We start from the raw sequence: 144,179 nt of genomic DNA, 5'->3' as shown, positions 1-144,179 counted from the left end.
CCGGTATTTGATTATCGCAGATAATACCATTCCCACCAAAAACAGTTTTAGTGTTACTCTAAGAAAGACTCATTTGAAGAATAAATGGATAAATTTGTAGGACAGCGCTTGAGGCGAAACTCCAATATTTGACCGAGAAAAGCAGAACAGTGGTGCATTCACTGAGCTCGTATTCTAGAGGAGTGCTGTTTAAAATTTCATTAAATTGAATGCTATTACAGCTTCTCCATCCTTGTCGTATGCTAGCTAAAACTCTGTCCACGAGACGTGAAATGCTAGTCTTTAAGTTTTTCGAGCATATACACTGCAAATGAATCTGATGGTCAAAACCGTATGGAGATCAGACAAGATGTGCCCCAGAGTGTCATATAAAATTCATTCTAATATCATACATGGGAGTACATGTATTCATGAGCAGCTGAATTAGCGATAGGTCCTTTGCGAGAAATATATCACTCCTGTCATCATTAGGAATGAAGCAGCTCACATCAGTGTTTTGTAAGTGATTTGCTTTACAAATGCACCGTACTGTGCCAGAGGCAATTCATACAACAAAACTAAGTTTTCCATTCACCTTCCCAACTACTGATTTTAAGTGTCAATCACATTTCTTTTCCATTTGCAGTCATCATCATCATCATCACCTTTGTATCCTTCAAGCGAGCCAGGAAAGGTGTTCGTGAACAGCTTGTCTCCATTTTGCTTTGAGATACTTCTTGTCTCGATTTTGTTTCACAATTTTCTCCTCCAGTTTTCAAATCTTCTTGAATCTAACGCAGCCGTCTCTTTCTGTGTCGTCCAAATGGTCTTTTCTCCTGAGTGTTTCTATTCAAGTATTGTTTTGGCAGGCTGTCATCCTTCAGCCTCTTCACACGCCCAAACCGCTTGAGCTGTCCATTACTCCGCCTCTCGATCACTGACAGATCCACCTGTATCTCTCCTCTGATGGCTTCATTCTTAATTTTATCGCGTTTACTCTTCTGCAAGGCTGATCGCAGAAGCTTCATTTCGCATGCTTGTAACTTGCTCAGGCCTGCTTCGTTATTTACGCACCACTCTAAGCTGTATGTCATAATCGACAGGAGATACGTTTTAAACTTGGTCTGTTTGGCTCTCACAGGATATCCTTGGTCCCACATAAGGTTCAGCAGTTGAAAAAATTTACATCCATTTCTGACTCTGTTCCATACTTCTAGTTTGCCAGTTTCATTCTTTGATATTGTACTTCCAAGGTAATTGAAAGCTTCCACACATTCAATTTTCTCTGCATCTAGCATCATATTGCCCTGGGCTGACGTCCTGCGCATAGCTATTGACTATTGCTACAGTTTTTCTCTTGCTTACTGTCAGCTGGTACTCTTTAAACTTGAAGTTCCATTCATCTAATCTTCCCTGTACCTCTAGTTCTATTTCTTCCCAGACAGCTAGCTCATCAGCAAAGACTAAAGCATTCAGATCTTCATTTCCTATCTCCCTGGTATCTGTCCTACTGCATTCTTCTCCCCCCCCCCCCCCTTCTCTCTCTCTCTCTCTCTCTCTCTCTCCAATATGCCATTACCAACTGAAACTTCTTAATAAAATATTTACTTAAACTGCTGAGTGAAATTGAATACGGGTGACACTTTGCTAGTCTTTATCATTACAACAGTGACCTACTGAATTTGCCCTGACAAACAGAACTCAAACTTTTCCTATTCATTAATTACTCATAATATTCAACGGTAACGCGATCTGACTGCTTTCAGTTTAACTCAAAAGAATGGCCCTGACTAAGAAGAAATCCTGACAATAACCTATACATTACATAAGTCACTTACCTCACGAAAATCTTCATTACCCGAACTACAGAAATACCGCAAGCACCAATACTGTCAGCTACATAAAAGATTCTAACTATTGATGGCTCTAACTACTGACGGGCATGTGGTTAGCAAAGGAAAGATTTTGTTTCGAAGCAAACAACGTATTTTTACCTTAATAATATGACATCCAGTTCAAAACAAATATATAATCGTTCGTGACATCCACTACCAAAAATTACATAATCCTGAATAATATTCAATCTCCAAGTCAGACACGTCCAGATCATCTGCTTTCGCTAACACTTCAAACTTCTAACCTCCATCAGTGGTGACTACTCACAACCAACTTTATCACTGCTGGCTGTTCACCTCCAACTGCAAGTCCGACCAGCCACAGAGAGTCTCTTACAGAGTACACACAGCACAGTAAACACATAGACAGCCTACTTACATAGCCCCTCTGCTCCTTTCAAAAAAATCTGCAACTTGTTTTGGGCAGCGGTCAATTCTAATTTGTTAATCCTTCTCGAAATTAACAATATCAAATAGATCAAATGCACACTGTTAGTAATATTCTGTTGGTCAAAAACAAAAATTGTCCTCACAGTCCCTAAAGACAGTCCTAATCATTCATTAGAAGAGTAGTCTATGACAGTTTTATGCACAATGTCTGAGCAGTACAAGAAAATGCTCACACAAGTAGTGGACCTCCATGCAGCCTTGAAGAAGGAGAGTTGTCCTCTTAATGGACAAACAGTGCTGACTCTTGACATGAAGATTGGTAATGGACCACAACAGAGCAAACCCACTGCAGAGTCAGTCGAAGTCTTGAAGAATATTGGTAGAATTAGTAGGTCACCACAGAGCAGACCCACAGTATTTCTTGTTGAGATTATGGTAGCAATGGGCCACCCAAAGGTGCAGACCCACTGTAGTCCTTGAAGAGATGGCCAGCAGCGATACGTTGCGACTGTGCGGGTGCACAATCACAATTGAAGAGTCTTGCGGATAATATAGCAAGTCCATAAACCACCACTTGTGCACTCACTAACTTTTTGCAATATCCTTTGAACCAGCAATGCTGTTAACCAGTCCCTTGCTGAATTATCAACACACGTGCAAGCATTAACACAGTCATATAACCTCTGACATTTTATACATGTAATATGACCAACAGAAATGTGTGCAGTAAAATGAATCCCTACTATTTACTTAACTTAAAGGACTGGTGTATATACAATTACAATTTTACAGCATAAGAATACTATTACAAAGGTACAGAAAACGTCATTACAGTCAAAAACAAGATAATACCGATAATATTTGTAGTAATACAGACTTTACAAAAAGAAGAGAAATAAGCGATAACATGAGTATTACAGGAATTGTGACAAGTAAATAAATGAAAAAATGAGAATATCCTATGAAACATTAACTTGACACATGACCATTAAAGGAAAACAGAACGGAATAAATAATGTATGAATATCTTTTCAAGGTAAAATACAGATTAGGTTTGAGGATAACAGTATTCCTCATCATAGGGAATGCAGCTCAGTATTAGAAAAAAAAACAATTCTACCAAATTTATCTTGACAGGTAAACACACAGAGACAGGAAGAACACAGACGCACAAGGGTACATAAAAACATAGCACAGTAACACAAATAGGAAAGGACAAGGTACTTCCTTTCCAACCAAAACTTCATTTTTTCTCGGAGATCTCCCTTAGTTTCACATTGTTCCCAAAAAATGTTCTACCTAAGCATGCTTTCTGGAGTTATGCTTTCACATATTTCTTACCTCATCATTTGTTTCCAAGAAAATCCTACCTAAACCTGTTGTCTCTATTCCCTGCTTATATTTGTTCATTTCCTCTTTCAAAATAATTATTACTCATTGTACAATACTCTTTGGCCAAACCTTTTCCATATAGCTTCTCAATACATTTCTTCCCAACTCCTCATAACTCATTTTCTTATATAGCATACCCCGTCTTAAACTAACTTAAATCTACTGAGGTCAGATACAAAAACTAGAGAACGAGGCAATGCAGCAGCACAAAACAATTAACACAAACAGCAATGGCAAAAAAATGCAAATTGGCAAAGCAAGCAGAAGTATATCTACATTAGTAAAGCAAATGCAACATTACAACTAATATAATGCAATATGTAGCAAACAAGAGAAATAAATCAGTAGTAAAACTGGCTTATCAGAGTAATACCACGTAAAATTCAGTATGACAATGCCTTACAAATAGCAGCAGCAAATGCAATAACTTGTACCTAAACATGAGAAAGCACAAGCAGAAAAAAATATTACAGTAAAGACAGCAATGCAAATAAGGTAAACGTCTATTCACATCTTAATGTCTATGTCACATCTTATCACTAAAGTAGTGCACTACAACTTATTCTACCAAAAAAAAATTACCAAGTCCTTGAAAAGTTCCTGTTACTAGTCACTTCGCCTGGTTATGCTTCTTTCCTTTCCTAGTGTTCTTTTTTAAGAATGTGGATCATAAAATTATAAATTAATGGATCTGTCGACAGAAAGTGTTCACATTAGCATATGTATTAAATTTTATTTTACAAAACCAATGCTACAGCGCAGCTAAAAATTACATATCAAATAAAATAAGCAAATATATACAAAGTAAAGCATCATTCAGCAGCCATATGGCATTTCATAAGTCAGTAAAAATTCTTTCAACTCTCATAGAAAGACACTTGTCATAATCAGGTGTGTAGATGTAAAAATATTTCTCATCAATTCATAAGCATATCTGTAAGTAGCACGAAGTACAAACTCCAAAGTGTAATCATATGTTTCCAAGTAATAGTGTGTCATGTTTGTCGTGCGTTCTGCAAAGAAATGTCAATAGCGAGGTCAACAGCCTCTCTTTTCTACAGTTTCTGAAGCGTCACGAGGAAAGTTTAAAGTCTGCAGTCAGCTGCAGGCTGGTTTCAGTCAGAAGAATGAGTGGATAGCGTAGACGGATAAAACACTTAAGAGAGATTTCACTAGATAGAATGAATACGTGGTTAACCAACAGAAAAACAATTACTGACTTTTCAGTTGCACAAAAATAAGAAGACCTAATGAATAATTCAGTCAATTGCAAAGCTACAACAGTGTCGAATGTTTCTGTGTGATTGCTTTCATAGACTGCTTTCACTCGAAAAATAAATAAATAAATGAATGAATAAAAATCCAACCAGCACGTGAAACTACAACTGATTGACTTGACTGTTTTCATTTAGTTGCTCTCAGAGACTGGTTTCAAATTCAAATGGTTCTGAGCACTATGGGACTTAACATATGAGGTCATCAGTCCCCTAGAACTTAGAACTACTTAAACCTAACTAACCTAAGGACATCACCCACTCCATGCCCGAGGCAGGATTCGAACCTGCGACCGTAGCTGTCGCGTGGTTCCAGACTGAAGCGCCTAGAACCGCTCGGCTACAACGGCCAGCGGACTGGTTTCGTTCAGAAGAATGAATCAGTAGTCCGACCAACTGTACGACCGTTTGCATTCGGTTGCACCCACAGTCTAGTTTCATGCAAAAGAATGAATGAATAATTCAGCCGATACGTAAAGCTACAGCCGAATGAGTCGGTTGTTTTCCAATAACTGAGTGAATCGGTTGTTTTCATTCTGTTATTCCCATAACTAAAAAGTATAGAAAAAAACTTGTCACTATTAAGGAAGAAAACGGGACACAAATTTTACTGACAAAATTTAATGGACTTAGGAGTTTGCCTTTGCATAATGCATTCAGATGATCCCAAATAAATTCTTATACGGGGTGTTCAAAAAGTCTCTCCGCAGAGCCGTATGATTGTTACCGCGCGTGCCGTATGCCGCAGCGAATCTACCGAAATGAAACTCAGTGAAATACAAGTTATTAATTTATTGAATATTCATGTTTACTTACAAATTTTCACATTAAATGTTGAAAGTGTCCCCCCTGTTACTAAATACACAATTCAATTCGTCTAATCATGTTTCCAAACACAAGCTGTAACATTTCTTCTAACAGAAGCAGTGAAAGTGGATATTGCAGTTTTCAATTCATCTATGGATTTTGGATGGTTTTTATAGACAGTTGGTTCGCTGCACCCCAGAAGAAAACGTCAGGTGGTGTTAGGTCAAGCGATCGTGGAGGCCAAAGTCCCTGTGAAATTATGCGATCACCAAAAACATCAGCAAGCAGTAACATTGAAACGCGAGCTGTATGCGCGGTTGCACCATCTTGTTGAAAATACCCGTTCAGTATTTCACTTAACACAAGTTCTCCTATGAATGGGCACAGAATATCACTGCAGTATCGTCGTGCGTTTATTGGTTCGTTGAAAAATATGGGACCTACAATTCGAAGTCTAGAAATTGCAATCCAAACTTCTATTTTCACAGAATGAAATGGTTCCTCATGAATACACAGTGGATTTGCAGTACTCCACATACGAGTTCATGTACCCGTATAAATGAAACCACGCCTCATCAGTGAAAAACGTTTCTTTAAGAACATCCCTTCCATTTTGTTGAACGAAATTTTTGAACCATTAACAATAATGCAGTCTCTTGCCATGATCAGTATTTCTCAGTTCTTGCACGACTGTCACTTTGTATGGGAAAAGTTCTAATTTTTTTCTTACAGCTGTGTGGGTCGTTCCGACACTAACATCGACTTCCTGGGCGAGTTTTCTTACAGACTTGTTCGGACTCATGGAGTTTTATCGGAAATATTGAGTAGTTTATCCTCAGACAAAACGCTAGGACGACCACTTCTCGGTGCATCTGTCACTGAACCCGTTCTTCGAAATTTGTTAATCAAATCTCGCACAGTATCGCATGTGGGAGTGTTGTCTCCGGAAAAACTGAATTAAATGTTGACGATCTGAAACTGTATATACCGCCAGCTTTGAACACTTGTTCGACTAAAAACACACGTTCTTCAATGGTTAGCATTTTAATAGTGACAAAAACGTAACAAACGAACAAACTAAACTTAAACGTTCATGTCAACACGTAACAACACACACCAACGATACTACTGACGCTGGCTGAGATAAACGAAACAGTGGAATGTTGGTAGAGTCCACCTGAAGGGAAGTAACCCAGGCAGGCGAACAATCATACGGCACTGCGGAGACACTTTTTGAACACCCCGTAGTTATTCTGCTGCCCTGTCACCGTAGTTTACACTTTTGTATGTTTTATTAGCAAGTGCATTTTTGTTTGAACGCTCAGGCGATGTTTCTTCATCTTACCATGATTCGCAAAGTCATACCTTCCACCATGTCCTATAGCAAAGTTTGATTTGCAATTATACATTTTCTCTGTTGCCAGTGATAAAGGTAAACTCACCTTTTATATTTCGATTAAAAGTGTATCTTCGTGTTGGCATGATAAAACAGTGAACATGAGTCAATACTACTAACAGTGCAAAACATTAACTGTAAATAAATAAAAATTGTACTGGAAGTTGCACAAATCGTTCTTCCTGGGATATATTATTCTTGTGCAACGAGCAGTAAATTTCAAATCATGCATCCAGTAGCCTAAAATGCTTTAGCCAAGTGTAATCACAAAAAAGCAGGATCTTTGTCTTTTGCCATTTCCCTCAATTCCGCCAAGATCTCACCAATTATCCTTTCTTCCCCTTTCAACGTCCTCTTCCACGTATCTCTAGGCCTGCCTCTCTTCCTCTAGGCCTGCTCCTTTTCCATTGGTCCATATGGCTTTCTCGATTTTTGCCCAAGCCATCTCCACTTTCTCTTACGCGTTCTCCTATAGGTGTCTGATTTGTTTTTTCCAGAGATCCTCATTACTTATTTTTTCTGACCACCAGACATCGATTATGCGCCGTAGGCACCTACTTATGGCGCTCTGTAACTGTGATGTTATCTTTTTATCTATTTTCCAACTTCCACTAAGGACGTCCTTCACATTTCCATTAGAAGTACGAGAAATAGGAGAAATATCCGAGTAGGAAATTGTGAGCATCTCAAACAAAAAACTTTCGGGATATTTTGGAAAAAAGCTAGACGAATGGAATCAGAGGTCCATTTTCTTCTGCTCTCAACGTACAGGATAATCAGAGCCATTTTTCCTATTTACTTACGACAGACTAACGTTTTACAGCTTTGATTAGAAGTACCATATAAATGTTACTACCTTCTTTGAATGGGAGCGCTGACTCCTTTCCCTGTTCGCGAGAGTCATGGATGCTGTTCCCCAGACCTGAGCGTGGATCCTATTTTTTTGACAGTGGGTCGCCCCAGGGCGTGGGTCCTGCGCCAATATCTGATTCGTTTTCTTACACTGCTAGCGAGATGGCCAGCGATCCTCTCTCACCTGCGGAACACAGTGGCACGGCTGGGTTTGGCTGCAGGCGAGGTTTGCTGGCGGTCGGCCCGTAGCGAGGCGGCGGAGGCTCGCTCCTATATACGAACCCTGGACCTGCGTCTGGCTGGAGGCTCGGTGCCTGGGTCAGCCTCAGTTCGACGCTTGGTCCATAAAGCAACGGCTCCACCCCGTGTCAGGATGACAGTGCAGCGGAGCAGCCTCACGGTGGAAGCCGACACTGTGACGAACGCCAACTCGATCACTTCCCGGTTCGACTGACTGTTGCTCCGATTACCTGCCTGGCCAGATGTCCAGTGTTTATCCACGCAAAAGCGGATGGTGTTGTGGCTGCTAAAGTCACGAATGCCGCATGTCGAAGTGCCCCTGACTTCACTAATCTCTCGGCAGGCAGAGAGCGATGTCCGACGATCACTGTAGTGCAAACGTTTGATCAGCGCACTGTCGCAAGTGGCCCGCCTTGCAACATCAAGCCCATCTGCCTAGATTTGTGTTTTTACGCAAAACTCTGAGAACGGTTCAAGAAGCCTGTTACTTCCTCCAATGTATGTCTCACGTAATGAGCGTAATGCTAAAATTAAAGAAATTCGATTCCACACAAAGTTCGATTCCCACACACAATATGCGAATGGAGTAGGATTGTGCATTGAGAAGGGGAGGGTGGGGGGGGGGGGGGACAGTAGGGGACGATGGTGACAACTTTGGTACACTCACTATACTGGGAGATCCTGTGATAATATTACAAACGCTCAGGAATGATGGAGAAATGTAACTGTATCAATCTGAAGTAAGAGACACTGTTCAGCAGAAAACCACCGAATCGGAAACTATACACGAAAATCATTATGAAATTTCTGCTAGTGGATCTCTTGTTCAGCAGACTTTTGGGAGGGGGTAGGGACCAGAACAAGAAAAAACCTGTCCAGTAAACGTGGGCTGCAAGACGCATACCATGAGACAGGGTTTCGCTTCGCGGGCCTTCCCGTGGCGCGAGTGTCTTAGCGCTCAGCTTCGTGGCACATTTCCCCTACCGTCACACCAAGTTGTCTGACAGTAAGGAGGCGAAAAGAGGGGGAAACTGCGAACGCACCGCATTTAAATGGCTACGCAGTCGCACTGCATACGACTTGGTTTTATATTTAATATTTCTCAACATCAAAGATCTCAAACAAAACCAATTTTCGGTATTATTTAATTATCATTAATTTTCACCTGGAACAAACCGTTGCCACACGAACACACGCAGACAATTTCACAGATTTTTCGCCTCAAGTTTCCACATAATGGTGACTTATTTAATTTCGCAATCGAAGAAAGGTCTTTTACACAAATATGTTGCTCTAAATATTGTAGCACTTTTGCAGCCTTAAGATCGAGACGTAGAAACTCTATCCGAGGGATGCAATGTAGTCGTCCTAGACAGTTTTAGCGTAAAAGGATTTGTCATTAAAACGGGAATTACCTTACAGATCAATCAGTTATATCTGCACAGAAGCAGCAAATGGTCTCGAAAACATCTCGAAAACAGATGTATGATTGACAGTTTAGGAAACTATCTTTGTTATTCTTTCAAGGCAACAATGAATTCTTCAAATCTCACGTTTTCGTTAACGGCAGTGAGCTTATGAAACTGGACCGTTTTTGTCAAAATGTGTACCTTCTATAAAGCGATTTTCTTCCTAACCCTCTATTGCATGCTGTTGCCATATGGCAACAAACCATAAATTTATGTATAATGTTAAGGAAACCGCTTGTATATGCATGGTGCTGCCGTATAGCAACACACAGTCTGGCTGCGTCAAGCTTGTCTGTATTTAGCGTCGTTATGTTGGCAGAAACTGCTGATAATCTATAGTCGTTGCTGGAGGTCCACTATATGTACAGCAGTGGAAAAAGTGAACTATTTCTGTCACTTATATCACACCTAAAGAGATTATATTTTTAAGGTATGTAAAATGATGCTTAATGATAGCTCAGGTAATGTTTCGATGTCTTTATAACTGAATGATAAAAAATTACTCAGTATTTTCGGTTTGTTGCCATAAGGCAACACTATGATATTGTCAATGTAAACATAACCCTTTTCAGCATGGGCGGATTCAGTACAATGCTGTTTATTACTTTTATTTTGTAGGCATGGCATCAATTCCAGCTTCACGCTTCTGTGATGGCAGACACTCAACGGCAGTTAGGAATATTCCTGAAGAAAGTGACGAATCGGAATTGGGCAACACCGACAGTAAAGAAGTATTTGCAGATGATTCAGAGGATGAAAGTGCTTGACGTAGTATTCCTCATGGAACTTCGGCATAGTTGTTTCTGAGACTGACGATGACAGTGGAGGAAAACAAGATGAAGAGGAAAAGGAATAAGAAGAGGAAGAACATGACGAAAACAATGTGTTACATCAAAATGACGTTGTAGTGGCAGAAGAAAATAGTGCTCCAAAACCAAATAAAAGGCCTAAACATACGTGTAGTTAGAAGAAATGCCGGTAAGTACTAGTGTTCCCAGAATGAACTGGTACACTTGACATCCCTTCTCATGTTGCAGTCCGAATGAATATTTTCATATGTTTCTTGGAAGCGAAATGTTGGACGTTATTGTTGAGGAGTCAAACAGACTATCCATTCAAAAAAATCCTGCGAAAGGGCTGAAATTTGACAGACAAGAATTAGAAATTTGGATAGGAATGGTGTTCTTTATGTCTGTGATCAGGCTCCCTTCTACTAGAGATTACTGGAATCCTGAGACTATAATTCCCATTGTAGCTGATAGAATGCGTATAAATAGCTTTGAACAAGTAAGAAGTAACATATATTATGCAGATAATTTGAGAACAATACCCAAAGAAGAGCCAGGGCACGATCCTATATACAAATGACCATACACTATAGTGTAAAGTGCTACCGAAGCCGGAAAAATTCAGCCTTCACGAGCAGATTATACCATTCAAAGGGCGTCATTCAGTGAAATAGTGCAATAAAAAAAACCAAAGAGATGGGGATACAAAATATTTGTACTATCTGATGTGAATGGCTTAGTATACAACTCTGAACTGTATGCTGGCAGAACTAACCAAAAAGAACATTTTTTTGACATAGGAGCCAGTGGAAATGTTGCGCTAAGGCTAGCTAGTGTAATAGCTGAACACAAAAATTGTAAAATATTTTTTGACAACTGGTGCTGTAGTTAAAGTATGCAAATGAAACTGGCAGGAAGAGGAATCTACAGCCTAGGCACTGTTCGTTCCAATCGTCCAAAGGGATGTGTGTTCGTCACTGACAAGAAAATGAAGAGATCTGGAAGAGGTGCAACAGATGAAAGACAGTGTTCCATGGGAAATATGCAGTATTCTGCTGTAAAGTGGCATAACAGATTTGTGACATTACTCAGCAATTTTGCGGGAGAAAATCCAATGACTGAAGTAGAAGGATATGACAAGAAGTTGAAGAAGTCAGTCAAGGTGCCTTTCCCCAGGGCAGTAGTAGAGTATAATCAGTTTGTGGGAGGTGTAGATCTTGTGGATTCAGTTCTAGCATTGTATTGGATCCAGATACGTTCCAAAAATGATATCACAGAATGTTTTTTCATATTCTGGACCTGATGGTAGTGAATGCTTGGTTTCTTTACAGAAGAGATGCACTATCAAGTGGAATACATTGGAAAAGCACGCTCGCTTTAGCAGAGTTCAAGAAGGCAATAGGTAGAGGTTTGTTGTTCCACGGGAAAAGTGAGGCAAGAAAGCAAGGAAGACCTAGAAGCAATTCCACTGAGAGAGCCTACACAGTGAAGAAAAAGAAAGGACCAACAGCTGCACTGCCTGACAAAGATATGCGGCTAAATGACATAGGATATTTACCAATTATGGATATCAAAGGAAGGTGAAAAGTGCCATCAAGCAATGAATTTGTGAGATTGAAGTGTTTCAAATGCAAGGTGCATTTATGTTTCACAGGAAATAAAAACTGTTTTTTGAAATATCACCCTGAGTGATGAAATGAGGTATTAATGTTGAATAATATAACAAAATATATTTTTGAAAACAGAAAAGTAACAGTTTTCACCTAAAACTATACATAAATGTATGCAGAAGCACATTTGTATATCTTTCCAATGTAATTTTATTCATATCTGTAAATAAAAGCGCTTTGAGTCTTCTGGGAAGTTTTGATGACATACGCATGGTGTTGCCAAACCTAAAATATTGAATAAATCAAAATTACATCAAACTTTCTATGCTTAACCTATTACACAGTATTTTGTGTGTCACACCCTACTCCCAGGCATGTTTTCCTTGAAATTGGTTTCCTAAAAACGGCTCCAGCATCCCCATCAAATCAGAAAGAAGATGTGCCCCACCTTGCAGTTTCTTAGTGTGGGGAGTTTGCAGTCAAGTCCATTTAAAATGCGAGGACTGTAATTCATCCTGGATGTTATAGTTTTCGTTCCTTCACTCCGTTTTGATTCATGCATTTAATAATAGCGAGTTTTGAATAGTGAAATCGTTCCGGGCCTTGACTTAGCGAACGTGCTTTGCAGTAATATACAGGATGTTTATAAACGAATATTCGGGTTTTAACGCTTTATAATATGCATTATATTAAACTTACAGCTATAAATGATATGTCAAATGAAAGAGCAACTCAAACAGTTTTACCAAGAACCTTATAAATCTTCAGTGTGAGCACCATTTGTCACTCGGCACTCATCAAGTCTATAGCCAAGTTCTTCCCAAACATTGATTAGTGTGTCTTCAGTGACTGTAGCAACAGCTGCTTCAATCTGGTTTCTTAATTCAGAGAGGTCTGCTGGTAGCGGAGGCACGTACACACGATCCTCGATGAAGCCCCAAAGGAAAAAATCGCAGGCGTTAGGTCGGGTGAACGTGGAGGCCCCTTGCGACCTATCGAGCCCTTGGGTATAGTGAAGTTCAACCACACGTGTACTTCGTTATGCCAGTGAGGTGGCGCACCATCTTGGTGGAAAATGAAGTTCTCTGGCTCATCTTCTTCCAACTGAGGGAAGAGCCATTGCTCTAGTGTATGAGATACGAAGTGCCAGTTACAGTACGTTCACAAAAAAAGAAAGGCCCATAAACTTTCCGCCGGGATTGTGGCGGAAACATTGCGCACTGCGCATGCGCACTGGTGCCAAATACAACTGTTTGAGTTGCTCTTTCATTTGCCACACGACATTTCCATTTTTTATTTGACATATCATTTATAACTGTAAGTTTAATGTAATAAATATTATAAAGCGTTAAAACCCCGATATTCATTTATAAACACCCTGTATTAAGTCTTCGTACTTTTCAAGTCCTTTGAACTAGTAGCAACTGTCAGTGCAATGAGGCGTGCGATATCAGAAATTTTACTGTTCATTCCACCAATATCTTCACGTGCTGCATGTCTGGAAATTTACCACAAAGTGCTTCTTTTTGTACAGAAAGAATAACGCCGTCTCTCAATTGCAATTTTTTGCTCTTTCATTGTGAACTACATCTTTAAAGTCTCTCTGCGTGGTATTACAATGCTGTTTCGTAGCGAATTTTCAGTATCCATTGCTTATGAGACTGTATAATAAATATCGAGAATTCTCATCCCTCTCCTCTGTCATTCCCATTTAAAGACTTGCGACGGTAGATTCCCATACTGCCTCTTTTTGTCCAAACATCCACCGGATCTGTGAACGTCCTTCATATCACAAACAAATAGCGAAGGATAAACAGCGCTCACACCACGATTCTGCCGAAATGAAGAGAGTTGTGCCGAACGAAAAATGCCGCACCGCAATACAAAATCAAATGTCGCGCTGCACCGAGTACATACGGAAAGCAACGAACAAAAGCGATATAGGCGGAATCTTGGCACGCCCGTGGCACGCACACTCGGCCCGCAGGAAGTATGGCCGGCCCTGCCATAAGAGCTATGAACACTTCTTTATCTTTTTTCCATTCGCTTGGTGATAGCCGTACTGTGCGTTGATCGCGTACTGGGCTACAGGAGCGTGTACGGTACTGCACCAAGCCATAGGAACCCGCTTGCGGGATCAGTCGCTCGTTTGTCCGCGCAAATCAAGCGGGACATTTACTTGTACTGAGGCTTCCGAGCTCCTGATTTTATTAAATCGGGAGCGGAGTTGGGTGAAGATTCTGACACAAGCGGCTGATTTATCCGCAGCTTGTGGGCAAAATTGTCGTTGCGTGTGGCGAGCTGTGGGTAGGCGCGGTTTGGTGCACGTCTTCTCGCTGCGGCGGGCCGCGTTTCCGGCCTCTTCGAGCATCTTAGCTGCCGCGGAGATTATCTCTGCTCCTCCGAGTGTTAGGGTACTCAACACGTCAGGGCCTGGTCACTGGCCAGATACCCGTGCTTGTCAGGCGTTAGGGTTGGTGCGCTGTTGGATACATACAACGGCGCCAACGAAGGCAGCGCCAACACTCCTTTGGCAACCCTTGACTTTGCATCCGTTTCCGCCCCCAAACATGGAAGACACGGTCACACTAGAGGTGACGAGGTCCTCAGGGACAGGGTTCACCGTAGGGCGAACTGATAGACGAGGTTTAGGTTCCATACTACGAGATCCGCTCATCCAAAACGTCCTCCCCCGCCTAGGTCCGGAAGAGGAACGTAAACTCATGATGAGGGTCATAAAAACGGAACGACGTAGGGAAAATGCTAGGAATGAGTTAGCAGAAAAACGTAGACCTGAAAGGAAAACCCTCCTTAACCCTACGACAGAAAACAGGAAAATGGAGCGAAAAATTCTCCCGAAAACAACAGGAAAAATAGCAGCCAAAATCCGGACCAAACTACGCGCAAAGTCACCTGCACGCAAAACAAAGGGAGCAGAGGTGCCGACACGCCACCACTGTCCCCCAGTTCAGCATACAGAACAATCCGGAAGCACCCCCACCACCGACCCCGAAACAGGCCCCAGCGGTGGCGATGGGACAAACGAGACTGCTGGCCCCAAAAGGGAAACCCAAGAAGCTCAAAACTACAGATGTAGAAGCAGATTCAGTAACAGAAACCCTCTGCCCACAAAACCCCGACACCCCAAGCAATGTAGGAACAACACAACCGTCCCCCCCCCCCCCACACACACACACAGACACAACACAGGGCGAGGACGGTGAATTCCAACTTGCACGCAAAACCGCCCGCCGCACCACACCATCTACACAGACAGGCCTTCAGCCAACACAGAACGGATTTACAGCACTCACCGACGATGCGGAAAATCCACCTGCCCCAACCCCACAACAGACCGCTACACAGTGGCCGTAAAACGTCCGACTCTCACCCATAGTGGCCACCTTCCCCACCACATACAAAGACCTGTACACTACCATTAAAGCAGCGTTAGGTGGCGATCACTTCCAGGTCAAATAAGCAGGAGAGGACTGGATCAAACTGACACCACGAACCCTAGAGGACTACAACACTGTAAAATACGTGCTCAACGAGAAAGACGTCCCACACTACACCTATCCCATCAGAGCGCAAAAGCCGCTGAAAGCAGTATTCAGAGGATATAAAGTCCGCCATAACCACACAAGATTACAACGTACGATCGGTCAGGCGACAAGGCTCCAGACAAGAAAAGCCGCTCTACGTAGCCACATTAGTGGACACTCCCCAACACAGACAAATTTTGCAGGAACAAAGACTGATGGCACTGGTTGTAACCCCAGAGCCACTAAAACAACGATCGAGAGCAGCTAGTGTTTTAACTGCCAAATGACAGGGCACGTTAATGCAAAATGCAGCATGCCAACGAAATGTGTACGATGCGCAGGGGACCACGCTTCCCGAGACTGCAAACGGGAGAAAGACGAACCCTTCAAGTGCGCAAACTGCGGCGGAGGACATACCGCCAGCTACTTGGGCTGCCCCGCACAAAAGCGTGCACGCGAGCGCCGACAAGGGGACGCGAAGGCCACGGCCAAGACAAATCCCGCCAAAAAGCAAGGCAGCACAAACGCTGAGACACGCAGGAAAGGCAACAGGCCTGCTGTAGACAACCCACCCGCGACAGCAAACGCACCCACCAACAATGACAACACCCCTCCCACCACATATGCAGTGGCGCTCTCGCCTCAACCACAGACTGCGCCAAAACAAGCACACCAGGCACCAAACAGGAAAACGCACAAACAGACACACACACCCAAACCCGTCGACAACAACGCAAATACGCAAGCACACTTCTCCACTGCCCTTACACAAATCATAAAACTTATGGACATGCTCATGAAGTCAATGAACATGAGCTTCGAGAAAATCACGGCCGAAATACGATCGGCAGATAGGCCCACACGGGAAACTGTGACAACCAGTGTCATCAGTCACCACTATGGATAGGCTGGCTATCCAGGGACCCCGAATGTGCACGTTTAACGCTAATGGTCTTGTCCAATAGGCACTCGAATTCAAAGAGTTCTTGGCGGACGAAAACATCGATGTATGCATGGTGTCCGAAACTCACCATAAACAAGGAATCAGGGTAACGGCAGCAAACTACCTCAGTTACAGACGAGACCGACCAACTGCAGGAGGCAGGGTAGCAATCTACATTAAAAGGGGGATTTCACATCACCAAGTATATGTACCAGACATGACGCAGTAGGAAACAGTAGCAATTGAGGTAACGACAACCACAGGTCTGGTAACTGTGGTTGCGGCATACCGTCCTCCCATACGCACCTTAGACGAATAAGACGTCGCAAAATTAGGGCAAACTAGAGGCAAGCTCGTAGTTGGGGGGGGGACCTCAACGCAAAACACATAGACTGGCATTCCAGGTGCGCAAACCTAGTGGGCCGACAATTGAAACGCATCGCGCGCACCCACCACCTACATGTGTGGGGTCCAGACGAGCCCACACACTTCCCCCTGAACGGCAATAGAGCAGACTTTTAGACATAGCTGTTACGAAAGTTCTCGCAGGTTTTGTGGCCGCTAGTTCGCTGAATAGAATTTCATCCGACCACAATCCTGTAATCTTTGAAATCGACGTGTGCGAGTGGCTACCGCCCATCCAACGTCCTAGCATTCATAGGCCCATAAATTGGGAACAATTCAAGGAAACCGTAATAGCAGGAATAGTTAATATCCCGGCCACACTAGACAATGAACATCAAACACTGAAAAGTTTTACCGACGCGATCCTACAAGCAGCAAAGGGCGTTACACCCAGGCCCAATACAGTCCCTCCTCCCACCCAGCGATTGCCACCCCAGCTGCATGCCCAGATCAGACACAAAAACAGGGTCGCGAAGGAATGGAAGCTAACGCGAAACCCGAACACCAGGAGGCTACTCAATAGGTTACAAAGAGAGCTGAAGGCGTCGTTCACTGAGCACATAAACCAGCAATGGTCAAACCGCCTCACGACACTAAAAGTGCAGGACAATAGCCTCTGGCAAGCCACCAAGTAGTTCACTAAAAGACGCGCAAGGATGCCGCCTCTGCACGGCGAGCGAGGACTAGTGTTCAGTGCCCGAGATAGCCAACGCACTTGCCGACGTCTTCGAAAAACAATTCACACCAGCAGAGGCACAAGACCGCGACCATGAAAGAATAGTTAGGCTACAACTAGCAGCATTTCTCGCGGCAGATGACGACGTCACTGACAATGCACATACCTTCTCCCCAGAGAAGGTAGCCAAAGCCATCAGATGACTGCCCACCAAGAAAGCCCCAGGTCACGATCCCCTCACCAATGAACTGCTTAAAAACCTGCCGCAGCTAGCGACAGAAAAACTTACAGAAACCTTTAACGAGATCACACGTTCACAAAACTTCCGTAAAGTGTGGAAACATGCCGAAGTGGTCGCTATCGCTAAGCCAGGAAAAGACCCATCTTCCCCCAGAACCATCGCCCCACAAGCTTACTCCCCACGCTCAATAAGTTACACGAGCGCCTCCTACTGGTTCGTATAGAACAACACATATGCAGAGAAGGAATGCTCCCCCAATTCCAGTTCGGATTCCGTAACGGGCACTCAGCACCGCAACAACGAATGAGAGTAGACGCCGCCGCCACAGAAGCCTTTAACCGGAAAGGCTACTGTGGCCTTGTGCTACTAGAGGTAGGCAAGGCGTTCGATAGTGTATGGCACACCGCATTATTGTGCAAATTGTACACACTAGGGTTCCCTGGCCATATCGTTAACCTACTGTGTAGCTACCTATCCAACAGAACTTTTAGCGTCAAAGTAGACGACGCTAAGTTCACAAAGCGCGGCATACGCGCAGGTGTCCCAAAGGGGTCGTTGCTAGGCCCAGTATTGTACAACCTATACACCGTCGACACACCGACCGCCCCACAGGCACAAACAGCGCAATACGCTGACGATACTGCGTTTTTCGCGAGCAGCAGCAACAGAAGAATCGTCACTAACAGATTACAAAACCTGCTCGATAAAACGGAAACCTGGCCTAAGAAATGGCGGATCACCAAAAATAGCGATAAAACCCAAGCAATAATGCTAACACAGAGAAGGGGAAAGCGCTCCCTCCCACACCGCAGGCGCCAAAACGTCCCACTCCGACTTCACAGAAGAGACATCCCCTGGAAGGCCACAGCAAAGTACTTAGGGGTAACCCTCAACCAGCGCCTCACTTGGAGGCACCATATCGAGGACCTCCGGTGGAAAGCCAGCGCTCGAATGAATATCCGCTACCCCTTCCTAAACATAACCAGCAGCCTCGCTGCAATCACAGAAGTGCGACTCTAATGTACACTAATGCGGCCCATTCTCGAGTACGCCTGCCCTGTCTGGGGTTACGCAGCAAATACTCACATGGTGAGGCTGCTAAGGGTTCAGAACAGGGCACTAAAACGCGCGCTACATGTCCCAACCAGATTCCCAACAGCCGACACATACGTGGCAATGGGAATGAAGTTTCTGAAAGAAAGTCTCCGAGAACTCGCGGCCGCGTTCTACGAGACCACGAGCAACTCGGAAAATCCTCTGATAAAAGAACTTGGGAATTACCCCCAAGTACAGGAACCCTACAAAAGACCCAAAGTAATCCTGCAATAACTGCAGAGTCAAGAAAACAACACAGCATAACCGTTAGGAAACACAATAAAGTCAGGAGCATTTAACAAACGCTAACACAATCAAAATCCCGTTCATCTGAGGGAAATGGCGCAGATCAGTGAAAGACTTGCTTGCTCTGTGAATGCACAATGCCATTTCGCCATCGCTGGATTTTAGAAACACTCTGAGCGCGAAATTACGGCCCATGTGTAAGGTGTCAGGCAAATCCAACACCTTCCATGAAAACCCTGACATGATAAGCAAATCCAGCAGTATGTCACATAGCTCCGAATAAATCGTGACATTAAATTAACCAAAGTAATACGATTAACGAGTGAGCAAATAGAATACCACAGACTAACACAAGAATGCCTAAATGCATGTCATACCTTCCCACTGTGAAACAGACGCAGTTCCGAGGGGAGAAACGAGAACAGAAGCCGAGAGCAGAACCATGTTAAGCTAGAAGGCCCTACGATAAGGGACGGACACCCACGTCGCCAGCCAACCGCCAGGACCACCCCCCCCCCAGCCCATGTTAAAAGATAGAGCCCTCCAGAAGAACAGTATAGATCTTACGATAACACTAAAAGGGCCACACCAGCTGCAAGTTTTAGTGTGAGACTTTCTCGCATCTCTGTTACGTTGCAAACGTTAAAAATATTGCCCCACCACGAAAAGTATAACGTTTCTCATTGGATAGACAGAATTTTTGTAGGCGGAGCTTAAGGTTAACATTGAGACCCTGATTGGTCAGATGAAAACACAGCCAGATAGTTTTTTTTAAACGAACTTCGGTAAATTGTAATAAGGAGAAGTTAGGAGGGAGTTGCTTCCGAGGCAGCGAGCTGTATGGAGCTGTGCCGCCTACCGCCCCCTGACGCTGCCTAACCAACGACAAGGCAGTGAACGCACGCAATGCCACATAACAGCACTGCAGAAGTCTCATCTGTTACACCCCCTTTTTACGTAATACTAGTATCGATCGTCAATTAAATCTCATGATGTTCACATTTGCTACTTGAAGTAAAAATCTGAAATGCGATGATTTTTCTGTTATGTAATTATTGAGAAGCCACATCAGCCACTGTAATTTACGACAAGTTAGATAAGTAATTAAAGATAATTGAGGGTCACTGTAGACCATTTTGATAGTTTTCTCTTTTGTGAAACTTAATTTAAACCTAGATTATAGGTGTGATATGGCATAGGTCATCCTTCGATCCATTGTAGAACTTGGAAACCCATTCAGGGAATATGAGTTCACATTTTTGTTGAATGCAGTTGGTTTTTATCATCCTGTATTAAAACATTTCCTTTTATCAATAGTGCAATTTATAAACAATGTTTTGTGAGTAGAATAAAATTTCCAATGGTAAACTTAACTGCTTTTTCGACGTTATTTTACCAGCTAACTAAAAATAGGAAAGCCTTGAACCCCTACCATTAAATTTAGTTAGTATTAAGATTCTTTTGTCCGCCCCTCGTGGTCTCGCGGTAGCGTTCTCGCTTCCCGAGCACGGGGTCCTGGGTGCGATTCCCGGCGGGGTCAGGAATTTTTCCTGCCTCGAGATGACTGGGTGTTGTTGTGTCGTCTTCATCATCATCATTCATTCCCATTACGGTCGGAGGAAGGCAACGGCAAACCACCTCCATTAGGACCTTGCCTAGTAAGGCGGTGCGGGTCTCCCGCATCGTTCCCCTACGCTCTGTAAAGAAGCATGGGACTTCATTTCCATTTCAAGATTCTTTTACAGGGAGTGCAGTGGAGCTAACGCTGAAATCATTAAGTATTTGGTTATATCATCGCTAGTCTCACTGAACTCTACATGTCATGTGTGGTCTGGCGTCTCCTTACCAGCAACAGTTCCCAGGTTCAAACTAGTCAATTCCCTAAAAAACATGCTCAGAGCGTCATTGCGTGAAAGTGGTAGGGAGACACGACTTAGAACAAACAGACACCACGCAGAATGTTAGACATGTTTTCATGTGCTTGTAGAGAGAGGGGCAAACCGTTCACTACCTTGAAGGGGTGTGGGGAGAAGTATGATAGAAATGTCACGTGGTTTTTAACGGGCCTTCGCAAGTTCAGTGTTATTGTCAATACGTCAATATAATGACTGCCAGAAGATGAGTATTGTCGTATTGTCAATACAAGAGCTACTGAACAGTACTGATGCTGAACAAAATATTCTTGTATTGAGCATTCGTTGTTCACATTTTTCTTATTTGTCTTGTTTAGGCCTACAACATGTACAGGGCTATTACAAATGATTAAAGCGATTTCATAAATTCACTGTAGCTCCATTCATTGACATATGGTCACGACATACTACAGATACGTAGAAAAACTCATAAAGTTTTGTTCGGCTGAAGCCGCACTTCAGGTTTCTGCCGCCAGAGCGCTCGAGAGCGCAGTGAGACAAAATGGCGACAGGAGCTGAGAAAGCGTATGTCGTGCTTGAAATGCACTCACATCAGTCAGTCATAACAGTGCAACGACACTTCAGGACGAAGTTCAACAAATATCCACCAACTGCTAACTCCATTCGGCGATGGGACGCGCAGTTTAAAGCTTCTGGATGCCTCTGTAAGGAGAAATCAACGGGTCGGCCTGCAGTGAGCGAAGAAACGGTTGAACGCGTGCGGGCAAGTTTCACGTGTAGCCCGCGGAAGTCGACGAATAAAGCAAGCAGGGAGCTAAACGTACCACAGCCGACGGTTTGGAAAATCTTACGGAAAAGGCTAAAGCAGAAGCCTTGCCGTTTACAATTGCTACAAGCCCTGACACCCGATGACAAAGTCAAACGCTTTGAATTTTCGGCGCGGTTGCAACAGCTCATGGAAGAGGATGCATTCAGTGCGAGACTTGTTTTCAGTGATGAAGCAACATTTTCTCTTAATGGTGAAGTGACCAGAAACAATGTGCGAATCTGGGTGGTAGAGAATCCTCACACATTCGTGCAGCAAATTCGCAATTCACCAAAAGTTAACGTGTTTTGTGCAATCTCACGGTTTAAAGTTTATGGCCCCTTTTTCTTCTGCGAAAAAAACGTTACAGGACACGTGTATCTGGACATGCTGGAAAATTGGCTCATGCCACAACTGGAGACCGACAGCGCCGACTTCATCTTTCAACAGGATGGTGCTCTACTGCACTTCCATCATGATGTTCGGCATTTCTTAAACAGGAGATTGGAAAACCGATGGGTCGGTCGTGGTGGAGATCATGATCAGCAATTCATGTCATGGCCTCCACGCTCTCCCGTGCGATTTCTTTCTGTGGGGTTATGTGAAAGATTCAGTGTTTAAACCTTCTCTACCAAGAAACGTGCCAGAACTGCGAGCTCGCATCAACGATGCTTTCGAACTCATTGATGGGGACATGTTGCGCCGAGTGTGGGAGGAACTTGATTATCGGCTTGATGTCTGCCGAATCACTAAAGGGGCACATATCGAACATTTGTGAATGCCTAAAAAAACTTTTTGAGTTTTTGTATGTGTGTGCAAAGCATTGTGAAAATATCTCAAATAATAAAGTTATTGTAGAGCTGTGAAATCGCTTCAATCATTTGTAATAACCCTGTATAATACAGTAGATACATGCTACGTTCAAGCGATTTAGACTTCAAAATTTTTAAAATGAACAAAGAATGATGGCTTAATTTATTTAGTGTTACAGAAATATCCCTTGCCTATGCCACCAGTCATCAAAAGTATTTTTGATCAAGTATTTAAAATTGCTTGCTAGTATTGTTTGAAATTTAATGTGTTAATATCCACAAGCACTCGAATGACCTGCCTGTGGCCAAAAATGACAAATTACTTGTCAACTGGCGTTGCCTATTTCATTGCTGTATTTTGTTTTTTCTATTCCTTCTCATATTAGCATTAGTAAATAATTTCTGTCAGGTGTGGACATATTAGAACACAGCATCGTTGGCATTAAAGGTAATTTATAATGAATTAGCTACAATCAATTGCTGTTATACGTGTTTATGTTTCCATGATGACATTTCAGGATGTCTGGTACGCCATCTTCAGATCTTCACGTTTATTTATGTATCGTTTGCTTTGTTTCTTTACTAATGACATTGCAGAATTTTGCAACGAAAGTTTTTAAGATTGCTTTTGTTGTAAATAAAGAAACAATGCTCACTATGTGTATAAGTATAAACATCTAAAGGTGAGGTGAACATAAAATGAATATACTCTCAGAAACGCGAGTTTTGAGGCATAATTTGTTGGTGTGGCGGTCGGGAAATGGGTGCCATTCGTATCGGCGCGTGTCCGATGACGTCAACGCTTTACTTTATACGCTAGGAGTGCTGCTGTCGACGCGTGAGGGATCGTCTCTGGACATCTGAAAAATAGGTGACAATTGTGATTTTTTGTTTAAAGTAAAATAAAAGGTAATAGCGTATTAAATCATGATATAGTTATATTCCTTATACTTTTATCTTTAACAAATCATATTTGTGTTCATATCGGACGCTCCCTGTAAACACTATACCGGGTGGAAGGATCCTTGCATTCATAATACCGGTCATCGACGGGAATTTCCGAAGCTCTCCTATTAGATTTGTAACAAAGTAATTATGTATAAGTCATTTTGAGTATATTTTCTACCAGCATACTTAGAATAATTACTGGAAATATTAAGTTCTAACAAAATGCTGACACGTTGAACAAAATGTTATTTATTTCGCAGGAAAAAAAGTTTGCACTGAAAATAAACTTCTGAAGATATCGCAAAACCACTTCGTATGATGTCAGAGAACTCAATTTAGAATGCCGGCACTAAAATCTGATCAAGATCGTACATACTACTCTAAAGTTACGTTTCTCGCCAATCGGAAAAACACGGTTTCGAGAAAAATGCGTTTTAAGTTTTAAGTTAAATTTTTTTAAGTTAAGTTAGACATACATCTAATCAGCGATCCACGGACCATACAGAAATCCTTCGACATCCAAAATGAGGACCTCCTCCATCTTCTTCGAGGCCATGGTGGTCCTGTGGGCCTTTTTGGTAGTTAAATGCTGCTCTTTTCGTTCGATACGCGGTTCGCCCGTATTTGTGCAGAAGTTGTAACAGGCTGGTCCGATCTCAGGTTCGAATACTTTCATAATTTCCATAACGCCTGTTAGGCCGACGTTGAAATTAGATACTGCTACAATGGCCGCGATATCGACTGTTTTTTTCCCACTGTGAATGGTTTTCCGAGACCAGGCGCAACCGTTAAAACTTCGGTCGGTGTTTTGAGTCTAACATCCGAAGCATCGTTCCAACAAGTCAAGTGATAACATGTCGAATTAAATGGGTCACCAGTTTCTTCGGTATCTGACATATCCGTCCGGAGCCGAGGCATTTCACAAATCGCCTTGTAACGTGATAACGGAATTTCTGGAGAACTTTGGATGAACGCTACAATAGACATCCCAGAGAACATCCTAAGCAAAAAAAAATCGATTTTTCAAGTTTTTAAAGAGGACTGCCCCCCTCGTCCCTAAATAAGTTTGTGAATTAGGTCCACGGGTCGCCAAAGGTTACCCATACTTGCTGCATGACCTTCGCCATGCACCGTATGGTGACTTGTGGAATTCATATGAAGACGAAAAAAGTCGCAACTGACCTTCATCTGTGACTCATTGTGTCTTATGATTACTTCTCTCTGTAGGCCTATCAGACGTAGAGTTTACTTATCTTTGAACCGACTTTTTATCTTTATGATGCTTGTCACGGGCATTACGTAACTCCAAGTATTTTATAAACTAGGCAAGAAATCTGTCTGCAGTCAGTACGCCTCTCTTGCCAGGTTGTGCCGATTTGTGATATCCTTTGTCCCACCTTCCCTCATTATTCGTCATGGCTGACAAAGTTCCAGCACTCAAATACACACAGGTAATGTGCATCATTTGAAATCACTTTAAGTAACAAAAATAACAATATTCGGTCGAGAGCATTTTTAATTCTCTTAGCGTGGCAATGAAATGTTTTTTTTTTTAATGAAAGTCAGTATGTGCACTACTATGACTGCACACGTGTGAATGCTTGATGAACACAGGGTAACAAAAACAACAAGGAGCAAACAGAAAACTGCCAATATCAATTTTTAGAACGTAGATAAGTCGACCCTTTTTATTACACAATACTTACTGCCCTTTGCTTACTGCTTTCCTGACTGAGAGCAAATTCACGGTATGTTTTGAGATGTAAAGAACGTCAGATTATCCTGCTTCTACAGTTCTACAGCATAGGCCAGAAGGAAACATCTAGGGGGCTCTGCTATTAGGCCATCACCTAATACGCTGATCGCTGAGCTTTACGTGGCTTGGTATTATCAAGCTCCTCTCCATCGTCTGTCGTATCAATCGAGGCACAAGAATCTAAATAACACACCTCCCTTTCTTGTGACTTTTAAGGATCATCTGCAAGAAAGGCTTTCTTGTGTTCAGACTGTTTTCTGGTTGCATATCCTTTATCGTTATTTTTTGACGAACATCCTCCTTTTTCACTCCTGTTAGAACAGTATTTTGCAGTAGGTTCTGTTGGTTCCACTTGTACCATTTAATAATGCGTTCTGTATGACTTAGTTTATTGGGATTTAACGCCAATTTCTCATTTCCGTTTCTTTCTTCTGGTTTGACATCTTGTCGCAGTTTTACTTTAATAGAATCTCGGAGGCTACGTGCGCCACTGTTTTCCAGAGCCATATCAGGCTGGTAACAATTCCTATGCGCTCTTCACTCCCGGGAACTCCATTTTCCACTGAGCTATACGTGGCTTGGTATTATGAAGCTTCTCTCCATCATTAGTCGTATGTATCGAGGCACAAGGATCTAAATACCAGACCCCCCCTCTCTTGAGGCTGTTAAGAAGCTGCTCCAAGAAAGGCTTTCTTGTGTGTTTTCTGGTTACATTTTCTTTATCGTTATTTTTTGACGATCTTCCTCCTTTTTCGCTCTTGCTAGAACAAGGTTTTGCAGTATGGTCCTGTTTGTTGCACTTGTACCATTTAATAATGCGTTCTGTATGACTTACTTTATTGAGAAATAACACCGTTTTTTCATTCTCATTTGTTTCTTCAGGTTTGACATTTTGTAGTAGTTTTACTTTATTAGAATCACCGGTGCTACCTGGGCCACTGTTTTCAAGAGCCATAATCATAGGCTGATAACGATCGGGTTATCCAGCCAGGAGAAAAGTTCCTATGAGCTCTTCAGTCGCCGGTTACTCCATTTCATTTCATTTAAAAGCGGCCGTTATGATTCGACCGCAGTATTCGTCTACCGACTTGCAATGACCTAATTTGGTTGTGCTTAATGTTCTAAGCAAGCTAGACTCTTAAGTGCTCTTTTCCAGGGCCGTTCAAGCTTCTGCTGCCGTATTCGTGTTCCATATACGGGCATAATTTGTCTTGTCCATGAAGAGTACAATCCAGGAATGCGACTTCCTTTTCTTCCAAAGATCGTCCAGTTTCGTCGCAGCCGAAGGAAGGTTCTCTTTAACATCCCACACTTCGTCGTGGACAAGTTACGCCTCCACTTCAGATTTCCACGTCGAATAATTTTCCGAGCAACTTTTCCAATACTGGGAGTTTAGATGAGGTTGTAACACTCATTTTAGGCCTGGACGTTAAAATAAACGGCAGTCTGTATGTGCGAGCGATCAACTGACGAAAATAAAGTAAAACATAAAGTCGGCACTCATGTAACTTCACTTACTCTGGATTTCCACGCACTACTTCTATGTGTAACATTTACGAAACGTCCTGGGCCCATACCTCTGGGCCGGCAGGCGTGGCCGTGTGGTTCTAGGCGCTGCAGTCTGGAACCGAACGACCGCGACGGTCCCAGGTTCGAATCCTGCCTCTGGCATGGATGTGTGTGATGTCCTTAGGTTAGTTAGGTTTAATTAGTTCTAAGTTCTAGGCCACTGATGACCTCAGAAGTTAAGTCGCATAGTGCTCAGAGCCATTTGAACCATACCTTTGGTTGAGCATTTTTAGTACCGCATAAGTAACGTGAAAAATCTTTTTGAAAGAAAATTTTATTTAATAAAAATAAGTGCATGCACTATTATAACCACACGCATATGAATGCTTGACAATTACACAATAACAACAACACAAGGAGTAAACAGAAAACTGTCGATGTCCTAAAAAGCATTATAGAGGACACATAGGTGAGAACTGAACTTAAAGGAGTGCATCTATTTCATATCATTCTGTAGGCCCTACTATGTTCGAGATCAGAGCTGCTCAATAAGACATAAGAGCGACCAGCAAGCATTACTAAGTGGGTAGGCTAATGTAACAAATCAAAGCAAATTAAAGAAGAGCAGGCAAATGTCCATTTTATGTTAAATCTTCAAGTATACTAACAAAATACGCCGGAGTTGTTCTGGAAGCGGGAAAAAACACTGTAGTATAAAAATGATCAGAAGGAACAAATGAAAGGGCAGACAGCACAGAATTTTCGCTCGTTTGCTGTAATGACTACTTGAAGTTGTGGCTACAATGTCAGCAAGGCTTGGGACCTGGCATTGAATGTAATTAAGAAGACTCTCAGCAAGAAGTACGAAATGGCGACCAGGGCGGACGTAGCAAGCACATCGACGCTACGACAGATTCCGACACCCACGACCGATGGCGCGCGGATGCGGGCGCGGACGGCGAAGAGTGTGGCCCGCAGGGGGGAGGGGGGGGGAGGATTTAAATCGATTGCCCGCCCTCAGGAGCTCAGTTCGTCAGCGCACCTGACGAAGGCGACATGTCTGATCGCCGAAATATTGAGCCCGTTGGACACTATGGACCGGCGGTATACCTGTGGACTGTTTAAGCATTTGCTAGACTGTTTCTTTGACCATCTAGGATGCAACATAAGCAGTCACTAAATATAAAGTTTTTTTGATTTACAATGTATTTCGCAGGCTTTGTTCCATCAGCATGACTGTAAGAACAAAAACTTATATTAACATAATATTAATGCTGATAATCAGTGACATCCCAATTAAACTATTAGTTCTTCACTGAGTAGGAACATCCCTTTCCTAGCTTTTCAAGAAGCTTGTTTTTCAATAGACATGATTTCATATTCAGAATCATCTTACCTATTAGCCTGTTCATTACCATACGTTGTAAAATCTGACCACCGAATTTTAATTACCCTGAAATCTTAATATGCAGCATCTGTAGTGCAACTTAAAGGAAATAATTTAAGTAATTTACAAGTAAAACCTGATCTATTACCTTGTGACTATTACTTCCATCAGTCTCCGCTTGCCACTTCATAGTCCAACACATCAAATGCACAGCATCGTGTGAAGCCATGCACATTGACTGACAAAAACGTGTGTTCAATGCACAGTTTTTTATATAGAGTGACTACACTAAACTGGCTGAATTCATGAATGGACACAAAAGAACTATCACTCTCGCAGACACCCAGTACCCGGTTGCTGTCAATGCTCTACAGTATAAATCAAGAGACCTTAGTGCCTTTTCCACCACATGGGACATATGGATCATCCTCCCTGAACATATTCCCACTTCTTGCTACTCTCCTGGGCATAACCTCAGTTAATCAATCTCCCTTTTTTTCCATTAGAAGAATTTCATTATTAAGTCAACCGACCTTTTATCCCCCACTCCCTGCTAGAACAATATTTTACAGCATGATTCTATTTGTTGCACCTGGAGCATTTAATAACGCGTTCTGTATGACATAGTTCATTGAGAGAGAACGCCAATTTTTCATTCCCATTTGATTCTTCACGTTTGGGAATTGTGTAGTAGTTTTACTTTGATAGAATCTCCGGAGGTACGTGCGCCACAAGTTTTCAAGTGCCATAATCATAAGTTGATAACGATCGGGTAATCCAGCCAGGAGCAAAATTCCTAACCACTCTTCACTCTCAGGGTCGTTATGATCTGATCGCGGTATTCGTCTACCGACTTAGTTATCTAATTTGGTTGTGCTTAATGTTCTAAGCGAGCCAGAGTCTTCAAGTGCTTTTGCCAAAACTGTTCAAGCTACTGCTGCCGTATTCTTGTCCCGTATGTGGGAATAATTTGTCTTGTCCATGAAGAGTGAAAATCGGGAATGCGATTTTTTGTCTCTTTTCTTCCAAAAATCGTCCACTTTACACTTCGCAACGGACTAAGTTATGCCTTCATGTCAGATTTCCACATCGAATAATTTTCCTCCCCGAGCAACTTTTCAAATACTGGGAGTCTAGATGAGGTTGTAACACTCATTTTTAGGTCTGAACGTTAAAATAAACGGCGACCTGTGCGTGCGATCGATCAACTGACGAAAATAAAGTAAAAAATAAACTCGGCACTCATGTAACTTTACTGACTCTGGATTTCCACGCAGTACTTCTATTTTTAACATTTATGAAACGTCTTGGGCCCATACTTTATGTTGAACATTTTTAATTCGGCATAATTAACGTGAAAACCTTTGTAAAGGGAAGTTTTATTTAATGAAAATAAGTACATGCACTATTATAACTGCATGCATATGAATGCTTGACAACCGCACAATAACAGTAACACAAGGAGTAAACAGAAAACTGTCATTATCAGTCAACGTGTCCCAAAAAGCATTGTAGAGGACGCATCAGTGAGAACAGAACTGAAAGGAGTGGGTCTGTTTCTCGTCATTCTGTAGGCCCTACTACATTCGAGGGTAGAGCAGCACAATAAGACATACGAGCGACCAGCAAGCATTCGTAAGTGGGTAGGACAATGTCACAAATCAAAGCAAATTAAAGATGAGAAGGCAAATGTCCAATTTATCTTAAATTTTGAGGTATCCTAACGCACTACGCCGAAATTGTACTGGAAGCGGAAAAAAATGTTTGGAAGGCAACAAATGAAAAGACAGACAACAGAGAATTTTCCCTGGTTTGCTGTAATGATTACTCAGGTTTTGCTAACGTTATTTCTTTTCAATTTTTTTAATCTCCTTTAAACGGGACTTTCAGTAGCAAAATCTTCAGAGATGTTAAATCCTTTAAAATCATTTCCTGAGATAACTCAGTCTTTTTACAGCTGAATATACTTTTTTCCTCTGCAAACTCCATATTGTACCTATGGAGAGAACACTATATACCAGCTACTTTTCCCATTCCATTCTTGGTGGGAAGCAAGGAAGATTAGGATTTAACATTGTATCTACAACCCATTCAAGGATGGCGAGATAGCAGACTGACCGCCTATTATGCTTCTGCTTCAGTCCATATTTCCCTTAATTTTGGTGTTTTATAGTACACAGTTTGTAGTAACGGTATGTTACCTGGATCATCACTGAAGGTGGATTCAAGAAACAGAAAAAATACAGTTTTTAACCTCAACAGCAATGTGTTTGTGTTTGCTGCTATAAACAGAGACGACGAAAGAAAATCACTGCCAGTTACTGAGGGCTTGGCACAACAGCTTGGCGCGTCTACCTCAACCAATCACGTAGCGCGAATTCGCAATTATCTATAGCGACACCTCACTGTTGTTGCAGTTCTACAGAAGACCATCGTTTCGCCTGCAGGTATTTGTGCTTCGAAGCTGAAAGCTATTTCGCCGACTCTACTGTAGCTAATTAAGATTATACTGCTGACTTAATATAAATGTTAGAGTCCAAAATACATTAGTTGAAAATACCTAAGGTCACTGACACTCAGAATGTAACTGTCTTCAGCAACTTGTTTTCGAACCCAGCTAATTTCATTGAGTTAGAAGTAAAACAATTGTATATCTATGGTGAAATGTGTTTAACATTAACTATCTAATTTCGTTTATGTTTGAAGGACACAACCACTGGAACATGGTTTTTACTGTGACCACAAGTCTTACATCATAACGCTCTGTTCAGTACTTGCTGCTTAATATGTGGGGCTTTTGAAAATGGCTAGTGTATGACCAAAATTTGTAAGTTAATGCAGATGTGCAGGAAAAACGGATCCATAATGTTCGAATACAATATTAGAAGTGTGCTGCTTGACCAAGGCATGTCGATTAAATATAAAGGCACAACGTTCCAAAGCAATATGAATTGAAATGAGCATGTAAGGACTGTAGCAGAGAAGGCGAATGGTCAACTTAGATTTATTGGTAGAATTTTACGAAAATCGAAGGAATTCATAGGCGGGCTGCCAGATTTGTTACCGGTGGTTTCAAACAAAACTCAAGTATTACGGGGGCATTCCGGCAACTCGAAATGTGAATTACTGGAGGGAAGATGTCGTTATTTTTGAGGACCATTATTGAGAAAATTTAGAGAGCCGACACTTGGGGCTGACTGCAGAACGATTCTACTATCGCCAATGTACATTTCACATAAGAACTGTGAAAATAATATTAGAAAAAGTAGCAGTGGTACGAATGTAGAGGAAGTGGTGGTAATATGGACACCAGTATATTTTTTAATAAAATATTGTACATTAATACAATAATAGTACCTTAATTGATATAGTTAAACTCTACTGACATTTAACTAAGACATTGTATTGATTAAATTCATTAAAATGTCAGAATACATTTATTATTATTTTGTTTCGCAAAGATGATAAATTTGACAGCAAACAAGATGTGCACTTAATATGGCGCCCATGGTGTTTGTTAATATGGACTCCCCAGTATATTTTAAGGATTTTTTGCTGCAAGAAAAACGAAGAATTGCTTTTTAATTAAAATACGTATTTATTATGAAATATAAAACCATAAAAGTACAAAGTAGCACAGCATTAGCGACAGAAGTAACAAACATAGTCCTCTTTCTCTGCCCCCACGCATTCGTTGTGAGTCCGTAAAGAGCACATAAGGCATTGCACCAATAATTCGCCACGAACATCATATGAAAACTTCCCGTCACAGAATAGGCAAAGATTATCTGGCTGGCGTTCACCAACCGGAAGGTCACACGGAGAATGACCAGAACCAGTTGAGAGCCCCAAGACGTCACCGTCAACACAATCTGAGTCATCACTTTCTATTTTTTGTTGCTTAATCAAAGTTTTCTTTATCTGTCGACTATTGTTAGTTAGTCATCATTGTCCATTTTTTCTTTCTTAATCAAAGTTTTCTTTAACTGTCGACTATTCTTACTAACGCCTCTTGCACGACCATATTCACCAAGCCTTCTACTACGAGTTTGGGTTTGGGTTCCAGAATAAGATGTCTGTGATATATCGTAACTCAAGTTCCTTTTGATAGCTGCTAATTACCGTCGACCCCGTCCAGGGCCACGAAGATTAGCTGCAGTTTTTCTCTTCTGTGTAAGCTTCTAATTCATTTTTGTATGGATATCCTGTCGCAAGACTAGCAACACATGGTTTTCGCCCACGAGACGATGTTTTCATCTTCTCACGTATGGAATGGATATCCCTTGGAGACTCACCAAATGCAATTTTAATACGCCCATGGACATCAATTTCAATAGCATCAAGGTCCTCTTCAGTCTGAACTCTCTTTTTGGGTTGCTGTTGTTTCGGTAGGTCGGCAGACGCAGGAATCGGGACTTCTTCCCCAGCGATGAATTCATCATCTCGAAATTTCTTTCTTTCTAAGGGATAAATTCCTGTTACCCTAAACCCATTTACTGCATTAATGCCGGTTGTACACCTGGAGGTAGGCCTTACCAAACAAAGACGCTATATCACAGGGTCCAACAAGTTTGCCTTCATGGAGCATCCACTGACGAATATTCTCACTGTAGTGAGTCTTAAATGCACCCGTAAAAGTATGATCCAGGGGTTGCAGTTTGTGTGTTATGTGTGAGGGCAGTGACAAAATGGTGATGAAGTTTTTTTCTTGCCACATCAATCACATCAGTTTTCCTTACATGGGAGAAGTGACCATCAAGGATGAGTAGTATAAGCGATGTCTCTGTTGACTTTGTTTTTTCAATAAAATGTCCGGCCGCTGTGGCCGAGCGGTTCTAGGCGCTACAGTTGGGAACCGCGCTGCTGCTACGGTCGCAGGTTCGAATCCTGCCTCGGGCATGGTTGTGTGTGATGCCCTTAGGTTAGTTAGGTTTAAGTAGTTCTAAGTGTAGGCGACTGATGACCTCAGATAAGAACGTCTGCCATATTCGTTCTCAGGAATATGAACATTGGGGGAACATAAGAATCTCCTGCACTATCGAGCAGATGACCATTACTAGAGACCCGCACTCTGCAGCAGTCAGAGAATAAATTTGGCATTTACCTCTGCTTGCAATTACTTGCGGTGTCTTAGTCTGAACTACACTAAGGCCTGTTTCATCATTGTGACATACTCGATCTTCTGGATATTTATGTTTCTGGAATTCAGCTTGCAGCAAGTTGTAGAATGAGTTAATTCTCTCACGGGTAAAGCCTTTTGCTCGAGCATATGACGTTCCGGTTGGCTTTCTAATTGAAAGGCTATCTTGATGACATCGAAGAAAATGGTCAGGCCAAGCCCTTCCAGCAAATTCATTTCTGAAGTTTGTTGCAATTCCATTCCTAACTGCAAGTTGGTAGGCAATTTTTCGAACATCCATATGAGTACAACCATAGAATTTGGCCCCTATATAATGTAAGTAATCCACTAGTTCATTTTCTAGGCATGCTGGTACAGCTGGTTTTCTTCCAAGCTTTTTAGTTTCAACATCTACCACCTGTGGGGTATTAGCCTGATACACATACCAGTGCAGAGTTGTTTTTGGGACAGTGAAATGTTTCGGTGCTTTTTTAACTCCCATCGTTTTGCTTATGGTGGCAAACACAGCCTCTCACATTTTGTTTTTATCCCACACCTCCCTTTTGGGGGTTGGTTTAGGTGCCAGATTAGTCCTAGGCATCTGGAAACAAAAATAAAAACATTTTATGGGCTGCTCATAATATGGACCCCGAGGTCCGCATTACAAGCACCAATGGGGCCATATTACAGTCACCTTAAACGAAATAATACCACACCTTTTAATCTATTTGAAACTGTTGCCAATACTTTCTGGGTTGTATGCATGGCACTGACATCTAAGTATTAACCAATAATGGTACGTTAATAAAGTGAAATTCACATACCTCTGAAAGTTCTGAACAGGAGCTTGAAACATACTGTCACTCAACCACTGTACTGACCTGCTTCCAGTGCTCCTACAGGCCAGTGAGGATACTAGTAGAATAGTTCCAGCTATCACCACTAGAGTTCAGCTAAACGTTATTAAGATATTAAGGGGGGCCATATTTGTTGCAGGGGCCACATTACCACCATTTCCTCTATATACACAATCGTTTTGCCCCTCACTCAAATTGCGAGTGGAACAGAAAGGGAAATGACTAATAGTGGTGGGTTTCTTCTTCCACACACCATATGGTAACTTGTGGTTGTATGTATGAGTTGATGTAGAAACCTAGTACCCTACTGATTAAAAATGAGTTACTGTGATTATGCCCCAAAATAACTGTATTTAGATATAAGTTCAGTTATAAACATTGTAGGCCTGTATGGTTCAAAATAATTTGACCAATGTATTGTGTCTAATCATTATCTGTCAATTAGGTTCACATAAAAAAAGAAAAACATTGTGTATGGTAGCATAAATATAACTAATGACTCAGGCGACACAGTAACAGAGAATTTATGGGAAAAACAGAAAGTAATTAAAAATCAGAGCTGGTGAAGAATTTCATAAAATATGTAAAATCATTCAAAACCTACTAGACTTAGACTAAGTTCTTACTTGACAGAGGGGCTGTTTAAGTGAAGTATAGTAGTAGCTTCAATAACAACCCAAGCCATCAGTCATCTTGGGCAGTTTTTTATGGTGTGCAAGATAAGTGGAGAACAGCTGGTGACATTTTGGAGCTTAGTTTTGTCTGTGAGATAAGTTTGGGTATTACATTGAAACAGAACACCCTATGAATAGTAAATGGGTTCATGACAAATCCGGGGACATACTGTTAAACTATCATTAGCTATTAAAAGCTGCTGCCTTTCCTGTGCATTCAGTTGCTTGGCTTTGGTTGTTACTATAGAACTAGAAACAGTCAGAAGCTAGTCAAAGCCAATGCTTAAATGTGAGAAAGGTCATCAACTATCACAAAGTGCAGTAATGTTGTGCAGTGGCTTCTTGAAAAATGTAGATAATACGAGAATTTGTGTGGAAGAAACTATGCATAGTTTGGATAATGAACTGACATTTAGCATGGAGCAGTTCTTCTCTACTCAGTTTGTGCATTTTGTTGTAACAGTTTGGAGTCTATCATAGATGGCCACCATCTTACTTCTGTCAGCTGTAAATAGTTTTGGAAGTCAGCGTTTAACTAACAGACATGTCATTAATTCAAACAATGGAAAATCCAGGATGGAATGTAACAATATTATGAAAAGGAAAGTTACTACTCACCATACAGCAAAGATGCTTAAGTCGCAGATAGGCACGACAAAAAGACTGTCACAAATGAAGGTTTCAGCCAATAAGGCCTTCGACAAAAACAGATGACACACACAAAAACACACACACACACACACACACACACACACACACACACACACACACTCACGCAAATCCAATTCACATACACAAATGTAGCCTCAGGCAACCAAAATCACACTGCGAGCAGCAGCACCAGTGGATGATGAGAGTGGCGACTGGGTGGGGATAATGACGAGGCTGGGGTGGGGAAGAGGAAGTATAGTAGGGTAGAGATGGTGGACAGTGAAGTGCTGTGGGTTAGACGATGGGCAGGGGAGAGGTGGGGAGGGGAGGGGGGTAGCGGCAAAGGAGAGAAGTAAAAAGACTGTGTGGTGTGTTGGTGGAATGAGGGCTGTGTAGTGTTGGAATGGGAACAGGGAAGTGGCTGGAGGACAGTGGCTAACTACGGCTGAGGCCAGGAGGGTTATGGAAACATAAGATGTATTGCAGGGATAGTTCCCACATGCACAATTCAGAAACGCTAGTGTTGGTGGGAAGCATCCAAATGGCACAGGCTGTGAAGCTGTCGTTGAAATGAAAGATGTCTTGTTTGGCAGCGTGCTCAGCAGCAGGGTGGTCCACTTGTTTCTTGGTCACAGTTTTACAGTGGCCATTCCTGTGTACAGACACCTTGTTGGTTGTTATGTCCACATGGAATGCATCACATTGTTTGTAGCTCAGCTTGTAGATCACATGACTGGCCTTTACTGGGATAGGTGATGTTTGTGACTGGACTGGAGTAGGTGGTGGTGGGAGGATGTATAGGACCGGTCTTGCATCTAGGTCTATTACAGCAGTATGAGCCATGAGGTAATGGCTTGCCAGCAGGGGTTGTGTAGGGATGGACGAGTATATCATGTAGGTTTGGTGGATGGCGGAATAACAGTGTGGGAGGGGTGAGTAGGATCAGGGAATGATGAGGGGTAGTTGAAACCTTGGTGGAGAATGTAATTCAGTTGCTCCAGTCCTGGGTGGTACTGAGTTACAAGTGGAATGCTCCTCGGTGGCCGGACGGTGAGACTTTGGGAGGTGGTGGGAGACTGGAAAGATAAGGAATGGGAGATATGTTTTTGTACAATGTTGGGAGGATAATTAGGTCTGTGAAGATTTCAGTGAGGGCTACCTGTGAAATCAGTCATGTGATCTATAAGCTGAGCTGCAACCACTCTGCTGCATTCTATGTCGGCATGACAACCAACAAGCTGTCTGTCTGCAAGAATTGCCACCGACAAACGGTGGCCAGTTATTTCATTATCTACACCTAATATCCATTCTCTAACCTATGAGAGGGATTCCTATTACCAGAGAATTAATGGCTAGTAAAAATGCAAGAGAGGAAACTACATCTTACAAGGGAATAGCACTATTTATAAACAAAGTTGAGTATGAATTTTGAAGCTTACAGAACTAAAGTAGTTATAAATTTACTTGGACATAGATTGCATATGACTATTAGTTCTTTACAATTCATTCACTCAATGTAGTCTGTAGGTAATGTCTAAGTTGGGGGTCTTTAAGGTGTTAAACAATGCAAAACTTATCTTAAAACACTGAGAAAAATATTGTTACCAAAATAACTAGCAACTAACTATTATTAATGTTGGACGGTGTATATCAACAATAAATGAGGTCAAAATACTCAGTACCTTGTACACTCAAAATATAACTGAAACTATTAAATCATAATCAGCAAAAAAGTATTGCTTCAAAAAGGAAAATTGTAAAATGACCTAGTTATCTAGTTGTATACATTTTCCTTTGTCTTTACATACTGGGCCAAATAAATTACAATAATCACAACTCAGAGGAACAGGATTGAGAAGGCCAGTTCTATGTAAAGAACAGAAATTTATTCAATTTGTGATGGAGAAAACACAATAAGAGTGGAAATCCCCGCTGATATGAACTTATTTTGTTCATACATTGCATCAAATATTAGACGCAAACACAATAATAATAATAATGATAATAATAATAAATCACAGCGTATGGGAATTCCTCAATGCATAACAAATAACATCAGCCTGATGGACTCAGATGTACATTGAAAGCTTTGTAAGCATTACCATATTTTTCATAAACAACAAATGAGCTGATGTTATGATTGTAGCAATATTCAAAATTCTTTGAAGTACATTGATTCTTATTTCTCAAATAATATTCTAAAACAAATGGAGCCGTTTTAACTGTGAAAATTGTTTCAGATATAGCTCAGAAAGATTTATAGTATTAGCAGTCTACATATTTCTTTTAATTTTTTTGAAATGTCTGAAGACTCTCAGTTTCCTTTTTAAGAATTGTTGCACCTGATTATAAATTATGTTCTGAGCTCCTGTTAAGATTTATATGGATGAAACAAATAGACCTACAATATACAAAAAGTTCAGTTGACTGTGTTCTTTGATCTGGCTTCTTGTTGGGGGTCAAGGTATTCTGGAGGTAACTAGATCCCATGAGGCATAAAGCAGTAAACTATAAAGCACTACAAATTCCACATCATTTCAAAAACATATATTATTAGCCACTCTTACAAGTTAATATATAGATTCATGGGTGAAGATTCCTATTAAGTGTATGACAAGCAGTAATATATGTTATGAACAGGATTCTGTTTTTACACTGTACATGTAATTGCTAAACTTTGATAAATATCAGTAGGATGGCGTAACTATTAAGCTCACAAGAGCACATTTTTAATTCTTATTTATTGGTGATTGGAATACTTTCTGTTCTGACAGCACTTTATTACACAGGTGGTAAATTTGATGGTTGAAAACAGTATGTAAAGAGATACAGAGTACATAGCAGCTGTCAACAGATTGTAATAACATATCGTAGCAGTTGAAAACAGATAGAAACATAGTAAAGTAGCTGATATTTAGGATAGTCATGAAAGCAGTAACATTGATCAAGTTAGTGGATTTCTTTGTATTTTTACTCCATCAAATTTAAAATCAAAATGAATGAATAGTATATAGTAATATAGTGATGCTTTATTACTAATACAATAAATAGAGTAAGTTTTGAAGTCCTTGTTGAGGTACACCTTGACTCCTACCATATTCCAGATAACTGTCCTTAGTGATGGGGTTCATGGAACATTATGAATAAATAAATTAAGGGAGTTAACTGCATAAAAAAGAAAATTAAATGCAGAAAATGTCATTAAATTCAAATAGGCTTATATGTTGGCTATTACTTACTGTGAGCTGGTGCAATTTCCAGTACAGCTGTTAGAAATGCACAAAAAACAAATAACAAGACACCTAGCTTTGAGAGCCTCAGGTTGCTTCTTCTGGGATGAAGGAGGAAGTGATTTATAAGAGAGTGTTGGACCTCAACATTGTGAATTTATAAGTACAGTGCCAACTACAGTTAAGGGAGTGATAGCAGCACAAAGAAAAGAGAGAAAATATGATAAGTCGAGAGGACAGAGGAAATGTCTTTTGGGGAGAATAATGAAAGAAGGTAGAAATCAAGCAAACACCAAGGAGGTAATTAAGTGGTGGTGAGAGGAGGTTAGGCTAGCAGAATCTAAATCCATGACAGTGGAGGGATGGGAGGATATACTGAAGGATAAGAAGTTCAAGAAAACTAGTGTTATGAGGGAGAATTGAAATGGTCAGTGTGCTGTTGCAGACAGTGAGTGTCATGTGTTTTGCTGTACTGTTCATTAATTAGGTACGGGACATACTCAAGATGGACTGTAGGGAAATGAATTTGTCTATAGAAGTTTGAAACCAGTGTAAAATATTCTGTTGTTACCTGCCTAGATCCATAGTCCTTATTTATATAGAATTTCCTGTATGTTTCACACAGTGCACAAAACTTATCTAAATTCTTTTCCTATTGCAGCTTTTTATAAACAATGAATTTGTTGATTCAGCCTCTGGAAAAAAGTTTCCTGTTATAAATCCTGCCACAGGACAGAAGATTGCTGAAGTTTCAGAAGGAGATAAGGTAAGTGGTTACATTCCCTTTCATTAGAATTTACATGGCACCTGAGAGTAATGTGCTCATGATGTCTATCATGCCACATTGTGCTTGGGAAGGAAACAAATTGAGCTGTTTTTTTTTTCCAAAGGAAATGAAAAACACTAAGTAAACTGTTTTGGAGACTGAATTATTCTTTCCTTTAAAAACTGTAGAAAAGTAAAAAATAATGAACAAAACATTCTAGGGAGTTTAGACTTTCAGCAATTCCTCAATGCAGCATTGTTCATCCAGGAATTCACATCACTTGAGCTAGATATGGTGAGGATAATTAGTATTATATATTACTATTAATAAATGTTGTACTTTATAGTCTTCAGTTATCATGCTAGCTGGTGGGTGTTTTAACTGATTGTTACTAGTAATTCAGCCCAAACATCCTTGGTAGCAGAAAACTTGTTTCTGCTATAGTTCATTAAAGTATGGCATATGCTTGCTTGATAGTGTTGCACTAGAGTAGAAACATGCCTACAAAATATGAAATAACCTATAACAATTATTAATATTGGGATCACAAAATTTACTTACAAGGGGAGGCCGCCAATTGTGAAATTCAGATTCGATTCATACTGCGCATAATAAAAGCTCATGGCCAGAGATGTAATGTGGCAAAGCACCAAGATGCACTTCTCAGCCGTTGTCAAGAAAATCGACAGTTAAAAGAAACAGTTGCGGTGAAATACTCTCAACGATTAATAATTTTCTACAGCGTCGTGGCGCAGCGGTAAGTGCTCGGGTTTGTAATCCGGAGGTCACCGGATCGAATCTCACACCATGCAACCTTTTTGTTTTATTTTAGTATTTGTTTTTTGTAATTATATATATATTTGTTTTTTGTAATTCAAATATATATATATAATTCCCGGCAATCAGTTGCAACAATTATGCATACAATAAGTTGTTGAAAGTCGTTTGTCGTGGAAAAACTGGCGACTTCGAACATAATAACGTTAACCACGTATAGTTAACGGAAGACGTAGAGACGATATTCCGAAACGAATACGTATAGCATAAGTCAAACGTTCGAATTAGAATAGAGACCCCACGAACACAAATTTGCTGTGGCGGGTATGAAATATAAACTCCGTTACTCACTCGTTACACTTAAAGGACAGATGTTGAATGGGCCGAAACGAGCCGCCGCATAACAGCGTAGTTACCTGCTAACTTCGAAAGAAGGTAGATGCAGTCCCTAGCGCAACTTATAACATCGTCGAAAATCAGTGCGGACGGGAGAGCTTTGGTACACCCTGTTAAAAAAAACGGAAAAATGGAGACGGTACATTTGGAGAGCGATCCGCCTTCACCGACATGCATAAGCAATTCATTAATAATATATATATATATATATATATATATATAAAAAAACAAAGATGAGGTGACTTACCGAACAAAAGCGCTGGCAGGTCGATAGACACACAAACAAACACAAACATACACACAAAATTCAAGCTTTCGCAACAAACTGTTGCCTCATCAGGAAAGAGGGAAGGAGAGGGGAAGACGAAAGGAAGTGGGTTTTAAGGGAGAGGGTAAGGAGTCATTCCAATCCCGGGAACGGAAAGACTTACCTTAGGGGGAAAAAAGGACATCTGCTTGTGTCTGTATATGTGTGGATGGATATGTGTGTGTGTGCGAGTGTATACCCGTCCTTTTTTCCCCCTAAGGTAAGTCTTTCCGCTCCCGGGATTGGAATGACTCCTTACCCTCTCCCTTAAAACCCACATCCTTTCGTCTTTCCCTCTCCTTCCCTCTTTCCTGATGAGGCAACAGTTTGTTGCGAAAGCTTCAATTTTGTGTGTATGTTTGTGTTTGTTTGTGTCTGTCGACCTGCCAGCACTTTCATTTGGTAAGTCACATCATCTTTGTTTTTAGATATATATTTCCTACGTGGAATGTTTCCCTCTATTTTATATATATATATATATATATATATATATATATATATATATATATATATATATATATATATATATATATAAAAACCAAAGATGAGGTGACTTACCGAACAAAAGCGCTGGCAGGTCGACAGACACACAAACAAACACAAACACACACACAAAATTCAAGCTTTCGCAACAAACCGCCGCCCCACCAGGAAAGAGGGAAGGAGAGGGGAAGACGAAAGGAAGTGGGTTTTAAGGGAGAGGGCAAGGAGCCACCCCAATCCCGGGAGCGGAAAGACCCACCCTAGGGGGAAAAAAGGACAGGTATACACTCGCACACATCCATCCACACATACAGACACAAGCAGACATGTGTCTGCTTGTGTCTGTGTGTGTGGATGGATGTGTGCGTGTGTGCGAGTGTATACCTGTCCTTTTTTCCCCCTAGGGTGGGTCTTTCCGCTCCCGGGATTGGGGTGGCTCCTTGCCCTCTCCCTTAAAACCCACTTCCTTTCGTCTTCCCCTCTCCTTCCCTCTTTCCTGGTGGGGCGGCGGTTTGTTGCGAAAGCTTGAATTTTGTGTGTGTGTTTGTGTTTGTTTGTGTGTCTGTCGACCTGCCAGCGCTTTTGTTCGGTAAGTCACCTCATCTTTGGTCTTATATATAATTTTTCCCACGTGGAATGTTTCCTTCCATTATATATATATATATATATATATATATATATATATATATATATATATATATATATATATACCGCTGCGCCACGACGCTGTAGAAAATCATTAATCACAGAGAGTATTTCACCGCAGTGGTTTCTTTTAACTGTCGATTTTCTCAACAACGGCTGAGAAGTGCATCTTGGTGCTTTGCCACATTACACCTCTGGCCATGAGCTTTTATTATGCGCAGTATGAATCGAATCTGAATTTCACAATTGGCGGCCTCCCCTTGTTAGTAATTTTGTTAACAGTTTGATACATGGCAGCTAATACAGTGAAATCTAATTAACTTGGCTGTCTCTTGGTTGTCTATGATATTGTCAAAGTATTATGCAGACACTCATTCAGCTGTCCTAATTCTCTGTAAACAATGACTGCTAAGTCAGAATGTAGTTTTCAGAATAGAACTCGTAGAAGTGTGTCCTGCAGCATAATTGCAGGAACTGTTCAGAGCTGGCTGCTGTCATCTGACTGCACAATGTCTGCAGCATATTGTCTTCTCTTCCTGTTGGTAGAAGGATACACATTTCTGCTAGTACTAGGTTGAAGCAATGTAGTCCCCAGTTGAGAGCACTCAATATGCCACCTGGCAACACCCTCAGCAGATGAGTATGATATACTGCTGGACGTGGTGTGGAAGCAGAAAGTGGTTCCGATTTATGAGCGCCATCTGGAGGCTGCTGCTCGGAACTGAGTGACTTTACCTTTGTATGGCAGCCTCATTTTCTGTTTGTTGCATACCTCTGAAGCCTAATACACAGTATTATCAATGAAGACACAAGCTGGATATTTTAAGATTAATAGAAAATATTTCTACTGATTTAAAAATGATAGTATCACGTTATTGATTGTATTCATTCTTTGGACCAGAGATGCTCTTTAAGTGTACTTTCAATGGTCAAACTGGAATGTTTTCTTAATTAATATGTAATTACGAGGGCGGTTCAAAAAGTAACCTCCGTTTGGTCACAGTGCGGGTTGTGGGGGAAGTAGCGACGCCATCTGTGCATTCACGCACTCAACAGGTCAGTCGGCATCAAGCCGTGGTCGAGTGAACGTCGTACCTGCGCTAGTTTAGTTTTTGTGGCAGTTTGAAATGTGTGCTGCAATAGAAAACCCCGCCAAATGTGAAGTGCGTGCTGTCATAAGGTTTTTTACAGCCAAAGGATATTCTGCAGCAGCTGTTCATCGTGAGCTTTGTGCCGTGTACGGACCAAGAGTTATGAGTGAAGGAGTTGTCCGTGAATGGGTACGTTTATTTAAAAGTGGACGAGAAAACGTTCATGATGAAGAGAGGAGTGGTAGACCATCATTGGTGACTGACGAACTCGTTCAGACAGTTGATGCAAAAGTTCGTGAAAATCGGCGTTTCTCAATGTCGGAGTTGTCTACTGGTTTTCCACAGATTTCTAAGACTCTCTTGTACGAGATAGTGACAGCAAGATTGGGTTACCGTAAGTTCTGTGCACGATGGGTGCCCAAAATTCTTACCGACCACCACAAAACTCAAAGAATGGCCTCTGCATTAGACTTTCTGTCACGTTATGAGGACGAAGGAGAACCATTGTTAAACAGAATCGTGACCGGTGACGAAACCTGGATTAAGTACGTGAACCCTGAGACAAAAGAACATTCAAAGATGTGGGCACATTCAAATTCGCCTACCAAACCAAGAAAAGCCTCGCAAGATTTTTCTGCCAGAAAACTGATGGCAACGGTGCTTTGGGATGCCAAAGGGGTGTTGTTGGTTGAATTCATGGAACGTGGTACGACCATTAATCAAGACGTGTACTGTGAAACAATAAAAAAGTTACGACGGGGCAATACAGAACAAACGCCGTGGTATGCTGACTTCCGGTATCGTTTTTTTGCACGATAACGCCCGTCCTCACTCTGCTCGCAGAACAACGGCCCTTCTTGAGTCCTTCAAGTGGGACGTTATCAACCATCCACCTTACAGCCCAGACCTGGCGCCAAGTGATTATCACCTCTTCATGGATTTGAAGAAATGGCTCGGGTCACAGCGGTTTGATGACGACGAAGAGCTCAAAGATGCGGTCACAGGCTGGCTCCAGGCACAAGCGGGTGATTTTTATGCAGAAGGAATTTCAAAGCTTGTGAAGAGATACGATAAGTGCCTCAATCGCTATGGAGACTATGTAGAAAAATAGTGCAAAGATGTAGTTGTAAGATATATATATTAAAATATTTTTATTTAACTTGGTGTATTTTTTTAAATCAACCGGAGGTTACTTTCTGAACGGCCCTCGTATTTTGTCATGCATTTTGGTCCTGTTATTAACAGATAAAACAGGAAGGTTTGCTGTAGCAACTGTGTGTGTGTGTGTGTGTGTGTGTGTGTGTGTGTGTGTGTGTGTGTTTGCTGTATGTGTATGTGCATGGCTGTAAGTAATGACTGCAAACACAATAATTCACACAGTCATACAATTGGTTCAAAATATTGATTTAACTCACGTTACATGGGTGGCACACAGATTAATGCACACACACACACACACACACACACACACACACACACACACTCACAGTCTTGCTGTAAGCTCAGTCCACATAGTAAATCTGAAATGAGAATGTTGGCTATTACAGGCTGATGTGGACAAGGCAGTAGCTGCAGCCAAGGCTGCCTTCAAAAGAGGGTCTGTGTGGAGAGAAATGGATGCTTCAGCACGAGCAAAGCTAATGAATAAGGCAAGTTCAAAAAATAAATACAGTTAATCTGTGATGATTGTTAATATAAAATATTTGTTATATGTTATCCTAACTTTATCCATTGCCCAAATTAAAAGTAAACTAAAAGACATTTGCAAATTGGACAGAGAAAAATAAACAAGCTTTAGCTGCAAAGAACAATATACCAGAGTCTTATATGAATTAAGTTGCTATCAAAGCCCACAAAGAAAGTAAGTGAAGATGAAACGTAGCTGATCTTGCTAAAAGTTACACTGTCTGAAAGAGTTCATTATAAAATTTCCAAGGAGAGATTTTCGCCTTTCAAATACCACCAGATTAGTGTAAATCATACATTGATCATATACATTTTAATAGTGCACAGAAATATATATTTGATGCAAAGTTTTTTGTTATTTTGTTTTGCAGTTTGACATTTTTTTGTATCACTATCTATTACTAAAATCATTATAGATTTTTCAGACAAACATCTTTTTGGCTTCAAAAATTAACATTTTTTAAATCATCTTTGGGGGGCAGGGGGGGGGGGGGGGAGGGTGTCTGTGTCTGATGCTTTTTAAAGGTTAAAACTGTGATTTTGTCAAGTTATTAAAATTTATTTTTAAATCACAACTGACCAGTTAACAAGAAATATGAAGAAGCAGCCAAACACATGCTCTATGACAATCTTGGAAACAGCCCTCCTTAGCGCCTATCATGTCGCTGCCAAATATCGGCCCTACCAACAGTTACAGTACTGGAGCTCAAGACGCAACACATATTGCAGTACGCATAGTATGTGTTAGTATTGTAGTGATTTATGTAGGCTTATTATACACTGTCTCTGACTGAATAATGATGTCATTGGCAAACCTTAATGATATTATTTCTTCTCCCTTTTCTTCAGTTTCATTTCTAAATTTCTGCTTCCATTACTGCTTACCATGTGCTTGCATTGAGTGACAAGGAGGGATGGGCTACTTCACCATCTCACTTCTCCTCAATTAAGGTCTGTGCTGTGCTTTCTCTACAGTTTGTAAATCATCTTTAGCTTCCTGTATTTTATCTCTCATAACTTCAGAATTTCAAAGGGTGTATATCAGTCATCACTGTTAAAAGCTTCTTTCTAACTTTAGTAATGCTGTGATTCTGAGTTTGCCTTATGTGCTCAATCCCACATTTTCCATTTACAATGGTGAGCCATTTCTAAGGTCAGAGGAAGGCAAGGGTATAGTACTTTCATTTCAACTGCATCTAATAAAGCGTGGTTGTGTTCAAATCTTATTCAGGCAATTGTATTGCTTTTCATTATCAAGTAAATTATTCAGTAGAAAAAACACTAATATTCTCATTTCAGTTGGCTGACTTAATTGAGAGAGATGCACAACAGATAGCAAATTTGTTAACATTGGAGGGAGGCAAACTCTTTTATGGTTCCTTTTATGAAGCAACTTCTTCAGCTACTACTCTTCGATACTATGCGGGTTGGTGTGACAAGATTACTGGGAAAACAATCCCTACTGGTAAGTACAGTAAAGTAGGGAGACATTATAATGAAATATGAATTAATGCTCATGAGATATTGGCACAAAAATATGTCATCATATTTTATCAGTAGAACTTACAGCACTCAGAGGAACAAGTAGGACACTGTTTTAAAAAGCAAATTGACCTCTACTGATGTAATTTAAATGCAAGATGATAAAGCTATATTTTACACTAAGCCACTAAAATGCTAGGTTTTGATTAAATTACCTTTAGGCTTATTTCAGCTTAACTATTTGTCATTTATGGATCTGAGAAATGTTTTAAATTTTTTTTTACATTGTCTAAGATACCAGTAGAGGTACGATGAGAAATACCTATTGTCATGCATTTCACAGTGGTGTTCCAGGTGTGGGTATAGATATAGATAGCTGATGAGGATTTGTGACAGTGAAATATTCAAACTGATAAGTAAAATAGGTTCGTTCCATAGCTTATGAAATTGCAAACTGTTTTGTAAATACTGTCAACATTTCATATGCAGGAGGAGAAAAATGGCTCTGCATACTTGATACCTACAGGTAATTCCATATGCTCTATGGAGCATATCACTTAAACAGCTCATAATGAAGACTTCTCTTTGAGAGTGCAGCTTCATGTTACTTTCTGAATTTTCTATTAATAACATGCCTATCTTTTAAAACTATTCAGTTACTTATTTTTGTAAAATATGTTCTTGTCCAATTTAAATCACACTGTTCAATCAGGTTTAATACTGTGTGATATAGATCTCTTTGTTTTTGCAACTTTCTTTCTACAGTCCAGTGTATCTACAAATATTTGGTAAGCTGTTTCTGTGACTGCCTAAGATATGTATAAGATGCAACATAATCAGTCACTAAATTTAAAGTTTTCTGATTTACAATGTGTTTCAGAGACTTTGTTCCATCAGCATGACAGTGAGAATACAAACTTATAGTAACAGAATATTAATGATAATAATCAGTGACATCCCAATTAAATTATCGGTTCTTCCATTGAGTGGGAACATCCCTTTTCTAGATTATCAGTTAGCTTATTTTTCAATACACATGACTTCATATTCAGAAACATCTTATCTTTTAGCATGTCAAAGATTTTCATACCCATACATTGCATAATCTGAGCACATAATTTTAATTGATTAACAGATAGTGTAAAATTATCTTTATTTCTTGTGATATATCAATGAACAAAATGATTTTCCATGAATTATTTTGGGTTACTAAGTAAAAAGAAAAAAATGGTAACATATATGTGTTTAGAGGGAGGGGACTGATGAAAGTTTGAGGTTTCAAATAATAAACAACATTTTCAGCAAACCTGTTTCTGATCATTTTGTCCTGGAGCTTAAGTATACAAGATACACACATTAAAAAAAAAGGTTTTGCATCACCCTTGTTCCCAGAACTCCTGAAGATAGATGTTGACTGTGGATATAGTATCACAGACACAGTCCCTTTGACTGTTCAGAGATTTGATTAAACCCTCCCAAAGATGTAAACAACCATGCATGAGCGGCACCTGTTAGACAGAGGGGGGGTCTGACAGCTGATCAGTTCCAGTCATTCCACCAGGAAGGAGGTACATGGCTCATGTTGTCTGTAGTTCAACCATGCCTAGACGGTCAATACCGTGGTTCGATCGTGTCTGCATTGTTACTTTGTGCCAGGAAGGGCTCTCAATGAGGGAAGTGTCCAGGTGTCTTGGAGTGAACCAAAGTGATGTTGTTCAGACATGGAGGAGCTACAGACACACAGGAACTGTCAATGACATGCCTCGCTCACACTGCTCAAGGCTACTGCTGCAGTGGATGGCTACTATCTATGGATTATGGCTCGGAGGAACCCTGACAGCAATGCCACCATGTTGAGTAATGCTGTTCATGCAGCCACTGGATGTTGTGTTATACTCAAACATGTACAATAGGCTGCATGATGTGCAACTTCAATCCCAAAGCCCATGTTGAGGTCCATATTTGCAACCACAACACCATGCAGTGGGGTACAGATGGGCCCAAAACCATGCTGAATGGACCGCTCAGGATTGCCATCACGTTCTCTTCACCAGTGACTGTTGCATATGCCTTCAACCACACAATCGTTGGAGATGTGTTTGGAGGCTACCTGGTCAGGCTGAACGCCTTAGACACACTGTTCAGTCACTGCAGAATGTGGATGTTCCCTGCTGTTTTGGGGTGGCATTATGTGGGGCCAGCCTATGCCACTGGTGGTCATGGAAGGTGCCATAATGACTGTATGATACATGAATACCATCCTCCAATCGATAGTGCAACCATATCGGCAGCATATTGGTGAGGCATTCGTCTTCATGGATGACACTTTTTTGCCCCATAGTGCACATCTTGTGAACGACTTCCTTCAAAATGACGACATCGCTCGACTAGAGTCACCAGCATGTTCTCCAGACATGAACCCTATCAAACATGCCTGGGATCGATTGGAAATGGCTGTTTGTGGACAACGTGACCCACCAACCTCTCTGAGGTATCTACACTGAATCACCTTTGAGGAGTGGGACAATCTAGGCCAACAGTGCTTTGGTGAACTTGTGGATATTATGCCATGACAAATACAGGCATGCATCAATGCAAGAGGCATGCTACTGGGTATTAGAGGTACTGGTGTGTATAGCAATCTGGACCACCACCTATGAAGGTCTCACTGTATGGTAGTACAACTTGCAATGTGTGGTTTTCACGAACAATAAAAAGGGCAGAAATGATGTTTATGTTGATCTCTATTCCAATTTTCTGTACAGCTTCTGGAACTCTCAGAACCGAGGTGATGCAAAACTTTTTGCTAGAACTTCCTCAAAAAACAATGTCATATCTCACTACTGATTCAAAATATCTCTGGTATTCAGTCTTTAAGTGTCCATGTCAGTGGCTTAGGATAATATTTGCAATGCAAATGTAACGCTGCACAACTTAAGTACACATGATGCACATTCCAGTTTAAATTCTTATCTGGATTTAGTCCTACAAATCTGACGGATTCACTTTCATTATCTTCCTATTTCTGAAGCTTATTTTTATTTCCTGGCATTTTGACTGTTGGATCCTGAATAGTACAAAAAGCACTTCAAAATGTTGAGGGTCAAACCATATAGCTGGAACTATGTTTTAAGTTAGATTAGATTAGATTAGATTAGGTTAATACTAGTTCCATGGATCATGAATACGATATTTCGTAATGATGTGGAACGAGTTGAATTTTCCAATACATGACATAATTAGGTTAATTTAACAACATACTTAAGTTAATATAACAACTTTATTTTTTTGTGTTTTTTTGTTTTCTTTATTTTTTAATTTTTTTAATTTTTTTTAATATTTTTGTTTTTTTTTTTCTTAATTTATATCTAAAAATTCCTCTATGGAGTAGAAGGAGTTGTCATTCAGAAATTCTTTTGATTTCTTCTTAAATACTTGTTGGTTATCTGTCAGACTTTTGATACTATTTGGTAAGTGACCAAAGACTTTAGTGCCAGTATAATTCACCCCTTTCTGTGCCAAAGTTAGGTTTAATCTTGAATAGTGAAGATCGTCCTTTCTCCTAGTATTGTAGTTATGCACACTGCTATTACTTTTGAATTGGGTTTGGTTGTTAATAACAAATTTCATAAGAGAGTATATATACTGAGAAGCTACTGTGAATATCCCTAGATCCTTAAATAAATGTCTGCAGGATGATCTTGGGTGGACTCCAGCTATTATTCTGATTACAAGCTTTTGTGCAATAAATACTTTATTCCTCAGTGATGAATTACCCCAAAATATGATGCCATATGAAAGCAATGAGTGAAAATAGGCGTAGTAAGCTAATTTACTAAGATGTTTATCACCAAAATTTGCAATGACCCTTATTGCATAAGTAGCTGAGCTCAAACATTTCAGCAGATCATCAATGTGTTTCTTCCAATTTAATCTCTCATCAATGGACATACCTAAAAATTTGGAATATTCTACCTTAGCTATATGCTTCTGATTAAGGTCTATATTTATTAATGGCGTCATACTATTCACTGTACGGAACTGTATGTACTGTGTCTTATCAAAATTCAGTGAGAGTCCGTTTACAAGGAACCACTTAGTAATTTTCTGAAAGACAGTATTGACAATTTCATCAGTTAATTCTTGTTTCTCAGGTGTGATTACTATACTTGTATCATCAGCGAAGAGAACTAACTTTGCATCTTCATGAATATAGAATGGCAAGTCATTAATATATAATAAGAACAACAAAGGACCCAAGACTGACCCTTGTGGAACCCCATTCTTGATAGTTCCCCAGTTTGAGGAATGTGCTGATCTTTGCATGTTACGAGAACTACTTATTTCAACTTTCTGCACTCTTCCAGTTAGGTACGAATTAAACCATTTGTGCACTGTCCCACTCATGCCACAATACTTGAGCTTGTCTAGCAGAATTTCATGATTTACACAATCAAAAGCCTTTGAGAGATCACAAAAAATCCCAATGGGTGGTGTTCGGTTATTCAGATCATTCAAAATTTGACTGGTGAAAGCATATATGGCATTTTCTGTTGAAAAACCTTTCTGGAAACCAAACTGACATTTTGTTAGTACTTCATTTTTACAGATATGTGAAGCTACTCTTGAATACATTACTTTCTCAAAAATTTTGGATAAAGCTGTTAGAAGGGAGATTGGACGGTAATTGTTGACATCAGATCTATCCCCCTTTTTATGCAAAGGTATAACAATAGCATATTTCAGTCTATCAGGGAAAATGCCCTGTTCCAGAGAGCTATTACACAGGTGGCTGAGAATCTTACTTATCTGTTGAGAACAAGCTTTTAGTATTTTGCTGGAAATGCCATCAATTCCATGTGAGTTTTTGCTTTTAAGCAAGTTCATTATTTTCCTAATTTCAGAGGGAGAAGTGGGTGAGATTTCAATTGTATCAAATTGCATAGGTATGGCCTCTTCCATTAACAGCCTAGCATCTTCTAATGAACACCTGGATCCTACTATATCCACAACATTTAGAAAATGATTATTAAAAATATTTTCAACTTCTGACTTTTTGTTCGTAAAGTTTTCATTCAATTTGATGGTAATACTGTCTTCCTCTGCTCTTAGTTGACCTGTTTCTCTTTTAATAATATTCCAAATTGTTTTAATTTTATTATCAGAGTTGCTGATTTCAGACATGATACACATACTCCTGGATTTTTTAATAACTTTTCTTAATATAACACAGTAGTTTTTATAATTTTTGATAGTTTCTGGGTCACTACTCTTTCTTGCTGTCAGATACATTTCCCTTTTCCGGTTACAAGATATTTTTATATCCTTAGTAAGCCATGGTTTGTTACAAGGTTTCTTACGAGTATATTTAACTATTTTCTTGGGGAAGCAGTTTTCAAATGCATTTACAAAAATGTCATGAAATAAATTATATTTTAAATTGGCATCAGGTTCACGGTACACCTCATCCCAGTCTAACTGCTGTAGGCTTTCCCTGAAATTTGCAATTGTTAAATCGTTGACTGAACGTACTACTTTGGAGGACTGTTTAGTATTGCTGAATGGAGCTATGTCATATATTGTAACTAGCTGTGCACCATGATCAGAAAGACCATTCTCAACAGGCTGAGCATTTATCTGGTTAAACTTATCTTGGTCTATAAAGAAGTTATCTATCAGTGAGCTGCTATCCTTTACCACCCGAGTAGGAAAATCAATAACAGGTGTCAAATTGAAAGAACCGAGTAATACCTCAAGGTCATTTTTCCTATTACCCTCTTTCAGAGAATCTAGATTGAAGTCCCCACAAATAATAATTTGCTTCCCCCTGTCTGACAGATAGCACAACAAGGAGTCCAAATTTTTCAGAAATAGATGAAAATTTCCTGATGGGGACCTATATACAGTTACAATTATAAATGTGCCTTTATTTAATTTAAGCTCACAGGCACATGCTTCTATATGTTTCTCTACACAAAACTTTTTTGTTTCTATACTTTTTGCACAATGATAATTTTTGACATATATGGCACCTCCTCCTTTCTCCATATTTTCTCTCATTACATGTGCAGAGAGCTTATAACCACTTACATTTACCTTATCCATATCAGTAACAATGTGATGCTCAGACAGGCATAGTATATCTATTTCATTCTCAGCTTCTAAATCTTCTAAACAAACCAGAAGCTCATCTACTTTATTCTTTAAACTCCCAATATTTTGATGAAATATACTTACATTATTTTTAATTATACTTTTATGAGAACCTTTCCTTATTCTAACATTTGCAGTACTCTCCTGTCTGAGTTTCTCATTGTGCTTAGGCCTAGTTCCTATACCAGTGGTCACATGGTGTTCAGAGAGGCAGATTATGTCAATTGGGTTGGGTGACTTTAATTCATCAATGCAATTACCTAGGACTGAGATACAACATGGTGGAGATAAAATTTCTGGTGATTGGTGAAAATTTATAATTGATAGCTGTGATTGGTGATCCAATGTGCTAGAATTGTGCTGTTTAATTTCTTTCCTAAACTGAAGATTTGTTTCAATCCTGACCTCTCGTAGAACTTGACATCTTTCTGTCTTACCTATCCTAAAAAAGGTGCTGCTCCAACACCTGTAACCACTGGTATTTTACCATTCATGGCAGTGCCTCCCCCCCTTAAATTTCCTGCTATTACCCCAGCCAGTTTCCCCTTCCCTTTCCTGTTGAGATGTAGGCCGTGCCTGGTATAGTCCCACCTACTGAGATAATCAACAGGAACCACACCAATATGGGCCCCCGCACCCGACCCAAGCAGCCGTTCCAACTCCAAATTAACTCCCCCAACAGAAGAGTTCAAATGAGGCCGGTCATGGCGTCTCAGGACAGATACAAATTCAACATTGGTGTGTCTCGATGCCGACGCAATCTTTACCAGGTCACACTCTATACTGTACACAGGATCTCTGTCGATGCTGTTCCCTGGCCCTCCCACAATAACCACGGTGTCTTCCCTGGTAAATCCTTTACAGAGTGAACCTAAATCCTCTGTCACCTGATCCAGACTAGCACTTGGTTTGAAAAAATTTGTGACCTGGTATTCTGGTCCTAATTCCTCCTGCAGAAGTTGGCCCATGTGTGTTAGTGCACTCAGGGAATTTTTTTCTGCTTCACAATGTTCAATGAATGCACATGTATTTTGGCAAACAGAACTTATGAAGAGTGTATATTGATGGGAAAATCATGTACTTTATTGTTAAGAACAGTTTACTGCTATTGAAGAAATAATTACTTTTTTCCCTCTTTATTTTATGCTTCAAGTAGGATACAACTTGTAATCTGATACCTAATGTAGCATGTAGATTAGCAAGGTATGGTTTACCTAGTGACAGGCCATTATCATGTCACAAAAGATTTCTGTTACTTTGTTATTCTTGTCTAGTGAGGTACTCATTTTTTCAACAAAGTTCTTTACAGCATCTACAGTATTCTTCCATTCTGTTAGCAAAATAGATTATTTGAAATAATCTCAAATGTGATAATAAAATTTAATTTTATACATTGTTTTCCAGTGCTTTGTCCGCAACTGTTTTACTTTCGTAAAATGTCGTCTAGCTGCAGCTACTTTCTCAAATCAATAAGAAGAACATTGACTAATGAATCTGTGTGACTGACTATATAGGAAAATGTTTATAAAATTACATAAATTTGCATGTATAACAATTTCATTGTTTCAGTTTAAATTTTGTCCTACACATTCTGAAAGATGTTAATAATGTAAGTGTAATGTTCTCTCTAGATGTCAACCAGATAAGACGAGAAATATTAGTAAGTGTAAGATCTGCTTAGAATTTTGAGGTGTGGACATTTCTTCATTCCACATGTTTATTCTGATAATTTCTTTAAAAAAAAGAAAAAAATAGCCCTGTTTTGTATTCTGTAACACATGAAACAAAATCCGATGTCAGATTCAGATTGTGGTACAGTTTATCCTCCAATTGTAATTTCTTCTTTAACTCACAACTTTCCATTTAAAGTAACTTAACAATATATAGCTACTCAACTGATTAATTAACTTACTTTTATTGGGGCTCATAAGATTACATTATGCACAGAGTGTATACTTGACATGGGAAACCAGTCAGTAGCTTACCCTTAAATCTTAATATGTAGCCTCTATAGTACAACTTAAAGGAAATAATTTAAGTAATGTACAAGTAAAACCTGCTCTATTATCCTGTGACTACCACTCATTTCAGCCTCCACTCCCCCCTTAATAGTCCAACACGTCAAATGCAGAACAACATGTGAAGCCATGCATACCGTATTGACTGACAAAAATGTATGTCCAATACAAAGTTTTTTGTACAGAGTGATGGCACTAAACTGCCTGAATGCATGAATGGACACAGAAGAACTATCACTCTTCTAGACACAAAGTACCAATTGCTGTCAATGCTTTACAGTATAAATGAAGAGACCTGAGTGCCTTTTCCACCACATGGGCCATATGGATCATCCTTCCTGAACATTCCCCCACTTCTTTCTACCCTCCTGGGCATAACCTCAGTGAACAAACCTTTCTTTTTCACGCTGGCAGAATTTCTTTATTTAGTCAACTGCCTTTTTATCCCCCCACTCTGTGCTCCTAAACTCTGTCACTCTCTGGTTTTATGAGTGTGTCACTTTATTTAGTTATATAATCATCTTCACTATAAAATACTTGTAAAAAATATAAACAGTTTTGGAACAGTCTTCTCATTCATAATGTCATATATAAATACAAAGATGAGGTGACTTACCGAACAAAAACGCTGGCAGGTCGATAGACCACAAACAAACACAAACATACACACAAAATTCAAGCTTTCGCAACAAATTGTTGCCTCATCAGGAAAGAGGGAAGGAGAGGGGAAGACGAAAGGAAGTGGGTTTTAAAGGAGAGGGTAAGGAGTCATTCCAATCCCGGGAGCGGAAAGACTTACCTTAGGGGGAAAAAAGGACAGGTATACACTCGCACACACACACATATCCATCCACACATACAGACACAAGCAGACATATTTAAAGACAAAGAGTTTGGGCAGAGATGTCAGTCGAGGCAGAAGTGTAGAGGCAAAGAAGTTGTTGAAAGACAGGTGAGGTATGAGTGGCGGCAACTTGAAATTAGCGGAGATTGAGGCCTGGCGGATGACGAGAAGAGAGGATATACTGAAGGGCAAGTTCCCATCTCCGGAGTTCGGATAGGTTGGTGTTGGTGGGAAGTATCCAGATAACCCGGACGGTGTAACACTGTGCCAAGATGTGCTGGCCGTGCACCAAGGCATGTTTAGCCACAGGGTGATCCTCATTACCAACAAACACTGTCTGCCTGTGTCCATTCATGCGAATGGACAGTTTGTTGCTGGTCATTCCCACATAGAATGCGTCACAGAGTAGACAGGTCAGTTGGTAAATCACGTGGGTGCTTTCACACGTGGCTCTGCCTTTGATCGTGTACACCTTCCGGGTTACAGGACTGGAGTAGGTAGTGGTGGGAGGGTGCATGGGACAGGTTTTGCATCGGGGGCGGTTACAAGGATAGGAGCCAGAGGGTAGGGAAGGTGGTTTGGGGATTTCATAGGGATGAACTAACAGGTTACGAAGGTTAGGTGGACGGCGGAAAGACACTCTTGGCGGAGTGGGGAGGATTTCATGAAGGATGGATCTCATTTCAGGGCAGGATTTGAGGAAGTCGTATCCCTGCTGGAGAGCCACATTCAGAGTCTGGTCCAGTCCCGGAAAGTATCCTGTCACAAGTGGGGCACTTTTGTGGTTCTTCTGTGGGGGATTCTGGGTTTGAGGGGACGAGGAAGTGGCTCTGGTTATTTGCTTCTGTACCAGGTTGGGAGGGTAGTTGCGGGATGCGAAAGCTGTTTTCAGGTTGTTGGTGTAATGATTCAGGGATTCCGGACTGGAGCAGATTCGTTTGCCACGAAGACCTAGGCTGTAGGGAAGGGACCGTTTGATGTGGAATGGGTGGCAGCTGTCATAATGGAGGTACTGTTGCTTGTTGGTGGGTTTGATGTGGACAGACGTGTGAAGTTGGCCATTGGACAGGTGGAGGTCAACGTCAAGGAAAGTGGCATGGGATTTGGGGTAGGACCAGGTGAAACTGATGGAACCAAAGGAGTTGAGGTTGGAGAGGAAATTCTGGAGTTCTTCTTCACTGTGAGTCCAGATCATGAAGATGTCATCAATAAATCTGTACCAAACTTTGGGTTGGCAGACTTGGGTAACCAAGAAGGCTTCCTCTAAGCAACCCATGAATAGGTTGGCGTACGAGGGGGCCATCCTGGTACCCATGGCTGTTCCCTTTAATTGTTGGTATGTCTGGCCTTCAAAAGTGAAGAAGTTGTGGGTCAGGATGAAGCTGGCTAAGGTGATGAGGAAAGAGGTTTTAGGTAGGGTGGCAGGTGATCGGCGTGAAAGGAAATGCTCCATCGCAGCGAGGCCCTGGACGTGCGGAATATTTGTGTATAAGGACGTGGCATCAATGGTTACAAGGATGGTTTCCGGGGGTAACAGATTGGGTAAGGATTCCAGGCGTTCAAGGAAGTGGTTGGTGTCCTTGATGAAGGATGGGAGACTGCATGTAATGGGTTGAAGGTGTTGATCTACGTAGGCAGAGATACGTTCTGTGGGGGCTTGGTAACCAGCTACAATGGGGCGGCCGGGATGATTGGGTTTGTGGATTTTAGGAAGAAGGTAGAAGGTAGGGGTGCAGGGTGTCGGTGGGGTCAGGAGGTTGATGGAGTCAGGTGAAAGGTTTTGCAGGGGGCCTAAGGTTCTGAGGATTCCTTGAAGCTCCGCCTGGACATCGGGAATGGGGTTACCTTGGCAAACTTTGTATGTGGTGTTGTCTGAAAGCTGACGCAGTCCCTCAGCCACATACTCCCGACGATCAAGTACCACGGTCGTGGAACCCTTGTCTGCCGGAAGAATGATGATGGATCGGTCAGCCTTCAGATCACGGATAGCCTGGGCTTCAGCAGTGGTGATGTTGGGTGTAGGATTAAGGTTTTTTAAGAAGGATTGAGATGCAAGGCTGGAAGTCAGATATTCCTGGAAGGTTTGGAGAGGGTGATTTTGAGGAAGAGGAGGTGGGTCCCGCTGTGACGGAGGACGGAACTGTTCCAGGCAGGGTTCAATTTGGATGGTGTCTTGAGGAGTCGGATCATTAGGAGTAGGATAAGGATCATTTTTCTTCGTGGCAAAGTGATACTTCCAGCAGAGAGTACGAGTGTAGGACAGTAAATCTTTGACGAGGGCTGTTTGGTTGAATCTGGGAGTGGGGCTGAAGGTGAGGCCTTTGGATAGGACAGAGGTTTCGGATTGGGAGAGAGGTTTGGAGGAAAGGTTAACTACTGAATTAGGGTGTTGTGGTTCCAGATTGTGTTGATCGGAATTTTGAGGTTTTGGAGGGAGTGGAGCTGGAAGTGGGAGATTGAGTAGATGGGAGAGACTGGGTTTGTGTGCAATGAGAGGAGGTTGAGGTTTGCTGGAAAGGTTGTGAAGGGTGAGTGAGTTGCCTTTCCGGAGGTGGGAAACCAGGAGATTGGATAGTTTTTTGAGGTGGAGGGTGGCATGCTGTTCTAATTTACGGTTGGCCTGTAGGAGGATGCTCTGGACAGCCGGTGTGGATGTGGGAGAGGAAAGATTAAGGACTTTTATTAAGGATAGGAGTTGACGGGTGTGTTCATTGGCTGAGTTGATGTGTAGGTGAAGGATTAGGTGGGTGAGGGCAATGGATTGTTCAGTTTGGAACTGGTATAGGGACTGATGGAAGGAAGGGTTGCAGCCAGAGATGGGAACTTTAAGTGTAAGGCCTTTGGGGGTGATGCCAAATGTCAGACAAGCCTGAGAAAATAGAATATGGGAGTGTAATCTGGCTAGGGCGAAGGCATGTTTGCGGAGGGAATGTAAATAAAACTTAATGGGGTCATTGTGGGGGTGTTGTGAGGGTGACATGGTATTAGAAGGTGGAAAGTGTTAACATGAGGTGAAATGAAAATGAAAATAAAAATATATGGGGAGAGATAAAGGTGAACCGGAAAGAAACAGGAGATCTGGAATGAAAAAAGGCGAAAAGGTGTTGGTTACAGCTGGGCTATGTTGGACTTGGGTTGGTAGATAACGATGTGCATAAAGGTTAGGTGGTTGTTGCCGCCAAAACACGTTAAAGGACGCAGAAATTCGGGAAAATTTCGAAAAAACTGCGTGTAGTATATTAAAAGGAGTGGTATTGTGGTGGCAGATTATGAAAATGAGACTAACAATTGTCTGACGAAGAAATAATCGCGTTAAAACCTGTGGGAAGCGGCTAAAAATGATCAGTGGTGTGGGAAAAACGGAGATGGAAATAAAGCGAAAGTTATTAGAACTGGCCGAAATGGTTGTTTAAAAGGTGAAAGGAGCTGTTTGTGAACTAGAAAACGGTGGATATTATAGCGGCGGTAGTGCTGAAAGCGGCAAAAAATTTTTTTGGTTATGGTTTGGAAGTGGGTTACGTATTATTGAGTATATATATAGGCGGGATAAAATAGTATAGCAGATTACGGTAAAAAGGAGAAGGTGAATTCAAAGTGAAACCAAAGTGAAACTACTGGCAAAAACAGAAAGAGGAAAATAAGACGACAGAAAAGATTTCGAAATGCAACAGTGACAATAACAAACGTAATTGTTGGATTCAAATTAATGATATCAATATAATGGAAGGAAACATTCCACGTGGGAAAAATTATATATAAATACAAAGATGAGGTGACTTACCGAACAAAAACGCTGGCAGGTCGATAGACCACAAACAAACACAAACATACACACAAAATTCAAGCTTTCGCAACAAATTGTTGCCTCATCAGGAAAGAGGGAAGGAGAGGGGAAGACGAAAGGAAGTGGGTTTTAAAGGAGAGGGTAAGGAGTCATTCCAATCCCGGGAGCGGAAAGACTTACCTTAGGGGGAAAAAAGGACAGGTATACACTCGCACACACGCACATATCCATCCACACATACAGACACAAGCAGACATATTTAAAGACAAAGAGTTTGGGCAGAGATGTCAGTCGAGGCAGAAGTGTAGAGGCAAAGAAGTTGTTGAAAGACAGGTGAGGTATGAGTGGCGGCAACTTGAAATTAGCGGAGATTGAGGCCTGGCGGATGACGAGAAGAGAGGATATACTGAAGGGCAAGTTCCCATCTCCGGAGTTCGGATAGGTTGGTGTTGGTGGGAAGTATCCAGATAACCCGGACGGTGTAACACTGTGCCAAGATGTGCTGGCCGTGCACCAAGGCATGTTTAGCCACAGGGTGATCCTCATTACCAACAAACACTGTCTGCCTGTGTCCATTCATGCGAATGGACAGTTTGTTGCTGGTCATTCCCACATAGAATGCGTCACAGTGTAGACAGGTCAGTTGGTAAATCACGTGGGTGCTTTCACACGTGGCTCTGCCTTAGATCGTGTACACCTTCCGGGTTACAGGACTGGAGTAGGTAGTGGTGGGAGGGTGCATGGGACAGGTTTTGCATCGGGGGCGGTTACAAGGATAGGAGCCAGAGGGTAGGGAAGGTGGTTTGGGGATTTCATAGGGATGAACTAACAGGTTACGAAGGTTAGGTGGACGGCGGAAAGACACTCTTGGCGGAGTGGGGAGGATTTCATGAAGGATGGATCTCATTTCAGGGCAGGATTTGAGGAAGTCGTATCCCTGCTGGAGAGCCACATTCAGAGTCTGGTCCAGTCCCGGAAAGTATCCTGTCACAAGTGGGGCACTTTTGTGGTTCTTCTGTGGGGGATTCTGGGTTTGAGGGGACGAGGAAGTGGCTCTGGTTATTTGCTTCTGTACCAGGTTGGGAGGGTAGTTGCGGGATGCGAAAGCTGTTTTCAGGTTGTTGGTGTAATGATTCAGGGATTCCGGACTGGAGCAGATTCGTTTGCCACGAAGACCTAGGCTGTAGGGAAGGGACCGTTTGATGTGGAATGGGTGGCAGCTGTCATAATGGAGGTACTGTTGCTTGTTGGTGGGTTTGATGTGGACAGCCTATTCATGGGTCGCTTAGAGGAAGCCTTCTTGGTTACCCAAGTCTGCCAACCCAAAGTTTGGTACAGATTTATTGATGACATCTTCATGATCTGGACTCACAGTGAAGAAGAACTCCAGAATTTCCTCTCCAACCTCAACTCCTTTGGTTCCATCAGTTTCACCTGGTCCTACTCCAAATCCCATGCCACTTTCCTTGACGTTGACCTCCACCTGTCCAATGGCCAACTTCACACGTCTGTCCACATCAAACCCACCAACAAGCAACAGTACCTCCATTATGACAGCTGCCACCCATTCCACATCAAACGGTCCCTTCTCTACAGCCTAGGTCTTCGTGGCAAACGAATCTGCTCCAGTCCGGAATCCCTGAATCATTACACCAACAACCTGAAAACAGCTTTCGCATCCCGCAACTACCCTCCCAACCTGGTACAGAAGCAAATAACCAGAGCCACTTCCTCGTCCCCTCAAACCCAGAATCCCCCACAGAAGAACCACAAAAGTGCCCCACTTGTGACAGGATACTTTCCGGGACTGGACCAGACTCTGAATGTGGCTCTCCAGCAGGGATACGACTTCCTCAAATCCTGCCCTGAAATGAGATCCATCCTTCATGAAATCCTCCCCACTCCGCCAAGAGTGTCTTTCCGCCGTCCACCTAACCTTCGTAACCTGTTAGTTCATCCCTATGAAATCCCCAAACCACCTTCCCTACCCTCTGGCTCCTATCCTTGTAACCGCCCCCGATGCAAAACCTGTCCCATGCACCCTCCCACCACTACCTACTCCAGTCCTGTAACCCGGAAGGTGTACACGATCAAAGGCAGAGCCACGTGTGAAAGCACCCACGTGATTTACCAACTGACCTGTCTACACTGTGACACATTCTATGTGGGAATGACCAGCAACAAACTGTCCATTCGCATGAATGGACACAGGCAGACAGTGTTTGTTGGTAATGAGGATCACCCTGTGGCTAAACATGCCTTGGTGCACGGCCAGCACATCTTGGCACAGTGTTACACCGTCCGGGTTATCTGGATACTTCCCACCAACACCAACCTATCCGAACTCCGGAGATGGGAACTTGCCCTTCAGTATATCCTCTCTTCTCGTCATCCGCCAGGCCTCAATCTCCGCTAATTTCAAGTTGCCGCCACTCATACCTCACCTGTCTTTCAACAACTTCTTTGCCTCTACACTTCTGCCTCGACTGACATCTCTGCCCAAACTCTTTGTCTTTAAATATGTCTGCTTGTGTCTGTATGTGTGGATGGATATGTGCGTGTGTGCGAGTGTATACCTGTCCTTTTTTCCCCCTAAGGTAAGTCTTTCCGCTCCCGGGATTGGAATGACTCCTTACCCTCTCCTTTAAAACCCACTTCCTTTCGTCTTCCCCTCTCCTTCCCTCTTTCCTGATGAGGCAACAATTTGTTGCGAAAGCTTGAATTTTGTGTGTATGTTTGTGTTTGTTTGTGGTCTATCGACCTGCCAGCGTTTTTGTTCGGTAAGTCACCTCATCTTTGTATTTATATATAATTTTTCCCACGTGGAATGTTTCCTTCCATTATATTCATTCATAATGTCATGTAGACATTGTATCAGTTGAGCACATAGAGGACCCCCATTAAATAATTCTTAGTCAGTGCGGCTAATTTCTTTACTCATTCTATCATATATGACTTTCCAATGATTTGTTTTTTGTACTCATTCCACTGTAAGTCATTCTGTACATATACTTGCAGATATTTCATGGATGTGACTACTTCCAGTGATTTTCAGCAATTGTGTAATTGCAAAGCTACAGGGTTTTCTGTCTATTTATGCACAATACATTACATTTTATGATTAAAGTTCTTCTGAGTGTTGTGCTGCATGATTGTGTAAATAACTTGAATATAAACTACTGAGGGAATATGAAATGGTTGTAGGTAAACAACTAGAATTCTCCCAGATACAGATTTATTCACACTTAGCTTCTACACAGATACAAGTCCGGAGGCTAACTGCCATTAGCGTCCAACATCCTGCTCAAAGCCCTCTCCTCAAAGATAGCACACTTACGCACAGAACAAATATCGATATTTATGGCACTCTACGCCACATAGCCCCCCCCCCCCCCCCCGCACAGTATGGAGTATGTCCCTGTGAATGGGGGGGGGGGGGGGGGGGAGAAGTTAGAAAGGTAATGCACAGTTCTTCTGCATCAGGCGGAAGCGGTCGACTGGTAGGAGACCGGGGGGTGAAACACGGTACGTCGATGGTGAAGTCAGCAAGCGACACCGGCGGCTGAAGACGACGTCCCGTCCTGGAGTGGAGGTGTAGCACTTCATCAGCCGGCAGGCGGAGAATCACCTTGCCAGAAGGCCTAACAAAAGCACGCAAATTGCCACACGCAGCACTTCTGCTCAATTTAAAGCGGTGCACCACATGAGATTCTGCACTTCCTCCCTCAATTTTGTCACACGCGAGTACCACAAACACCGTATCACCATCTACGACAACAGATAATTTATGTATGTCATCAGGGTGCACATGTATTGTGAATTCTTGGATGGCACCTGTACAAGCAATGGTAGGGAGGCAGGGAGGTGTGGGAAAGCCATGGCAGGGGGAAGCATCTGCTAAGGGGGGGGTGGCAGGTGCACTGGACTGCGCAGGAGACAAGCTCGGGTGATCAGCTGACAGATGAGGGAGCGTGACCGAAGGCAACGAGGGGCCAGCGTGGATTGAACAGCGTGACAAAGAGCTGTCACACGAAGATGGTAACACAATGGTAGAATCCGAGTGGTCAGCAGTTTGACTGCGAGGGCTGTGAGGAGTGAAGCCCCGAAAAGATTGGCCACTCAAATTAGATGAACGTGGCGAAGGAGCAGTGCTCGGCAGAGAAGCACGCTGTGGAGAATCAATACCCAAATGCATGGTGTGGAAAGATGGATGGCCGCTCGAAGCAGGAGTGGGAGAAATAGGGGCAGAATCAGGTAGGTTCACCTGAGGCTCAATGAAAGCTGATTTCACTCGGTTGAGTGAGACCGTGGTTACAGAGTCTTTTATGAGGAGATCCATGTTATTTTCAGAGCGTTTGACGACCTTGTAAGGAACTGTGTAGTGCGACTGAAGCGGGGCTTTGACTGAGTCGTCTCTGAGAAACACGTACTCACAAGAGTCTAGCGTGCGTGGTACGTACACGCGCGGAGGTGTATGAGCAGCCGGAGGTGGCGGCTGAATTTTGCTGCAGTGCAAGCGCACCTGCTCGAGAAGTGAAGGGAATTCAGAGGGCCGTGGAAGTGGGGTCAGAGTGACTAATTCTCCAGGCAAAACCAGAGGTTGGCCATACACAAACTCGGCTACGGAACCCTTGAGGTCTTCCTTGAAAGTCACACGAAGGCCAAGAAGCACGGAGGGCAGTGCCTCTGTCCATAGTGAGTCATGGCAACGCAGGGCAGACTTTAAGGTGCGATGCCATTGGTCGACAAGCCCATTGCTTTGGGGGTGGTATGCAGAATTTTGACAATACCACACATTTTACATAAGTCAGAGAAAACTGAAGACTCGAATTGTCGCCCCTGGTCAGTGGTGAGGTAAACAGGTGAGCCAAATCTAGAGATCCACGAATCTAAGAATGCTCGACTTACTGTCTCAGAGGTAATGTTCGGAATAGGCACAGCCTCAGCCCACTGAGTCATCCTGTCAATAGCTGTAAACAAGTAATGGAAACCCTCGGAGGGGGGCAAAGGGCCTACGAGGTCGACATGAACATGGTGAAACCGGCCTGGCGGTTGGGCAAAACAGCCAAGGGTTGGAGAAGTGTGCCTGGAAACTTTGTTCTGTTGACACACCATGCGTGCCCTTGCCCAAGACTGACAGTCATGGCGCATGTCTCTCCAGACAAACCGTTCAGCTACCAGACGGGTGGAAGCTTTGACACCGGGGTGTGCTAATGTGTGTAGTTTGTCAAAGACCTGGTGTTGAAGGGGCTTAGGAATGAATGGCCGCAATGTACCAGTCGATTCGTCACACCACACTAAGTCAGATATGCCAGGGAAAGTAGAGCGTACCGGTTGGAGAGAGGAGCTGTGGTCTGAAATTAACTGCATGGTATCGGGGTCTGCCGATTGCAACCGAGGTAGGTCCGTTAAGTCAATTAAGGTTGTGACAGCACCAACACGCGAGAGAAAATTAGCGACCACATTGTCCGCTCCTCGGATGTAGTGAATGTCATTTGTAAATTGCAAGATGTAATCGATGTGACAAAAGCGTCGTGGGGGCGGATCAGCCGCAGGATTTTTTATGGCAGGAACCAACAGTTTGTGATCAGTGAGCACATAGAAATCGCGTCCCTCAACGTCAGTTCAGAAGTGTCTTATGGCCTCGTAAACTGCAAGTAATTTTCTGTCGAATGCTGAGTATTTATTCTGCGCGTTGTTTAGCTTTTTTGAGAAAAACTGCAGGGGGGTCGTAACATCGTTGTATGTCTGACTCAGTACTGCGCCGATAGCATTGTCACTAGCGTCAGTAGTGATAAACATTGTGGCATCCGCCCGTGGGTGAGCAATAGTGACAGCAGAGGCCAACAGCTGTTTGAGTTCATTAAATGCCTTGTCCATATCTGGTGTCTGTGGTACCTGGCGGGTGCCAGAAGTTTGTGGGCCAGCGAGAGCATCTGTGAGAGGAGCCTGCACCGCAGAAGCGGCTGGCAAATGTTTCCAGTAATAATTAACTGTTCCGATGAACCTGCGTAGTTCCCTATAGGTCTGAGGGCGTAGCATGTCAAGAACAGGCTTGATCTTGTCCTGTGGTGGTGTCAGACCGTCCGATGACACAACGTAACTTGGGAATGTGACGGATGACTGGTGCAATTGAGTCTTTTTATTGTTCAGTTCAATACCAGTGGCTGCTAAAATATCTGTCACGACTTGAACATGCTCCTCACTCTGTTCCAAAGTAGAAGCAAAAACCAATATGTCGTTCATGTATACAAAACAAAAGTCTAGATGGGATAAAGTTTGACTGATGAAACGCTGCCACGTTGGGGGGGCGTTTTTCAACCCAAACGGCATAAATTTGTATTGGAACAGCCCAAAGGGAGTGGTTATTGCAGTCTTTTCAATATCCTCCCGAGCCATAGGAATCTGATGAAATGCGTGCTTACAGTCCAAAACAGAGAAGTACTTTGCACCTTCGAGTGTATGATTGAAGTCTGCGATGTGTGGGACCAGATATTTATCAGTGATGGTGCGAGCATTTAAACGCCTATAGCCTCCGACCATACGCCAAGTACCGTCTTTCTTTTGGTCAAACAGGATAGGACTAGCCCAGCAACCGGAAGATAGTTCAATTATTTCCTTTTGTAACAGATCGTCCAATTGTTCTTTTGCAATTTTCATAAATTCTGGCTTGAGGCAGCGTGGGTGTTGCGATATGGGCGGCCCATTGGTTAGACGTAACTGATGAACTGTGCCATTAGTGACTACTGCAATACGTGGCACAGCACGACAGTCAGATGTCCGTGAAGCGGAGCAGGCAGTGGCGGATGGGCAAAGCTGTGGTGCTGAGGGCACGGAAGTACAGGTGTGCCACCCGCTCGTAGGTTGCGTAAAGGCCACACATGTGTTAACATGGGCGAGGTTGGTACACTGGTTCTTGGTAGCGGGCCGTGCCGCTACGAGCCCTGTAGGCACGAGTGGGCATGGCCAAACAGCAGATGGCCGTAGTTCATTGCCACGAGCTTGGCAAGTTAATTGTCCATTAGGAATGCAAGGAGCATGAGCACTCGGGCATACCCTATCTTTACAAAAGGGGGTGCTGACACAGTTTACAGAGTTCACAACATTGTCGTTAATGTGCGCGGGCACGGGAACACCTGATTGGCATGGACTGACCTTGTCTGTAGCTGACGTGTCATCTGCTTGTAGTGCCGTGAGGCGTTGTTGTGCGGAGGCCAACTCATGGTGTATGTCGCGGAGATGCAGCAGCATTTCCATACGTTCCATCTGCAACTTTGAAGACTTGGCGCACTCCACTAGCCACTTGTTTATCCAAGACTGCAGCTCACATGTTTGGTGTTAGCAGAACTGTCACTCGGCGAAGCGAAAGGAATATGCTTGTTAAGGAGGGGGTAAAACACAGCATTGAGCACAAAATCTAGTGACAACTGATAGTGCTTGAGGAAATCAATTCTGAGAATAGGTTCTTCAATTGTTGACACTAGAAACATCCACTCCAGCTTGCACTCAGGCGAAAGTTTCACTGTATACAAAGTGGAACCCGAACACTGTAGGGTAGACAAGTTCACTGCACGAAGTACTGTTTTGTGTGGTTGCACTTTATTGGTTGCTAGGCGAACTGGCAGCAAAGAGATGTCTGCGCCAGTGTCTACCAGAAAACATACACCTGATCATAAATCGCGAACATAGACTCGACCACACTTACTGTTATTGTCCGAAATGGAGTGCAACGTGGGATGGTGCCCGTTGTTTACATCGCAGGAGGTGGCACCATAGCCTACCTGCGGTTGGAGTTTGCGTAAGAACACGGTGACTGGCATTTGCAAGCTTGCTCTCCGAATCTCGCGTGGAAGAAACAGTAAAGTTGGGCAGGCCTGTGCTCCTGTGGGTAGTTGCTAGGTGACAGAGTATGTGCCCCAGAGTCTTCCACAGAGGCCGATGCACTGTCGTTGTGGGGAGTTGAAGGTGCAGGCAGGGCGGCTAGTTTAACAAACTTGTTATTAGCAGCACCAGACAAGGGTGTGGCGTCAGAAAGCGTCTTAATGCAGTCATGTCCAGAATGCAGTGCATGGAGCTCACGTTGCCTGGTGGAGTATGCTCTGTCAGCGGCGCGTAAACGTTCATTTACTGGCCTATCTTCATACGCAGAGATTGCAGTCTGGACAGGCAAAGGCAACTTTTCAGTCCAGATTTCTGTGAGCATGTCATCAGGCATAACTTGCTGATCGACGAGAAAACGGATGCACCCCCACAGCTGGGACAGAGACCTGTCACCGAGACGCTCTTCGTAGATGAGCTGTCGCACATTTTCTCTCCTGGTTTTAGAGACGCGCTCCAGTATCGTCTGTTTCACCACAGCATACTTCCCTGCTAGGGGGGGGGGTGCTTTGACCAGATAGTAAATTAAATCGACACGGTCGTGAAGATGGTTCATGAAGCAGGCGAAGCCTGCGTCGTCGTCCAAAGCACAGACATTGAATGTTTGCTCAACCAGGTTAAACCAGAACTCCAGGTGAGCAGGTTTGAAGTCTGGTAATTTCGGCAGATTCAGCACTGCAGTCACTGCGGAGGTGCGCCTATTACTTCGGATGGAAGTGGAGCATGCCGAAGATTGCGAGTCCGAATTATTGGCGTCCCGTAATGCGGGAATCGCGAAATTCACTTGACGCCGGGGGGGCGGCTGCGAAGCGACGGACGCTCGAACGGTGTGAGGATCGTCGTCAAGATGTGCATTCTCATTGATGTGGTAGCTCAGAGAGAAGCCACAAGTGCTTAAGTACGCCAGTGAATGTCCGTTATGCACACGGTATTCACTCGACCGTGAGTGGTGGGGCTAGTTGTAGATGTCGGAGTAATTACTGTCCAGCACAGAATTGTTGACTTGATTAGAAGCAACACAAGGATCCCACACACATCCACTAGGATGCACACTCGGTGTGATATTTGCTGTTTGGCGAGCATTGAACACCTGTTGACTAGCCGGTGCGGAAGGATACACACGTGGTGGGAACTGATTCGAGTTTGAATTTACTACTGGATTTTCCAAAGTAGCAAAACCTCGCTCGACGCCACGAACTGTATTGAATTGTGTGTTCGACACAGGAGTAGGAATGTTCCGACCAACACTCTGTGGAGAACATGTGGGAAGGTCCAGGCTAACAAAGCCAGAGTCCACGACCGTTGGCGGTTGGAAGAAACTGGCGGCACTCGATGAATTCCACTGCATGTTCTGGCTGAAGGATTCCAAAGATTCTTGCGGCATGTCCACTACGATGGCAGGAGTGCTGGAGAGATGTTGCTGGAATCTTGGCGGCAGTGAATGCTGAAAGGCCATTGTCTGGAGCTGAACAAAGGCCCTCGCGATCGTGGAGAAACCCGACGCCGTAGGCGCGTAAATAACCTTCGGGCGGTAACTCAGATGCGTATTACACAAAAAACGGGGTCACCAGTGAGGGAATATGGAATAGTTGTAGGTAAACAACTAGAATTCTCCCAGATACAGATTTATTCACACTTAGCTTCTACACAGATACAAGTCCGGAGGCTAATTGCTGTTAGCATCCAACATCCTGCTCAAAGCCCTCTCCTCAAAGATAGCACACTTACGCACAGAACAAATATCAATATTTATGGCACTCTACGCCACACTATAAAGCCAAAATTTTGATGGTACAATGTCCTTCCTCAGGGCAAGACTGGTTTTGCTGGAGGAGAGGTGCCCCTATTTATTGCAGATAATCACTGTCATTATGTCATATTTGTAGAATTAAAATACAATAGGCTAGTCTGACAGAAGAGGGTAGGAGAGAAGCTATTCTTGAGCTATCTGGCTTGTCTATGATTGGTGATAGCCTGCAAAGCAGTACTTGGCTTTTGGCAGACATGTTTTCTTCCTGGTGTGAACATAAATGCACTGACAGCTCCTCTATAGCTGTTTAGACTAAGTTGCAGACAGGCACAGTTAAAAAGCACTTACACAAAACTTTTGACAACAGCCTTCATCAGCAAAATAGAAACAGAGAAACACACATACAAGCAAGCACACATCATGCACACATGACTGCCAACTTGGCAACTTGGGCCAGAATGTGATGTATTGACACCAACTGATTGCAATAAATAGGGCCACCTTCCCTTCTGCAAAACCAATCTTGCCCCTTAGGAATCCATTGAATTATGGACAAAACACATTTTTACAGTTGACATTTAAAGTCTTTTATACAATGAAATGATACTGCACCCAGAAAATTTTAATCATCATGACACTGACCACGCACATGTGGTTGTGCCAATACATTACATTTGTTTGTATTGAAAATCAACTGTTAATCCCTACATTATACTTCAGCCCTCTGCAGATTTTTCTGTTTTTCACTGTAAATTTTTAGTCATAAATTTTACATGTGTTAAATATAGAGAATCAGTAAATATAGCTTTACTGTAGATTCAGCCAAGGTTTTTTTTTTATCATTTTAATTCTTTACACTATTTCAGATGGTCCTTACTTCACATACACAAGGAAGGAACCCATTGGTGTAGTAGGACAAATTATTCCATGGAACTTCCCTCTGGGAATGGCCATGTGGAAGTGGGGCCCAGCACTTGCCACTGGTTGTACAATTGTGTTAAAACCGGCAGAGCAGACTCCTCTTGCAACACTGCATGTGGCTGCCCTCGCTAAAGAGGTAACTTGCTTAGCAAGCTGCCAACACCCTCAACGATCTTTACTGTTGTAGCTGAGCTTGATAAATCATTTCTTCACAGGCAGGGTTTCCTGATGGTGTCATAAATGTCATACCTGGTTACGGTCCAACTGCAGGAGCTGCTATTTCCTCACACCCAGACATTACTAAAGTAGCCTTTACTGGCTCCACAGAGGTAAATATTTGTAATTTTTGTTTTGATACATATTGATTTAAACATTGTAAACATAATGTATACTTACTTGTCAGCAAATTATAATAACAAAGCTAATATATGTTTGGACATAGAAGATACCACATGAAGTACTTCACACAGGGATCAATGAAACTTGAAATGATAAATGATCAAAATCTAACTACTTCTGAAAATGGTTTCTATATTATCATTAAAGACCAAGATAAAAAATAGTGACAAAGTTTTGTCTTCATTGATACTGTCATATTGTACAGAAGCTGTGGTCAACCAAATAATCATCCATTGATGAATTACAATTTTTGTCTTGGTAATTACTATTTTTTTGGGATCTGGTTTGTGCATTATGAGGTTTTATGCTTGGATGGATTATGCCTTTCTCAAATATTGCTATGGTCTGTCATACATGTACATAAGTATTTTTGTCTCAACTCATTTCCATAGATGCAGTATTTATTACTGGCCACCCTTTCCTGTACAAGTTTGGTTTATAACATGTACGTAGCAGTAAGAAGAGAAATTAATTTTAGTTAAATACCTTCTAACATGATGTTTGGTATACTCCCCCCCCCCCCCATTATTCTTACTTTCTTTTTGTATGATAAATGATATTGAACTTGCTCCACAATTTCCTCAGAAAGTTACCCCATATTTCCATAGTGAGAGAGCATGAAAAGTACATATTTGTGGTATCTAGTTTATATCCAGTGCTGCATTGATGGTTGATCATTAACTGCTGTGTCTCCATTAACATACACAACAATTTTAATTGATTTGACTTGTTCCACCTTTATTGTCATATTTGACAATACAATTGCCAGTTGCATACCTTAAATAAAATGTTATTCACAAGCAAACACTCCCATTATCTTACTCGTTAGTATGGCAGTGTCCACCTATTCACAGTGCCCATTTATAACAAAGTTCTGACAGTAAAATAACACAACATTGGTTTCAGTTTACATAGTCAGTAAACACATCAATTTCTTGCTATAAGAGACAGATGCATAGACATCCATCATGTAACTTAAAATGTATAATGCATAATGCATGCAACAGAAGCTGTTCCCATATTGACTCAAAGAAGTTAATGAAAGATAATATATGTTACTGCATGGACGAAAGTAGATGTTGATCGTACAAATGTTAGTGGTGGACTTCTCAATACATAGATGTTGCTCGTGTATTAGCTTGTGTGGGAGTGGTGATTTTTGGGTGAGGTGGCTTCTGAAAGACTTAGGTATGAATATGTTATCATCTCAGGAAATACATATTTACTTATAAAACTACTAGGTTGGAATTTATTAGAATAGTTGAGTTATGCATTCAAGCAATAACTTGGTTTGCATAATAAATGCTTTGTTAATGAAATATAAAAGGTTACAGGACTATTTTGTGTGTTTACACTGGGAATTACCTACTTATAAGTACATTAGCCATATTTGAAATTATGATAAATTATGCAAATTCTTAACGGTGGCTTAAACGATTAATGAAGAAATATCATTTAGTCCAGAAAATTCAGGGCAACAAAAGTGTAATGTCAAACATGAAAATTAAATGGCAACAGTAATTGTAGTTGGTTGCAAACTTCGACACTAGTAATCTGATTAGTTAATTAGTTTCATAAAAATTGAAATACGTTACTGTAAAGTATGAATTCTGGTCTTTCTAATGGTATATGTCAGTGTTTCTATAATGAATAATTAGCTCAGCTGAAATTCCTCCTTATAGGCTATAAAATATTTTCAATCATTAGTTATTCTTCGTTAACCTGTCATTCAGGAAATATAGATGTACTACTGCAATAAGCATATTGAAAATTATCATCCGAATGTTGAATTTACATGAAACAATGGTCTGAGTAATATTTAGACAGATTTGGGCATACTCTACATATACTCAGTGTGGACAATTTCATTCAGATGAAATTTGAGGAAAATTATTGTTATTGGTAGGTGTGCAGTCTTCAGATTAAGAAATAAGTTCTCATAGTTCTAAAATGGCAGAATTTAAAGGAACAGTTCTTTAGTTATGCATATTTTCCCTTCTGTTGCTCTGGTTTTCTATATAGCACTTTTTAAGTATTTCATTTACTTTGTATGTTTAGTTATTGTTCAAACCTCCATGGCTGCTCTGTCCACCATTTCATTGATCCAAAATTCCACATACCCTGGTGTCCAGGATAATATTCTCTCCTTTCCTATCATGGCATTAAAATGACTTATGACTTTTGATGGTTATCCACAGGGTGAGTCAACATGAATATGTTGACACAATAAGACGAGTGTGCCACGTCTGTTTTCAGCTCATGCAAAGCCAGCCATCTGCAAAGTATTCTTAAGTGCAAAACATATGACAGTGCTGAAGAGGGTACTTAAATCTTTGAATAACTCCTAAGTATAACAGTGCAGGAAAAGAGAGATTGCTATTTACCACAAAGAAGACACGTAAAGTTGCAGACAGTTAAAAGACACATAAAGCTTTTGGCCACAGCCTTCATCAGTACAAGAGAAACACACATCATTCACACACAAAAGCAAGCAAACCTCATACACATATGACTGACAACTCCACCATCTTGTGCCAGAGATGCTGGAGTTTCCATTGTTTTATTTCTAAGCACTCTTGACTGTTGTGTGAGCTGCATGATTGCGTGGTAGATTTCATTGCTATCCTCTTCCTTAGATTCAGAACTGACGCTGGAGCTGCAAAAATGACCATCTGTTTGTTCCTCCAGCACTCTTTCATGCATCAATATTTATTTGACTACCTTTTTGATGTGATCCACAATTTGAGACCAATACTGTGGAGTAATATTCACAGTAATTTTCACATCACCTTTCCACCTCACTGACAAATAAACTTTTTTTCCTTGGCATTTAACTTTTTACCTGGGCCGAAATAAATTCAATAGGATTGCAATGAACATGGGATGGAAGAAACCTGATTACACTATGCTCTTTTGCTGTAGCCAGTTCATTAGACTGGTATGTTGGGATTTTGGATTGGTTAGCTTTACAAGTTACATTGACTCCATGTTATTCATGTCACCTTTAAATTCTTGCAGTGGAAAAATGCTCTGTATCCAGAGGAAAATATCTAATTTCTTCCATCCATTGTGTTTCTGAAGCTTTGTCTGACACAATAAAAAGGTACGGGACATTGCCCATTACTATAATCGAATTTGAGGGAATATTTTGCAACAGCAAACTAGGAACAATTTCTATGAAAAACTTGGCATTTGCTTCTCATGATAATCATCTTGTATTGTGGAATGAAAAATACAAATAAATTGTTTGCAATGATGTCATGCGCTGAAGCAGTATTATGGATGATTATCTTACCTTTTCCTATCAGTGTTTTTGTTCTTTCTTTAGTTGTGTGGTCTATTCATGCTTTTATTAATGTGTGATCCACAGTGACCAAATTCTTATCAAGGCATGTGATGTCAATGAATTAAATTTTCCTCACACCATGCAGATACTGGTATCTCCAGACAACTATGTGGGTTACAACAGATGACTTCCTTCCATCAAACTTTGTGTCTTTGAGGCTAAAAGCAAGCTTGTTTGAGATAAAGTATTTCTCTCATTTGTGATAACTATGTGTACTATGTGTACTATGTGTACTATGTTCTACTAGAATGTGTCCATTGTGGTCATATGTCTGAATAACTCCCCCCCTCCCTGTTGATACTCAACCATAGCTCTCTTCCTTCCTTTCCTGCCCCTTTTCAGTTCTCACATCCTAATGCCCATGACTGTTAAGTCTACCACTCTTGAAAGTGTAAAATCAGACCCCTACTATAGAGCTCTAATTCGAAGTACTCACACACAGTGCTGTCTGTGGATTGCGATTCACCTTCCAACTCTCAAAACCTTTTATGGTCACAAATGTTTTCTCAGATGACCTCTTTTACAACTAAAACAATAGTAACACAAAAACATTAATGCACAACAGCCAACAAACACTAAAGGTGCACAAGGCTCCAGCATGATACGGTAACACAGCATTTATGATTTATCAGCTGTGAATATGTCTGACAATTGGTTCTTAAGGAGATGATCAAGGCAAGCAACACAGCAACAATGGTTGCCCCCTTGCTTACTGCATCAATACAAATTGTCATGTAGCTGTGGTGGCAGTGTAAGAAGTTGAAAATGTTTTGCCTCCCCCCTATCCCACACCTAACCCCATCAGTGTAAATTGTAACGAAATTTTGTTGCACACATAGGATATTTCAAAAATACATTTTGAAGGGGAAATCTGGGGTAGTCTCCTTGTACAAATACTATAAATCTAAATTAATTCTGTGGCTCTTGAGAATCCAGGGTGACAGTCAGATTGTTATTGTCTTACAAGTATAAATACAAAAACATGAGAACATTTTGTACGAATGCATGGTCTTATGGGGGTATATACCAATAAAATGTTCACAAACTTCCAGACTTGTCAAATTGCTTAAGGCCCATAAGCTTTTGGCTGGGTGTTCCTCAACAATTGGCAAACTATTATGTTGTGATCTTCCTGTTGATGCTGGAGGATGAAACGTACTATCCAGAATAATGAGGAAGACATAAGAGCTTCTCAAGTGAACGTCACTGGAAGAGAGTAACATTAAAAATCTCTCCTCTCAGCCATTTGATCACCTACATTTCATGACCAGCCAAAAGCTCATAAGGACACATCCCTACAGCTGGACCATTCTGAGCACCATTGGATCTCTGGTTTACTGACTCCGAAAACATCTGATCAGCCTCATTATCATGCACATGGGTTACCATATCAATAATATGACTGACTTCATCAGCTCAATTAAACATCTGTGCCTTGGAGGATGAAATATCATGGTATGCTTTGATGTAGTCTTATTATTCACATGCCTTCCTGTCAAATACTTTATATACCTCTCTCCAAGTTTTTTGACAACACTGTAGTGGATTTATTTATGCACACTCTAACTTCATTTTTTGCTGTACAGTGGAGAATGGTTTAACCAGACAGATGACACAGTGAGGGGAAGGCCATGGTTCCAAATATAGCTAATATACTTATGAAATACTTCGAGGATATTGTCCTGGATGCAGCTGTCACAAAATCTAGATGCTTTTATTGTGATATCGAGCACACATTCATTGTCTAGCCTCATGGACATGAAAATCTGGAAGAGTTCATGAACCTCATCAACAATATCCATGACCACATCAAGTTCATGAAGGAGGTATAGAAGGACGATGTCTTGTTTTTCTTGATGTTCTTGTCTGCTGAAAAGCAAATGGATGTTTCAGGAACAGTGTTTACCAAAAACCCAGCCAAAAGAACAGTATGTGCACGCAACCAGCTACCAGCACGCAGCACAGAAATTTTGCATTCTAAGAAACTTGAAACATAAAACAGAAGCCATTTCATACAGTTCAAAAAGAACTGACCCTCTTATGAGAAGTGTTCAAACAGAACAACTACAACAACTGACAAATTTTGGAAGTTATTTCATCAAAGCCTTGTAAACAGAAGGTTTCCTCAACGAGGACATGAAAAAAAATTGTGTTTTGCCATTCTGTTGCTCGGTAATGGAAAAGAAAAGCAGACTCCTAAAGATGCATAAAACTGATTGTCTTCGGGCCACCACCAAAAATTTGACAACTTGTGAGACCAAAGAAAGAGGGTGTAGGCCTTACAACACCAGGAATATACAACATATTGTGTTGGTGTGGAAGTTTCATGTTAGGCAGACATAATGCACTAATGAACAGTGCTCCATAGAGCACCAGAGCCATTTTTGCCCATGTTTCCCTGAGTAATCAGCAGTGGAAAAATGTGGTCTGGGAAATGGCCACTGAATTGTATTCAGTGAAATATCTGTTACTAAATGGACAAATGGTTTCTGGGATCACATTATAAATGAAGCAATGAAGATAAAAATTTCTGACAACACCCCCAAAAAGACAGCAGTCTGCAGTTAAGCAAAGCTTGGGACCCAGGTATAGGAAGGTTAAAGTGGGTGCAGCTGTCATGCAGTCAAAACATTACTTTACGTTTACTGGACTGGGCACCAGTGACATCAAAGGCATTAGCATGGGTATATAAGGATAACAACAGGAACCACAAGAGCCACATGACAATGGGTACGCCTCCACAGAGGACCCAGGTTCTATTCATGACACTACCAGGGATTTTTCCTTGTTGGGAGAAATGGAACAGTATCCAGTCAGCCTCATGACACCAAATAAGGAGCTTCTTGAATGAGAAGTAGTGGTTCCAAGTTGGGGAAAGCCAAAAGTGGCCAGGAGAGTGGTGTGCTGACCCCATATCCCTCCATACCACATTTACATTATGCCAAATAACAGAGGACCACACAGTAGCCTGTCAGCACTGCACAGTTCTCTGGGCATAGTTACAAAGTTACTTGAGAATGGGTGAAGAGCATTCAGCTAAAAGCTTGTTTGTTTTAAACTACTTGAAGCAGCTGAAAGCTTGAGAGAATTTTATTATGAGAACCTTTGCCTTTTGTGGGATAAGCATAAAATGCATGAGTGCAGAAGATGCTGGTATCTATAATCTATACCATTAAAGGATCTCCTTCTTGAAATTCATAGAATGTTCGATGTGTGGAAGGAATCTGCAGGAATACTATTTTCAATATAACCATGCTGAGAACAGCCTTGTGAAGTTTAAAATAATCTCAATCTTTCTCCTGAAGACTATTTTATTTTTGAATAGTTCTATTTTAAATAATATTTAATAATACTGACAGTATTAAATAGCATTTAAAAAAACATGTTATTATATACTTTTAGTTTCAAATGGAGCTATATATTTGAGAACAGAACTTTTCTAATTGTTATTTAATGTATATCTACTTTGTAGGTGGGAAAGATAATTATGGAAGCAGCAGCAAAATCTAATTTGAAGAAAATATCTCTAGAGCTTGGAGGAAAAAGTCCTCTTATTGTTTTGGATGATGTCAATGGTGAGTAAAAAATACATTTGTGCCATTTTTGTTCTTTCATTCAGTCACATTGAGCAGACAGTGCTTGAGGCACTGTACTAACATTTTGGAGGAATAGAACTGAAATTCCTGATTGTCCACCCAGATATAGGTTACCCACATTTTCTCTAAACTAATTAAGGTGAAAATAAGAACATGTCTCTTGAAAAGGTTTCTCTTCTACATCCTTATATTACCTGAGCTTCTGCTTCACCAATGATCTCTGCTCCATCTCCAATGGCCTCATCATTGATGGAACATTGAACTCTAATACTCCTTTCTAACTTAATTCGTATAATATTAAACATAGATGGGAGAACCCCCCATGAACCATGGACCTTGCTGTTGGTGGGGAGGCTTGCATGCCTCAGCGATACAGATAGCCATACCGTAGGTGCAACCACAATGGAGGGATATCTGTTGAGAGGCCAGACAACTGCGTGGTTCCTGAAGAGGGGCAGCAGCCTTTTCAGTAGTTGCAGGGGCAACAGTCTGGATGATTGACTGATCTGGCCTTGTAACACTAACCAAAACAGCCTTGCTGTGCTGGTACTGCGAACAGTTGAGGGGAAACTACAGCCGTAATTTTTCCCAAGGGCATGCAGCTTTACTGTATGGTTAATGATGATGGCGTCCTGTTGGGTAAAATATTCCGGAAGTAAAATAGTCCCCCATTCGGATCTCCAGGTGGGGACTACTCAAGAGGATGTCATTATCAGGAGAAAAAAAACTGGTGTTCTACGGATCGGAGTGAGGAATGTCAGATCCCTTAATCGGGCAGGTAGGTTAGAAAATTTAAAAAGGGAAATGGATAGGTTAAAGTGAGATATAGTGGGAATTAATGAAGTTCGGTGGCAGGAAGAACAAGACTTTTGGTCAGGTGAATACAGGTTTATAAATACAAAGTCAAATAGGGATAATGCTGGAGTAGGTTTAATAATGAATAAAAAAATAGGAATGCAGGTAAGCTACTACAAACAGCATAGTGAACGCATTATTGTGGCCAAGATAGACACGAAGCCCACGCCTACTACAGTAGTACAAGTTTATATGCCAACTAGCTCTGCAGATGATGAAGAAAATAAAGAAATGTATGACGAAATAAAAGAAACTATTCAGATAGTGAAGGGAGACGAAAATTTAATAGTCATGGGTGACTGGAATTCAGTAGTAGGAAAAGGGAGAGAAGGAAACATAGTAGGTGAATATGGAATGGGGCTAAGAAATGAAAGAGGAGGCCGCCTGATAGAATTTTGCGCAGAGCACAACTTAATCATAGCTAACACTTGGTTCAAGAATCATCAAAGAAGGTTGTATACATGGAAGTAGTCTGGAGATGCTGATAGATTTCAGATAGATTATATAATGGTAAGACAGAGATTTAGGAACCAAGTTTTAAATTGTAAGACATTTCCAGGGGCAGATGTGGACTCTGACCACAATCTATTGGTTATGACCTGTAGATTAAAACTGAAGAAACTGCAAAAAGGTGGGAATTTAAGGAGATGGGACCTGGATAAACTGAAAGAACCAGAGGTTGTCCAGAGTTTCAGGGAGAGCGTAAGGGAACAAATGGCAGGAATGGGGGAAATATATACAGTAGAAGAAGAATGGGTAGCTTTGAGGGATGAAGTAGTGAAGGTAGCAGAGGATCAAGTAGGTAAAAAGATGAGGGCTAGTAGAAATCCTTGGGTAACGGAGGAAATATTGAATTTAATTGATGAAATGAGAAAATATAAAAATGCAGTAAATGAAGCAGGCAAAAAGGAATACAAATGTCTCAAAAATGAGATGGACAGGAAGTGCAAAATGGCTAATCAGGGATGGATAGTGGATAAATGTAAGGATGTAGAGGCTTATCTCACTAGGGGTAAGATAGATACTGCCTACAGGAAAATTAAAGAGACCTTTGGAGAAAAGAGAACCACTTGTATGAATATTAAGAGCTCAGATGGAAGCCCATTCCTAGGCACAGAAGGGAAAGCAGAAAGGTGGAAGGAGTATATAGAGGGTCTATACAACGATGATGTACTTGAGGACAATATTATGGAAATGGAAGAGGATGTAGATGAAGATGAAATGGGAGATATGATACTGTGTGAAGAGTTTGACAGAGCACTGAAAGACCTGAGTCAAAACAAAGCCCTCGGAGTAGACAACATTCCATTGGAACTACTGACAGCCTTGGGAGAGCCAGTCCTGACAAAACTCTACCATCTGGTGAGCAAGATGTATGAGACAGGTGAAATACCCTCAAACTTCAAGAAGAATATAATAATTCCAATCGCAAAGAAAGCAGGTGTTGACAGATGTGAAAATTACCGAACAATCAGTTTAATAAGTCACGGATGCAAAATACTAACGCGAATTCTTTACAGACGAATGGAAAAACTAGTAGAAGCTGACCTAGTGGAAGATCAGTTTGGATTCCGTAGAAATATTGGAACACGTGAGGCAATACTGACCGTACGACTTATCTTAAAAGCTAGATTAAGGAAAGGCAAACCTACATTTCTAGCATTTGTGGACTTAGAGAAAGCTTTTGACAATGTTGACAGGAATACTCTCTTTCAGATTCTGAAGGTGGTAGGGGTAAAATATAGGGAGAGAAAGGCTATTTACAATTTGTATAGAAACCAAATGGTAGCTATAAGAGTTGAGCGGCATGAAAGGGAAGCAGTGGTTGGGAAGGGAGTGAGACAGGGTTGTAGCCTCTCCCTGATGTTATTCAATCTGTATATTGAGCAAGCAGTGAAGGAAACAAAAGCAAAATTCGGAGCAGGTATAAAAATACATGGAGAAGAAATAAAAACTTTAAGGTTCGCCGATGACATTGTAATTCTGTCAGAGACAGTAAAGGACTTAGAAGAGCAGTTGAACAGAATGGACAGTGTCTTGAAGGGAGGATATAAGATGAACATCAACAAAAGCAAAACAAGAATAATGGAATGTAGTCGAATCAAGTCGGGCGATGCTGAGGGAATTAGATTAGGAAATGAGACACTTAAAGTAGTAAATGAGTTTTGCTATTTAGGGAGAAAAGTAACTGATGATGGTCGAAGTAGAGAGGATATAAAATGTAGACAGGCAATGGCAAGGAAAGCGTTTCTGAAGAAGAGAAATTTGTTAACATCAAGTATAGATTTAAATGTCAGGAAGTCGTTTCTGAAAGTATTTGTATGGAGTGTAGCCATGTATGGAAGTGAAACATTTACGATAAATAGTTTGGACAAGAAGAGAATAGAAGCCTTTGAAATGTGGTGCTACAGAAGAATGCTGAAGATTAGATGGGTAGATCACGTAACTAATGAGGAAGTATTGAATAGAGTTGGGGAGAAGAGGAGTTTGTGGCACAACTTGACAAGAAGAAGGGTTCGGTCGGTAGGACATTTTCTGATGCATCAAGGGATCACCAATTTAGTATAGGAGGGCAGCGTGGAGGGTAAAAATCATAAAGGGCGACCAAGAGATGAATACACCAAGCAGATTCAGAAGATGTAGGTTGCAGTAGGTACTGGGAGATGAAGAAGCTTGCACAGGATAGAGTAGCATGGAGAGCTGCATCAAACCAGTCTCAGGACTGAAGACCTTAACAACAACAACAGATGGGAGAACTTTTCATGGCTACGCTCCTGATAACAATTCCTATTGGTGTCTTCCCTTATCAGTTACCTCCAACAGTTCTTCATTTTGTATCTAATCAATATTTCTGATCCTAACTATCTTAACTGTTATATAATGTTGCCCACAAACTATAAAAATTTATGATAACATTTGTTGCCCTATGTCAACATTTATCGTCAGCACATGTGCTTAATTATCTGTCTTGTGTGACTTCTCACCAGTGTAATTCTGGTTGCTAAATGGAAAATCTTTGTGGCATTTCTACAGTACACTATAATGTAGTCATTTGACCCTTGAAGTTCTGGATACATGCAGCTGCAAGCCAGCCTGATAAGTATTGTACATTAGTTTCAGGACATACTTACTAGGTAGTTATTATATTGCTACCATTGACACAACCATAATTTGTAGTTCTTATTCCAACTTATTCTTGACATATAAATTATGTAAAATGTGTGCAGGATAACATGGCTGGTATATACACAGCCAGCAGGATGAGCATGGGGAGAGTGATATTTGTGGGCCTTCCGAGCAGATGCTGTAGGAGAAATGCCTCCACTGCATGATGACCATCCAAAAAGATCACCTCTCCTTCAGCTAGTATCTAAAAAGGATTCTCCTAAAAATGCAACAAAAGCAGCAATGATTTTCACCTGAATTGTTAACCATATCTAACTTACAGAGAAACAAGCAATGGAAACTCTAGGTTGGAATATCAACAATATTAGGAAAAGGATAGATTTAATGTAATTGGATGGATAAAAAAATCTACTGAACAAGTGGCAGTAGAAAAAAACACATATAAAAGGTATTCAAGTTTGCAAGCTTCCAGGGCCAGTGGCTCCTTCTTCTGGCAGAAGGGTTGAAGTGGAAGAAAGAGCAGCAAAGGAAAAGTACTGGTGAGGTTTAGGTAAAAGGGGTGGAATTCAGAAAAGTCACCCAGAACCCCAGGTCAGGAGAGACTTACCAGGCAGGATGAGAAGGAAAGACTATTTGTTGCGGACTGCACCAGACTACATTTGAAAACCTGAGAGAGAGCTTAATGGTGGAAGATGCTGTAGTACTCAAGAAAGAGGTTACTTGCAAAACATTCTACATGAATTAATGAGAACCTCACTGTATGTGATAGTGATGGGAGGGGGCGACAAAAAATAAACAGATCAGAAAATCAAAGATGTAGAAAATTAACAAAGAGTGAAGAAATGAATAGTTACTGTGAATAAATGCTGAGACTAAAGAAATAAATGTAAGTTAAGGCCAGTTGGGTGGCAAGAATCAAGGACATGTTGTAGCACCAGTTCCCACCTACAGAGTTCTGAGAAATTGGTGTCTTGGGGAATAATCCAAATGGCAAGTGTGGTAAAACAGGTACAGAGGTCATGACTGTCATGTTGTAGAACATGTTCTGCAACAGGATGTTGTGTGTTGCCAGTATATACCCTCTGCCTATGCCCATTCATCCTAATTGATAACATGGTGATGGTAATGCTGCTGTAAAAGACCGATCAGTGTTTACATAACAGCTGATATATATAGCAAGTGTCATTTCACAGGTGGCTCTTCCTTTGATAGTATATGTTTTGTCAGCTACTGGTCTGGTATAGGTGGTAGCAGGAGGGTGCATAAGATAAGTCCTACAGTGGAGATGTTCACAGGGGTAGGAGCCATACGGTAGGGGGATGGGTGCAGAAGGGTCTGACAAGGATATTGTGGGGATTGGGAGGGCAATGAAAAGGTATTCTAGGGTTAGCAGGCAAAATGTCAGATGAAATGCACCTCATTCATCGCCATGATTTTAGGGAGTCATAGCCTTGTCAAAGCAGCTGATTAATACATTCAAGGCCAGTCCAAGAAATTTGTTTTTGAACTAGGCTGGTGGGGTAATTATGTCCATTGAAGGCTGAGATGAGAATTGTGGTGTATTTCTGTAAAGAGTCTGCATCTGAACATATATGTTTACCTCAAGTTGCAAGGATGTATGGGAGGGAACATCTGATGTGGAAAGGATGGAAACCATCAAAATGTAGGTACCATTGTTTGTTAATAGGTTTAATGTGGACAGAAGTGTGTAGCTGAACTTTGGTGAGGAAGATATGATTGAAAGGAAAGTAGCATAGGATTCGGATAGGACCATGTGAAATTTAATTGGGAGAATGTATTTAGAGATTCCAACAATTTTAAAATGTCCACCTCACAATGAGTTCATTTGGCAAAGAAGTCATCAATGTATCTAAACCAAACCAGGGGCTGAAGGCTTATGGATCCCAGTGAAGCCCAACCAAGCATCCCATAAAAAGGCTGACATAGGAAGGAACCATCCTGGTTCCCATGGCTGTGCCACTGATTTAAGGACAGACATGCATAAAGAACAGGGGCACAGCCTTGGGAACCAGGATGGTTCCTTTCTATGTCAGCCTTTTTACGGGATGCTTGGTTGGGGCTTCCCTGGGATCCATAAGCCTTCAGCCCCTGGTTTGGTTTAGATACATTGATGACATCTTTGCCAAATGAACTCATTGTGAGGCTCACATTTTAAAATTCTTGGAATCTCTAAATACATTATCCCAATTAAATTTCACATGATCCTATCCCAAATAACTTGCCACTTCCCTTGACATTCCTCATTGAAGGTCAACTAAATGCTTCTGTTCACATTAAAACTACTAACAAACAACAGTTCCTGCATTTTGACAGCGGCCATCCTTTCCATGTCAAATGTTCCCTGCCATCCAGCTTTGGTTATAGAAGGAAATGTATTTGTTCAGATGCAGACTCTATACAGCAATACATCACCATTCTCACCTCAGCCTTCACTGGACATAATTACCCCACCATCCTAGTTTGAAAGCAGATTTCACAGGCCAACATATCCAATCCTGGCACTGTTGATCCTCCAAAAATCAGTTTAGGAATACATCACTTTTTACTTAGTATTATTCTGGCCCTGAATGCATTAATCAGCAACTCCGACAAGGCTATGACTGCCTAAAACCATGCCCTCAAATGAGGGCCATTTTATCTGACATTCTGTCTAAGACACCTATAATAGCTTTTCGTTCCCTCCCAATGTCTGCAAAATGCTTGTCAGACCGTGTGCTCCTTCTACTACACCCATCCCCCACCCACTCTTTGGCTCCTACCCCAGTGAACATCTTCACTGTAATACATGCCCTATGCACTCTCCTGCTACAACCTATACCAGCCCAGTAACTGACAAAATATATACTATCAAAGGGAAAGCCACCTGTGGAACAACACATGCTATGTATACCATCTGTTGCATAAGCATTGTTAGACCTTTTGCAGTGGCGTGATCAACACCAAGTTATCAGTTACGATGAATGGGCATAGGCAGAGTGTGTACGCTGGCAACTCACAGTATCCTGTTGCAGGACATGCTCTAAAACATGACAGTAGTGATCTCAGTGCCTCTTTGACCACATATGCCATCTGGATTCTTTCCCCAGACTCCAGTTTTTCATATACCCACAGGTAGGATCTGGAGCTACAACATGTCCTTGAATTTCACCATCCCACTGGCCTTAATTTATATTAATTTCTTGGGTCTCAACATTCTTTACAGCAACTTTTACTTTCTTCACTCCCTTTTAGTTTTCTATTTTTTATTAACTCTTGCATGATGTTTTGGCAGTAATCTCTTTTTCGCGTATTACCCTATATTCCACCTTTAAGCTCTCAGGTTTTCAAAGCTCATCCCCAACAATCAATCTTTCCCTCTCATCCCGTCCAGTGAGTCTCCCCTGACCTGAGGTTCTGGGTGACTTTTCATAAATCTCACCTGTCCTTCTCCTTCAACCCTTCTGTCAGAAGAAGGAGCCATTTACTCCAAAAGCTTGCAAACTTTAATACCTTCTGTATATATGTTCTCCAGCCACCACTTGGTGAATACATTTTTTTATCTGTCCAATTAAATTATATTTTCAAAAATTGATTACGTTTATTGAAAAAGATAGGTTGCTACCTATCCTAAAGATGACCCATTAAGTTGCAGACAGGCACAACGCTAAGACTATTACACTTTAAAGCTTTCAGCCAAAGCCTCCTTCAGCAATGAAAACCCACCCATTGACACAAGCAAGCACACCACACGTGCACACATGACCGCTATCACTGGACTAGTAGCGATCATGTGTGCATGAGATTTGCTTGCTTGTGTTAAAATGTGTGTGTTTTCTTTGTTGAAGAAGGCTTTGGCTGAAAGCTTTAATTTGTAAAAGTCTTTTCATTGTGCCTGTCTAAATGTCAGCAGGTCATCTTAATGGTGGTTAACAATCTATATTTTTCCTAATATTGTTAACTTTCAGAGGAGTGTCATAGTGGTGAAGTTATATTAGAACATACATTTTTCTTGTTGTCATGGTGAAGGATGCTTCTTTTGCCAAAACACAGCAGAGTGTACACATTGTCATATTGCTAACACATTGTGCAGACGCAGCTGTGAGAGAATTCTGAAACAGTGATTTATTTAGTTTAGTAAGTGAGGAACTGAGGACAAGTAAAATCTATAGCTTACAAAAAAGCACATTCTCAAAATGAAAATAAATGTGTAATGTCATCATTTACGTTTTTCTAAGACCCATAGCATTTCTCGTTTCACCTGGTATTGATGGCCCTTAAAAACTATGTTCTTTCATTGAAAATGTCTGTAGTTAGTGGAATAACATGGTAGATACTGAAGTTTCGCATAATAACCATACGGCACAATACTCTGCTCTGTGCATACAATCATTTGCCAAAATCTCATTTCAATATCTCAAACCATTTATGAAACATGAGGAATTTTATGGATATTTCATTCTGGTTTTATCATTGCACTTCACAATCACAAGATAGTGTGCTATATAAGATGAATTTTCTCGACATTGGAGACTGACAGAGCTAAATTTCATATGCAGTAACATGTTATGTAACATGTACCAAATGCAAAATCATAGGAACCCCAATTTTTCAGGGACCAATGACCATAGCAGTCTGGTCCCTTTAATCCCACAAACCAACCAAACCAATTTTTCACTGAAAACTTTTTGAATTTAATCCAGTGTGTTACTTAGTTGTAAATATCACAATAAATATGACCATTAACAAAATGATGGGGACATACTCATGAAGCTAACTCATAAAACTGAAATAATACCCTAAAATCTTGCCCTGAAATGAGATCCATTCTGTCTGAGATTTTGCCCACCACACCTAGAATAGCTTTTCCTTGCCCTCCCAATCTCTGTAATATCCTTGTCAGGCCCTACACTCCTTCTGCACACATATCCCTACCCTACGGCTCCTACCCTGTGACCGTCCCCATTGCAAGACTTGCCCTATGCACCCTCCTACCACCACCTATTCCAGCCCTGTAACTGGCAAAACATATACTATCAAAGGGAGAGCCGCCTGTGAAACGACACATATTATATACTAGCTGCTGTGTAAACACTGTTTAGCTTTTTACATTGGCATGACTACCACCCAGTTATCAGAAGGATGAATGAGCATAGGCAGAGGATGTATACAGGCAATACACAATACCCTGTTGCGGAGCATGCTGCACAACATGAGCCATGACCTCAGTGCCTGTTTCACCACACATACCATCTGAATTCTTCCCCCAGACACCAGTTTCTCAGAACTCTGCAGATGGGAACTAGCACTACAACATGTCCTTGGTTCTTGCCACCCACCTAGCCTTAATTTATGAGGGCTACTCAAAAAAGTAAGCTGAATTTTCAAATTGTGTGGGCAATGTACATTCGATTATCAGTCTTTTTTTTTTTTGTTATGTTGGTACACATTTCCTGGACATATGTTCACAGTTTCAAGTGTACAGCATACTTTGTATGTTTTTGACAGATAGAAAGATTAGACATGTGTTAGTGTGTTTGGTGATTTTCAATTATTGTAAAAAATGGTGCAAAGAATTTGTGTCAAATTTTGTGTGAAAAATGGAACCAAGTGCTCTAAAACACTTGAAATGTTGACAGTGTCATACAGTGAGTCTGCTCTAAGTAAAAAAATATGTTTGCAAGTGGTACAAGCTCTTCCAAGGTGGCAGAGAAGATGCCAATGACAAACCTTGCTCTGGACACCCCAGCGCATCAATAACAGATGATAACATTGAAGCTGTGAAGGAAATTGTTTTGAAAAATCATTGAAATACTGTAAGAGAAGTTGCTGAGGATGTTGACATATTGGTCAGCTCATGTCATGCAATTATTTTGGATGTTTCGGTTATGAGGCATGTGTCAGTGAAGTTTGTTCCAAAACTTCTTAATTTTGATCACAAGAACTGTCGCATGAGCATTGCTCAGGAGCTCTTGAATGACATCAATGATGATTCTGATTTGGTCAAAAGTGGTAGTAACTGGTGACAAAACATGGGTTTATGGTTATGAGGTTGAAACCAAAGCCGTATCTTCCCAATGGAAGCATCCCAGAAGGCCAAGACTGAAAAAATCACGCTAAGTTCATTCAAATGTTGAAGTTTTGCTCGTTTTTTTCAATTTTAGTAGCATAGTGCATCATGAATTTTTGCCTCAAGGTCATACGCTCAATAAGAAGTATTACTTTGAAGTTATGCACAATTTGCAAGAAGCAATACACAAAAAAAGCCTGGAATTGTGGAAAAACAATTCATGGCTTTTGGATCATGACAATGCACCTGCTCATTCATCATTGCTTGTGAGAGATTTTTTGGCCAAAAACGACATGACAATCATGCCTCAGCCACCATATTCACCAGATTTGGCCCCCTGTGACTTTTTCCTGTTGCCAAAACTGAAGGGACTTACGAAAGGATGAAGGTTTTCAATGATTGAGGAAATAAAAACTGCATTGTTGGAAATACTCAAGGCTGTACCAAAAAGTGCTTATGAGAAATGCTTCAAGGATTGGAAGAAGTGTTGGCACAAGTGTATTGTATCTGAAGGGGTTACTTTGAAGGGAACAACATGAATATTGATGAATAAATAAATATTATTTTTATAAAAATATAAAGTCGCCTTACTTTCTGAACACATCTTGTATATTAACTCCTTTTGTCTCAGCATTTATTCACAGTAACTACTCCTTTCTTCACCCCATTTTAGTTTCCTACATCTGTCATTTTCTGATTAGTGTTTTCTGCCTTCTCCCCTCCCACCTCTGTTACATACCATGCACTTAGCTTTTCACTTTTATTAACTCATGCACAATGTTTTAGTAGTAATCTCTGTCTTGCATATTACCTGTCTTCCACCTTTAAGCTTTCGGGTTTTCAAATCTTGTCTGGTGCTGTCCCCAACAATCAGTCTTTCCTTCTCATCCTGTCCAGTAAATATCCCCTGATCCGGGGTTCTGGGTGACTTTTCTGAACTGTACCCCCTATCCCTAAATATCTCCAGTCCTTTTCCTTCACCCCTCTTCCTTCCCCTTCAGATCTTCTGCCAGAAGAAGGAGCCACTGGCTCTGAAAGCTTGTAAAAGTTAAATCCTTTTGTGTGTTCCACTACTATCACTTGGTCAGTAGATTTTTTATCTATCCATTTACATTATATTTTCAATAATTGATTAACTTCATTGTTACATAAATCTATAAGTGACACAAAATGATTTTTTTTTTTTTTTTTTTTTTACTGTATAGTTTGTGTAAATTCATTTGAGAAAAATTGTAGGGCATGCACCTAAATTCTGTCACCACAGTGCATCACCAACCAGCCGAAAGTGGGCAAACAGTGTTGGCCTATCCTTCCGAACAAGGGAATCATCTTGTCCAGCACATCTGATGAATATGGGTCACTGTGCATCAGCCACCACATCCTGCATGGACATTTCCAAGGCACAATAAAGGTTTTTTTTTTTTTCTTCAGACTGAGAAAAGAAAATCACTGAAACGTCCTGTAATTTATTTGCTTCTCTTCCAAAATCACATTCTGTGCAGTTTCCAAACACTGACTTCTAGATCTCAAAAATAAAGATCAGTGGCACATACCATTAAAATTCATTATAATTGGGATTGAAGGCAGGGAAGTGATATCAATGTATAGTGCAAGGGTCTTCAAAAATCTCTCATCTGACATAAAGCAAGGAATTGAGAATGATTACAAATTTGAAATGGCACATACCTAAATACTATGTCATAAGAAATCTCAGTGTGATCACTAGATATTAACCTAGCAATGAAGACAAGAAATAGTTATTTAATAATTTAATGTATCCGAGGAAGCAGCAGCTCTTTTTAAAGTAATGGCATTCCTGTTTATTACTTTCCACATAGAATGTGCCTCCTTGTATAGTGTTTGAAGTGTGATTTTGTTTACTGGTGAAAAGGTCTTAACGCTGCTTATAGCAAATCCACAGTTTGGAAGTATTTCTTACAATAAGATGAACCATGGACCTTGCCATTGGTGGGGAGGCTTGCGTGCCTCAGCGATACAGATAGCCGTACCGTACGTGCAACCACAATGGAGGGGTATCTGTTGAGAGGCCAGACAAACATGTGGTTCCTGAAGAAGGGCAGCAGCCTTTTCAGTAGTTGCTGGGGCAACAGTCTGGATGATTGACTGATCTGGCCTTGTAACAATAACCAAAATGGCCTTGCTGTGCTGGTACTGCGAACGGCTGAAAGCAAGGGGAAACTACAGCCGTAATTTTTCCCGAGGGCATGCAACTTTACTGTATGATTAAATGATGATGGCGTCCCCTTGGGTAAAATATTCCGGAGGTAAAATAGCCCCCCCATTTAGATCTCCGGGCAGGGACTACTCAAGAGGATGTTGTTATCAGGAGAAAGAAAACTGGCATTCTACGGATCGGAGCGTGGAATATCAGATCCCTTAATTGGGCAGGTAGGTTAGAAAATTTAAAAAGGGAAATGGATAGGTTGAAGTTAGATATAGTGGGAATTGGTGAAGTTCGGTGGCAGGAGGAACAAGACTTCTGGTCAGGTGACTACAGAGTTATAAACACAAAATCAAATAGGGGAAATGCAGGAGTAAGTTTAATAATGAATAGGAATGCGGGTAAGCTACTACAAACAGCATAGTGAACGCATTATTGTGGCCAAGATAGATACGAAGCCCACACCTACTACAGTAGTACAAGTTTATATGCCAACTAACTCTGCAGATGACGAAGAAATGTATGATGAAATAAAAGAAATTATTCAGATTGTGAAGGGAGACGAAAATTTAATAGTCATGGGTGACTGGAATTCGAGTGTAGGAAAAGGGAGAGAAGGAAACATAGTAGGTGAATATAGATTGGGGCTAAGAAATGAAACAGGAAGCCGCCTGGTAGAATTTTGCACAGAGCACAACATAATCATAGCTAACACTTGGTTTAAGAATCATGAAAGAAGGCTGTATACATGGAAGAACCCTGGAGATACTAAAAGGTATCAGATAGATTATATAATGGTAAGACAGAGATTTAGGAACCAGGTTTTAAATTGTAAGACATTTCCAGGGGCAGATGTGGACTCTGACCACAATCTATTGGTTATGACCTGTAGATTAAAACTGAAGAAACTGCAAAAAGGTGGGAATTTAAGGAGATGGGACCTGGATAAACTGAACGAACCAGAGGTTGTACAGAGTTTCAGGGAGAGCATAAGGGAACAATTGACAGGAATGGGGGAAAGAAATATAGTAGAAGAAGAATGGGTAGCTTTGAGGGATGAAGTAGCGAAGGCAGCAGAGGATCAAGTAGGTAAAAAGACGAGGGCTAGTAGAAATCCTTGGGTAACAGAAGAAATATTGAATTTAATTGATGAAAGGAGAAAATATAAAAATGCAGTAAATGAAGCAGGCAAAAAGGAATACAAATGTCTCAAAAATGAGATCGACAGGAAGTGCAAAATGGCTAAGCAGGGATGGCTAGAGGACAAATGTAAGGATGTAGAGGCCTATCTCACTAGGGGTAAGATAGATACTGCCTACAGGAAAATTAAAGAGACCTTTGGAGATAAGAGAACGACTTGTATGAATATCAAGAGCTCAGATGGAAACCCAGTTCTAAGCAAAGAAGGGAAGGCAGAAAGGTGGAAGGAGTATATAGAGGGTCTATACAAGGGCGATGTATTTGAGGACAATATTATGGAAATGGAAGAGGATGTAGATGAAGATGAAATGGGAGATATGATACTGTGTGAAGAGTTTGACAGAGCACTGAAAGACCTGAGTCGAAACAAAGCCCCCGGAGTAGACAACATTCCATTGGAACTACTGACAGCCTTGGGAGAGCCAGTCATGACAAAACTCTACCATCTGGTGAGCAAGATGTATGAAGCAGGCGAAATACCCTCAGACTTCAAGAAGAATATAATAATTCCAATCCCAAAGAAAGCAGGTGTTGACAGATGTGAAAATTACCGAACTATCAGTTTAATAAGTCACAGCTGCAAAATACTAACACGAATTCTTTACAGACGAATGGAAAAACTAGTAGAAGCCAACCTTGGGGAAGATCAGTATGGATTCCATAGAAACACTGGAACACTTGAGGCAATACTGACCTTACGACTTATCTTAGAAGAAAGATTAAGGAAAGGCAAACCTACGTTTCTAGCATTTGTAGACTTAGAGAAAGCTTTTGACAATGTTGACTGGAATACTCTCTTTCAAATTCTAAAGGTGGCAGGGGTAAAATACAGGGAGCAAATGGCTATTTACAATTTGTATAGAAACCAGATGGCATTTATAAGAGTCAAGGGACATGAAAGGGAAGCAGTGGTTGGTAAGGGAGTAAGACAGGGTTGTAGCCTCTCCCCGATGTTGTTCAATCTGTATATTGAGCAAGCAGTAAAGGAAACAAAAGAAAAATTCGGAGTAGGTATTAAAATTCATGGAGAAGAAATAAAAACTTTGAGGTTCGCCGATGACATTGTAATTCTGTCAGAGACAGCAAAGGACTTGGAAGAGCAGTTGAATGGAATGGACAGTGTCTGGAAAGGAGGATATAAGATGAACATCAACAAAAGCAAAACAAGGATAATGGAATCCAGTCTAATTAAGTTGGGTGATGCTAAGGGAATTAGATTAGGAAATGAGACACTTAAAGTAGAAAATGAGTTTTGCTATTTGGGGAGAAAAGTAACTGATGATGGTCGAAGTAGAGAGGATATAAAATGTAGACAGGCAATGGCAAGGAAAGCGTTTCTGAAGAAGAGAAATTTGTTAACATCGAGTATAGATTTAAGTGTCAGGAAGTCGTTTCTGAAAGTATTTGTTTGGAGTGTAGCCATGTATGGAAGTGAAACATTTACGAGAAATAGTTTGGACAAGAAGAGAATAAAAGCCTTTGAAATGTGGTGCTACAGAAGAATGCTGAAGATTACATGGGTAGATCACGTAACTAATGAGGAAGTATTGAATAGGATTGGGGAGAAGAGAAGTTTGTGGCACAACTTGACCAGAAGAAGGGATCGGTTGGTAGGACATGTTCTGAGGCATCAAGGGATCACCAATTTAGTATTGGAGGGCAGCGTTGAGGGTAAAAATCATAGAGGGAGACCAAGAGATGAATACACTAAGCAGATTAAGAAGGATGTAGGTTGCAGTAGGTACTGGGAGATGAAAAAGCGTGCACAGGATAGAGTAGCATGGAGAGCTGCATAAACCAGTCTCAGGACTGAAGACCACAACAACAACAAAAAGATACAGAGGCAAATGTGAATTGAATGTGAGACCCATTACATCAAAAAATCATATATATCAATATCTACATTGAATTTGATTTCTTGTTTGTGTGTTTATATTCTGATACATAAATCTTTTCAAATGATTTACTTTCATGTAGCCCACAACCATAAAATATGAAGCTGCGATTTATGAAGCTGTGATTTCTCAGGAAGTCACTAATGAATTGTAGGTTAGTTACTGTGTTACTGTGTGTTTTATAAATAATTTGCACAACATACAGCAGTGATGTGAATCTGTCTTTGTACAGACTAGTTTGTCTTCTTTTTCTCTCTGCTATAAACTAGCTAATTATTTTGATCATTGGAGCCCATGGATTTAATTCAACTTGTAAATGAATTTCTCCAGTGTTAACCCTAGGATGCCCAATCCTTTTTCTCTAACTTGGATGCCTAAGGGGGGGGGGGGGGGGGGTCGGCGAGCCCACAGGTATTAAATAAGTTTATTGACAAAAAATTACAACTTTCAAAATGGTTTATGTATTTTAACTAAGGCATCGGTTTATAAATGTTGTTAATTGTTATAAATATTGGATTGAGTGAATAAAAAATTGACATATTACAATACAAAATACAGGCGTGTTCATATACAATAGACTACTCTGAGTCCTCAACTTCAGGGCAAGAGACACACTTCGCAATCTTTTCTGAATGTGTGTGACACACATGTTTATGACACTGTCCACAATGCTGTTTTGGTTTACTTAGATTGTAGTGCTTCTGCTTCTTTGTTTTAGCTTCTTTTACACAAATATGCCACTGACCTTTCCCTGCAGGAGGCTGACGTGCTTCTGTTGTCACTTCTTTGATTTACTTTTGTAGAATAGTTTTGATTGATTGAACAATTTTGTTAGATAACCCTCTTGCATTGGCACTTCTTTCTTCTACCTGCAATTTCACTAGTTTCATCCCAGCTTGCAGAAGATGGAGTTTCCATTTGTTGTGTTTCTTTTCATTCCATCTTGGATGTTGCTGGATGATGGTGGTTGCATTGATAGCACAAATGTTGATGAGAGAGTAAAATACAGATAGATGCCATCTCTTTGTTCCCCTCTTGCAGGTGTACACATGCACCATTTGATTAATGGTATCAGTTCCACCTTTAGTGGAATTATAATATGCATTTATCTTGGTTTTATTCTTCTCTTTTCCAACAGTGCCTTTATCTTGGTGCATTGTTGACAACATCAGTAAGTTTTTGCTTGGTTTAATTTTTGCTATGTAGGACACCAAAGTTACTGCAGGCCTACCTGTTGATGGGTCTGTGAACAAGAACATTGATGAATATAGCTCTCGATTTGACGTGTTCTTCATTATGTCTGGAATATGCGTCCTGTTTGAGTGGAGAGTTCCTACTGTAGTAACTTTGTAGTCTTGGTATAACTCTTCCACCAAATACACCAATGTGTAGTATCAGTCTGTAGTAATATTTCGACCAGTATTTTTCACAGGTGCTACCAGACATTTGACGACAGCTGCTGAACCCTGTTCTTCTTACGACAGATTCTGAACATTACCTATGTAGGGTTCCATATTCAAGACATATCTGTCAACTGCATCAAACATCATGCTATAAGGATGCCATACTTGCCCGGTTTATCCTTCATAGATACTTTGAAGGGGCAGCGCCCTCTAAACAAGCTGAGCATCTCATCAATGGTGAGGTGGACCCCTGGTTTATACAATAGTGGAAACCTGTCATTCACTTTGTTGAAAACATCACGGATTGCTGTGAACTTGTCTGCTTCCCTTCTTAGCTGGCGGGTACTTTTGTCATCAAACCTTATGATTGCAATAAGTTCCTTGAAAAGTTCTCTTGCCATAATACCCTTGTAAACTGGCAGAACCATTAGGTCTGACCAAAAATCGTGTACATTGACAGAATTGTCCTTAGTTTCCCCCATAAGTATCAGGATTACTATAAAGGCATACAATTCTTTCTCATTAGTCAGGGTAACATTTCGCCTAACTGCCTCTTCATTTGAAGGTTTTACTATAACATCCATGATGTCAGGCATAAGAAGTAACTTCAAGGCTTCTCCAGGTGAACGGCATACACCAGCTGGAGTTACTCCTGCCTGCTCTCTTACTATATTAGCCATAGACCTCTGAGGAATTCTAGGCTGTGTGGTTACGTACCTTCTTCCAGACTTGGCCACAATAACATCCTGATGGTCACTGCCTGACGCTGCGCTATCTTCATCTTCTCTAACATCCACATCACTTTCTCGATCTGAATCATACTCCATAACACCATCCTCATATTCACTTTCGCTCCCCGAGTCAGAATCTTCATCTAAAATTTCATTCAGAACTCTTTCTAAAGACGAGCCTTGTATTCTTTTAGTCATTTCTAAGTCTGGGTGTGAACAGTAGGGAACTGCACTAACTCGCTGCAAGTTTACAAGATAAATAACAGTTGACTGACATCAACAATCACTTCCTCTGAAAGTAAACCGATTGTTGTGAATATCAAGAATACCAACCAACAAGAAACTAACTTGCAATGTTGTAGAGATGAGAAATATGAAATCTTACTAAGGGGGAAATTTTCTATAGCATGGAAGCCTAAGGGGGGCGGGGGGTTGCTGGACCCATAATAAGTTTATTTATTTTTTCTTTCAAAGCAGGAATTTTCTATAAAATATATTGGCATTAACGTTTCATAAAATAGCCAACAAACAATAACTCAAAGGGAATATGTAGTATGAAAGTTACTTGAGCAAAAGCAGAGGACATAAAAAAATTGTGGGTTCAGTGAACCCCCCCCCCCCCCCCCCCCCCCTTAGGCGTCCTAGGGTTAAGTGGAACAACACTTTCGTGAATTGGAGCATTACATGAAGACTTCTGAAAGTACATAGGCTTCACTCTGTATCAGTCTCAATGAGGTAAATGCATCATTCTCACGTAAATATATCATGTTCACTATGTAAATGTATCAGTCTATGACAAATGCATCAGTCTCACATAGGCCAATTGAAAGATTTTAGGAGGGGTAAAGAATTTCTATCAAGTCCCTGGAATGAGAGACAGGCAGCAGACAGCAGTGTTGCATGGAACTTGTGAAGTGATCAAGCTCAAGGAAACATAGGGGAACTCTCCTGTGTCTGACAGACTAATAAAGATTCTATTCTATTCAATACTGAAGTCCTGAACAAAAACAGAGCATCACCACACAGGCTCCTAGCACATGATACTTAGTTTCTTTGTGGGACTGACTTCAGGGAGAGGATGTCTTGATTTAGTACCATAGATCACCTCAAGTTTTTTGGCCTATACATCAATAAAGTTCTGTGTCACTTGACAGTCAGCCTCACTTCGAAATTGTAGATCTTTCCAAATTTCTATTTAAATCACATGAAACTGTGTCAGGCAAGGTAAAGATTCAAAAGTCAAGACTACCCAGTAGATCTTGACATCTGAATCCTTACCTTGCTTGATTCTTGATACAATTTTATGGGAACTCAATAGAAGTGTGAATAAATTTTCAAAAAGAGGCTCATTGTCAAGTGATGCAGAATTTTATTGATTAATTTCCTCAAGTCTTTGTCTAGTTATGAGTAAAAGTGTATGTACTCCAGTTGTGTACTCTTGTCTAGTTCATGTGCATTTTCTTTTCCATGTCTTTTGTTTTAAGTTCATTTTTACTACTGTAAACACCTTACAGAACTGTGAAAGATCCTTTACCTCATTTTACAGTAGTTACTAATTTCTCTAATTATTAAATCTTCTTTCCACTTCCCCATTGTTGTGCTCTGAATGTGCAACAGTCATCCCATTTTACATGTATTTATATTTCATACATTTTCTGCTCATCATATTGTGCCAATGACAAATAAACCACTAAAGTCATGGTTAGTGTTGGCTTTGTGGGCACACTGAGAAGAGTTAAGACCATGTTACAGTACCTACAACAACTTGTTCTTTGAATCACTCTTTTGTTGTTATTGTTGTTGTGTTCTTCATTCCAGAGACTGGTGTGATGCAGTTGTCCATGCTACTCTGTCCTGTACAAGCATCTTCATCTCTGAATAACTACTGCAACTTACATCCTTCTGAATCTGCTTACTGTATTCATCTTTTGGTCTCCTTCTACAATTTTTGCCCTCCATGCTTCCCTCCAGTACTAAATTGCTGATTCCTTGATGCCTCAGAACTTGTCCTGCTAACCAATCCATTCTTCTAGTCAAGTTGTGCCACAAGTTCCTCTTCTCCCCAATTCTATTCAGTATCTCCTCATTACTTACGTGATCTACCCATCTAATCTTAAGCGGCATTCTCCTGTAGCACCAGATTTCAAAAGCTTCTATTCTCTTCTTGTCTAAACTGTTAATTGTCCATGTTTCACTTCCATACATGGCAACACTCCATACAAATACTTTTAGAAAAGACTTCCTGACACTTCAATCTATACTCAGTGTTAACAAATTACTCTTCTTCAGAAATGCTTTCCTTGCCAAAGCCAGTCCACATTTTATATTCTCTCTACTTTGACCATCATCAGTTATTTTACTCCCTAAATAGCAAAACTCATTTAGTATTTTAAGTGTCTCTTTTTCTAATCTTATACCCTCAGCAACACCTGATTTAATTTGACTACATTCCATTATCCTTGTTTTGCTTTTGTTGACATTCATCTCGTATTCTCCTTTCAAGACACAGTCCATTCTGTTCAGCTGCTCTTACAGGCCCTTTGCTGTCTCTGACAGAATTATGATGTCACTGGCAAAACCTCTAAGATTTTATTTCTTCTCTATGGATTTTAATTCCTTTCTTATAGACTGGGAGTGTGACTCATTTTCAGACATTTGGGAAACACACCTTCATCAGGAATATGATTTGTGAGCTATGTTAGTGGCATCACGATTGCAGAGGTTACGCATTTAATCCTCTTTTTTGAGTTTTTAATTTTACTTATAGTTTTGATGTGATTTTTGACCAAGAGAATGTTTTTGGTTGCTGGTTTCATATTTGTATTAAATGAAGAATGGGAGATGGCACAGTGTATAAAGTATTCATTAATTATAAAGTGTTCATTAAGGGTATTGCAATCTATTAGGACTGTGGTTCACCCTTTCTCTCACAGGAGAAAAACAGTGTACATCAATGAATCAAACATACATTTTTGTGAAATATGACCTAACCAAATATAGAATATATGTAATTGTCATAATAAGGTCAGAAAATTTAAAATGGGAAATAGATATGTTGAAGTTATATACAGTGGAAATCAGTGTAGTTCAGTGACAGGAGGAACAGGACTTCTGGTCATGTGAATACAGGGTTAAAAATACAAAATAAAATAGGGGTAATGCAGGTAGGTTTAATAATGAATAAGAAAATATGAATCAGGGAAAGCTACTATGAACAGCATTGTGAATGCAACAACATAGCCAAGATAGACATGAAGTCCTTGCCTACCACAGAAGTACAAGTTTACATGCCAAATAGCTCTGCAGATGATAAAGACATTGAATAAATATACAATGAGATAAAAGAAATTATTCAGATAGTTAAAAGAAATGAAAATTTAATTGCGAATTCGATAGTAGGAAAAGGAAGAAGAGGAAAAATAGTAGGTAAATAGGAAAGAAAGACAAAGGCATCTGGTAGAATTTGCACAGAGCATAATTTAATCATGGCCAACACTTGGTTTAAGAATCATAAAAGAGCGTTGTATACGTGGAACAGTTCTAGAGACACCAGATGGTTTCGGATTGATTACAGTTAGAGATTTAGGAACCAGATTTTAAATTGTAAGACATTTCCAGAGGCAGATTTGGACTCTGTCCACAATTTATTGGTTATGAACTGTATTAAAACTCAAGAAATTGCAAAAAGGTAGAAAATTAAGGAGATGGGGTCTGGATAAGTTGAAAGACTAAGAGGTTGTTCAGAGTTTCAGAGTGAGCATTAGGCAGTGGCTGACTAGAACAGGGGAAAGGAATACAGTAGAACACCAATTGATAGCTTTAGAAGATGAAATAGTGAAGGCTGCAGAGAATGAAATAGGTAAAAAGACAAGGCCTAGTAGAAATCCTTGGGTAACACAAGAGAGATTGAATTTAAATGACAAAAGGAGAAAATTTAAAAATGCAGCAAATGAAGCAGGCAAAAGGGAATACAAACATTTAAAAAAGGAGACTGGCAGGACGTGAATGATAGACACCACCTACAGGAAAATTAAAGACACCTTTGGGGAAAAGAGAAGCAGATATATGACTATCAAGGGCTCAGACCGTAGACCAGTCCTCAGCAAAGAAGGCAAGTTGATAGGTCAAAGGAGTGTATAGAGTTACTGTGAAAAGAATTTGATAAAGCTCAGAAAAGATCTAAGAAAAACAAGGGGCAGATGATATTCTGTCAGAACTACTGATTGCCTTGGGAGAGCTAGCCATGGCATAACTACACTATATGATGTGCAAAATGTATGAGACAGGTAAATACCCTCATAATTCAAGAAGAACGTAGTAATTCCAATCGAAACAAAGCTGTTGCTGCCAGGTGTGAAAATTACCAAATTCTCAGTTTAATAAGTCATGGTTACAAAATACTAACGCAAATTCCTTACAGAGGAATGGAAAATCTGGTAGGAGCCAAACTCAGAGAAGATCAGTTTTGACTCTGGAGAAATGTAGGAACACAAAAGGCAATACTGACCCTATTACTTACCTTAGAAGATTAGGTTAAGGAAAGGCAAACCTACATTTATACCACTTGTAGAGTTAGAGAAAGCTTTTGACAAAGTTCACTGGAATACTCTCTTTCAAATTCTGAAGGTAAGAGAGGTAAAATACAGGAATCAAAAGGCTATTTACAATTTGTAAGAGAAACTTGACAGCAGTTATATCACTTGAGGGTTATGAAGAGAGGCAGTGGTTGAAAAGAAAGTGAGACAGAGTTATAGCCTATCCCCGATGTTATTAAGTATGTACATTGAACAAGCAGTAAAGGTAACCAAAGAAAAATTTGCATATGCATCATCTTCACCTGAAGATGATGGAATGAAATCCATTGAAATGTTGCGACTAGAAGACGATGCCACTCGGCTGATAACCCGTGAAGATTTCATAGAGGATATAAAATGTAGACTGCCAGTGGCAAGAAAAGCATTTCTAAAGAAGAGAAATTTGTTAACATTGAGTATAGATTTAAGTTTTAGAAAGTTTTTTCACAAGTTATTTGTCTGGAGTGTAACTATGTATGGAAGTGAAATATGGACGATAAACAGTTTAGATAAAAAGAGAATAGATACTTCCAAAATGGGGTGCTACTGAAAAATACTGAAGTTTAGATGGGTTGATGATGTAATTAATGAAGAAGCATTGAACAGAATTGGAGAGACAAGAAATTTGTGGCACAATTTGATCAAAAGAAGAAATCGGTTGATAGGACACATTCTGAGACACCAAGGGATCACCAATGTAGCGTTGGGGGAAGTCTGGGATGTAAAGTTGTAGAGGGGCACCAAGAGATGGATACAGTAAGCAGATTCAGGAAGATGTGGGTTGCAGTAGTTTTTGGAGATGAAGAGGCTTGCACAGAATAGAGTATCATGGAGAGCTACGTCAAACCAGTCTTTGGACTGAAGACCGCAACAAAAACAACAACAGTATTGTAATTGTGCCAGGGCACAGCACATTGATATGGACTGTTGAGACAGGTTGCTGTTATAATTATACAGTGTGTTTCAAAAAGGACTTTAAAATTTTGAAAATCCATATAAATTAATCCATAGTACCTACAGAGGTGACTGTAGTGTCAGTTTGTAAGGAAATACATAAAGTTTTTGCCTTTCGTAGCTTGCTAGTGCTGAATTACACCGTAATGAGTGCTAGTGGCAGTAGCATTAAAGATGGCTGCCTTTACTGATCTGAGGAAGGTAGCTGTGTGTTTTGATTTGCAGAATCAAAGTTGGTGACAACAGTTCAGCATAATTTCCATACCAAGTATGCTAAAGGTCCTCCTAGTAGGGCTACAATTTATGAGTGACATAAATGTTTTGTAGAAACAGGGTATTGGTAAGACATGGGAAATCATCAGGTTCTCCAAGCACATCTGGCAATATTGAGTGAGTGAGACAATGTTTTGTCAACATGACAGTGTAAATTCTTGCTCTAAGTTCAGGTAGAGAAGCCAGCACAGAAGGTAAAACACAGTATCCTCGATGAAACCCCATTTTAAAAAATCAAGTGGTGTCTTGTCTGTGGAACTTGGGGGCCATGCAATTGGCACATTATGGCCAATCCATTGACCTGGAAAGCGGTCACTGATAAAATCCTGGATGTCAGCCAGGTAGCGGGGTGGTGCACCATCTTGCTTGAAGTAAACATTTCATTCTTGGTCATCCTCATCGATTTCATCACTGAGCAAGTTACACCTGCAATGTTACAGCAAGTTTGGGAAGAAATTGACTTCTGCTGGCATGTGTGCAGGATAACCAATGGAAACCAAACCCAACATCTTTAGTTTAAGGCAAAAAGCATGTGTTTCCCTACAAAATAACACTAAGCCCAGCTCTATATCTTCTTTCCATAAATTTATATGAATTTTTGAATTTGTAAAGTCGCTTTTGAAACACCCTGTATATGTTCTACATTTGGTTGTGTCATGTTTGACAGAAATGTATGTTTGATCCAGTGATGCACACTGTTTTCCTCCTGCAAATATGATTACAATAATCAAAACTGATAGAGAATAAACATACAATTGTACAACTGATTGCACAAAAATGCTTACTTCAAATTATGTAACATCTGTAGATAGTCACCTGTGAGAAGCTCTTTTTTCATTTTGCACAATTTATTGTGCATCATGATGAGTATTAGTCATTTGTATTGTATTGTTTGATTGGTGAGTCCCAGTCTTTTACATCATGATGCCCAGAGGCCTTATTGGCTGCGTAAATATCGTTACTTGCTGCCTGTTGACATAACCCTCCCAGGTGTCTCCAAAAAGGGAGCATACAGTTCTGATGCACTCTGTTTTGGGTACCTATGAGCCATAATTTGTAGGTAACTGTATATTTTGAGGTATGTGAGTTGGTGAGATATTTGATGTACTGGTTTAGAATTTACAGATTTTTGTATTACTTGTAAATTAAATATAATAAAACAAATGTAAAAATTCATTGTTGCAGTTGATGAAGCTGTGCAAATAGCACATGACGCTATATTTGTAAATCAAGGGCAAGTATGCTGTGCAGGAACAAGAACTTTTGTGCATGAGAGCATATATGATGAGTTTGTACAGAAGTCAAAAGCTAAGGCAGAAGCAAAAAAGATTGGAGACCCATTTGATGTCACTGTTCAACATGGGCCTCAGGTGAGAACTTACCTCAGTGCAACATTTTTATTAGTCTCCGTGTACATTAATGCATGAATCCCATCTTGAAAATCAGATTCCTCAATACCCATCAGCTTTGACTGTTAGTTCTTCATTTGAAGATAATTTTGAGCTTGGGAAATAGAAGTAATTCTCAAAGAGCCAAATCAGATGAAACAGACAGGTATGGTGACAATATGTCTCCTGAAACTTCCTGGCAGATAAAAGCTGAGTAACAAGGGGAATGTTCCTCTGAGGTCAGATGGTGGGACTTTGGGGTGTTGGGTGACTGGAAATGTAAGACATGGGAGATCCATTTTTCTACAAGGTTGGACGGTAATTACAGCCCATAAAGGCCTAAGTGAGACCCGCGGCATATTTCAAGAGGGATGGTTCATCACTACAGATGCAAGGGCCACAGGCGGCTAGGCTGTATGGAAGGGACTTCTTGGTATGGATGGGTGGCAGCTGTCGAAGTGGAGGTATTGCTGGTGGTTGGTAGGTTTGATATGGACAGGGGCACTGATGTAGCCATCTTTGAGATGGAGTTCAAAATCAGGGAAGGTGGCTTGATGGGTTGAGTAGAACCAAGTGAAGCAAATGGGGGAGGTTCTGGAGGAATGTGGATAGGATGTCCTCACCCTTGATCCAGATCATGGAAATGTCATCAATAATTTGAACCAGGTGAATGGTTTGGGATTCTGGGTGCTTCAGAAGGATTCCTCTAGATGGCCCTAGCTGTACCCAGATTTGTTTGTAGTTAATTCCTTCAAAGGAGAAGGAATTGTGGTTGAGGACATAGCTGATCATGATGACTAGGAAGGAGGTGATTGGTTTGGAATCCATCAGGTGTTGGGAAATGTAGTATTCAATAGTGTTAAGGCATTGGGCATTAGGGATGTTAGTGTAAAGGGAGGTGGCATCAATAATGACTGTATGCTAAAGAAACAGGAACTGTGGAGAGTCAGTGGAGGAAATGGTTGGTATCTTTTATATAGATGGCTAGGTTGAGGGTAATAGGCTAAGGTGTTGGTCTACAGGAGCAGAGATTCTCTCAGAGGTGGCACAGTACCAGCCAAAATAGGGCGTATGGGGTGGTTGGGTTTATGGACTTTATAAAATGTGTAGAAGGTAGGAGTGTGGGGAATGGTAGGTGTGAGAAGAGAGATGGACTGTGTGGAGATGTTCTGGGATGGGCCTAAGGATTTGAGAAGAGGCTGTAGATCCTGCTGGACTTCTGGAATGGATTCACTGTGGAAGGGTTTGTGGGTGGATGAACAGCTGGTGGAGTCCTTCCACCAGGTATGCCTTGTGGTTCAAAACAACGGTAGTGGAGCCTTTGTCAGAAGTTGTGATCACACGGCTGGTTTCAGTTTTTAGGTGGGGGACTGCAGATCTTCCTGTGAATGTGAGGTTAGCTTGCATGTTGAGGGATTTAGGCAATGATGCTGAGACAAGGTTCAAGCTTAAGAAATTCTGGAAAGTTAACAGTGGGGATGGGTCATGGTTGGAAGGAGGAGTGAACTGATTCAGTCAGCTTTTAACAATGGTCTTTTGTTCTGTGTGGTGGCTGCCACCCATTCCATACCAAGACATCCCTTCCATACAGCCTAGCTGCACATGGCTGTCACATCTGTAGTGAAGAGCTGCCCCCCTTGAAATACACCGAGGATCTCACTGAGGCCTTTACAGATTGTAATTACCCTCCCAACCTTGTACAAAAACAGATTTCGCATGCCTTATCTTTCCAGTCACCAAACACCTCCCAAAGTCCCACCATTTGGCCTCAGAGGAACATTCCCATTGTGACTCAGTACCACCCAGAGTTGGAGCAACTCGCCAGGGTTTTGACTACCTGTCATCATGACCTAAAATGAGAAATGTCTGACCTGCTATTCTTGCTACCCCTCCCACAGTCCTATGCCACTGCCCCCTGATCCTACAAAATATCCTTGTCCATCCCTACACAACTCCTGCTCCAAACCCCATGCCTCATGGCTCATATCCCTGTAATTGACCTAGAAGCAAGACCTGTCCCATATTTGTGCCCACCACCACCTACTCCAGTCCAGTCACAAACATCACCTGTCGCATCAAAGGCAGGGCTACCTGTAGAACCAGTCATGTGATCTACAACCTAAACCGGACTACCCTTATGGTGAGCACGATGCCCAACATGATGTCCTTCATTTAATGACTGCTTCACAACCTGTGCCATCAGGATCCTTCCTGCCAACACTAGCTTGTCTAAATAGTGCAGATGGGAACTCTCCCTGCAATATATCCTAAATTACCTAAACCCTCCTGGCCTCAACCTTTGTTAGTCATTGTTCATACCCTTATAGCCCCTCCCCTGCATGGTCTCAACCTTTGTTAGTCATTGTCCTTACCCTTTTAGCCCCTCCCCTGTTCCCTTTCCAGCACTACACAGTCGTCTGTTCCACCAACGTTGCCAGTTTTGTTACTTCTTTCCTTTTCTGCTACCCTCCCCCCCTCCCCCCCCTCCTCCATTCACCGTCCAACCTCCTGAATACACCTAGCTGCCCTACTCTCCACCTCATCTCTACACACTTCCAGCAGCACTTTACCACTCTGCTATCCCTTCCCCTCCCCGCGACTGTGTCCTCCTTACCCCCAGCTGGTTGCCTCTCCCATAATTCTCCTGCTGCCAGAGGTTGTGGTTATGTGTGCTGTGTGAGTTGTGTTTGTGTGTATGTCTGTGTGTGAGTGTGTGTTTGTATGTGTGTGGGTGTTTTGTCTATTTCTGTCAAAGGCCTTGTAGGGCGAAAGCTAACTTTCCAACAATTTTTTTATTGTGCCTTTCTGCAACTCAACTTCTCTGTCATATGATGAGTAGCAACTACCCTTTTCATTATATTATTACATTCCATCCTGGATTTCCCTTTGTTTGATTGTGCCTGACAGCTTTTCTTCCATCCTTATCCAGTGCTGTTTTCCTTTGTTACTATTTTCTAATGCATTACTGCACTCAGTGTCTGCCCTTCTTTCTCTCCTTTCATGTGTTTCTTTTGTCGCCTTACAAACTGCACTGCATGGTCCACTTATGAGCCATGCTGTATCGACCATCCCGGCTGTGCACAACAGACGGCTACAAGACCACACTGATTGTTGGTGCAGCATTTCAAGTCCCACGTTACTCTCACCAATATCGTTAATGCAATACCTTAATTTATATCACTCTCCCCGCATCACCCTCACGTATTTTGGCGTGTTATTTCCTGCACCTTTCCTGTGCCACATGAACTTGTTTTTCGTCCTACCAACCCCCCCCCCTCCCCCCTCTCCCCACTGCTTCCTCTCTGTATTCCAAGTTTGCACCTACTAATTTCACCTAATCTAGTCATATCTGCCATCCTCCTTCTTCAAACTTATCCAACCATAGATCTGCAATCCACATTACAAATATTGTTTTTTTTCTTTGATCTCATTATGACTTCACGCCAATTTCAGTTCGTTTTCGTCTTTCACTATCGGTTATTCACTCAGATTTCGCCTTATTTTCCCTCATTCCATCCGTTTCGTGATTTTTCTCAAGTGTTTGTGTGTATTTTTGCAAATTTTTTTGGACGTAATTCTATGTAATTTACGTATTTTTACGCATATTTTCTACTACCATGAATCCTTGGTCCTCCCACCTGCGTCAATACAGAAAAGTTTCCTTATCCCTAACCAAAACCCAGGTCCCACACACTGTTCAAGCGTTGTTGCTTGGCACATGAAATCCCCCCAATGGCCTAACCGTCAAATTACCCATCTCTGGTTGCCACTTTTCCTTGCACAATGACCTCAATCTGTGCAGATTCCACCAATGCTTAGCCCTCACTTACATAGTCCTGCAAAGCCATGTCAATCAGGTCAAAACCTCCTTCCAATACCTTTTTTCCATCCATAAAATTCTCCTGCTATGCAATCCCAAATTCCTGGATCCCATAACACACACTGAAACTCTTGCCCTCCGGGAACCAGAGTTACATGCAGAACACCACCTCAAAAAACTCTCCAACCTGCTCACTTCCTACTCCTGCCTTGGACTACCACTAACCACTACCTCTAAAACAACCACCAAGCCTCCCCACGTTCTCTCATGGCTGATGAAGACTGTCTTGCAAAACTACTACATTTACCCCACACTCCAAAACTCCCTCCCACCACCACATGAATCCAGGAGATAAATAGGCCTGAAACACTGTCATGGACCTTTCTTCCAAAAGGCTTACACCAGCAGATCTATCAGTCCTTTCCAAAAGCCTCACCTCTTGCCCTACCCCCAAATTCAGTCATGCAGGACGTGCTTAAGACTTTCTCCCCTTCTCCCAGTCCCTACAGTGGAAACATCTTTTCGCCACCAAACCTACCAGCCATATCAACAAAATACCAATGTTGAAACCTGACTGACTTATTTCACTACTCCTTCCAACCATGATCAATCCCCCCACCTACCCTCAATCAGCCCCTGTTAACTTCCCAGAATTTCTTAACCTTGAACCTTGCTCACCATCATTCCCCAAATCCCTCAACATGCAAACTAACCTCACATCCACAGAAAGGTCTGCAATCCCCCACCTAGAAACTGAAACCAAACTTAGAATAACACCTGCTGACAAAGGCTCCATTACTTTTGTTTTGAACTGCAAGGATTACCAGGCAGAAGGACTCCACCAGCTGTCAGAGTCATCCACCCACAGACCCTGCCTCAGTGACCCCATTCCAGAAATCCAGCAGAATTTACAGTCTCTCCTCAAATCCTTTGGGCCATCCCAGAGCCTCTCCACAGAGCCTATCTCTCTCCTCAACCCTACCATTCCCCACACTCCTGCCTTTTACATGTTTCCAAAAGTCCATAAACCCAACCACTCTGGATGCCTCATTGAAGCCAGTTGCTGTGAAACCACTGAGAGAATCTCTGCTCTCATAGACCTACACCTTCAGCCTATTACCTGCAACCTACGCACCTATATAAACGATACCAACCATTTCCTCCATCGACTCTTGACAGTTCCTGTTCCTTTACCATACAGTGCCCTGCTCCCTCTACACCAATGTCCATCTTGCCAATGGTCTTACCACTATTGAATGCTACCTTTCCCAACACCTGATGGATTCCAAACCAGGCATTTCCTTTCTCGTCGCCGTGACCAACTACATCCTCATCCACAATTACTTCTTTGAAGACTTACCCACAAATATATATGGGGCAGAGCTATGGGCCATCTAGAGGAATCCTTCCGAAGCAACCAGAATCCCAAACTGCTCACATGGTTCAGATTCATTGATGACATCTCCATGATCTGGATCAAGGGTGAGGACATCCCATCCACATTCCTCCAGAACCTCAACGCCTACTCCCCCATTTGCTTTGCTTGGTCCTACTCAACTCATCAAGCCACCAGCCATGATTTAGAACCCCATCTCAAATGAGCTATGTCAGTACCCCTGTCCAAATCAAATCTACCAACTACCAGCAAAACGTCCACTTTGACACCTGCCACCCATCCACACCAAGAAGACCCTGCCATACAGCCTAGCCTCCCACTGCCATCGCATCTGTAGTGACGAACTGGCCCTCTCAAAATATACCAGAGGTCTCACTGAGGCCTTTACAGATTGTAATTACCCTCCACCATTGTACAAAAACAGAACTCCCATGTCGTACATTTCCAGTCACCCAACACCTTCCAAAGTCCCACTGTCTGGCAACAGAGCAGCATTCCCTTCATGACACAGCAACACACAGGACTGGAGCAACTGAATTACACTCTTGCATGGTTCTGACTATCTCTTGTTGTGCCCTGAAATCTGTCCTACCCACTATCCTTCCAACCCCTCCCACTTTGGTATTTTGATGCCCACCAAACCTACACAATATCCTAATTCATCCCTACACAACCCCTGCTCCCAACCCCTTGCCTCATGGCTCATATCCCTGTAATAGACCTGGATGCAAGACTTGTCCCATACTTCCTCCCACCACCAACACCTACTCCAGTCCAGACACATACATCACCTATCCCACCAAAGGCAGGGCTACCTGTGAAACCAGTCATGTGATCTACAAGGTAAGCTGCAGCCACTGTGCTGCATTCTACATGGTCATGGGAACTAACAAGCTGTCTGTCCACATGAATGGCTATCGACAAACTGTGGCCAAGAAACATCTGGACCATCCTGTTCCTTAGTATGCCGCCCAACGTTATGTCCTTCATTTCAATGACTGCTTCACAGCCTATACCATCTGGATCCTTCCCATCAACACCAGCTTTTCTGAATTGCAAAGGTGGGAACTCTCCTTGCAAGATATCCTATATTACCGTTATCCTCCTGGCCTCATCCTTCATTAGTCATTGCCCTTATCAGTCTAGCCCCTATCCTGTTCTCATTTGAGCACTACACAGTCCTCTATTCCACCAACACACTTAGTCTTTTTACATCTTTCCTTTTCCACTATCCCCATTCTCTTCCCCGTCCTCTGTCTAAGCTCCCAACTGCACCTATCTGCCCTACTCTCCACCTCAGCCTTGCACACTCTCGGCAGCACTTCACCTTCACCTTACCTACCCTGCTATTTTTTCCCCTCCCCACCATAGCCTTCTTCTTACCCTGATCCGGTTGCCTCTGCCATAATGCACTGTTGCTGGCAGTTTGGCTGCTGCTGCCAGAGACTGTGGTCATATGTGTGTGTGTGCTGTCTTTCCGAAAGTCTTTTTGTTGTACCTTTCTGTGACTCAGCATCTCAGCCATATGGTGAGTAGCAATTATCCTCTTCATTATATTGTTACATTCTATCCTGGATTTGACATTGCTTGAATGTGAGAGTAAGATAGTTAAGCATTTCCTGACAGCATGTTTGGCGATGTGTACCACATACTAGTCTTCATCTATGTTTATGCATATATGCTGTAACCCGCTGTATGTTGTGTGTGACAGAGTGTACATTACATCAATATTTTCTGTCCTACTTTATTCACAAGCAGCTCAGTGGAAAATGACTCTTTACACATCTCAATCTATTTTATCTTATTTTCGTGCTCCTTTCACAAGATATAAGGTTGTGGTATTAGACTTTCACATAGTGTTCATATATAGTAAATGAACATGTTATGATACAAGCAGTTCACCTATAAATTAGTTCAATGAACCTTACCACATTAATTTTGTATTATAAACATGTATATTGTCTTTATTGGTTTGATGTCATTTGTATTACTTTCAGATTGATGATGAAATCTTTGAGAGAGTAATGAGCTACATTAAATCTGGTAAGGAACAAGGGGCCCGTGTGGAATGTGGTGGTGAGCGTTATGGCGATAAAGGATATTTCGTAAAACCGACTGTTTTTTCAAATGTGACAGATGAGATGAAAATTGCACGTGAGGAGGTAAGTGAGCAGAGTAGAATTTATGTTATTATTTAACATTTTATGGAGTAAACACTCAAGATTGATGTTATGTAAGCAGTATTATTATTAATGTTGGTTAACAGTTAATGTAACATACTGAAGTTTATTCTTATCACTTTTGTCTGCTGGTATAGTTACAGATGTTTTTGTTTTCAAGGTTGTCAGCTTGATGTGGAAAATTTGAAAAATCAAAATATTTAAAAGAAATTTATTACTTTTCTGAAAATAATTTATTATTTTGTCTAATAGAGTGATGGGGTAGGACCAGTGTGGACCATCCTCAGATCATAAAATAAGACTGTGGTTCAGTCTCACCAAGAAGAAACCACATTGTCAATTTCATGGTGTTTCATATGGTGGGATTTAACCATGGCCTGTATTTTATGATCTGAGGATGGACAGTGCTGGCTGAAACCTATTATTTTATTACAGATAAATATGACTGTGCTGGATAATAAATTATTTTCAAAAGAATCCAACTCTATGCCCTCCAGCTTGACAGAAATATTATTCTTTCACATTTCTGGTGGTGATTTTTTACAAGTTACAAATGCCCACATTTGTGGTAGTGACACCCATGAGAACACACAAAAAATGTCTCATTCCAACACAAAAAACTATCACATTCAAAAAGCCATAGCAGAGAGAAAGCAACTATAAATGACCAAGCTCATATGAGCAACAATTCACTACTAAACAAAACAGACAACTATCAGTTGAAGTCAGTCGTGAAATACAGTATACATTTATGCCACTCAGTAATACAAAACATTACACGTGTACTTTGAGGTTTTTGTTCTTACTTTCCATAAATGATTTAAATTATCTACCCCATTCAAATTTGTATTAAGTTTGTAGATGAAAGAATCTACAAAATAGAAGGAAGGCTGCTAATGAGCTATGAATGAAATGGGTGTATCACAGACTACAGAGGGACTCTCCAAAAATAGGCTTATAATAAATGCAGATAAAACAGTTACAATGCATTTATGTGCCTTAAAAAAGGAAACGCTCAGAAATTAAAAAAAAAATAACTCTGTCGAGGAAGAAACTAGAAACTGTAACACCTTTAAAATTCTTTTTGTTGCAGATACAACAATCAAAAATGTATACTGTGCATAGGTGAAATCACTGTCAAGATATGCAATTATATGTTGGGGAAGGTGCTTTATGACACACACACACACACACACACACACATACACACACACACACACACACACACACACACACACACACACAAAATACTCATTCTAGAACCTCATCCAAATCACTTACACAGTTGCAGCTTCTTACACTGCCTTGCTAATACTTAATATATCTTGGAGATCATAAATTCACGTAGAAAGCTGCCAAAATCAACTAGTTTGTACAAACACTAACTGCATACAATAAGAGGTAAAAGCTGCAACTGCATACAGTACGTCCTAATATAAAAATGACACCAAACAGACCATTGCAAGCAGGAATAAAGATTTATAACAAATTACCTGACTATATGCAAGCAACATAAGATATTACACACTTTGAAATAATTCTTAACAGGTACCTTCGAAACTAGTGCTATTGCAGTATTGATGAATTTTTTAATGGCATAAGATATTGTGTGCTGGTGACTTTCCAGTACATGTTTATCATGTTATTTTAAATTGTTTGTAAATATTTCTTGTTTTTTTGATAGCAAAAGTACAGTTTTATCCTATGAATGTAAACTATAAAGTGACAACCAGAACAAATTTTTGCTCTTCAGTGGAGTGTGAGCTGATCTGAAACTTACTGGCAGATAAACGTACATGCTGGATGGGGACTTAAACTCAGAACCTTTTTCCTTTCATGGACAATTAATTTACTGATTGAGTTATCCAGGCCTGACTTACTTACATGAGCTCAGGTCATGAGTTGCACCTGGACAGCTCAGTCAGCAGACCAATTGCCCAAAAGGTTCTGGATTTGGGTCCTGGTCCAGGACATAGTTATAATCTGCAAGGAAGTTTGTAAAGTGGTAGCATGCAAGAATCTATCCAATTAACAAAATATAGTTTTAATACTACCTGTTAAACTGTTTGATTTTCAATATTCACTGTTGCACAAATATGTTCATCAAGTTAATTGTACCCATAATATGATATGACTTGATTTGTCCTATATCTCAATGTGTCTATGTATATAATACGATGGAAATGGACCAGTACATTACTGCACTATACTGTAACAAATATGATCTCCAGATGAACTACACTCCTGGAAATTGAAATAAGAACACCGTGAATTCATTGTCCCAGGAAGGGGAAACTTTATTGACACATTCCTGGGGTCAGATACATCACATGATCACACTGACAGAACCACAGGCACATAGACACAGGCAACAGAGCATGCACAATGTCGGCACTAGTACAGTGTATATACACCTTTCGCAGCAATGTAGGCTGCTATTCTCCCATGGAGACGATCGTAGAGATGCTGGATGTAGTCCTGTGGAACGGCTTGCCATGCCATTTCCACCTGGCGCCTCAGTTGGACCAGCGTTCGTGCTGGACGTGCAGACCGCATGAGACAACGCTTCATCCAGTCCCAAACATGCTCAATGGGGGACAGATCCGGAGATCTTGCTGGCCAGGGTAGTTGACTTCCACCTTCTAGAGCACGTTGGGTGGCACGGGATACATGCGGACGTGCATTGTCCTGTTGGAACAGCAAGTTCCCTTGCCGGTCTAGGAATGGTAGAACTATGGGTTCGATGACGGTTTGGATGTACCGTGCACTATTCAGTGTCCCCTCGACGATCACCAGTGGTGTACGGCCAGTGTAGGAGATCGCTCCCCACACCATGATGCCGGGTGTTGGCCCTGTGTGCCTCGGTCGTATGCAGTCCTGATTGTGGCGCTCACCTGCACGGCGCCAAACACGCATACGACCATCATTGGCACCAAGGCAGAAGCGACTCTCATCGCTGAAGACGACACGTCTCCATTCGTCCCTCCATTCACGCCTGTCGCGACACCACTGGAGGCGGGCTGCACGATGTTGGGGCGTGAGCGGAAGACGGCCTAACGGTGTGCGGGACCGTAGCCCAGCTTCATGGAGACGGTTGCGAATGGTCCTCGCCGATACCCCAGGAGCAACAGTGTCCCTAATTTGCTGGGAAGTGGCGGTGCGGTCCCCTACGGCACTGCGTAGGATCCTACGGTCTTGGCGTGCATCCGTGCGTCGCTGCGGTCCGGTCCCAGGTCGACGGGCACGTGCACCTTCCGCCGACCACTGGCGACAACATCGATGTACTGTGGAGACCTCACGCCCCACGTGTTGAGCAATTCGGCGGTATGTCCACCCGGCCTCCCGCATGCCCACTATACGCCCACGCTCAAAGTCCGTCAACTGCACATACGGTTCACGTCCACGCTGTCGCGGCATGCTACCAGTGTTAAAGACTGCGATGGAGCTCCGTATGCCACGGCAAACTGGCTGACACTGACGGCGGCGGTGCACAAATGCTGCGCAGCTAGCGCCATTCGACGGCCAACACCGCGGTTCCTGGTGTGTCCGCTGTGCCGTGCGTGTGATCATTGCTTGTACAGCCCTCTCGCAGTGTCCGGAGCAAGTATGGTGGGTCTGACACACCGGTGTCAATGTGTTCTTTTTTCCATTTCCAGGAGTGTATAATTCACAGACGCACAATACAAAAAATATATAGATTTCACCTTCTTCTATAGGATATAGAATGTTGTCTCTTCATGGTTCCAAGGGCTTCAAAGAAATATGCATCACACATAAATAAAGTAATTCAGAATCAAAAGGAAATGAAAACATGCCTAATTAACTATCCTTTCTGGAAAGTATACGATCAGAAAATTCCTGGTTGCGTAATGACAAGTAGTAACATTTATTATGAACAATGCATTATTGTTATGAATATAGATAATGGTTGTCATTAATATTAATGTGATCATGCATATATTATTCAATAATGAACAGATATTTAGTATAACAAACAATGCAACTGCTTTCTTCAAAGTTGTGGCATTCCTACTAAAATCACTATGTTACAATTAATTTGATTAAGAACAAATGATTTACAAAACAATACTTAATTGTTAATGTCATTGGTTTGTTTGACATCTGTAAAGGGTATCCTTAGACTTTTATTTGATTTGGTAAATTTAAGCTCAATCAAGCTGTTTAGCTATTGCCCATATTATACTCAGTGTAATAGAAAGGGAACCATCCATCTGTAGATGACTGATTTGTGGAGCATAGAGGTACATAACAAGAAACAGTATGCATGCTAGTTTTCAAGCTCTTGCTCTTTTCCTACAAAAAGTACAAACATTCACACACACAACTGCACCAACACCCAAACACACACTCCTATAGTCACAGTCTTGCCTTGGCCATAGGAGTGTGTGTGTGTGTTTGTGTGTGTGTGTGTGTGCACCCCTGTGGTTGTGTGTGTGAATGTGTGCACTTTTACTAGAAAAAGATCAGGCCCTTGAAACTAGTGTGAATACCGCTTACTGTTATGTACTTCTATGCTCCACACATCAGTCAGCTGTAGGAGAATGGTTGCTTTTCCCTTATTTTATGTATTGTTCCATACAGGAATTTCCATTATTGTTATTCATATTACAATTGCTAATTCTTTCTCTGCAACTTCTATGTCAGCTCAAAGTTATAGCATCAGATGCTGCCTATTAAAAAATTGTTTAATAACAGTCACATATTCTCCAAAAGACATTACTAAAGACAAGCTACATAAGTGTAATACTATTCACACTTTCCAAGCTGTCTTCAGGCTAGGAACATTTCCTTTTGACTCTTCAAGTTTCTATATTTCACTATTTCTGTCTAAATAACTATTCTTTTATAAATAATTTGATTTATCTTAACTTTTTAACAGAATATATTATTTATGATGCAATGTGGTTTATAAAGGCTGCTGCAGAGTCAGTTGTGAAATTGATGACATTCATTGCATCATTATTAGCAGGCATACATACAAGTTGTAATGTGATGTTAATCATGAGTGTGAGTTCTTTAAAAACTGTTTCAGATTTTTGGTCCAGTGCAAAGTATAATCAAGTTCAAAACACTTGAAGAAGTAATTGAAAGAGCCAATAACACAACTTATGGACTAGCCTCTGGGATCCTCACAAATGATATTAACAGTGCTCTGACAGTTGCTAACGCTCTTGAAGCTGGCTCTGTGTGGTAAGTAAAAATTTTGCATAACTATCTAAGGAAATTGTTGATTATCTTTTGACTCATCACAAATGTCTCTTAACTTATTCATTCTTCACATAATATTTTGTTAGCATGTACTCAATTTTGTAAAATAAGGTGACCAAAATGAAACGGTTCAAGTAGTTCACTTGCAAAGTATAAAATGTTGTTTAATAAAAACAGTATACAGTAACAGCCTAAATTTTGTCAGGTTTTTTAAAATATCATTCAGGCAATTTCTTTATATTTTGCAGGATAAACTGCTACAATGCACTTCAGTCTTCAACACCATTTGGTGGATACAAAATGTCAGGAATCGGCAGAGACTGGTAAATAGATCACACTTAAAAAATTATGATCACACATAACTATAAACTGTAAGATAATAAACATATTTTTTTCTGTTTTCAGTGGAGAAGAGTCACTGGAAGAATATCTAGAAGTGAAAACAGTTTCAGTCAAACTACCAATGAAATCCTGAATGATAAAAATACCAGTTGCTATCTAATTAAGAAATGAGGGCTTTGTATTTGCACTGGTTTAAGTATTAATACAAGAACTACTTCTGATATTTATAAAAATAATAACAGCAATAACAATAAAATATTTATGTATGGTTTCTTTGCAGTTTCCTACCCTTACCTTGAAATTCATGAAGAATTAGAGGCGTTACCATATGCAAGCAGTACTCAATAATAATATGAAGTTTTTTCAATGAATTTAATAAAATGAGCATTTTTATTTATTTTATAACAAAATACAGAATTAACTAATTCATTCCTTTTAGACAGCATTTTATGCTTTCTTTATTTCCTTCTTTCTGTTCCTACATTTTGATTATAGGTCTGTTGCAGTTGTGGAAAATCTGTCTATTGCACTAACGTATTGGTCCTTTGTCTTCCAGCCATTCTCGAAGTGAGCCAAGCAGATTAATAACATTGTGCCAAGAGTGGCCTTATATGATCTGCTATGACTGCACTATGCACGTGAGTTTGCACCACAGATGCTGATCAAACTTGTACAGGGAATCACATCTGCGAGATATGTGGTCAACCAACAGTTGCACTGCCACCACAGTGGAGCATATAAGGCTTTGCTTGCCACTGTATTATTAGTCTCCTAGGTTAGTCTAACAATAGCTGAGGGATATGGGGTTAAATATCAGAGGGTGAGATGGAATTTCCATAACTTTGTGTCCATAATTTAAACAGCAATAAGCCTGGTTGGGAGAGAAGTCAAGATTGGGGTATTAGGAACTTGTGACTTCACAAGTTTCAGTTCTCTTCTGCTGCTATAATTTCATTGTTATTTTCCCTCTCATTGTGGTCTGAATAGCTTTCCTAACTGGACATTGACTAGTAATGGCCAGTTTTAATGATTTACAGTGTGATGCCAACTCCATCACTGTAATAAAAATGAATCACAGATATCTTAAGCTAGTATAACCTCCAGACTATAGAAAAATTAGCACTAGCGGACAGATACATGTACCAGCAGAATAGATTATGCAGTAATAAACAAATGTGTTAAAAACTGCTTTTACTTACACTGTTGAACAGTGTTATTAAGATTGACACCTGTCAAAATAAAGTACCAGAAGAGAGATGAGAGAATTATTACCCAATGAAAGCATGTGATGACAAATGAAGGGGCTCTACATGTCTTTGTTTGTACATTAAGATTATTGCTTCCCTCATAGAGAAATTCTGAAATATTATAAAACAGGTAATAATAACAGATTGGAACTTTCATACATCCAGGTAAGTAAGCTGAACACCCTTACAAAATGACACAAATCCATTTATAAGAAAAACACTGTGGGGATTCCTGATCAGAAAGCTCATAGTGAAATGCAGAGAGCAGGTTAATGGAATCCAAACATGCTTTATTGCTTGGAGATAAAACAAGATGTGTACACGTGATACAATAGCAAACAGCAGATTGTCAATGTCAAAGTCACTCTCCTCACGGGAGCTCAACCACTGACCGAAGAATCTTATTATATTGCACTTGCATTATTGATAGTGAGGTCTTTTGACCAACTCTGCTAAGTCTAGCTGCTATTGCTCTCCAAGAGAGAAGAAAATGAAATGGTGTTTTGATCCTGGCCCCATCTTGATACAGATGATATTGGTGAATGTAGGGTGAAGGTTAGCATGCTTGGCCGCAATGTAATTAGTGGTCTGCACTGAGATCGCCAAGTTGTGTTGGGAGAATTTTGGATGGTGGAGGTCATGGGTTGTGAATGCAGTGACATCTGACTCTGCTTACATGCTTGGAAGCAATTGTTGTGTCCAAGGATTCATGGCATTTAGGAGCCTGTTAGCTGACAGTCTTGGTGTAACCATGACCAGTTTGACATCACTGGGTGGTCTGTAGCCATGAGGGAACTGTTTGGAAAGAAAACCTTTGTCAACCTGTCTTTCATGCTGTCCCTCAACCACACAGTGTGGTCTAATATTGATTTTATGCACAGTTTCATGTTGAATGCTTCTATGTTGAAATGTCATGAGAGGCAGTGAGGTCACACGTGGAGGACACCTGCACACTACGAGAAAAGTTCATCATATTTGCCTATGGCTAGGGCATTGCATTCTTTTTCGGCTGTATGTGTGTGTCTGCTACTAATACCATGATGGTTGCTGCCTCATTCATGTGGTCTAGTGTCCTCTGAACGCTACTGTGTATAAAGTGGTGAACTACTAGTGATGTCAGGTACAGATTCTCTGCTACTGTTATGCATCAGGATTCCTCACTCAGATCTGGGAAGAGATGAAAGTGACAGATGAAATCCATTCCCAAGATCAGTTCTCAAACATTGGTGATCAAAAACTGCCATAGTAATTTTTCATGTAGGCTGAGATCTGTGGTGTGCATGATCAGTCTGTGAAGTTTGATTAGAAAATCATTTATGGTGTGTAGTTTGATGGCTGGTGTGATAAGTTCCATTGGTGGGTTCTCCCTGGGGATGATGGTCACTTCCAAGCTGGTGTCAAGTAGAAAGAACTGATATGTTAAGTGAGCTAGATTGTAGAACTTCCACTGTTGCTAGAGCTGGGGCAAAACTATATTGGTCCATGTGTCTGAGCTGAGGGAGGCATCATTGTGCGCTGCGATCTGGATCACATTTTGCATTTGGGTGGTTGCACGGTATGGAGCAGTTGCTTACCCAGTCACCGAAGCCAACTGTGGAACCAACACAGCCATGGTGAATGTATGGAACTGCTCAGAATGTGTCAGATGCTAGTAGCTGTGGGCGGTTTGCACAGTAGGAATGTAATGAAAGTGGTCATTATTGTCTAGTACATCCACATATTGATGTAGCTGCAGGAGTGCTAAAAGTCTGTCAGCCAGGACAAATTTGTGTTCCATTATTTGATATTCATGCAAGACCATGGTCATATGTATCCATGGCAGATGTCTGCAGAGCCACAGCATCTGAAGTGTGATGTCTGGTATCACTGACATGATGATAACTTATTCCAACTGTTGTTCCAGTGATTTTGTGAGCTGGTGGAGCAACACCTCTTTGGTGGCATTGAATTTGCTGTTAGCTGGTGGGGCTAGTATGATGTCCCTGATAAAGTGGGTGCATTCTCCTGCATTCCTCAGTAGGGTGACGAACTTAGAACTCTGTAGAACAATGTCAGTCATAGCAAACCATGTTGCCGCATGTTCCAGTTGGCACGGTGGTAGCTTAGGATGATAACGTTGTTGTATATATACTCCACAAAAATATTGTTGTTGATGTTCTGTGGTCTGAGGGAGGTGTCAATGAGATTTCTGGGACCAGGCATGGCACAGAAGAACCCAGGAATCTTGTCATGTGATTCAGCTGGCCGTGCCCCACTTGATTTATGAACAAGTTCAGCTGGACTGCACCTAATATCTTCAGAATCCATGCTGGTTGGCATGGACGAGGTCATTCTGTTCAAGATCCCCCATTATGACTGAGCTCAGAATATGTTATAAGATTCTACAACAAATCAATGTCAAAAAAATTTGATGGTAGTTTTGTGGATCACTTCTACTTCCCTTCTTGTAGATGGCTGTGACCTGTACTTTCTTCCACAGACACAGTTTTTTGTTCGAAGAATCTGTGATAGATTGTAGTTAGAAGAGAAGCTAACTCAGCTGCAGATTCAATATAGAATCTGATAGGGATTCCTTCAGCCCTGGAACTTCGTTCAGTTTCAATGACTTCAGCTGTTTCTTAACACCACTGACACTAATACTGATTTCACTCATATTTTCAGGGTTAAATTGGGGCAATTATTTTGAGCTTTTCCTTTGTAAAAAAACATTTGAAAACAGAGTTAAGCATTTCAACTTTTGCTTTGCTACCCTCAGTTTCAGTTCCTGTCTCATTCGTTATGGATTGGGCACTAACTATGGTGCCACTAACAACCTTAATGTATGAGCAAAACTTCTTTTGATTTTGCAAAAGATCATTTGACAATATTCTGCAACAGTAGTCACTGCAGGCTTCACGCATTATTCTTTTAACAGACAAGCATGTTTTATCCAGCATCTCTCTATCTAAAAGCCTACACTTTGTTTTACAACTACTATGCAATAGTCTTTGTTTCTCTGGAAGTTTCTTTACAGTTACTGTTGTAATCTTACCCTCCCACACAACACCATTAAAACTCTCATTCTTTGCACAAATTTTCAAAAACTTCGAGAGGAGTATAATTAAAAAAGAAGAAAATTTGTTTACTCATGTTGATTATCTCACTGTTGTTGTTGCTGGCTCAAAATCTTGTTATGTCTAGGAGTACATTCTTGCTGCTGAAAATTTTAATTTAATGTTGCAGGTTTTTGAAGAAAAATAACTGATGAAGAGTTGCCTGTTGCTATGTATATCTTTTTATTTTATCCCATTCTTCCAAATCACACTGAATTTATAATTTCCACATTCAAAAACCCAATAATTACATTGTTGCTCGAACAGTCCAGGGGTATACTGCAGGTTCATAGTGTGCAACGGGCACAATATTTCGGCCATCAGACATGTCGCCATTGTTAGGTGCGCTGACGAACTGAGCTCCAGAGGGCAGGCGGCCGATTTAAATCCCCTCCCCCCGCGAGCCGCTCTCTCCGCCGTCCGCGCCCGCACGCCGGCGGTCGCGAAGACGTGGGCGTCGAAATCTGTCGTAGCGTCGATGTGCTTGCTAGTCCGCCCTGGTCGCCAGTTCATACTTCTTGCTGAGTCTTCTTAATTACATTCAATGCCGGGTCCCAAGCCTTGCTGAAATTGTAGCCGCAATCTCGGTTGATAAGATCTTCCCAGGTGCGAATTTCGATAGCCTCCCTTATAACACTGTCCCAATATTTAGAGGTCAGAGCCAGAATCTTGGTACGCTTATAATCCATCTCGTGTTTCTCGGACAAACAGTGCTCTGCTACCGCCGACTTATTTGGATATTTCAGTCGAGTGTGCCTTTGATGTCCTCGGCAACGATCTTTGATGGTGCGTACTGTCTGTCCGATATAAGTCTTCCCACACTCACAGGGAATTTGGTATATGCCGGCCTTCCTCAAACCGAGGTCATCTTTCACACTTCCCAGTAATGCCCGTGTTTTATTGGGCGGGAAAAAGACGGTTTTAACTCGGTGTTTCTTTAATATATGGCCGATTTTCCCCGATAGTGCGCAGAATAAAGGCAGTGGCTAGTTCTTCTTCTGTGACTTCATCCGTCTCCACAGGTTGTGCTGTGGTGGTGGGACGGAGAGCGCGTCTAATCTGCCATTCCGAGTACCCGTTTTTTCGGAACACGGTTTTGAGGTGTTCCAATTCCTGGGGCATATTCTCTGCATCTGAGATGTTGCGCGCCCTGTGTACTAGTGTTTTTAGTACTCCATTCCTCTGAGGAGGGTGGTGACAGCTGTCTGCACGCAGGTACAGGTCAGTGTGCGTTTTCTTCCTGTACATACCGTGGCTCAGGGTACCATCAGTTCTTCTGTTGACCATGATGTCCAGGAATGGTAATCCTCCTTCTGCTTCGGTCTCCATAGTGAATTTGATGTTTGGATGTATGGAGATTAGGTGTGTAAGGAAGTCCAGGAGCTTGTCCCTACCATGGGGCCAGATGGCGAACGTGTCATCGACATAACGGAAGAAAGAAGTAGGTTTCCAATTGGATGACGCCAAGGCTTCCTCCTCAAAGTAATCCATGTACAAATTCGTGACCACTGGCGAGAGTGGGCTGCCCATTGCGACTCCCTCCCTTTGCTCTTAGTATTCCCCATTAAACAGAAAATATGTGGAGGTCAAGAGATGCCTAAAAAGTTCGGTGGTCTTCCCGAGAAAATTCTGCGAAATAAGCGGGGGGAGGGGATTTGAATCGGCTGCCCACGCTTAGGAGGTCGTTTGGCACCGCGGACTACTTTGGAAACTCCACACACTTCGACTGCCAGGAGTGTATGTAAAACTGATAGCGTCTTACCTCGAGCATCGGACGTTTGTGGTACGACTCGGCAATGAAGTCTCTCGTGCGCGCAACATCAAAGCCGGCGTGCCCCAAGGATCAGTCCTTGGACCGGTTCTGTACCTAATGTACACCTCAGACATGCCAACGGTACCCAGAGTGGAGAAGGCTATTTACGCTGATGACACCATGCTATACTCCAGCAGCCGATGGAAAGAAGTACTCGTACCAAGACTGCAGAGTGCCCTCAACAGATTGGAAGACTGGGCGGCTCGCTGGAGGATCAGCTTCAACCCAACGAAGACGCAGACAATCATCTTTACGTGGAAACGGACCATGCCACAACGACAACTACGACTTTATGGGACGCAACTACCCTGGCTGTCATCAGTAAGATACTTGGGGGTTATCATGGATAAGAAGCTTACGTGGCACCAGCACATCACAGACCTTCGAAAGAAGATTCACCAGTGCCTAGGGGCTTTATACCCTAATCTCAACGAGCGGTCTGAACTATCTATCTCGAACAGCCTCCTCATTTACCGGATGTACCTCCGCCCTTTGTTCGACTACGCTTGCGAAGTCTGGGGTGTTGCGTTGCTGCTAAGACGCATATTCAACGACTACAGTCGTTACAAAATAAAATTTTACGCAGAGTGTATCATGTAAACTGCCAGTTTCCACATCAATACCTCCACGAAGCTGTAGAAGAATTGGAAGTTCTCGACAGACATAAGAAGATTGCAAGACATTTCTACAAGAAGACGCGGACATCGACAAATCATCTCATCCGGGACCTTGGAGCACCACCACGACCATGAGAATGACACAGACGACCAGTTGCAATTGTAGATAGTTGAAGCACTGCAACCTTAGGCAAACAACGCGATAAAGTAAGGAGAAAACAAAATAAATTAAGATCCTAACTCAGCCCACGCCCTTCCCGCAAAACACACAAAAATAAAGATAACAAATTTCCCCCAAACCTCAGGATGAAGGCAATGCCTACCGGTAAATCCTTCGTAAATAGCTGCCATCAGCCTTCAGATGTGGAACTAGCTTAGGAGGTCAGTTCGTCAGCGCACCTGACAATGGCGACATGTCTCATCGCCGAAATATTGTGCCTGTTGGACTCTATGAGCTGGCAGTATACCCGTGGACTGTTCGAGCAACAAATACGCCGGGAGAAACTGTAGAATCACAATTAAATTGTTGGTGACAAACTTATAAAAAACATCTACTTCCAACTGAGGCCATGCCCACTGCTACTTACATTCTGCAGTACTCACTATTTACAAAGCAAAAGGGTTTACAAACTTTCTCAATAGGAGAAGAATCTTCACCAAATTATATTATTATTTCATAAATAAATCCAGAAACAAGTTTAGTAATAAGCGTTAGATTGCACAAGTAATAATGTGAATTTTAAGAATCCCAGAAATTTTGTAATTTCAATTATTCTTAAAAGAAGAGTAATTTTAGCTATTAGTACATATTGATTCTTTCTTTCTTTCTTTTGGTACCGCCTTTATCCTGTATTGTGCGCAGGGTCAGCAGGGTTAAGTATGGATTTGGCATGGTCAAGTAAGGGGTGGATGGATGCCCTTCCTGTTGCCACCTCTAATAACCCTACCACAACAAAGGTCAGCATTTAATAACGATTGTGGTGTTGCTCACGCTGCTAAATACTGCATTTTCGGGCAACAACAGTCATATTATGTGGCAGGTGTCATTAGAGCACAGTTAAGAAAGTCATTTCATGTAATAATAAAAAAACTAGGCACTCATCTTTTCGTGTTTCCCACGCTAGTCTCGTCGTAAAATAATGGCTCAATCGTTGAAAATCTAGGTGGTTATGATTCCAAGCTCGGATGCAAAGAGGCCTAGCTTTTATTCTGCTATATTCAAAAGTTATGTAGATGCGCTTCACAAACCATTCTTGAAGATTACACTTTTGTTGAAAACATCTTCCTCACAGTCACTGTTAAAGTTCACATTTTATAAGCTGACTACGTTATGCGTCTTTCCAACATGACGTTCAAGACTTGAGTTTCTCAAGGTCCGACTCTCTAACAACTCAACAACTAACTAATAATCGCTTACGTGCCCAAAAATCAGAGTTACAAGTACGTCAAAGATCATAGTGACAAAAGAAAGAATACACATAAGAATAATATCATTGCAATATAAACATATCGATGTATCACAAATGAAATCAAATCTGAATGTTGTTTCAGAAATATGTCAACTACTTTACAGAAATACAGTAGAATATTGCTGGTATCGAGAGGTTCAGGTGAGGTGCCGTAATGGTTGCGTAATTCAAGTACCATTATACATCCCATACCCCCGGGATGGAATTCGTGTACCCCAGCTGTCTGCATCTAGTGTAAATCATGAAATAGTGTGAATGTGTTTCAAATGTCTGCGAGTCGTGTAACTGAGGCGGAAAGTGGGGACCAGCCTGTTATTCACCTAGTAGGATGTGGGAAACCGCCTAAAAACCGCATCCAGGCTGCCCAGCACACCGGCCGTCGTCGTTAATCCGCCGGGCGGATTCGATCCAGGGCCGACACGCCTACCCGAGTCCAGGAAGCAGTGCGTTAGTGCTCTCGGTTATCCTGGCTGGTCATTAGTACTTATTGATTATAACACATTAATTTCTGTTTTTATACATTTTAGCCTGAAATATGATACATCGTATACAAAATCATATGAATTCTTTTAGTGAAACAACTGAGATAATTTTAACCTATGCAAGAATCAATAGTATACATGGTATGGGTTATCTCTATAAAAAAGAGTAATGTTAGAGGAGGATGATTCATATACTGTATACCATGGAGGTTCCTCTCCATTATGAACTGTTCTACTGGGTACATATCTGTCAAGTGCATGGTCAACTATTCTTTTAAATTTGAGCCATAGTTCCTCTACATGCTCCTGCCCTGTGGTAATAGCTTCAAGTTCCTCAATGAAATATGGTACCATTGATTTTTCATCTAGTTTACTGAGCATATATATTTTTCTGCTTGTTTTAGTTGTCCTTTGTACTTTGATAGCCATTGTTTCTACAACTGTGTCATGATCACTGACACAAGTTTCGAAGTGGATATTCTGAGAGTCATAAGGTCTATTTGTTGCCATTAGATCCAATATATTTCCATCATGATTGGGGTTCCAGACTATCTGTTCTAGGTAGTTTTAAGAGAAGGGATTTAGTAATGTTTCACAGTACATCTTATCATGTCCACCACTAACAAAACTATAATTTTCCCAATTGCTTGTTAAATGATTATAGTTTCCACCAATGATTACAATATAATTGGGGAACTTATGTAAAAGTGAACTGAGATTAAAGTTTTCAGTTAAATCAGGATTTGGATCTGGTAGGTGAGAGAAGGACACAATTACCATTTTATGCCCACCACTGATTCTCACTCTCAGCATGCAACTTTGAACTTTCAGAAGTGCAGAGTGAAGTATTTATTCTAAAAAATTTTATGTTTAAATGTGTGAAATATTTAATGCTGCTGCTATTTCTATAGGTGCTGTTCAAACTACATTCTGCATGTTGTAGTTATCAGGTTGTTTTAAATTCTCTGCGCATGAAGTATTCTTATTCACTGGAATTGAAGGTTAATTCCTTCCACTTGTCTTAATTAATATAAATTGTTCATTCATTACTGTAAAAACTGAGTAAGTTTGCGGAATAAAAGGGATGATGACTAACAATTTGGCATCTTGTTCATTTTTTGCTTTTTGTTAATTACCGGTATTTTACTTTATTTGGGAGTTAGAGTAAGAAGTAGCGACAATTATGTCACACTTTTCCGCAAATTTTAAAACTATTGACATCACCAACTACCAGACATAATTTTACTTTTTGTATGATGCATACTTTGTATACAGATTTTCAATCCCTCCAGTCTGTTCTAATTTGTCTTATATTTCCAGAGGTATGGTGCTGTTGGCAGCCAAAAAACACAAACATAGCTCATCATTTATTTCTAAAACACATTCTAACAATGTTCTCAGCAACGCAAAAAATGTAACTTGTAATTTTTCTTCTTCTGATTCCAAACTGATCTTCCTTCATCACACCTTCTATCTTACTTTCCAAATTGACTGAAATTTCACCTGGATCCATTATGAATAATCATTATTTCTCTACTTCTTAATCAAATTGTATGGAAGTAGCCTATCCTCCGGTCACTTCTACTTATTGTTTAATGACATATTCTGCTGGTGGCAACAGGCAGACTCTATCAATAGGCCCATTTGTGGGCACCCATAGGTAAAGCTTCATCTGATCACCACTTCAGTGCACAAGAAAAACAACAGTCGACATGCTTCTGTATGAGGTCAAATTGCTCTGATTTTCTTGTCATGGTGCAGTGGCACTGAGGTCTGGCTATTAGAACTTCACACACTTACTGCAGTGAGTTTATTAACAACCTGGAAATGCTATTTAAAAACACAGGATGCACTATATTTGTCAGCACTGTGCATAAAACGTTCTGTTTCCAGCACAAAGAAGGTACTTGACAATGGATGATTGAAGGTACCGAATAACACAAGTTCTCTGAAATATCTGTGCTCCATTGCCCTTTTAAGATGATCCCAAGATGTTAATAGCTGTGATGGATCTTCACTATTCTGGTGTATGGCATAGGAACAGCATATGCATCTCTTGCATCATACTGATATCCTGAGTCTGTATGATTAAACTGATTTATATTTTCCTTAGTATAGACCAGGAAACTATAAATAAAACTTGATACTGCTATAATATTAAGCTCCTTAAAGTAATTTCTACAAGATACATGTGGTGCAAGGTCTGTAACACATGTAACAGCCATTTTCTGTTATTTAAATATTGCTTTTGCACCACTGGAATTTCCTCATATTAAAATTCCAAGAACCAGACGTGAATTGAAGAAGTCTTATAACAAAAGTGTTTTTTTTTTCTGATATGGCCTCTCAGTTTATGCGTCAGGTAGGCTATATTATCTGAAAGCATATTGCATATGTTTTCTTTATGAGTACCCCATCAAAATCTTTGGTTAATATGAAAACCGAGAAGTATTGCTGTCTTATTGTCCTGTTCTGGTCCATTTAAATTTAACAATATGTCTTCTGCTTTCTATCATTTGTTTGCAACCATGTGTTGCATATGCCTGTTATTGTTGCTGTGTTAAAATATCATTCCTCCAAGCTGCCGTATAGTAGCAATTAGTGTAGAATTATCTTCACAGAGGACTGTTTCACACAGCATGTTATTTACAAAAACAAGTATAATAAACGAAAAGGGTCCAAGAACTGAGCTCTGGGGCACTCCTTTAGTGACTGGTAGACAATGTGATTACTGATTTTCTACAGACAGAAGCTGATTTCTTTTACTTATAGGTAGGACTTTAGTAAGTCAAGAGCATTCTCTCTTATTCTATAGTGATGTAGCTTTATATTTAGGCAGTATGTTACGGGAGACTGTATCAAAGCTTTACTCTTCTACATCATTACTCTGAAAACCACTGTGAAGTGTATGACAGAGGGTACATCCCACTGTACCACTTGTCCTGTACCATTCACGTATGGAGTGCAGGAAGAACGACTCTGCACATCGTAACGAATCTAACCTTATCATTACAATACCTGTGGGAGTAATACATAGGGAGTTGTACTATATTCCTAGATTCATCATTTTACCATTTGTTACCTGTTGGTTCTTCTAAATACTGCCTCTTTTGTTCCTTGTTTATTCTGACTGCACACATATTTCACACATTTTGGGCTGATGATATGTTTAAGTACATGTTTATTTTGAGATGTACACACTTCACTGCTTTCTAGATCTTATCTGCAATTCAAAGAGTATTTTTGTATAATCATTAGTGGTAGCTGAAGTTTTGTTTTGGAGCTACAATATTTGTTTTGTTTACTGTCACACAACTATTAGCAATTTTTATGTTTACTAGCCTGTATATGACAGTTCAGTTGTATTTTATTCTCAAGAAACTATTTTGTTAAATTTGTAGTTCTTATTTACTAAATTTTCATTCACATTAAAGTACCACAAGTTTTTATGGTGTCAACAGTACTAAAGTCCATGTCATGTAGGAAGGCACCCAATTTTCAGCTGTTCTGTGCATCCCCCTCCAGTAGCTGCTGGCAGCGTGTAATATTCATTCTCTTGCCAAGGAGCTAGCACCAAGTTATAGCTGTACAGCAAGAATGTTTCTCCTGCTTGCTGTACTTCGCAACAAACGAATTGCTCATTCAACTGTCAGTTTTGTTTCCTTGTAGTAGTATAGCTGTGATTGTGTATCTGTAAATGTTTTAGTGCAATGAAAAAAAAGTCAGATGATGACAATAAATGTCAAGTTCTTCATAAGCCGGTGGGGGGGGGGGGTTATAATTTATCACATTTATAACTTTTTCCAACATGAATTTGAAAGCAGGTCTTCTACTGTTGGCATCTGAAGACACAAGAATCGACTGCAGAAACATGTGGTGTAGCAAGAGATATTTAATTGATCATTGTTTTTACAGTCTGACAGAATATATAAAAGCCAAACAACAAAAATAAAGATGCATTATTAATATTCTACTTTGTATGTTGCCTGTAATGTTTGTTGTATTTATGAATCTTTGCTAAATTACTTCAATATCTAGTTCTTAGGATTGCAATACAAACTGTATTTTATCTTGTTAATACCTAACCATGTCCAATATCCTTGTATATATTCTATACATATAGGATTTGAAGGACTAAATAAATAAAATAAATAAAAGAATTGTAAACGAGCTGTAGGAACCACAGAAAAAGTTGATTTCATGCTGCCTGGAAGGCAACAAAATTGCAAGAAACCTATAACACAAATGGATGGTGTTAACAATGATGTTTTAAAGTGCTTCATTTGAATGGGAAATGCCTGACATCACAAAAACTTGTTACAGCTAAGCAGGAAAAAATTGACTTCAAAGCTAATGCTTCACAATGTAGAGAATTTTAAAAGACATTGGTTGGGTTGGGTTGTTTTGGGGAGGAGACCAGACAGTGAGGTCATCGGTCTAATCGGATTAGGGAAGGACAGGGAAGGAAGTCGGCTGTGCCCTTTCAAAGGAACCATCCGGGCATTTGCCTGGAGCGATTTAGGGAAATATGAACTATATATCCCATATAAAGATTCAAGATACAAGGTAAGGAGGTAGTTCAACAGTGTATTACCTTGATGAAAAATTGGTCAATCATAGTCATTCCAGGAACACCTACTCGAAGATGAGTGATGGTACTCACAGTTTTAAATATAATTATTCTGCATGCTGGCTCTTCTTCTCATTTTGATCCTGAGAGTAAACTTGTATTTACATATAAGAAAAACAGCAGTGACTACCATTCAGGAGGCCTGGATCTACAATATTTCCGAACGGGGACAAAAATTTGCTAGTAGCGACCCTCCCCCTCTAGAGAATTTGGTATAGGAAGTCAAAAATTTAAAAAAAATTGAAAAATATGTTCATTTTGTAGTGTACAGCTTTCTGAAAAGTTTGATATATAAAGCATATATGTTTGAGGAAATGTAAGAGATGTCATTTGGTGTTAAGTGTGCCAAAGTGTAGTACCACACCTCTTCACACTGCATTCTTCTGTTGCACATCACTGCACTTCAGTCTGTGGCACTCAAATGTGTGTATTTTGTAATGGAAGCCATCAAACCTATATTAATGACAGTGGAAACTAAAATGTCATGTTGTGATGAAGCAAGCTGGGATAATTTTACTTCACATCTTGTTTTGAGATCTGCCTTCTTAAATTTCACTTTCAACTAATTACCATTAACATACGTGTGTATAATCTGTATTTCCATACAAGAGAAAGGTTGGCCCTCAGTTTTAAAGAACATAACACCAGATCTATGTTTTGTGCTTAGTTTTGTGTATGTAATTGATTTTCTAATTTATTTTGACTATGGCTAGTTAGTATTTTCTGGTATAGGATGAAATCAGTAATTGATTCATACGGTAACTTAAATTCTATTGTTGACATATAAACTAATCTAAATTCTGTACTAATTATAAACATTTGAAGGAACAACTAATAGTATTCTTAAAGGATATATTTGGCTGTATTCGAAAACATGTTAGGAAAGCCAGCCCTTAATTAATTCCAACATAATTAACAATTATTTTAAAAGTATTGTTTGCATAACTGGATTGTTAATTTCATTATTTAAACAAATAATTCGGCTTAACCTTTGTAGTAGAAGAAACTGTTGAAAAGAAGAAGAAATAAAGCAGGGAACGTCTTCAGAATGTGATGCCTCCCCTGCTCCCAGTTGGCCAGTTTGACATCCTAAATCCCTTAAAAAAGACTCACAATTAATACTGGGTGGTATTATTTGTGACCAGAAGAATAAAACCTCCTCAGAAAATTCGCACTCTTTATTCCCTATTAGCTAATAACGTTCTCTTTTTTGTGAGTTAAAATTAAATACAGGAAACATAAAACCAGTAAGGGCAAGAGACAAGCAACACAGTAGGCTACAGTACACATTTCTTCAATACTTAGGTCCCAGCATTTTTTCTCTATAATCTGGCTACAGCTTTACATGGTGTGCTTTCCCCTCTGCAAAAGAATCTATTACCTCGACAAAGGTCGTCAAATGTTTTGCTACATGAAAAATCGAAATAGCATTGTATAATGCTAAAAATCTGTTAATACGATTGAGCGGCGTGGTTTCTCAATATATGTTTATTTTGTCACTGTTTGCTAGATAAAACGAAATAGGCCTTTGCAATATAGCAGCAATTGTAACACATGCCAAATAAGTGAGACTGTTGTGGCACAAGTGGTCATTTTTATCTACCTCATTTACATAAGTAACATGACAGAATATAATCCACATAGTACGGTACTTATCTATTGCCTATTAGGCCTACTACAAGCAAAAAGTTTTATGCTGGGAAACAGTTTCCCATTTCATTCATATTCTCAAGTTTCAAAGCATGAGATCGGAAATGTAATAGTACCATAGTTCGAAATTATTGTGTAAATTTGGAATAGTCATATTCTTCCATATAGTATGTGTGACGTCCCCGTTTCTTCTCCTTCCTCGTTCTAACAATCTTGTCATCACTAATTCTGTTACTGTTCCGGCCACTGTTAAAACTTATTCTCTGGTTAACTTTATTGATCCTGTCAGAATCACCAGTTTAATTATCCCACATTTTTGGTTATGCATTATTATGTGCACATGCAAAGTATTTTCCACACTCTTCCGAGAATAGAACTTAAAGTGCCTGCTAACTGTGCACTGTAAACTGGCCCTTAACTGTGTAGTGAACTGGCAAAAATTTTCTGTCAAAATTTCATTTTCTTGGATACACCAAGAAGACAATATGTAATCTTTCTTACCTGTTATTCCTGTTTATATTTTTGCTCTGGTAGTCTGACTCTATGGCTCTTGCTAATAATTATAACAATGCTCATCATTCACACACCGAATCATCCAAATAAACAAACAGCGATTGGCAGTCGCCCATTTGAGTATATTCGGCTCAGCTCATAAAGCGCTGTCCTGTTTTGTGTGTGGGAAGATATTTTATTTCTAGATGCAGTGGGGATTCCCCTGGCAGAGACATCATATACACTATGAACACATTAAAAAATCAGTTTATGATTCACTCATAAATCAACTTAGATTGTGTTCAAAAATTTTTATACCTTCGAGAATATAAATTCGCTGAAAGTCCAATATTTCTGCATATAAACCCTTGTCATTCTCAAGGCACGAACTAGAAAACGCCTTAGAATGACAGTAACTGTTACTTGTCGAGATATTGGTGGTTTCCGATGTTATCAGTCAGCATTCCCTGGAGTTATTCGCAGATGACAGTTAATTGTTTGCTTGTTCAATGGATTCCATGTGCGGTCTTTCAATGTAGTGCAAAACGAGTTAGTTTATACTCATAATACCCACTGACAATGAAAAATATGACTGTCTACCCATCATAGTCTTTTACCCATGATAGTCTTTTACACATAATGATTAGGTCACACACACACACACACACACACACACACACACACACACACACACCTCATGCATATTTTAAAACTGTAAGGAACAGAAGCAGTTGTCAAGCAAATATAATGATTTTAGTTTGTCCCAAAGTTAATTTTTGTTGTGTATTAAATTTTTACTTATAATACAGTTCAAATAGCAGTCAAATTATAATTATTACAACAACTTTCAATGATCTTGTTGTTAGACAGTTGCCATTGTAAGAGGAACATTGATGACGGCAGTATTTGCTGTAAACGCTGCAGGAAACACCGTCCCACCATTTCTGATTTTCGCCAGGGTGAAATTTCATCAACACTTTCTACGTGATGGCCCTTCTGAATGCAATGGTGATGCGAACCCATCTGGCTGGATGATGGAAAAAATTTTTGTGAAGTTCGCCAAGCACTTTGTAAATTATGCACGTTGTTCTGTAACACGACCAAGTCTGCTTCTTCTGGACAATCATGATTCCCATCTATCAGCAGAAGCATTGGACTATTTCAAAGATAACAGTGTCACATTGTTGTCTTTCCCACCTCACTGCAGCCATAAGCTGCAGCCCTTAGACCGCAGTGTGTTTGGGGCTCTCAAAAAGCAAATTAACACAGCTTGTGATGCATGGGTGTGCACAAACAAAAGATCTATGACAGTTTATGATATCCCATCTATATTGGGAAGAGCTGCGCCACAGGCATTAACACCAGTCAATATTATGGCAGGTTTTAAAGTTTCAGAAATTTTCCCACTTAATCCTGAAATTTTTGCAGACTCAGATTTTATGCCATCCTACTTTACAGACAGAACAGCTCCTACATTATCAAATTCTGAATGGCCTGTCAGTCCGGGACTGGATCCAAACTTACCAGAATAAACGACTGATCACAGCCTCCATTTGAACCTATTGAATTCATCAACTCCTACTACACCAACACAGACTATCATTTCCGAAGAAGCTGTTCCCTTGAGTTCTACAAAGACCTTTCCTCTTGGTTGTCAGGAAGGCGTTCCTTCTACATCCACACAAACTTGGACAACATCAGAAGAAATCAGGCCTATTGAGAAGGCGGCACATAGGAGGCAAACACGACATGGAAGGAAAAAAAGGAAGTCAGCTTTATTGACTGATACTCCAATTAAAAATCAGCTGAAAATCGAAAATGATTTATCTAAAAAATGGAAACTGCAAAATGAAGCAAATAACAGAGACAAGAAAAAACAAAAGCGAATCCCAGCCAAGAAACTGTTTTTATTATCCTTTTCAAACGAAAAAAGCAGTAAAACAAAATCTCACAAAGGAACTGAATCTAAATTCCACTGCTGATGAAGAAGATGAATATTGTTTATGCATTTATTGCCTTGAGTCTTACGCCACGTCTAAAGCAAATGAAACGTGGGTACAGTGCAAGAAATGAACGCATGAAGACTGTACGAAAGGGAATATAGCATTTTTTTGTTTGCTTACATTGATTCAGACAATGAGTATGAGTATCGCTAAAAAATGTCTGCACTTGTAAAACATTTAAGTGACATCTTTTGTAAAACCTTTAAGTGGCATTTCTCTTTGTTTAATGTGGTCACTTTTGCTATCCTTCTTCTGTAACGTATTGTAAATCCATAATAAAAATACATATTCAGTGAAATCAAGATAATTATCTCTGTTTTACCATTTGAAGTATAGTTGGAAAATTTGCCCCTGTACATTTTAAGTAAGCTGGAAAACTTGCCCCGCATTCGGGGCAACGCAACTTGGTGAGACAAAATCATTTGCTGCCAATAAGGGTATTTACTATTGTCAAAAATCTTTGTACAAGACTGTAGATAAAGGTATAGGAAATACAATGATCCGTTGTTTACCTCAAAACTGATAAAAATAAAAAGGACAAAAATAAAAATGTAAAAAGGTGGAAAACGTGCCCCGGTCTCCCCTTGTCATTAGACATTGTGAGAGAGAAGAATGGGCACTTCACGGAACTCACAGACTTCAAACGTGTGTCATATGTCTGTACGCAAAATTTCCGCACTCCTAAACATCCCTAGGTCCATTGCTTTCGATGTGATACTGAAGTGGAAATTTCGTCTGTTGACTGACAGAGACCGCCAACAGTTGAAGAGAGTCGTAATGTGTAAGAGGCAGACATCTATCGAGACCATCACACAGGCATTCCAAGCTGCATCAGAATCCACTGCAGGTACTATGACAGTTAGGTGGGAGGTGAGAAAACTTGAATTCATGGTCGAAGGGCTGCTTATAAGCCACACATCATGCTGGTAAATGCCAAATGACACCTCGCTTGGTGTAAGGAGTGCAAACAGTGGAAGACTGAACAGTGGAAAAACGTTGAGTGGAATGAAGAATCACGGTACACAATGTGGCGATCCGATGACAGGGTGAGAGTATGGTGAATGTCCAGTGAACGTTATCTGCCGGAGTAGTGCCAACAGTAAAATTCGGAGGCCTACATTGATGTTTGAAGCACCTACTTGCTTCCCACTGTTGAAGAGTAATTCGGGGATGGTGATTGCATCTTTCAACACGATCCAGTACCTGTTCATAATGCACGGCCTGTTGCGGAGTGGTTACTCGACAATAATGTCCCTGTAATGGACTGGCCTGCACAGAGTCCTGATCTGAATCGTATAGAACACCTTTGGGATGTTTTGGAATGCCGACTTCGTGCCAGGTCTCACCGACCGACATCGATACCTCTCCTCAGTGCAGCACTTCATGAAGAATGGGGTGCTATTCCCCAGGAAACCTTACAGCACCGGATTTAGCATATGCCCGCGAGAGTGGAATCTGTCATCAAGGCTAAGGGTGGGCCAACACCATATTGAATTCCAACATTACCGATGGAGGGCACCACGAACTTGTAAATCATTTTCAGCAAGGTGTCCGGATACTTTTGATCACATAGTGTATATACTGTAGAGACTTATTCGTTCTTTAATGCTGAATGGAGATATGTGCACTAGCTAATGCAAGTTTAATAATATTTTGATATTTCCTACCACTGGGGTTTTTTATTCATCTACCTGGTGTGTAGCCTTTCTTACATACGTTACTCAAAAATACTATTTCAGTAAAAATTTCTACCTCTTACAGCATATACTTGTCAGTGTTTGAAGTTTTTAAGTGTATTAAATCCACTAAATCTGGTGTTCTTTCGAATGATCACTTGTTAACCTGTATTACGTACTTGGTTAAACTTATACAGTTCTTACCCAGAATATACAGTTGTTCCCTGCTGGCACTGTGTATTCCACCTATTTCAGTATTTCTGTGGTGGTTAATGGAATCAGTAATAAGATGTCCACTTTCTTCTACTGCTCTTCTTCCTCCATTAGTCTTATTCGGTGTGCATAAGAGCTGTTTAAGGCTCTCGGTTTACATGTTTCCGAGATGCACTGGTCTCATTGCAGCTTTCCTAATTTTAGCAATAATAATTGCTGCCTAATAACCTTTTGTGTCTTGATAACTTTATGTATTGTTGACTAAACAGGTTTTGAAATAGTACACAATTTATATACTCTCAGACTGGTGATGGGTTGTTCCTTTTTTTAACTGTTCTATCTCAGCCGCAAGTTCTTTCATTCATGTCCTCCATCACACAATAATACAATTCAACTTTCATAGGTATTCCCTTGATGTACCTGTCTGATTCCATTAATCTTGTATCGAGACTTTCATTGATTGCTTCAGTTTCTTCCTCAACATATGGTTCACCTCAATGGATTCTTTCATTCAGCTGTTCCAACTGGGATTCATATGTCTGACCTTTCATAACTGTTGTCCTGGTAAACTATCCAGTTCTGTTAATTTTGCACTGAAACTTTGTTGAGTGTTTCGATTTTTGCATCCTCATACGAATGGATGTCTGCTGACGCATCCCCATCCTACTGGACTGAATGCCTGGCATGGATGAGAACTTGTCCATGGTCGGCAATATACTAACATAGTTACATATTGGTGCATAATCCTTTAAATAGAAAGTCCATGTTGGTTGATGCTGGAATTGCATTGACCCTTAAAACATATGTTTCTGCATTGACTTGGAGTTGAATGGTTTACAAAAGCAAGGATGGTTCATAGATGGATTGACATATGACTACGGTCACTTTAGTTGTGTGTTTTCCAGTCAAGATGCTAGTGGGATACTTCGAACACATGAAACATGTGATTATGAATGCAAAGTAGGAACCAATTCTGGTACAGATTGCGATGGATAATAACTCCTACATTCCAGCAAAGGAGGGTGAACTTAAAGAGAATAAAATTGTGCACGGGTAATTAGTATGGAATATGCCTCGTGTATACCTGTAGAATGTTTGAAATCTTTAAAGGTACTGGATTCTGGTATTCAACTGTCACTAACTTTACACTCATGGGAACTGTTTGAATATCGAATTCTACCAGCTACCTCCAGGCAGACATGGTCCATTGAAATACACTCCTGGAAATTGAAATAAGAACACCGTGAATTCATTGTCCCAGGATGGGGAAACTTTATTGACACATTCCTGGGGTCAGATACATCACATGATCACACTGACAGAACCACAGGCACATAGACACAGGCAACAGAGCATGCACAATGTCGGCACTAGTACAGTGTATATCCACCTTTCACAGCGATGCAGGCTGCTATTCTCCCATGGAGACGATCGTAGAGATGCTGGATGTAGTCCTGTGGAACGGCTTGCCATGCCATTTCCACCTGGCACCTCAGTTGGACCAGCGTTCGTGCTGTACGTGCAGACCGCGTGAGACGACGCTTCATCCAGTCCCAAACATGCTCAATGGGGGACAGATCCGGAGATCTTGCTGGCCAGAGTAGTTGACTTCCACCTTCTAGAGCACGTTGGGTGGCACGGGATACATGCGGACATGCATTGTCCTGTTGGAACAGCAAGTTCCCTTGCCGGTCTAGGAATGGTAGAACGATGGGTTCGATGACGGTTTGGATGTACCGTGCACTATTCAGTGTCCCCTCGACGATCACCAGTGGTGTACGGCCAGTGTAGGAGATCGCTCCCCACACCATGATGCCGGGTGTTGGCCCTGTGTGCCTCGGTCGTGTGCAGTCCTGATTGTGGCGCTCACCTGCACGGCGCCAAACACGCATACGACCATCATTGGCACCAAGGCAGAAGCGACTCTCATCGCTGAAGACGACACGTCTCCATTCGTCCCTCCATTCACGCCTGTCGCGACACCACTGGAGGCGGGCTGCACGATGTTGGGGCGTGAGCGGAAGACGGCCTAACGGTGTGCGGGACCGTAGCCCAGCTTCATGGAGGCGGTTGCGAATGGTCCTCGCCGATACCCCAGGAGCAACAGTGTCCCTAATTTGCTGGGAAGTGGTGGTGCGGTCCCCTACGGCACTGCGTAGGATCCTACGGTCTTGGCGTGCATCCGTGCGTCGCTGCGGTCCGGTCCCAGGTCGACGGGCACGTGCACCTTCCGCCGACCACTGGCGACAACATCGATGTACTGTGGAGACCTCACGCCCCACGTGTTGAGCAATTCGGCGGTACGTCCACCCGGCCTCCCGCATGCCCACTATATGCCCTCGCTCAAAGTCCGTCAACTGCACATACGGTTCACGTCCACGCTGTCGCGGCATGCTACCAGTGTTAAAGACTGCGATGGAGCTCCGTATGCCACGGCAAACTGGCTGACACTGACGGCGGCGGTGCACAAATGCTGCGCAGCTAGCGCCATTCGACGGCCAACACCGCGGTTCCTGGTGTGTCCGCTGTGCCGTGCGTGTGATCATTGCTTGTACAGCCCTCTCGCAGTGTCTGGAGCAAGTATGGTGGGTCTGACAAACCGGTGTCAATGTGTTCTTTTTTCCATTTCCAGGAGTGTAGTTGTTCAATTACAGCCCCCTTAGCTTTTTACTTGCGTTGCAAACTTACGGGTAGGGAAACCTGAAAAAAGGATTTGAATGTATTCAACAGTTGTAAACTAAGCACTGCAAAAGTTTACCAGGACTCAGAGATTTACCCATAGAATGACTTACAGCTGGACTGGGTAAAAGCCTGTATAGTTTGTTATATGATACACGTGTAAGGTTCCATTCTTCTTACTACAAGGGTGTTGATGGAGGATAATTTGTATCATCAGAAAATTCCCCCAGAGACAATGTAGGATACACATTATTGCTACATGAGTTGATATTAATTATTCACCAATCAGAGAAATGTGTTAAGAGTTGTATAAACGTGTAGCTCTTGTTTCACATTCAGGACATTTCACGATGAGCCTTGAGAAAGCAAACATTATTATCGGCGCCAGATCTACAATATTTCTGAACTGGAGCAAAAATTTGATAGTGGTGGTCCCGCCACCCACCCACTTGAGCATTTGATATAGGATGTCAAAAACTTTTTTAAAATTGATTTTTCAAGAATATGTTCATCTTGTAGCACACATCTTTCTGGAAAGATCATATATGTTCAAGGAAATATAAGAAACATATTCGGTATTAGCTGTGCCAAAGTGCAGTGCCACACCTCTTCATACAGCATTCTTGTATCACACTTTACTGTATTTCGCTCTATGCTGTTCAGACGTGTATATTTTGTAATGGAAGCCATCAGATTTATGTTCAGGACAGTGGAAGTTACTATGTTTTGTGGTGCCTCTGTTGCTCCTAGTCACCGCCCTAAAAAAAACTCACAATGAATACTGGTTGAGGTTATTTGTAACGTGGGCAATAAGAAAACTTCAAAAAATTTGCATTCTTTAGGCACAAATGGTCATTTTTATCTACCTCATTTACATAAATAGCACAACAGAATATAATTCATGAACTACCGATATCAAAGGCCTGTTAGGCCTACTAAAAGCAAAAAGTTTTAAGTTAGCAGGTAGTTTCACATTTCATTCATATGCTCCAGTTTCTCGAGCACAAGATCGAAAAGAAGTATTATGATATTTTTATATAAATTTGGCATCATCATATTCTTCCATATAATTTGTTTGACGTCCGCGGTTCTTCCCCTTCCTCATTCTAACAAACAATCTTGCCATCACTAATTCTGTACGTATTCCTACCATTGTCAAAATATACGCTCCGGTTAATTCACTAACCCTGACAGAATCACCGGTTTAGTTGTTCCGCGTTTATTCTCCATTTAGGAGTTATTTCGTGTTCGCTCAACGCGTTTTCCGTGCTATTCCGAGATCAGAACTTAGACGGCTGATAACCGCGGACTGTACAAATGGCCCTTTGCAGTAGTGTAGCGATTTGGCAAAAATTTTCGGTCAAACTTTAATTTTCTCGGATATACTAAAAAAAATGTACTATTTCTTACCTGTTAGTTGTTTATTTCCACTCAGGTAGTCTGAGGTCACTAATAATTATAATAACGCTGATCATTCGCACACCGAATCAACCACGTAAACAAACAGCGATTGTATTCACCGGTTCAGGCTTATTCGGTTCAGTTCATATAGCCGTTTCTGCTTTTGTCTGTGGAAATGTTTTTTATTTCTAGACCCGATGGGGATTACCCCGGCAGAGACACCACATACACTACGCAGGCATTCAAAAATCAGCTTATGATTCGTTCAGATGTCAACTTAGAATGTATTCAAAAACTAACAGCACTGCGTTTCAAAATTACATGAATAGTCGATAGACCAACATGCACTGGATGCTAGACGCTTTGTGATACAAGATTTTTTTTTTCTTCAAGAATTTGAATTTGGCTCCCCTTGAAACTGCTACTCGGGGCAGACATCATGGTTTGCCCCCCTCCCCCAGCCCACCCTCACGCCCTCTCATTATAGACACTCGAGGCTTCTACAATGAATACGGACAGTTTGTATTTAGGGATACTGCTTTTGTCACATTCACAAATGATTGAAAAATGAAAGGATCGTATGGCATTTATTGGCTGGGATATCCCCTTCGGGATTCGGCCGCCGTATTGCAAGTCGGTTGACGTCACTTCAGCAACTTGTGTGTCAATGATGGTGAAAATCATGATGGACACACAACACCCACCCCCTGCCGGGAATCGAACCCGGGCCCCCTTGCGTGCTAGGCGAAAACGCTACGGTTGCGCTACAGAGTCGGACCACAAATAATTGATGTGTTATCACCAAATTCTTCACAACTGTCGCATCACCGAAAATGTTCGGAGATCTGAAGCGTTCCAAAACTCGAAGAACTGTTTTACAGTTAACTCGTGATTTCCATACAATAAGCTGGGATGATCCAGAGATGGCTTACAAAGATTTGGTAACATAGGTACACATTTTTGACCACTTACACATAATTATGTGCATCAGAGGCAATGAGAAGGCTTCATGGATGCACATAATTTACAAGCATGATGGAATCTGTAAGTTGGAAATATATAATTGCCCATCTCTTTGGCAGCTCAGGAAGATGTCTGAAGAAGAAAATAGTGTTATGTATGCGTCAGATAATGTAAACTTACTTTTAAGTTGAATGATACATAAATCTTGTTTTAAAAATCATGTATCTACATCTACATTTATTTGGATACTCTGCAAATCACATTTAAGTTCCTGGCAGAGGGTTCATCGAACCACCTTCACAATTCTCTATTATTCGAATCACGTATGGCGAGCGGAAAGAACGAACACCTATATCTTTCCGTACGAGCTCTGATATCCCTTATTACGGTGATCGTTTCTCCCTATGTAGATCGGTGTCAACAAAATACTTTCGCATTCGGAGGAGAAAGTAGGTGATTGGAATTCCGTGAGAAGATTCCGCTGCAACGAAAAACGCTTTTGTTTTAATGATGTCCACCCCAAATCCTGTATCATTGACACTCCCCCCTATTTCGCGATAATACAAAACGTGCTGCCTTCCTTGAACTTTTTCGATGTACTCCGTCAATCCTATCTGGTAAGGACCCTACACCGCGCAGCAGTATTCTAAAAGAGGACAGACAAGCGTAGAGTAGGTTGTCTCATAAGTGGATCTGTTACATTTTCTAAATGTCCTGCCAATAAAACGCAGTCTTTGGTTATCCTTTCCCACAACATTTTCTGTGTGTTCCTTCCAATTTAAGTTATTCGTAGTTGTAATTAATAGGTATTTAGAGGAATTTACGGCCTTTAGATTTGACTGATATATGGTGTAACCGAAGTTTAACGGCTGTCTTTTAGCATTCATATGGATGACCTCACACTTTTCGTTATTTATGGTCAATTGCCAATTTTCGCACCATACATATATGTTCTCTAAGTCCCTTTGCAATTTGTTTTAATCTTCTGATGACTTCATTAGCCGATGAACGACAGCGTCATCTGCAAGAAACCTAAGACGGCTGCTCAGATTGTCTCCCAAACCGTTTATATAGGTAACGAACAGCAAAGGGCCTATAACACTACCTTAGGGAACGCCAGAAATCACTTCTGTTTTACTCTATGACTAACCGTCAATTCCTACGAACTGTGACCTGTCTGACAGGAAATCACGAATCCAGTAACATAACTGAGACGATATTCCATAAGCACGCAATTTCACTACAAGCCGCTTGTGTGGTACAGTGTCAAAAGCTTTCCGGAAATCCAGAAATACGGAATCAATTTGAAATCCCTTGTCAAAAACACTCAACACTTCATGCTAGTTGTGTTTCACAAGAGCAATGTTTTCTAAATCTGTGTTGGCTGTGTGTCAATACATCGCTTTCTTTGCGGTAATTCGTAATGTTCGAACACAATTTATATTCCAAAATCCTGCTGCATATCGACCTTAATGACGTGGGCCTGTAATTTAATGGATTACTCTTACTACCTTTCTTGAATATTGCTGTGACCTGTGCAACTTTCCAGTCTTTGGGTACGGATCTCTCGTCGAGCGTACGATTGCATATGATTGTTACGTACAGAGCAATTACATCAGCATACTCCGAAAGGAACCTAATTAGTATACAGTCTGGACCAGAAGACTTGCTTTTATTAAGTGATTTAAGTTGCTTCACTACTGCGAGGATGTTTACTTCTACGTTACTCACGTTGGCAGCTGTTCTTGTTTCGAATTCTGAAATATTTACTTCGTCTTCTTTTGTGAAGGCATTTCGGAAGGCTGTGTTTAGTGACTCTGCTTTGTCAGCAGTGTCTTCGAAAGAATCTCCACTGCTATGGCGCAGTGAAGGCATTGATTGTTTCTTGCCGCTAACATACTTCGCATATGAACAGAATCTCTTTGGATTTTCTTCGAGACAAAGTTTCGTGGTGGAAACTATTATAAGCGTCTCGCACTGAAGTCCGCGCTAAATTTCGAGCTTCTGTAAATGATCGCCAGTCTTGTCTGTTTAAATTTGGCACGTTTGTTTCGTTGTTTCTGCAACAGTGTTCTGACCCGTCTTGTGTACCAAGGAGGATCAACTCTGTCGCTTGTTAAGTTATTTGGTATAAATCTCTCAATTGCTGCCGATACTATTTCTTTGAATTCAGGCTACATTTGGTCTACATTTATATTGTTCATTTTGGAAGGAATGGAGATTGTCTCTTCGGAAGGCGTCAAGCGAATTTTTATCTTCTTTTTTGAATAGGTATGTTTTTCATTTATTTCTGGAGGATTTGAGGACTACAATATTCAGTCTTGCTACGACAACCCTTTGTTCACTAATCCCTGTATCCGTTCTGATGCTCGTTATTAACTCAGGATTATTTGTTGCTAAGAGGTCAAGTGTGTTTTCATAACCGTTTGTAATTCGCGTGGGCTCATGAACTAACTGCTCGAAATAATTTTCAGAGAATGTGATTAGCGCAATTTCGGATGCCGTTTTATGCGCACCTCCGGAATTAAACATGTATTTTCGCCAACATGTAGAGGGTAAATTAAAGTCACCACCAACTACACTCCTGGAAATTGAAATAAGAACACCGTGAATTCATTGTCCCAGGATGGGGAAACTTTATTGACACATTCCTGGGGTCAGATACATCACATGATCACACTGACAGAACCACAGGCACATAGACACAGGCAACAGAGCATGCACAATGTCGGCACTAGTACAGTGTATATCCACCTTTCGCAGCAATGTAGGCTGCTATTCTCCCATGGAGACGATCGTAGAGATGCTGGATGTAGTCCTGTGGAACGGCTTGCCATGCCATTTCCACCTGGCGCCTCAGTTGGACCAGCGTTCGTGCTGTACGTGCAGACCGCGTGAGGCGACGCTTCATCCAGTCCCAAACATGCTCAATGGGGGACAGATCCGGAGATCTTGCTGGCCAGGGTAGTTGACTTCCACCTTCTAGAGCACGTTGGGTGGCATGGGATACATGCGGACGTGCATTGTCCTGTTGGAACAGCAAGTTCCCTTGCCGGTCTAGGAATGGTAGAACGATGGGTTCGATGACGGTTTGGATGTACCGTGCACTATTCAGTGTCCCCTCGACGATCACCAGTGGTGTACGGCCAGTGTAGGAGATCGCTCCCCACACCATGATGCCGGGTGTTGGCCCTGTGTGCCTCGGTCGCATGCAGTCCTGATTGTGGCGCTCACCTGCACGGCGCCAAACATGCATACGACCATCATTGGCACCAAGGCAGAAGCGACTCTCATCGCTGAAGACGACACGTCTCCATTCGTCCCTCCATTCACGCCTGTCGCGACACCACTGGAGGCGGGCTGCACGATGTTGGGGCGTGAGCGGAAGACGGCCTAACGGTGTGCGGGACCGTAGCCCAGCTTCATGGAGACGGTTGCGAATGGTCCTCGCCGATACCCCAGGAGCAACAGTGTCCCTAATTTGCTGGGAAGTGGCGGTGCGGTCCCCTACGGCACTGCGTAGGATCCTACGGTCTTGGCGTGCATCCGTGCGTCGCTGCGGTCCGGTCCCAGGTCGACGGGCACGTGCACCTTCCGCCGACCACTGGCGACAACATCGATGTACTGTGGAGACCTCACGCCCCACGTGTTGAGCAATTCGGCGGTACGTCCACCCGGCCTCCTGCATGCCCACTATACGCCCTCGCTCAAAGTCCGTCAACTGCACATACGATTCACGTCCACGCTGTCGCGGCATGCTACCAGTGTTAAAGACTGCGATGGAGCTCCGTATGCCACGGCAAACTGGCTGACACTGACGGCGGCGGTGCACAAATGCTGCGCAGCTAGCGCCATTCGACGGCCAACACCGCGGTTCCTGGTGTGTCCGCTGTGCCGTGCGTGTGATCATTGCTTGTACAGCCCTCTCGCAGTGTCCGGAGCAAGTATGGTGGGTCTGACACAACGGTGTCAATGTGTTCTTTTTTCCATTTCCAGGAGTGTACAATCGTATGAGTCGGGTGCGTGTTTGAAATCACCGTGTATCGTAACACCGAATACGGCTATGTCTCTGTGAAGGTTTAATTGAGTTTCACGCAACATTTAATGCAGACGCGTTGCTCCTCTAACTTTGCAATCTCGAAATTCGCAAAATGTGTGACAAAACATTCTACTCAATACAGCACTGAACAATAATTAACAAACATACAACAATGAAACTTCCAGCAGTTACACATTAAACACAAGCGTGTGCAGGGATGCACACTGCATTTAGCTCCAACACGCCATTGGCGCGAAATTACGAATGTTCTGGAATTTTTTGAACAGACCTCGCACAGACTGTGAGAGTGCTCAAAACCCGGAGAGTGAATTCATGGAAAAGGGAGAGGGACAACTGGGAAAAGAGCCACATGGCATCTGCAATCTTCCCCAATATCAGGGAGCGACTGGGAGCGAGATGTGTTAATGGCAGCTGGGGCATAGTTTATTGTTAACCGCCATGGGCCACTCAGATGTTGCTTGTAAACCTTGGCCAGGAGGCCGATTGTGCCTGTTGAGAGAGAGGGAGCCAGAAAACATACTTTTTTACTGTGACAGTTCGTCGCAAGAGAGACGACTGGCGCACTTACACGACGAAATAACACAATCACTTAAATATCAAACCTTGTGAACCAGTATGAGCGACTTTGCAGACATAGTATCCAGAGCGCTGCATGAAGGGTACTTACAATGACGAGAGAACAAGCAGTAAGGCGCAACGCAACGAATGGTTCCACAGACAATACTAGCGAGACAGATGAGATAGTAGCGGTAGCAGACCAGACGACGGCGGCACGGGTGAAGACAGACGAACATAGAATAAGAACTAAATGTATAGTTATCTAAGTGTCAGGAAAACAAGTCTTCATAAGGCATTAATATTAGAGTGTATGAGAAATGCAAAAAGAGAGG

The 144,179-nt window shown here is 41.1% G+C and overlaps 1 protein-coding gene across 1 annotated transcript; it reads left to right on the top strand.

Moving 5' to 3' along the window:
- The first annotated feature begins 25,042 nt into the window (after positions 1 to 25,042).
- LOC124777820 (retinal dehydrogenase 2-like) lies at positions 25,043 to 114,935 on the top strand. The gene is made up of 12 exons (XM_047253346.1): positions 25,043 to 25,133; positions 39,527 to 39,631; positions 44,878 to 44,979; positions 46,316 to 46,481; positions 69,792 to 69,982; positions 70,062 to 70,175; positions 77,064 to 77,166; positions 101,633 to 101,817; positions 109,049 to 109,213; positions 114,285 to 114,442; positions 114,709 to 114,783; positions 114,866 to 114,935. Exons 1-12 carry the CDS (start codon positions 25,098 to 25,100, stop codon positions 114,933 to 114,935), a joined length of 1,470 nt encoding a protein of 489 aa, XP_047109302.1. The 5' UTR covers positions 25,043 to 25,097.
- Positions 114,936 to 144,179: the final 29,244 nt, after the last annotated feature.

This window comes from Schistocerca piceifrons, chromosome 1, assembly GCF_021461385.2.
Source record: "Schistocerca piceifrons isolate TAMUIC-IGC-003096 chromosome 1, iqSchPice1.1, whole genome shotgun sequence".
NCBI classification, from domain to species: domain Eukaryota; kingdom Metazoa; phylum Arthropoda; class Insecta; order Orthoptera; family Acrididae; genus Schistocerca; species Schistocerca piceifrons.
The sequence above is the reverse complement of the archived record's forward strand: the minus strand, read 5'-3'. Positions and strand labels throughout refer to the sequence as shown.

What these genes read in the sequence shown, in the direction of transcription:
- LOC124777820 (XM_047253346.1), top strand. Translation starts at nt 25,098, where the DNA reads ATGGCTGACAAAGTTCCAGCACTCAAATACACACAG. An exon ending in TGGGAAAACAATCCCTACTG is followed by an intron (nt 46,482 to 69,791) that starts GTAAGTACAGTA and finishes ACACTATTTCAG; the next exon opens with ATGGTCCTTACTTCACATAC. An exon ending in TGAAAATTGCACGTGAGGAG is followed by an intron (nt 109,214 to 114,284) that starts GTAAGTGAGCAG and finishes AAACTGTTTCAG; the next exon opens with ATTTTTGGTCCAGTGCAAAG.